The 144179-nt window shown below is 35.8% G+C and overlaps 4 protein-coding genes across 5 annotated transcripts in view; 1 reads left to right on the top strand and 3 right to left on the bottom strand.

Moving 5' to 3' along the window:
- Positions 1-3111, bottom strand: part of mapk6 (mitogen-activated protein kinase 6) — a 25687-nt gene extending 22576 nt beyond the window's left edge. Inside the window, exon 1 of the mRNA XM_073850271.1 lies at positions 2957-3111. The gene's annotated coding sequence lies outside the window, so the exon portion shown is untranslated. The remainder of the gene's footprint in view (positions 1-2956) is intronic.
- A 28821-nt stretch (positions 3112-31932) lies between these two features.
- Positions 31933-35276, bottom strand: LOC141346195 (uncharacterized). The gene is made up of 2 exons (XM_073851103.1): positions 35221-35276; positions 31933-34906 (listed from the first exon to the last, which is right to left on the bottom strand). The coding sequence occupies exons 1-2, from the start codon at positions 35274-35276 to the stop codon at positions 31933-31935; spliced, it is 3030 nt and encodes a 1009-aa protein (XP_073707204.1).
- A 24897-nt stretch (positions 35277-60173) lies between these two features.
- On the bottom strand, positions 60174-79174 carry leo1 (LEO1 homolog, Paf1/RNA polymerase II complex component). Its single transcript, XM_073850553.1, has 11 exons — positions 79107-79174; positions 76234-76890; positions 73999-74097; positions 73828-73922; positions 72155-72303; positions 71895-72074; positions 71640-71774; positions 68605-68740; positions 65315-65504; positions 61808-61905; positions 60174-60503 (listed from the first exon to the last, which is right to left on the bottom strand). The coding sequence occupies exons 1-11, from the start codon at positions 79162-79164 to the stop codon at positions 60336-60338; spliced, it is 1965 nt and encodes a 654-aa protein (XP_073706654.1). The 5' UTR covers positions 79165-79174; the 3' UTR covers positions 60174-60335.
- Positions 79175-81877: 2703 nt separating this feature from the next.
- Positions 81878-119726, top strand: tmod2 (tropomodulin 2). Of its 2 annotated transcripts, none has more exons than XM_073850811.1 (10): positions 81878-81978; positions 92886-93060; positions 95291-95447; positions 108290-108412; positions 108904-108975; positions 109136-109266; positions 110511-110618; positions 110834-110977; positions 113774-113918; positions 119603-119726. In XM_073850811.1, the coding sequence occupies exons 2-10, from the start codon at positions 92935-92937 to the stop codon at positions 119632-119634; spliced, it is 1038 nt and encodes a 345-aa protein (XP_073706912.1). In that variant the 5' UTR covers positions 81878-81978; positions 92886-92934; the 3' UTR covers positions 119635-119726. The 2 variants fall into 2 exon arrangements, with proteins under 2 accessions (XP_073706912.1, XP_073706911.1); XM_073850810.1 differs by lacking the exon at positions 119603-119726 and adding an exon at positions 117085-117278.
- The last annotated feature ends 24453 nt before the right edge of the window (positions 119727-144179 follow it).

Here is a 144179-nt window from a genome sequence, read left to right as displayed (position 1 = left end):
TGAGGATAGCAAAATAAAGTAAGTTGTGACATATTATACCCAAAAGTTCTTCATAGAGTGGACTACCAGTAAAACTGATAAAAAAAATTTGGGACCAAGCACACTTTGACTTGCACTGTAAAAACAGAAAATGCATATTTTCCGGTTTACTAAAAATTTTGAGTCTTAAATACTAAAAAAAATGCTATTTTCTTGAAATGGCATAAAAACCCTTGTTTTACCCCAAATGTTGTCCCAACTAGTCAAACACAGTTGTCTGAACAAAGAATTTCATATTGTTGAAATGTTAAGTCTTTGTGTGTTTCCAGCATGCATGAATAACTACACTCTTAAAAATAAAGGTGCTTCACGATGCCATAGAAGAACCTTTTTTGTCTAAATGGTTCCATAAAGAACCTTTAACATCTGAAGAGCCTTTCTGTTTCACAAAAAGTTCTTTGTGGCAAAAGAAGGTTCTTCAGATTATAAAAAGGTAAGAAAGAGATGGTTCCTTAAAAAAAACTTTGACTGAATGGTTCTTTGTGGAATCAAAAATGGTTCTTCTATGGCATCGCTGTGAAAAACCTATAAAGCACCTTTATTTTTAAGTGTAAGCAATTACTGTTAAAGGAATATTGTTTTGCAGTTTGCTGACTTATTGTAAACTTTTAGTTGTTGTTTTGTCATTAATGTTAGTTATTTGTTACACTGTGATGTAAAGAGCTCATCTTTCTAACATTTGTTGATTGCAACCGTTCTTGAGGTTTGTGTGTGTAGTTTTGAGGCCTAAATATGTTCAACCACTTATATCTGTTTGCTGGATATCTTAGTCTTGTAATATGTTTTACAAACAAATGCAAATGTCGTCTACATATTAGACTAAGTTATCCATTAAGGTTTCTCTAACAATTCACAGTTTTGTAATTTGCAAATAAACAAAAAATTGACACATAAAAAATTAATTACTTTAGCGACAGTAATTGTTGTTTCAACTTTTTCTATTAGCATTGCATAAACAAACAAATTTATGTTGGCTAAGCAAAGTATCTTTACTGAGAAAAACTAAAAAACTCTTGTTGAGAGAACTCAAAAGTCTGCATCAAGTTCTCAACTATTTATTTTTTTACAGCGTAACCATGTTTTGCTTAAGTGCAATGCATAATTTTTCACAAAATTAAGCATTACTTGGATAATCGGTCAACAAAGCATTGATAGTTGTGTAAATATGCTCATACTAACAGTTCTCTGCATTTTGGTTGATTGTAATCCAATATATCTTTCTATCAAAGTCATCTGACATTATCACTGCAAAAAATGCATTTCTTACTTAGATTTTTTGTCTTGTTTCCAGCCTATATATACATTTTTTTTTAAATCAAGAAGGATTTTCTAGACTAGTAAAAATTATTTTCTTGTTTTCAAGTCAATCAAGTCAAAATTAAGTGAGCTTTTGCTTAGATCAAGCAAAATATTCTAAAAAAAAAAAAAAAAAAAAAAATCTTATTTCAAACAGAAAACAAGCTTATTTTTCTTACCCCATGAAAACAAGACAATATTTTTTTTCTTCTTGATTTAAGAATTTTTTTATATATTTTGGCTGGAAACAAGACAAACAATCTAAGTAAGAAAAGCATTTTTTTGCAGTGATCACAATGAATTTGTTCTGACACAGTTTTATGTTATAAACTATAGCGAATAAACTGTAATAATGTGAGAAATATTGAAGGTGTCTGAATAAATTTGGCTTGACTGTATATGGCTTTAACATGACTGCATCATATGTACAGGTTTTTTAACTAACTTCATATATAGAGCTGTGTGACAGTACACTCTTCAAAATAAAGGTGCTTCACGATGCCATAGAAGAACTTTTTTTGTCTAAATAGTTCCATAAAGAACCTTTAACATCTTCTTCTCTTTGTGGCGAAAGAAGGTTCTTCAGATTATAAAAAGTTCAAAAGGAGATGGTTCTTTAAAAAACCTTTGACTGAATAGTTCTTCTATGGCATCGCTGTGAAGAACCTTTTAAAGCACCTTTATTTTTAAAAGCCAAGATCTGAACACAACACATAAATAAATGTGTAATGTTTTAAACATTTACACACCATTTAACCAGCTATTTTATGCAAAACACCTTCCAGTACAAGAGTTCCCTGGGGGGAAATCAGGGGTTGCTGATCAAGGGCACAATGGCCAGTCACCATTAGTTCTGGGTCACGGCTGGTTGGCGTCAACCATTGTGCAAGCAGTCCCATCATTAACCAGTAGGCCACCACTACAACCTTAATTACATAACTCCTGGATGATTGACACCTCCATCCTGCAGCACGGTGAGCAATTGATATCAATTGTTGCAGACGTCACTGAGAAAATACTGATCGAAACAGTAAAGCTGTGGAGGAATGTTCTATGATCTATAGTTTACATAATCCAGTGAGCCAGTTATTACGGTCCACTGAGCCTCCTACACCCTCTCACGACTCTCCTTGCTGAACGCCTGTGTACCACACTCTGTTGACTGTTTGTGAGAACATGCTGTCTAGAGTTTTATTGGGGAATCGAATCAGGGTTCTTCATACCAAGTAGTTGATGTTTGCACCCTATGTTCTCAGGGCCACAACTTTTGACTTCATGATATTTAGATGAAGCCATGTTAGGGGTCCCTGATGCACGTCTGCTTATGAGAGTTTTGAAGCTTTGCTATGCATGAGTGAGCAATGCCAGGACCTTCCTGTCACTCCTGAATCCTGAAGTTGTCCGTGTGCACCGTTTCTGGACCCTTCCCAACCTGTCACTATAAATCGCCCGAAACATTCAGTGTCTGCATTACATGTCCTCAAAGAGAGAAGGACACCAGAAGCAAAGGTCTCTTAAACTTAAACTGAATCAGTGGCTATATATGAGTCACCTTATTAGTCCGTGTTACATATAGAACAGCAAAGCTCAAGTGAGGTCAGGTAAGAAACAGGTAACTTACCATGGCTGAATTCATCCAACAACAGCTGGGAATGCATTTTCAAGTCAGTAATCCATGCAACAGTGTTAGAAAAAGTATCCGAAAGACAGTATCCAGGTTAAAATGAGAGACAGAGACGTCCAGAGGGTGTCCAGAGCGGTAGCGGTGTCTAAGAACACTCATCTGTTTCTGGACTCGGGCTCCATAATGAGCTGTTATAGGCTGAGAGAGAAGGGGCGGAGTTTCTTCTCGGTATGGTTCTGTTAGTCAGCGCCAGCTCTAGTCCTATTACAGGTCACCCTCGTTCTCTTTCTCATGCTCAACTCAATCTCTCCTGCTCCTTATTTCTCTCTTTCTTTCTTTCTGTCTGTCAAACTACTTTGGTATTATGTGCTCATAAGCAAACTGCACTCTTAAAAATGAAGGTGCTTTAAAAGGTTGTTCACAGCGATGCCAGAAGAACCATTCAGTTAAAGGTTCTTTAAAGAACCATCTCTTTCTTACCTTTTTATAATCTGAAGAACCTTCTTTCACCACAAAGAAGCTTTGGTGAAAAAGAAAGGTTCTACAGATGTTAAAGGTTCTTTAAAACAAAAAGGTTCTTCTATGGCATCGCGAAGCGCCTTTATTTGTAAAAGTGTAAGATGATTGCAATTTCCTTTTTTATAGACAGCAGCAGGCTGACTGCTGTTTGAGTTAGTGGAAAATCAAATAAAATGGAAAATTACATATCTTCTGTACTACAACATGACCGACATTATTAAGTAACACTTTAGAATATTGTTCCGTCATTAATGAATAACTACACAGGAACAAATGACTAATGCACTATTAACATTATACTAACAAGGAAATCTGATTAACCAGTCAGTAAGTAATAGCACTCAGTTGAACGTGGTAGTTCACTATTAGCTAATCAGTAACTACTATTTTTTTCATATCTTCTGGAGAACTACTAAGAACTACTATATGCATATTCATAACTAATGTGAATAATGCAAAATGTATAATTAGTCCTAAAGTGAAGATCATGGTAACCCACTAGTAATGATTCAGGCATTACCAAATCCGTCTGAAGAAATTACTAATTATTTGGATCCATATTCTAAAGTGAAGATCATGATAGCTCCCTAGTAATGACTAAAGTCATTCAAAACCATTTTAATGAGTTTTTGTAAGGTTCTGGTTAGTCATACGTCCGATGGCTTTAGTAACACTTAAATCGTTATGATCTTCACTTTAGAATATGGATCCAAATAATTAGCAATCCCTTCTGAAATATTTGGTCATTCTTGAGTCATTACACGGTGTAAACTTAAAGTAATTTGTTACCCTGCTGCCTTAAATTTTAAAGTTCAGTCAGCTCAAATAAGTTTGGTCAACTTGAAATGTTAAGTTGTACTAAGAGACAACTTAAATATTTGAGTTGAAATAAAAAATGGTTTGTTAAACTTAAAAGCTGGATAAGTTACCTCGCTGCCTTCAATTTTTAAGTTGAATCAACTCAAATATCTAAGTTTTACAATTTATCATTTTAATTTGACTAAACAATTTTGCATTGACTGAATTTAAAATTATGAGGCAGCCAGGTAACAAATTATTTTAAGTTTACTCAACAAATTGTGTTTTTTTTTTTACTCAGAATATTTAACTGTACTGTTCTGAAGTAAAGTTTCAGACTAACTAGTAATTTAACAGACACAACTTTTATCAGTTTCAATTTGCTTGACATGGCTTATAATCAATTCAATATTCCACTGAGGATTTTGGCTTCAATTACCTTTTGTTCAAAATGTTGTTTACTTATTTATTAATTAAACTTACCAACATTCAAGTGTTTATAAAACAGAATGCATGAAGCTAGAATAAAATGTTTTTTGTTTGCAAGCAGATACTCTGTTCTTTCTTTTGGAGTTTTGTATGTTCAGATATTCATATAACAAAATATATACAAATTAATACCTAAATAAGGACATAGTAGTTTACTTAAAGTATGATGTAAAGTTCACTTAAAGAAAACTTATGAGTATACTTGCAGAATAAAACTACTAAACTAGTAGTTTACTGAGACTATACTTCAAAGTGTACTAAGAATGCATAAAAAAGTAGCCTATTTAATTAGTAAACTATCAGTATACCTATAAGTTCACTTTTAGTATACTTGCAGTACAAACTGAAAACAGATGTAAACTAGTTGTGTACTCAAGTTTACTACTGCTAAAGTATACTTTTACATACTAGAAAGTGGGCCAATTTATTCCCAATAAAGGATTGAAGTAGTACACTTAAAAGTATACTACTAGTACACTGATATTTGTATACTTACTACATAAAGTATACTTAAAATATACTAGAACTTTACTTAAGCATACTTAATAAAATAAATTTGAAGTATACTTCTTTTTGGTAAGGGCAAATCTAGCAACAGACTGGTAGTCTACGGAATTGGTAGTAATTCTTTGCAGTAGCATATACAAAGGGATATAATTATTCACTATTGCATAAACATCTACATACAATGGTCCCACTACAGTATGTTTTTGTGAGGTTTCAGCGCTGGTGCTGTTATTTTGTTGAGCACAGAGGGGACTCTGAACGTCTGCCACTCTGTGGATGTTTACAGGAGAGAAATACTTGTGTGTGATAAAGTTACCGGTTATATGTGGGAGGTTGAGTGTCATTGTGTGTCATGTTGCAGAAATCCATCTCTTTTCCTCTCTCGACCCCTCGCTAATCATCTGTCTATTTTTCTCTCAATTCCTGTCGTGCCGTCAGCTCTGCATGTGTGTGTTTTGTGTGTCCATGAGGTCAACATTTCCACCAACAGATGCTTGGATCAAGGGTGTGATGTTATCAAAATAAAGGCTCTAAATAACTGGCTGTGAGCCTGTGACATGTGTGTCTATTAGTCTTATTACCATCTGGATTTCTGGATTCTGTTACTAGGGGCACTGAAGGTCCAAGCACTGTCAACCTGTTTACGTGCACAGATGACAAATAAAAACAAGCTCATAAGGTTATTGGGACCAAATTTAAAGCAGTGTGATTAAACTAAACTAAACTGCTCCTTTGAAGTATGTAGAAAGCTATGCTACAAGCTATAATAATAAGTAGCAGTGCTGAAGTTATAGTGATATATAAAAACAAAATCATTCCATTTGCGATTTCATTTTGCTAATGCAAGGTGTTTAGAAATGAACACAATGTTAACAGAATGTATTGAACCTTACGAATATTTACCACAGAAACAATCACATCTGTCAAACGTTTTCACCAGTTTTACCTTAAAAACTTTAGTTTAGCAGCTGCCTTAAAATTTTAAGTTAAATCAACTTAAGTCATTTCAACTCAGAAGTTAAATCAACTCATTTTATTTTATTTGAGCTAAAATGACTTGTAGTTTTAAGCTGATTTAACTTAAAATTTAAGGTTGAATCTGGTGAAAACTTTTTACAGTGACAGGTTCTATGCACAACACTGTGGTGACTCATTATTAAAATGCAGGTATTAGTAGTTACTGTCAACAAAAATGGAAATGAATCAATGAATCTGTGTCTGCATGAAGATCTCATATTAATTTCATAAAACTATACATTTTTAAAGGGGCAGGGCCTGTCACCTCTTACCAAAAAGAAGTATACTTTTAAGTATATTTTAAGTATAAGTTTATTTTATTAAGTATACTTAAGTAAAGGTCAAGTATATGTTTAAGTATACTTTATGTAGTAAGTATACAAATATCAGTGTAGTATACTATTAAGTTTACTACTTCAATACTGCTTGGGACTAAATTGGCCCATTTTCTAGTATATACTTTGAATGAACAACTAGTTTACATCTATGTTTTCAGTTTGTACTGCAAGTATACTAAACGTGAACTTATATAGTATACTGATAGTTTACTAATTAAATACTTTTTAATGTATTTTTAGTACACTTTGAAGTATAGTCTCAGTAAACTAGTTTAGTAGTTTTAAACTGCAAGTATACTTGTAAGTTTTCTTTAAGTGAACTTTACATCATACTTTAAGTATACTACTATGTCCCTATTTAGGTATTAATTTGTATATATTTTGTTATATGAATATCTGAAAAACTTCAAAAGAAAGAACAGAGTATCTGCTTTTAAACAAAACATTTTATTTTAGCTTCATGCATTCTGTTTTATAAACACTTGAATGTGGTTAAGTTTCATGAATTATAAATAAAAAAGAATGTAAATAACATATTGAAAAAGCTAAAAAAAAAGACTATTGATGATAATCCAAACGTAGATGGAGTTGATCAACAGCCCAAAGCTTGACAGTCATTATTTCCTCTTCATGGGTGGACATTTTATTCCATAACGTTACACAGTTTTCCATATCTATGGTTTTGATGCTGTTTTATGTCTGATGATTGTGTTAGATTACATGTGGAAGCATCTGTTGTTTCGGTTTCTTCTTCACTTGTGTTTTGGAAATTCTGTTCAGAAGATGTGCAATAGCGCCCCTAGAGTATAACAATGAAAACACAGATTCTCAGAGCACAAGTAGAGCTCAAGTATACTTAGACTTTTATAAGTCAAGTACACTTAAATGTCATTTTAAGTATATTTCTAAGAAGTAAATAAAAAGTAAACTGAAAGTATCCTTCCCTATTTTTTAGTTTAAAAGAAGAATGCTAATAGCACACATGAATAAACTTCTTTTTGGTAAGGGATGGCCCAGTTCTTCAACATTATCCTCTGTTTGGAACGACATGAGAGTGAGTAAGCACTTTGTGTGATTGTGTTATGACATCAGAAATAGGTTGCCCTTTCAGGACCCTGATGGTGACATCAGTGAATCATTCATTCGCAGAGACTGCTTCAGTTTGGTCTGGACCGGCCTGCACCAGCCCCTCGTTACAATTCACACCGCTGTCAGTGATTCAAAACCTTGTTTAAGATCACTAGGGATCAGAGAACACAAAGATTAAATTTCAAGGAGTAAATGAATCTTTAACTGTAAAGACGTGGAATAAGTGCACGTTCCTCTCCTTCTCAGAAAAAAAGGTCATCATAACATCCCATGCTCCAATATGCTGATAGCCTCAAGGTCATAGGGATTAGACTCAATGCTTTAGTCTCTTTAGTAAAGTGTTGGTGTCTATCTTTAAAGCATGCCGCTGCTGATAACAAATGACACATCACAGGTTTAGACGAACACAGACTTTGACTGATTGATAGGTCCCCAAGAAATAGAGAGAACTTCTTCGAATGTAAGTGTTTCGGCATACTTTGAAAGAAGGTCCAAGGATGAGTGAAGGATTACCAGGTCCAATGTTTTTCTTCCCATCAACTAGAACAAAGGTCACACACAGAGTTCACTTCGTTTAGATTTGCATGATGTATGTAGCAGCAGACTGGCAGAAGAATTTGTTCTTTAGTGACAAAAAAAGACTAATACACTCTTTAAAATAAAGGTGCTTCACAATGCTATAGAAAAACCTTTTTGTCTAAATGGTTCCATAAAGAACCTTTAACATCTGAAGATCCTTTCTGTTTCACAAATGGTTCTTTGTGGAGAAAGAAGGTTCTTCAGTTTATTAAAAGGTAAGAAAAGAGATGTTTTTAAAGAACCTTTAACTGAATGGTTCTTTGTGGAACCAAAAATAGTTCTTCCATGGCATTGCTTAAAGAACCTTTTGAAGCACCTTTATTTTTCAGTGTCAGATAACATTTGGGTCACATGTCTCTGGACAGATGACTTGGGACTTCTCTTTGGTGAAAGCAGAACACTTTCTAATCAATCCTAAAATGTGACCATGGACCACAAAACCATTCATAAGAGTCAATTTTGTGAAATTGAGATTTATAAATCATCTGAAAGCTAAATGAATAAGCTTTCCATTAATGTATTTGTTTGGATAGGACATGATTTAGATACAACTATTTAAAAATCTGGAATCTAAGGCCGCAAAAAAAAAAAAAAAATAATAATAATAATAATATATATATATATATAATATATATATATATATATATATATATTTATATATTAAGAAATTCGCCTTTGAAGTTTATTCCAAATTAAGTTCTTAGCATTGCACATTACTAATCAAAAAATAAGTTTTGATATTAGGTAGGAAACTTACCAAATATGAAACATGATATTTATGTATTATGATTTTTGGCATGACAGAAAAAAATTGACCTATAAATACAACGTATTTTTGGCTATTGCTACAAATATACCCAATAAGACTGCACTGCAAAAAAAAATGTTTTTCTTACTTAGATTTTTTGTCTTGTTTCCAGCCAAAATATCAAAAAATTCTTCAATCAAGAAGGATTTTCTAAATGAGTAAAAATAATAGTCTTGTTTTCAGGAAAAATAAGTCAAAATTCTGCCAAAAAAAAATCTTATTTCAAACTGAAAATTCATTATTTTTCTTACCCCATTGGCAGATGGTTTCAAACAAAAATGCACTTAATTTTGACTGAAGAATATCCTTCTTGATTTAAGAATTTTTAGATAATTTTGCTAGAAACAAGACAAAAAAATCTAAGAAAGAAAAGATTTTTTTTTTTTTTTTTTTTTTTGCAGTGTGGTTTTGTCCTCCAGGGTCACAAATTAAACAATGAAGCAACATCCAAATGATCCTGGAATAAATTTTTTTTTTTTTTTTAAACTCCAATGTTGGTCTCCAACCCAGTAATTTTAAAGTCATGATGAAACAGAAGTAGTGACAGATCTTTTGTTCTGTATTGTATCTTTGGTTCTCTGCAGTGGATTTGGAAGTGTAGATGTTGGCCCTTTCAAGGACTGTCTGTTCACTCTCCCGCCACATTTGCAAACGCAGCTGCAATAACACAAGGACTACCAATTTTCAGAGTTTGGTTTGAGGAACTCAGTAACAAAGATGCCATTTAGCAAGCAGTATATTTAGGGCCCGAGCACCTACAAAAATATCTCTTGGAGCAAAATCCGAAACCCAACAGGAAGTGAGTTATTTTTAATTTTCTCAGCAAATTTAATGGCATTTTTGCTATTTTCAGGTGTCGTACTTGAACGAACTCCTCCTAGAGATTTTTTCCGATCGACACCAAATTTGGTGAGTCCAATCTAAAGGCCCATGTGACGTTAAATTACAAAGATCTAGAGTTTTCGTCGGAGGGCGTGTCCGTGGCGGCCTGAAAAATTTCGATGTTTCATCATTAAACAGGAAGTTGCTATAACTCAGACATACAATGTCCGATATGTCTCAAACTTCACATGTGTAATAACACTCCTGACCTGAAGACATCTACATGCCCATATTCAGTTATAGTCATAGCGCCACCTGCTGGCAACAGGAAGTGACATGCTTTACGCTGCAACAAACTACTCCTAGAGATTTATACTGATAAATACTAAAATTTTTCAGTCTAATCTAAAAGCCTTAGTGATGTTAAATTGTGAAGATCTTGAGTTTTCGGTAAAGGGCGTGTCTGTGGCGGCCTGAAAAAGTTTGATGTTACACCATGGAAATAGAAGTTGTTGTAACTTAAAAAGCCATAAAATGTCCAATCTGCCTCAAACTTCACACGTTTAATGAGTCCTCGCCCAAACACATTTAAAGGCTAATATTCTGGCAACTTGTTTTACACTAACTTGGATGCAACATGCAGTGTCTAATCTACAACACATTTCACAGGTTTGGTAAGAGTCCTGGCCTGAAGACACCTAAAGGCCAATATTCAGATATTATCATAGCGCCACCTGTTGGCAGCAGGATATATCATGTCTTACACTCAAGCATAACAAGTTAAATCTGCACCAAACTTCATATGTTTGATAAAAGTGCTGGCCTGAACACATCTACAAGCCAATAATCAGTTATAGGCATAGCGCCACCAGCTGGCAGCAGGAAGTTTGCCACATATAAAACTGACTTTGACATATTCCTCTTATATTTACTGTATTAAAAGCATACTGCCCACCGTTCGTTGTTTTCCTAACAAAGTGAGCCCGGGTGCGAGGGCCTTTTAATCTCTGCTTGCAGCTTTAATTCACTTTGTTCCCAGAGTTATGTCTTATTTGTCTTTTCATTTCTAAGTGGATGGTTCTTCACCATAATCTGCAAAGTGGACCAGATTCTTATGCTGACATTCTAAAGTCTGTCTTAGCCAGAATGGAGGATGATTGTGTAAGGGCAGGTTTGGGTCAGGGATTAGCTGTCTGAGCCTATAATATTGATGGTGACACTCTAGTAAGGACAGGTCTGAGGTCAGCGGTAGATGCAGGCTCTTTCAGTTCAGATATAGGAACTGGGGCCAGTGAATTGTGTGAAATAGTTGGCTGCATACTGGGTTATGTGATGTAACTCCGTTCTACTGTTTTTCTTGCCCGGGGACAGACATCACTGTCACAACATGTCCTTGTGTTGCAGTTTGGAATACAACAGAATCTGGGTTTTCTGTGATGTAACCGGCTTTGCACTCGCTAACCATGCAATTTATAAACAAGAATTAACAACAGAGGTAGCCAGTCTGGCTCCTTTAGCCTTTGGACAATCGCCTTTCAGAGAGAGAACGCTTGCCAGTCATGCCCAGAGAGGCTTTATCTTCTTCTGTTCCCTTTGGACGCCTGATTTGGTTGTTTGTTGTGAGTGTTCTCCCTTGCAGACTGCAATCATTTTAATTTGAACCTCAGTATGTTTGTTTTCAATGTGACAGATGAGGAAATCTAATAAAAAACATGCTTTTTCATGAATTTCAAAAATATTTTAGTTTTAGTTTTAAGCTATGTTCAAGATTCAACCAACTTTTAAAACAAAAATCGTTGGTAACAACACAGTCAAGACTTTCCTTATGATTGGTTACTGCTTCTGTGTTCTCTGTTTAGGGACAGATAATGTGTTTTTGATATGTTTTGTTTTGTGTTTTAATAATTTGTTTTGGTCTAGCTGCTTTTTGACCAATTAAGTGTGTTGAATCGGCATCATCATAATAACTGCATGCTATGAACCATTAGTTAAGCATTAGTAAACAGTCAATACATCATTTATAAAGCATTATCCCAACATTAATTGACAGTAAGCAGCTTATAAATGCAGCTATAAATGCTTAGTTCTTGATTTATGAGCATATCACTTATGTCTTTAATATCTGTATTTTTATTATTAACTAATGATCAACAAAGCAGTTCTTTAGGCATTGTCGGTGGTTCATAAGAGCATTTAGAAAGTGCATTCATACATATTATTTGGACATGAAGTAATAGTGTGTTAATAAATGTTTTTCCTACTTTAAATCATTAATTCAGGTAGTTATACAACATTTAATAGTTGTAAAAGTAGACTTAAAGGCTCAGTTATTCTCTAAACAGAAAAAGGTAACAAACACAACAGAGTAATACAGCATATATTATATAGAGATGCAAAAATATACACTTCATTTGTACACTAGATATAAAATAATAATCAATATCAATCAATAAAAAAGAAACTAAAACAACAAGAAAAAGCAAGAAAGTAAATAAATATAAGCAACAAAATAAGCTACAAGATAAATATATGTTAACAAAATAAGCAACGGAACGAACCAAAACCAACAAAATGAAGAAAATAGAAGATAACTGATCCTTTAAATCTTCTTTGTAAAAGCTTTCAGGTATATAAAAGTGTTCCTCACTTTAGATGAGCTCACAAAAATAGTTAACTGAAAACTACAAAATGTTTTAGAACTACCTGAATTAATAATGAATTACAGTAAGAATATGTGTTAATAAAGTAATAATAATAATAATAATAAAGTAAAATAATACATTTAAATAGTTTATTAATCATTTACTTACTTTTTCTAAATGATCTTATATCCCTATATAATCCCTATATTATATGATGTAGGGATAATGCTTTATAAATGAAGAATTGACTATTTACTAATGCTTAACTAATGGTTCATAGCGAAGAAAAAAACGAAAGTGATGAAAAAAGCCACAAACAGATGGCTTTTCTATTTTTACATGAGAATTCCAAAATGCAAATATTTTCATAATGACATGGCCATGTGGAATGAACAAAGGGAGCATGAGTCAACATGGTTCAAAATAGCAAGCGCTGCTTTGTTTATGGTTTGAATATCTGCAGTTCTAGTTTCCGTTTCCCTTTTTAGATGACAAATGTAGACTACTGCCACCAGTTAGTATAGACTCTCAGAATGTATGCGCTAGTTGATCAGTTGGCCAATGATTGTAGTGTTTGTGGTGTGTTCAGGTACAGCATTTAGGCAACATAAAGCCAAGAACAAAGTTATGATGTTGGTTTTGGTTACTTAATTCCTGCTGGCTGAAGAGGCTTCTCTCTCTGATTTTTGTAGTGAACTAGCTTTGAGTGGGTTCCACAGACATTTTTTCTAATTTTAAGTTGGCGCTGTGTCTTTTTCAGAATATGATTGTTTTACTCTTTTCAATGTTAACTGTCAGAGGGTGTGCAGGAAGTCTAGATGCTGCTGTAAATCTTCTGTTGTGGATGACAGCAGCACCAGATCATCTGTAAACAGGAGACATTTGACTTCAGTGTCTAGAAGGGTAAGATCGGCTGCTGCAGACTGTTCCGAAGCCCTCATTAATTCTTTGATGTGTATTGAATAGCGTGGGACTCGAGCCATAGCCCTGTCTCACTCCACAACTCTGAGGGAGGAAACATGTCTGTCTGTGACCAATTTAACTGCAAATTTGTTGTTTGTGAACATTGATTTGTCCATGTCATATGGTTTCCCTCAAATGCCACAGTCAACAAAGCATGGTGAGTTTCTGCTTGTTTTGGTTTATTTACTTGTCAATTAGGGTATGTATAGAGTATATAAAATCTGATGTAAAATTTTTGCATTTACTCAGCACATTTTTTTGAATGAGAAAGTCGAGGAGTCTGCCATTTATGTGACACAAAAACAAAAAGCCATGTAATAACTTTAGTTTGTCAAAATATATACAAAATATATAATATATTTTTTTCTGCTTACTAAGTCCTTCTCTATATGATTTAGCAGCTGTATTAAAAGCTCACTGTATTATGTAGTGTATTATGAGAGAGAGATGTAGTGAGCGAGTGTGATTACCTGCATCTGATAGAGCATTCATTCTTCAGCTCAATCTCATATTCACAATAAAACATTAGTTTGAATGTCCGCTGAGGAAAGCGATATCTTTGTTGCACTATTCTTTCACCTGTAAAGGGTGATTTCTGATCACAGTGCTGCTCAGTGCATTTGTAGGCTGCATTTTACAAGCTGTTGTTAAAAGTAAAAATAACTTCCTTGTTTACAACCCTGTTTCAGTCTTTTTCAATATAAAAATTTACTGCTGACTCGCTCATAAAAACAGTTGTCGCCATATAATATTACCGTTACAATTCAATCTCAATTCCAAATACAATTTAATACTACTATTATATAAATAAAATATTATTTATTGAACAACAACAGCCATAATAAAAGTGGCTAAACAATTCAGTCAAAAGTACAAAGGCAGCGCTCTGATTTACAACATTAAATTTACATAAAATAACGTGATGAGATTTTGCCCTCAGCCAAAACTATTTGCTCTGCAACAAATAATAGATTAGTGAGAGAAGAATCCAAAAGATCTGGCCAAGGCGAGGCGTCTCTCAGCAGGTTCATGAGCGCTGAGCACCTGCTGACGTTCTGGAGCTTACATCTACGAAAACACTGAACCAAATTTACCTTTATTAACAAACTGCATATTTAAAGTCTAAACAAGTGCATTCTTGCCTATTAAACTCCCAAGACACAAAAACAGTATTATTTATAAAAGTACAGTGGATTTGGGCATTCTCTATGAGAAAAACTGCAAGCTGAGTGATACAAACAGTGAAACAGTTCCTGTGGTGCTATTGGGTGAACATCTTATGGGTGGAAAGATCTCTCAGCCAATCAGATTTTAGGACCAAAAATGGTTCATTATCAAGCAAGGAAAGAATTTTGACTTGTGGAATTGAGGACGTTTTTGTATTTGCAGGATTTTCAGATTTTTTAAATCTAAAACAAAAAAAGAGGAATTGTGAAAGCGTTTTAAGTTACATTTGTTTTTTGGTCAGAGTGGTATGACAGACACTTCCTCAGAGGATGAGGACTGATCAAACTTCATCGTGCATAGATAAAGGATGCTCTGAGAAAAGAGGAAGACCTCTGAACATGGACCTCTTTTGCCTTCTGTCAGCATACACTTCTAGATAATCATTACCTCCTCATAAAATGACTTTACCTGACGGCAAAGTGCTAGAAATCAGCCAATGTAGTTTATGGTCATGATTCATTTTGTAAATGTATTTCATCTTAAAGTTTGTAAAAGATATAAAAAGGGAAGTTTTGTGTGTTGCTTTTCTACAGAAGCAGTGTTTGAGCTTCAAGAGCAGCCTCTCTATTTGAGCTCGAAACATCTATGTAAGTGTGTGTCTATATGTAAATGTGGTTGATGCTTGCGGCATTGCTGTGGTAACCGCACCAAAGTGCCTGTTACATAATTCTCTCTCTTTATCACTGGCAGGACAGCACTGCTCTTTTACCCAGTGTCCAAGTTCTGTCCTTCATCTTTTAGAACCATTTTACTGCCAATACAATCACACTGCAGGGAAACAAACTCCAGTAATACTGATTATCGAGAGTGGTTTCCTGGATGAGGACTATGGATGGAATATGGCTCATCTGTTTTCCGGAACCAAGGTTTCTGTGTTTGTGTGCCATAAAAAAATATTTAGTCTTACTTCAAACATCAAACATATCTTAAATCTCACGTGCTACGAGAAAGAACAGCTTATGAATAGTAAAAATGTCCTCTGGGAAGTCTCAATTGGTAATGTTATTTTAGTTTAACCTAGTCTATTCTTAACATGTGCATTAGTTATTCACAAACAAAATGTTTCATTTAGCTAATGCATAACATTGCCTTAGGTGCTGTTGGAACAATGCAGACTGGAATGAACCCAGTGGGCTGTGCAGTAAACACTGCCATCACGTCTGTCTGCCATCCATTAAAGGAATGTTTTACTGCCCTGAACAATATGTGACTGGGTCATAGCCTGTTATTTAGAGCCATCTATGGAGTGCCTGGTGTGTATCAATGCGTTGTATGGATTTGGATTCTTTACGCCACATTGCCCAGGACAGATGGGAACAAGCAAAGTAGTAATAGATTAAACCAATAAGCGACGTGTGGAAATGGGCCTAGAACAGTGTGTTCGCTCTTTTGTAATGGTCTTTTGTGCTTTAATTTGAAACAAAGCTAATAGACCAAAATGTAAATGCATGCATGTGTTCAGAGTCAACGTTGTTGAATTTAGTAAATCTGGAAGCTATGTAATAGGCTTATGGAAAATTTTTAAACATATAGGTTAGAGTTATTTTAGTTTCATGTAGTCTGTGTGTAAGATTACATTTTGAACACTGAAGCCTGTTCTAAATTCAGCACTAGACTGAAACTCATCTGTTTCCATGCTCTCTACTCCAAAAGGCTCCGATCTAAATGTATTTTGAGATTTTTTGTTCCTTCTATCACTTAACTACTACTGATTATGATGAGTGCAACCAGTGAGATTGCTTGCTCAAATTTCAATAGTCTCAAATGTTCATTATAGGTTGGTCCTGCAGTGTGCTATCAGAACGTGAAACCCTCCACCTCCCCCAGCTCCACATGTCTAGATCTGCTCCAGGATTTATGCATGCCTATTTATGCAGCAGCATATCTTACATGCTCATAGCAATGTGTATGTGTTTCTATTTGCAGTACAAAGTCCATACTTGCTCTGCAGCAGCAGCAATAGCAGATAAATATGTGCATATCCCTTTCAGATAAAGGTATTCTCCTTTATGAACCACAGTAAACCAAGTGCCATCATGCTCCACAGTATTAAGAAGGCCTGTCCTCACCCACTCTACTCAGTTGCATGGTGAGATTCTGCTTGTTTTGGTTTATTTACTTGTCAATTAGGGTATGTACAGAGTATATAAAATCTGATATAAAATTTTATCATATTTTACTCAGCACATTTTTGTGAGTGGGAAAGTGGAGGAGTCTGCTGTTTACAAGACACAAAAACAGAAAAAGCCCTGTATTAACTTTAGTTTGTGCATATACTCTTTCCTGCTTACTAAGTATTTCTCTATACAATTTAGCAGCTGTATTAAAAGCTCACTGTATTATGTAGTGTATTATAATAGAGGGAGATGGAGTGAGCGAGTGTGATTACTTGCATCTGATACAGCATTCATTCTTCAGCTCAATCTCATATTCACAATAAAACATTAGTTTGAATGTCCGCTGAGGAAAGCGATATCTTTGTCGCACTATCCTTTCATCTGTTAAGGGTGATTTCAGTACAAAGTCCATACTTGCTCTGCAGCAGCAATTGCAGATGAATTCATATATGCATATCCCTTTCAGATAAAGGTATACTCCTTTATGAACCACAGCAAACCAAGTGCCATCATGCTCCACAGTATAAAGAAGGCATATCCTCACCCATTCGACTCAGTTTGTCATCTTGGCTTGCCAAATTGGCAGAATTCATTCTTTAGCTCAATCTCATATTCACAATAAAACATTAGTTTTAATGTTCGCTGAGGTAAGCGATATCTTTGTCGCACTATCCTTTCATCTGTTAAGGGTGATTTCAGTACAAAGTCTATACTTAGCAGATGAATTAATGTATGCATATCCCGTTTCAGATAAGGGTATACTCCGTTATGAACCATAGTAAACCAAGTGTCATCATGCTCCACAATATAAAGAAGGCATGTCCTCAACAACTCCACTCAGTTTCTCATCTTGGCTTGTTTCACTGCTGTCCTCTTAATAATCTACATCTGTCATGTTACCTTAAGTGCATCCCAGATGCTGTAGTTAAATTTGTATTTAGCCAGTAGAAGTTCTCTGAGGTCATGCATCTACTTCAGACATTCCAAGTATCTCTTAGAATAAAACTGTCCGAATAGCGGACCCACGAGTCAGATATGGCTTTTCATTAGGATTTGCAACATACGTACCTCTGGGTACTTTTTAGCTGCATCGTTTTTTATGTACCTTACTGCATGTTTTGCGGCAGTTTAAAAAAGAAATGTCCACTGAGAGTTCAATACGTAAACCTGAGTTTTAATTACGTTGCTTCAGGTACGTATTGTGGCATTTCAGAGTTCAAATATCTGGGGGCTTTTGCTAAAAGTTAATGCTTTATGGTGTTTGAAATATGCCCTACACCAAACCCGGAGATCTTCAACTCTCGAATACATCTGTGTACTGTGTGAGCTACTGAACAAACCTACCGTCTATGAAAACCCATAGATATAAAGCTGGATATGTCATGCTAACATTCAAAAGCCTCAGTTTTCAAATCTCCCAGCTTATTAAAATTGCTTTAGGTCATAATATAATATTCTTCAAGTACTTCTGCGAAAATTATTATGCTTTACGCTTTTAATTATGTTTTATCAAACTCTGTAAATCATACTTTTTCTGAAAAGGAATAAACGGTGTTGGTGTTTTACTGCCTCTAGTGTTCATTTATTTTGGAAACTGCAGTGATATGTACTTATTGGTACGTAATTCGTGTTTCACAAAAAAAAGTGCCTCCAGGTATGTTTTTGTCATGAGACCAGGGAGCGGATTTGCCTAATTCATTGTCTTGACTAGATTACACTACATGACTTGTAGTTGGGTTGAGCCATATGCCACAAGTCAAAATCATTCATCTCAACTCCAGGTCTCCTCTATAGAGTCCACTCACGCTGACTCACACAGGACCGTATCCAAATGCACTCGTTTTAGCTTGCTTTTTTTTTTCATGACTCACAACATAAAGTCACTGCAACAGCTAGTACCATTGCAACTCGTTCACATAACACAATTTTATATAAAAACAAGCCAAAATTGTGACCCTGGACCACAAAACCTGTCTTAAGTCGCTGGGGTATATTTGTAGCAATAGCCAAAAATACATTGTATGGGTCAAAATTATTGATTTTTCTTTTATGTCAAAAATCATTAGGAAATTAAGTAAAGATCATGTTACATTAAGATTTTTTGTAAAATTCCTACTGTAGACCTATCAAAATGTAATTTTTGATTAGTAATATGCATTGTTAAGAACTTAATTTGGACAACTTTAAAGGTGATTTTCTCAGTATTTAGATTTTTTTGCACCCTCAGATTCCAGATTTTCAAATAGATGTATCTCGGCCAAATATTGTCCTATCCTAACAAACCATACATCAATAGAAAGCTTATTTATTGAGCTTTCATATGATCTATATATCTCAGTTTTGTAAAATTTAACCTTATGACTGGTTTTGTGGTCCAGGGTCACAATTGCTGTATAAATGTAAAATATGCACAAAAACGCTCTAGCATGCATGTGTATATCAGGTGTAAATGGCCATCTGTCTCGACGGACCACTCGTAATGATTATGCAAAAGGCCTTGTTTATTCAGTGGCTTGATGTAGCGCTTCAGCAGTGTTTTAGTTCAGCATGTGTTGTGTAATCTCAGCTACCTGCTGAGAGTACCTTCCCCGGTAATTGCCATTCACGTCATGTGTGCAATAAATAGTAAAAACACACTTAAGACAGCGTAAAAGAAAGAAAGCTCGATACACTGGTGCGACTGAACTTTGACCATGCAGCTTTGGAAATGCAGGCTCTCCTGGAGTGGGCTGAGAATTCACAGCATGTGTCTGAATATTTAGTCACATGTGCCTGCTGTGCTTGGCTGTTTTCTCAGTTTCAGCCTTTTGGGGTACAGAAACCTCAAATAATACATTTCTCTCTCTTGCTTTTTCATTTTTCCTTTATTTCTTATTTCTTTGTGACTTTATGACAGTGCTATGTTCTCCTGAAGGTTGTGCTGGATGTTCTCTTACGCATAACACAGGTTCAGTAGGACATTTGCTTTGTTTTTGTTTTCTGCTGTTTTCATTTGACTTCATATGGTGATCTGAGTTTTTGATCTTTGGCTGTAGTGATAAAAACGTACTAGAGTTGCAGTGACATTTAAGAGCCTGTTAAAAGGTTTTCCTAGAAGCATCGGCATGTCTAGGCCAAATGGTATACTACTGATTGACATGTTGACACAATGATGTCACTCACACTCACAATCTGTAATCTTATAGTCTACCTCGAGGAAAATTTTGCTGTACCATAAAGATATCTCTCTGGTAACCGGTAACATTTTAACCTTAATTCTCGTGAGTAGTCTGTCAAACTTTTCATGAGACTGGGTTGGAATTCTATAAAACCTTGAGGGAAAAACAGCTTAGACCAGCAGTTTCCTTGGTGGGCCAGGTTTGTTTGGTGCTAAGTTAACTAGTGAACCAGCTAAGCTGTTTGTATAGCAACATGTATTTGGTGAAGGCAGGCAAGCAATAAAGTCTCGCTGCTTTAGCCAGACCAGAAGCCTGCTGGAATGTGTTAGGCCCTTATCAAAAAGAAGTATACATCAAGTTTATTTTATATTTAAGTAAAGTATATTTTACTTTATGCAGTAAGTATACAAATATCAGTGTACTAGTAGTATACTTTTAAGTGTACTACTTCAATACTCCTTGGGAATAAATTGGCCCACTTTCTAGAATATAAAAGTACACTTTTAAGTATAACAGTAGTAAACTTTAAGTACACAACTAGTTTACATCTATGTTTTCAGTTTGTACTGCAAGTATACTAAAAGTGAACTTATAGATATACTGATAGTTTACTAATTAAATACTTTTTATGCATTTTTAGTACACTTTGAAGTATAGTCTCAGTAAACTACTAGTTTAGTAGTTTTATTCTGCAAGTATACTCATAGGTTTTCTTTAACTGAATGTTACATCATACCTAAGTATACAACTATGTCCCTATTTAGGTATTAATTTGTATATATTTTGTTATTTCAATATCTGAACAAAAAATTAAAAGAAAGAACACAACTTGTAAACAAAACATTTTATTCTAGCATCACACATTCCTTTTTATAAACACTTGAATGTGGTTAAGTTTCATGAATTATAAATAAATAAGAATGTAAATAACATACTGAAAAAGCTAAAAAAGGCTATTGATGATAGTCCAAATGTAGATGGAGTTGATCAACAGCCCAAAGCTTGACAGTCATTATTTCCTCTTCATGGGTGGACATTTTATTCCATAACGTTACACAGTTTTCCATATCTATGGTTTTGATGCTGTTTTATGTCTGATGATTGTGTTAGATTACATGTGGAAGCATCTGTTGTTTCGGTTTCTTCTTCACTTGTGTTTGGAAATTCTGTTCAGAAGATGTACAGCTCAAATATATTTAGACTTATTCTAAGTATAGGTCAAGTATACTTAAATGTCATTTTAAGTATATTTCTGAGAAGTACATAAAGTAGACAAAGTATTTTTCATTTAAAAGAAGTATACTAATTGCACACTTGAATAAACTTCTTTTTCGTAAGGGGGTATAGGAAAATGTGAATGCCATTCTCTTTCCTTCTCCATGTTGATTAATGAAATAGGCATTTGTGAAGCACAAAGTTATTTTTTACTGTGCTAGATTACACAACATCCACTCCTGACATGAACTGCATCTCTCTTGTTCTCGGCTATGAGCATGTGCCATTACTGTCATAAAAGAACTGATCAATAACGGGTAAACAGGACATGGAACGTAATCTTTTTTTAGCCGCTCATGAAATAGACTTGATCCTGATCGTGTCATGTCCATCAGCTGAGCTACAGAAACCTAAACCCATCTAAATAGTGGGTCGAAATTAATCTTACAGGCCAAGAAGCTGTATTTTGCACAATTTCATAACCGTTTTTATGCTCTTATGTTCACCAAGCCTGTGTTTATTTGGTCAAAAACACAGCAAAACAGTTCTATTGTGAAATATTGTTATACTGTTTATTATGAGAATGTGTGTTCATTTGTAATGGATTTTCAGCATCATACTCAAGTCTTCAATGTCACATGATCCTTCAGAAATCATTCTAATATGCCGATTTGCTGCTAATATTTGAGTAATTTGATGTGTCTAAATAAAATAAAAGTATTATTTACTTAAACGTTTGTATGACATAAATTCATTAATAACTGTCTATTTTCCCTTATATTTCCCTTTTTTGCTGAAAAGTTGTCATCATGCATTGCTCACTGTGTAAGGGTTCATTATTGATTTTTACAGTGTTCTCAAAAAGTTAACAGCCTGTTTTTTCCTTGCATTGCTTGCTGAATAGTATTTTTTAACTCATGCATGTAATGCACAAATGCAACAAAAGTCAAATGCAATTGTTTTCTTAAGTGTTGAACATGAAACTGCAGGTATAATCCGCTGTTTCAGATGATCTGAGGCTGATTGTTTGATATGTGATGTAACAAGTGTATACAGATGCTGTTATGGCTCTTATATGAGACTGTTTATGTAATAACATAGAATCAAATTTCCCCTGATTCACACAGATTGTAATCATACAAAGAAATGACCAGGACACTGCCATTAGGTGACCTCTGTCAGAAGTTGTTTTCACCAACAACACTCAATGCATAAAAAATTGCATAACTCATCACTAATCTTTAATAGACTTCTAGGTGTGATGGCGTCATCTGAAGCACCTTTCTAGGAAACTTTGAGTTAAAAGGTAGTTGCACCATTGTTTGATCTGACTAATGGCTTTATATTGTTGTACAGCATGACGTCCAAAATGGTATTATGGCTATAATAACCTGTCCTCTTTTCAAATCTCCTGTAGATTTTGGATGTATGACAGCAGAGGAAAAGAAAGGCAGAGAATCAAAGGATATCACTTGGTGATTGTTTTTTCTCAAGATGACAAACAAGAAACATTGGAAGAGTGTTGTAGGCTATGAGGTCTCAAAAAGATCACAAGCCAGTTTCATGTTTTATTTGGTACTCTCACGCTGATCATTAAAATAGCCAAGTAAAATGAGAATGGATGCAGGAACGCAATATGTTTGGCTTCTGTGAAGAAGCTTGGAAGAGTAGACGGCTAAGTAGGCTGTAGATAGATCCAGTCTAATGGGGTTAGTGATAGTCGCAATGTGAAATACAAACAATTGCAAATAGAGACATGCAGAATTTCCTTCAATATTGCCTTAACAGTCGCTGAAGTTAGTTCTTCATTGTTATGATTTCAGCTAAATTGAGGACATGGGCAGACAACATTTTGGCATCGGCTGAAACAAACGCATGATACAAATTTGACAAGTGTAACACATTCATAGCCTTACCACAGCCTAAAAATGCATTTAAGATCATGTCTCAGATGGTACTTGTGTTTATACATGTTTAACTTTGTGGACATGCATAAAAAAACTCCAAAATGTTCTGAAAAATAGGATAATGTCTGGTGGAACTCAAAAATATTCTCTTTGGGCTCCAAATTTACAGATAACTTACTCACCCCCTTTTCATCAAAGATGTTCATGTCTTTCTTTCTTCAGTTGTAAAGAAATTATGTTTTTTGAGGAAAACATTTCAGGATTTCTCTCCATATAGTGGACTTCTATGGTGCCCAAGAGTTTGAACTTCCAAAATGAAGCTTAAAAGCAACTTCAGATTATCCCAAATGTAGCTGTAATTGATGAGAAAGAAGCGAAACAATGTTATTTATTTTTACATACAGTTTATATAATTTTTAACCTCAAATGCTCGTTTTGTCTCTCTTTGCGAAGAGCATGCATAGTCTGTGCATCTCTGGTTTAAGACAGTTAGAGCATGTTGAAAAACTTCTAATTTTCTCCCTCAACTTCAAAAATCATTTCAATATCATTCTACATCGCTGCAGAAGTGTTTGCAAAGTCAACAGATAAGACTCTTCTTCCTCGGCTGGGATCATTTAGAGCCTTTTGAAGCTGCATCTAAACTGCATTTTGGAAGTTCAAACTTGGGGTCACCATAGAAGTACACAAATCCTCAAATGTTCACCTTAAAAAAACATAATTTCTTAGTCACTGAAGAAAGAAAGAAATGAACATTTTGGATGACAGGGAGGGTGAGTACATTATCTGTCATATTTGTTCTGGAAGTGAACTTCTCCTTTAAAACCACTGTATTAATCAGAACCTTTGTTTTTGATAGTGTTCTTTGTTAAGCAGCTTCCGGTTGACCCTATAAGCCTAAAATGTATCATACTTGACACACAAGTTTCTAAATTGCCTCTAAATTGTCAACATGATTGAGAAAAAAACAACAACTGTTGTATGATTAATAGTTTTGACTTTTAGGCAAGCAAACGAACAATTCTAAAAATGCTAATTCTAAAAGTCATGGTACAGGTTTTTTGCTGTGAAACCTACTGATTTTCACAAAGTAAATACAGAAATGTAATATTGCATATTACATTGTTGTTAATATTTCAAGATTAACACTTACTAAAGCTATTCAGATCATTTGTATTAAAATCATGTTAAAATGTAGGCATGAACCTCCATATTCTCCAGTATCATATATTATGAGCCATACTATGATCATGATACTCAACCAAAACAGATTCTTCAGTCTATGACATATGAAGAAAATAGCTTTAAAAACAGGATGAACAAAAGAGAAATAAAGATTGGAAGTGAGTTTTGATTCCTGCACTCTTAAAAAATAAAGGTGCTTAGTAGGTTTTTCATAGAGGAACCATTTTTGGTTCCACAAAGAACTATTCAGTCAAAGGTTCTTTAAGGAACCATCTCTTTACCTTTTTATAATCTGAAGAACCTTCTTTCACCACAAAGAACTTTTTGAGAAACAGAAAGGTTCTTCAGATGTTAAAGGTTCTTTATGGAACCATTTAGACAAAAAAGGCTCTTCTATGGCATCTTGAAGCACCTTTATTTTGAAGAGTGAAGGCACGCAAAAAGAGTTCATTAAAGGAAATCACTCTGAACAGTCATGAGCACAAGTGTTGTGTAAGTCAGTGACTTCAGCCATAGGAAAGTGTCTCAAGACACCAGCAAAATGATACATATCTTTTATTGCTAAAGAGGATTTAGATTTACTGCCTTTAAAGATAATAAAGATTATTGTGCACGAAAACTATAATAATTGACTTGTTTATGATAATTCCTTCCTCTCTCTGAGCGTTACAATTTAACTGAGCCTATAAAACTACATAAACATGGTCACATGTGCGATGAGTAACAGTGCTTTGCTGCTTCGGTCTGTGAGCTGTGGTTTTGCTGTTGTGTCAAACGTAGTCTTTAAGTTTTCCATCCTTGTCTTTCCAGGCTCTTGTCATGAGACAGACTTATAAACAATCCTTCAGCCTTTTGTTTCCAACATTGGGATCCTCCTTTTTCTTGTGTGGTTATCAAAAAGTGTTTATGTGACTGAAGTTTGCTGAGGGTGTAGTGACTTTAAGACTTAGTAATAATAGAAATCACAAGCTGAGAGTTTGAGTTGGTTTGAGGTTTTTGGGGTGAAACAAAGAAGTAAAGCATTATTTGGAAGTCTGGTTTTGTAAAACGTAAATAAATGTATTAAAATATCTAACAAGGAACTTCGTGTGGAACATTTGGATGGGATTTCATGTTTAGTATGTTTCTGGCATGATTAGCTAGTTGTTAGCATGTTTCTAACATGTTTCCCGTTTGTTTCTAGTCTTTCAAACAGACAAAACAAGATTATTTTGCCTGTTTTAAGCAAAAATGCACTTAATTTTGACTTTTTTTTTTCTGAATACAAAACAATAATTTTTACTCATCTAGAAAATCCTTCTTGATTTAAGAATTTTTAGATATTTTGGCTGGAAACAAGACACAAAACCTAAGCTAGAAAAGCATTTTTTGCAGTGAAGATCAGTAGGTTGGCTTTCTCAGGCCAACCTAATTATTCTGTAATGTTTCATGAGGTAATTTATAGGGTTAAAGTATTCAGTGTCATGTTTTCATCCAGTTTAACTAATGCAAAATTAGAATATGACATCAAATATTTGTAAATAAAGCGCTTTTAAGAGTTTCTTGTGCACATTTTTTACAATTTGTGGACATCTTGGCGTATCCATCCAGTGTTTTACATGTGATTTCCCAACATTCACATAAAAATAGATGTGAGACTGTTTTTCTAGTAAGTATTTTTTATTTTATTTTTTGTCATTTATTGAATCCAGAATGAATTAGGAAATTTCAGATTACACAACTGTTATCCGTATAGTGCTTTAGAGTAGGTTTCACAAACACAGAATGTAAGATTAAGCAATGCTGTGTGAGTGAACACAGATGGGTTGGAATCAGATGGGATTAAAATAACACAAATGTATCTGCCCTTCTCAGGTAAAATGAGTCCCATCTGAATAAGGCTTAACAACCATCTCCTGCTAATACAGAAGAACAAACAAACAGATCTTACTTTTTCTTCTGCTTTTCTCTGGAGCTCAGCTGAATTGGTCTTTTGGGTTTGAGTGTGTTCTGTCCCGTGTGTGTTTATACGCATGTTCTGCGTCAGGCCTGTTGGAATAATAAGTGCATGTTTAAAGGAACACTCCACTTTTTTTTGGAAATAGGGTCTTTCTCCAACTCCCCCTGAGTTAATAAGTTGAGTTTTACCGTTTTGAAATCCATTCAGCCGTTCTTCTGTTCTGGTGATATCACTTTTAGCGTAGCTTAGCAAAGATCATTGAATCCTATTAGACCAATAGCATCGCGTTCAAAAATGACCAACCCTATTTCCAAAAGAGGGGAGTGTTCCTTTAAGTGTTCTGTGTGGAGTCTGCTGGGATGAAGAGTGTTGTGATCAGGTGTTCTGTACCCTGAGACATTCTTCCCACACTCTGTGTTTATCTGTCTGCCTCTGTCTTTCTGTTTCTCTTTCTGTCTCAGATTCATCTGTGGGCAGCGAGGCAAGATTTTTCTCACCCACTTGAAAAACATACCAATCTTTTACATAACAAATGAAACCCATGCACACTTCAGTTGCATGCAGGATGCTGTTGATGTTTGGAGAAGTCAACATGAAATAACATGCACAAACCATTTTACTTAAAAAATTAGGGATGCACCGAAAGTTCAGCAAATAAAATCATTTGGCCGAAAAAGTGAAAAGGCAGAATAAATGAATTTTAATAGATCAAATAGAGGCGTGCACTAATGATCAAACATGTGGTCAGTGTGGATGCATTTAAAACTGTCAGAGAAAGACTCAAAAATCATTCCAAGCAGCGACAGCGAGAGACTGTTTAGAAGCGCATCGCATGTCTTCATGAGAAGAGAAAGGTTACTGTATGATGACTGAAATCATCCATTAGTCAATCAACTCCAGAACGTTCTGTTGTCTAATACACCAGACACCAATTGTGTTTATTTTGACAGCAGCTCCTTAGCCAGGGTTCAAAGACCAAAGATGACAATCATTCACAAATCTGCTGCTGCCAGCAAACACTAGGACTGAGCTCTTCTTGCGCTTTGTTGGTAAGCTATAATGTCTACTAGAATGTTACAAATGTTCAGTGTTAAGTAAATACTTTTAAATTGTTGTTTTGTAATCGATTTTTTTCTTTGAAAAACAAGACAAAACTGCAAAAAGCAAATATTGGCTATTTATGCATTGGTGAAAAAAATTGGCATTGGGGGGATAACCCAAAAAAATATGCTCAGTAATCAGCCTTCAGCCCGATTATTTAGTTCCTTTTTTATCTTTATATGATATTGCAGAGGTTTATTGTTAATTTTATTGTTAATATCCATTTTTTGCATCTCCAAATATCTGTTGTGTTTGCTTTCTTTTTCTGTTTAGAAGATAGTTGAGCCTTTAAATCAGTTTTTTTTTTAAAACGTTACAAAGCTTTGAGACTTAAGTAGTCCTTACTTTAGATGAGCTCATAAAAATAGTTAACTGCTAAATGTTTTATAACTACCTGAATTTATCATTAATTACTGTAGGAAAATGTTAATAAAGCATTTAAAACACTATTACTGTCACGTATTGGTCGTCTTGTCATCATGAACTCTTGCACACACATTCTGGACTGCAATCCCCATAAGCCACTGCACCAATCACTGCACACAGCTGCTCCTCGTTTCCCACTGCACTGATTGCTGCACACACCTGTTTCACATTTACCCACATGCATTTAAGCTTCTCACACACACAGCAACTCTGCAAAGTCTTATTGTTCCGTATGGTCTGTATTTCCGAGCGTTTCTTCCCGAGTTTGTTCTCCCGTGTGTTTGATTCCTGGACTCCCTCACGTGTTTGATTCTTGCTGCCAGTCCCGACCTTTCTGCCTGTTTTTTGACGACGATTTCTGCATGCCCCTTTGTGTTTGTTTTGTGTTACCTAATAAATGCTGCAAATGGATCCGCACGTCTCTGACCCTCCTCGTGACAATTACTTCATGTCTAAATTGTATATGTATAAATTTATTTTTAAATATTTTATTAATCATTTACTTACACTTTCTAAATGATCTTATGAATCTCTGACACCTAAATGTAATAATTTAGAAATGATGAATGAATTATGAAAATACAAATATTAAATACATAATCAATATACTCAAATCAAGAGTAAAGCATTTATTGTTGTATTTATCAGTGATTACTAATCTATTAATGCAGGCACAATGCTTTATAAATGATGAATTGACTATTTACTAATGTTTCCCTAATGGTTCATAGTGTGTCTGATTGGCCAATGCATGCAATGTTATTTTGTTTATGTATTTACACACTCGTGCCGTCGAACTGTTGTATAAATGCAATATCACACGAGTAGACTTGAGATATGGCTATATATATATTGGCACTCTGTGATTACGTACGGCGAATGAATCACAACCGTGCCGATATACAGCCATATCTCAAGTCTACTCGTGTGATATTGCGTTTATACAACAGTTCGACGGCACAAGTGTGTAAATACATAAACAAAATAACAACGGAGTGTCTTTAAAAAACCTCTTTTGTGCGGACTATTCCTTCCGCCACGAATTCAAATCAAAGTTTGACGGTTGATCAGCTGAGCATAAACTTCTCGTGACTAATTCCAAAAGGTCACTTTAGAACTAGTAACGAAGGAATGTTGAGTTGCTTCATTGAAAGCCTATTGTATTACTGTATTAACAGAAAGAAGTGAGGGAGCTAATCAAGAAGACCCAGGTAAACAATGCATAAATCTTTTGTTTCTAATAGCTTATAGTTTTGTCTTGTTTGTAGTGTGATCAACGTTATATAAACGTGTATGAGCATTACATGTGTTATGGAAGTAAAAGGTAGCTTTTTAATTATATTTTGGTAAAATGAACGAAATGAACGAAATGACTCGAAAAAAGATTCGTTCATTTTGCTGAACGAGACTCAAAGATCCGAGTCGGTAAAATGATCCGAACTTCCCAGCACTACAGTTTAAAAGTCCCAAAGTCACTATTAACTGCTCACTCATAAAACGGTCTCTTGTCGCCATCTAAAGGCGGAACAATGTAACGTTAACTAAATTCACCATCACGAATATACGCACGTTACTCAAAACTAAGTACTATTATTAAATACATTAGTTAAAATACAGTATAGTTTATATATTTTTTTATTTATTGAGTAATAATATTTAATAAACAACAACAAAAACAGGCATCAAAAAGTTGCTAGGCAATTCAGTCAAGAGTAAAGGCAGCATTCAGCATTGAATTTACATAAACATGCTACATGAACTATCTTTTTCTCTGGAACAAATAATAAATTAATGAGATCAAAGACTGCCCGTTAGATTACCACAATGAATTGCATGTCATGTGTAACCACTACAGAGACATCAGAGCCAGCGGTAAATTCCTGAAGATCTGGCTGTGGTGAGAGCGCTCTTGAGCAGATTGATGAGTGCAGAACTTAACAAACTGCATATTTGAACTATAAATAAGTACATTCTCACCTGAAAACCTCTTAAAACTACATTCCATGGCACACAAAGAGTATTACTTATAAAATGATACGGGATTTGGACATCCGCCATGACACTCGGAAAAAAAACGTTCCCGGCTAGAACATGCAGAGTGATATAAAATTGTGAAAGGGCGTTCCTTTAGCGATACCAGTAGAATATCTCACGGTTCCCAACCAATCAGATTTGAGAACCAGAACGAACTGTTGTGTATGTATATATATATATATATATATATATATATATATATATATACAGTACTGTTTTGTTTGGGTGACTAAAGCAAATGTTCTCAGTATATATCACAATGATCTTGTGTTCTGAAACAATGACTAAGTGGAATGAAAATATGTGCAAATACAATGACATCATGACATCAGATTTGAAAGAACGACTAGTGGTTTTACAAATGTGATTAGTTTAAAGTTTTGTACTAAGACATTTGAAAATGCACACTTTACTTATGAAAATAGTACCAAACCAATTAAAAAAAAAACTGTAAATCATGCTGACTTCACCCTGAACCTAAACACTGTGACATGAGCCAATCAGGTAACACAGAATATACTTAGAAGCGATAGCTTTATCACGGTATTATGTTAAAATCAATCAATCAATCAGTCAATTAATCAATCCATAGCACTTTTAGTTAACATAAAGGTTGAACAACAAATAGGTTTCCCTTCTCACACAGTGAATTCTCAATTGTTAGGGCTTACTCTTGTTGGGAAAGTGAAGAAACAAAAATAAACAATTGCAAAACTCAGACAGAATCGAACTCACACACTCACACATGTATTGCACATGCACCATCCACCAACGTTGCATCTCCCTGCTTCATTTATTTGCTGACATTTCTCTGTCTTTATCTCTGTTGGCAGGTCTCTCTGTACTGCCTTGCACAGCTGTGTGTCTTTCAAATGGAGTGTAACTAATCTGACACTAACTCCAATGAGACGGCGCTCTGGGTATATGCCTGTATGCCAACATGAGGACAGCGTTTATATGCATTGTATACAGCGCATGCTTACAGGACAGACTGGCCTGCAAGATAGCTAGCGATTTGTATGTGTACATAGTGTGCTGTTAGTCAGTGTGGGCTGTAATGGGCCTGAGCTGCAGTTTAGTCACAGTTCATTGCTGACCAGTTACATAAAACATGGAATTGATATTTAAAGGAGTTTGATAGCAACATAAAAAATAACACCAGTAACACAAGCACACACACACACACACACACACACACGCTTGGACATACAGTCACGCAACACACCCACTGAGACCTATAAAATTACACACTATTGGTGTTGAAATATCTACTCAATCCAAGTAGTTGTTATGTATGTTCAGAATGGAACATGTTTATGTTTATTCGTGTTTATTTTTATTTGTTTTTAAAGGGGTCATCAGATGCCCATTTTCCACAAGTTCTTGATTCTTTAGGGTCTTAATGAAAAGTCTCTAATATACTTTGGTTAAAAATTCTTAATAGTAGTGTAATAAAACACCCTTTTACATTGTCAAAACTAGCTCTGCAAAAGATCAACTCATTTTATTGCATGGGCCCTTTAAATGCAAATGAGCTCTGCTCGCCCCGCCCCTCTCTGCTTTGGGATTATGAGCTGTAATGTTTACTTTAGCTGCATTTAGCCACATTTATGCAACATTTAGCCATGTTTAGCGGCGAAACTAGCCAGCAAGCACATTAAGTAATGCCGTTTGCAAAGATGCATAAAAACATTAGGTTACTTGCGTAACCCCGGTTCTCTGAGAACAGAGCGAGGTATCTCACTATGGGAAACGCCCCCAGGCGTGATAGACTATGGAAGCACCAATTACACCACGTCTGTCCGGAGGATAGACCAATCACAGCTCATACAAGGAGCCCACCCCTCTCCCTATATATACAGCTGTGATCCCCAAAAACGGCATTCTAAGCACGCTCTTCCCCCGTGTTATGCGAGAAGGGAAGCCTGGTGAGATACCTCGCTCTGTTCTCAGAGAACCGGGGTTACGCAAGTAACCTAATGTTCTCTTTCAAACAATCGCTCGGTATCTCACTATGGGATTGATATAGCCAACTCCCGTAACGCATGCTTTCCGAAGCCGCCTGAACAGACTCGAAAAGGGAAGACAAGACTTTAGTCCTCCAAAGAGCCAACTCTAAGAACTGCATGAGCCAATGAAGGCGCAGTGACATCAAGACGGTAAAATCTGATAAATGTATGGGGTGAAGACCAACTAGCCGCTGCACAAATATCTCCCACCGAAATCCCCTTGAACAGGGCCCATGAGGTAGAAATACCTCGCGTGGAATGTGCATGAAGGCCCTCTGGGGCCTGAAGACCCATAGATGTATAGGCTAGTTCGATCGCCTCGACCATCCAATGGGAGAGGCGCTGCGAGGAGATCGGCTTACCCTTACAATGAGTGGCCCATGAAACCAATAATTGATCGTTTTTCCTGAACGACTGTGTCCTGTTTACATAAAAGCGTAACGCTCGTACAGGACACAAAGTGTGTAATTTCCTCTCCTCCTCTGAAGAAAAAGGAGGAGGGTGGAAAGCACGTAACTCCAAAGCAGAGCAGTTATAAGCTGAATCACTGACTTTGGGAACAAAAGCTGGGTTTGGCAGCAGTGTAACTTTGCTGTCATCCGGACTAAATTTTAGACATGCTTGATGAACCGATAAGGCATGTAACTCCCCCACTCGCTTAGCTGAGGCTAAAGCAAGTAGTAAGACCGTTTTCAATGATAGGAACTTAATATGAACACTCTCCAGAGGCTCAAACGGGGTCTGAGTCAAAGCATTCAAGACCATAGACAAATCCCATGATGGGACCAGTCGCTTCGACACTGGTCTCAAACGCCTCACCCCCTTCATAAAACGGCCTATAAGAGGGTGCCGGCCCACTGAAACTCCTTCGAAGCCCACATGACAGGCTGAAATTGCAGCCAGGTAAACCTTAATGGTAGAGAACGCTCTCCCATTGTTCAGTAAGCTTTGCAAGAAACAGAGAACCTCACTCACCGCACACTGAAAAGGAATAACTCCTTTACGAGTGCACCAGTCATCAAAGACCCGCCATTTCAAATCATACAGCGAGCGCGTTGATGGAGCTCTAGCACTCTGTATAGTATTTATGACCTCCTGGGGAAGTCCGAGTGCGTTTAGATTCAACCCTTCACGGGCCAGACCCAAAGATTCATTCGTTCCGGATGGGGGTGAAAAATTTGCCCCTCCGCTTGGGACAGCAGGTCCCGACGCAACGGGAGTTGCCAGGGCTCTCCCCAAAGGAGTTGGACAATCTCTGCCAGCCACAGCCTCCCTGGCCAATGAGGGGCTATCAGAAGGAGAGATAATCCGTTTTCTCTTATTCTGTCTAGGGTGGGAGAAATTAGACTCAGTGGTGGGAACGCGTATAGCAACACGTTCGGCCACGGGTGTGCCAGTGCATCCACACCCAAGGGTGCATTTTCGTCTCTGAGAGAGAAATACAGCGGACATTTTGCGTTTGCTCGCGAGGCGAATAGATCTACGGCAGCCCTGCCGTAAATTTCCCAGATCTGATTCACCACCTGCGAGTGGAGTACCCATTCTCCATATAACAGGTTGCCCCTCGACAGGAGGTCCGCTCCCACATTCAGGACTCCCGGTACGTGCGTTGCGCGCAGCGAACTGAAATGCGCTGCGCTCCAGACAATCAGCTTGCGCGCTAGATTGTGCAGTTGCAACGAACGCGTTCCCCCTTGGCGATTGATATATGCCACCACCGTTGTGTTGTCTGTCCTGACTAGAACATGAAAACCCTCCAAGAATGGGCGAAAATGTTTCAGCGCTAGAAAGACTGCCATTAACTCCAGCATGTTTATGTGAAGTCTGCGAAATTGCGGCGTCCAACGACCGTTTACCGATCTGCCCTGAAAAACAGCTCCCCATCCCATTAGGGATGCGTCCGTAGTCACTACTTTTCTCAGAGACACGTTCCCCATCAAGATTCCTGTCCGGAATACACAGGGGTTTCTCCACTGATGAAGCGCCATCACGCACTCCGTGGTAATTTTCACTCTGCGTGCGAGGTGCCGGCGTGGGCACAGACGCTTCGCTGCAACCCAATGCTGGAAGCTCCTCATTTTCAGCAAGCCCAGCGGGACCACAGACAGAGACGAAGCCATCATGCCCATAAGGCGGAGACAGGTCCTGTACGAGACCAGGTTTCCCACGCGAAACTGGGCTAGGCACTGATAAAACGCCATTATCCTCCTTTTCGAGAGCATAGCGCGATATTCCACCGAGTCTATTCGCAAGCCTAGATACTCTATCTCCTGGGACGGGATCAGCTGGCTTTTGGCAAAGTTGATCCTGAACCCCAGATTCGTGAGATGAGACGTGAGCATCTCTATGTCTCGCTCCGCGCGCTCCCGCGAATGAGCGCAGATCAGATAATCGTCCAAATAAGCAGATATTCTCAGACCCCTGTGTCTCAGAGGAGATAATGCTGCTTCTATGCATCTGCTGAACACCCGTGGAGCGAGGCTGAGCCCGAACGGGAGAGTAACAAATTCGTACACTTCGTTCTGAAAGGAAAACCTGAGATATTTCCTGTGCGCCGGATAGATGCTTATATGAAAGTACGCATCCTTGAGATCGACCGTGGCAAACCAATCTCCCCGGCGGATTGAACGAGTGAGAGCCATGACTGTGAGCATCCTGAATTTGTACTCCCTTAAGTGCTTGTTTAGAGCACGTAGATCCAGTATCGGGCGCAGACCCCCGTCTTTCTTTGGAATTAGAAAATAACGGGAGTAATAACCCCTCTGAGTTTCCCCCACTGGAACTCGTCTTATAGCTCTTTTCTCGAGAAGGGAGGATATTTCCGCTTCTAACACCCGAGCTGAATCCCCGTTTGCTGCAGACGCTATAACCCCGTTGAAAGGAGGGGGTTTTACAGCGAACTGAAGCCTGTAACCCCTGGTTACAGTCGTAAGGACCCACGGGTGCGGAGAACACTCTCTCCATGCCTCCTGATGAAGAGCCAGAGGGTTCAGATGAACCGATTCCATAGATGGAGCGCTGGCGCCCTCTAGTGGACAGAGAGAAAAACGGCCAGGACCTGTGTGGCCCAGAGACCGAATTAATATTTGTTGGTTCATTGATATTATGTTTTTGTTTTCCCGCGCCCTTGGCATGGAGCCTGGATGCGACAGGGAATTTTTTATTAGTTGTGAACCCAGGGGCTGAAGTGATTTGTGACAATTCACTCGAGAACTTGTGCTTGAACTCATCTGACCACATAACTTCGGTGGCCGCGTTCTCGGCACTTGAACTTGCGGGATTTCTGTTAAAAATCCACGAAACCTTGTGTGTTTCGGGGAAACTGAACCGGCCCGAACACAACTTAGAGACGTTTCTCCGCTCAAACTCCACCTCCTCCGCTTCTTTGCGGGTGGGGGAACCGACATGGTGGACTCGGGAGAGGACATCGCAGGAAACCCTAGGTGCTGCCCGTCCCTCCTCTGCGGAGATTGCGTCCTAGGTATCCCTCCTCTTTTTACTAGAAGGGTTAGCGGACTTGGACTTTGCAGCCGCTGCCGCGAATGACTGCTTTCCCCATGGCTTGACGTTTGAAGCAGCGGGGGGGCGGGCCGACTGCTCTGTGCTCGGGGTTTTCGCAGTTCTGGACGCGTTCACAAACCTCCTGTTCTGCGTCGGAGGAACCGGCCGAGGGGGAACAGGAGGGCGGGAAGCTCTTTTGCGTGGCAGACAGATGTCAAATGCTTCCCCTTCCTTCTTCTGGAGATCGCACCTCTGTCTCATCGCCGCGACAGCCGGGCCAAACAGCCCACTCGAGTCCACAGGAGCGTCAAGAAAATCTAATTTCTCTCTGTCCCCGATACTCGATAGATTTAACCATAGCGATCTCTCGCCTGCGACGGAAAGAGCCATGGTACGGCCGCAGCTTTGCACCGCGCCCCGTGAGGTGCGCAGGTTGAGATCTGTTATGTTACAGATCTCCTCCCAAACCGTCGGGTTTGGGTTACCGGCATCGAGCTGTGTGCCCAGCTCCTCCAGTAACTCCGCTTGATAAGCCGTCAACAATGAAGTGACGTTAAGCGCTCTCACCGCTAGCGCCGAAGATTTATACATCTTTTGATACATGGAAGCGGTGAAGCGTTCCATTTTCCCAGGGAGTGAGGGGCTGGCCGATGAGAGAGTAGTCCGCCTGTTCGGATGCAGGTGGTGGGCCACTGACTGCTCGACCGTGGGCGGGTTAGATAGCCCGAGCCCCTCCATCTCATTCACATCAAGAGATGAGTAGCCCTTGACGGGCACACGATGGGAAAAAGGTTTATCCCATGAGCGCTTCATCTCTGCTATGCACGCCGGCAAAGCAGGGAGCAGTTGTTTCGCCGGGGGAAGGCGGGAAGGGAGCCTCTTACCGTCATAGATATCACGCTTAACTCCCGGATCCCCGGGAGTTACAGGCCACGGGATGTCAAGCTTAGCTGCTGCACGCTTGCAAACCTCAACTAAGTCGCAATCTCCCACTGCCGACGCCATATCACCACTTAGCGCGCTCACTGGCCTGGATGCTTGGGCTGCAGACAGGATAGCATCATCCTCCTCATCATCCGGCTCTTCTCGCAGAAGGCGAGCTAACATCTCCTCGTCTTCTTCTTCATCCCCTTCGATCTCGTCGCCCTCCGCCAGCAGCTGCTGGTCGAAAAGCGGCGTAAACTCAGGGGATTCTGAATCCATAATATCCCCCCAGGAAGGAGTATCCTGTAGGGGAGAGGGTTGAGCCCCTTTCGCTGAAGAAGGAACGGCGGAGAGAACCGGATCCTCTTTGGAAGATGCAGCCACCCGAAGCCGCCGCTCTAGAACCCTGGCCGGCATTACGCGACAGTGCGAACAGCTGTCTGTATCTGCCAACGCAGCTTGGGCATGCTTGACACCCATGCATGCGATACACATCGGGTGCGAATCCCGGCCCGAGATCATGAACCCACACGCTGCCGGGCATGAGCGTGACGGGGCCTCCTTCCCTTTCTCCGCCGCAATCTTGGACACGGACATGGTAAGAAGGAAAATTCAGTATTTGGCTATTAGCAAAGGAGCTCTGTAACGAGCAAATAACCCACAACAGGTTTTCTCTTTGCAGATGCGCTCAGTGACGAGCAGAGAATCCGCAACAGATTCTTCCCGTTGGACTGCACTGCGTTTGGCAACGTCAACCTTGACGGTACGTTTGTAAACTGAAGCAGCGCAGCCTAGGTGCTAAAGGAAAGTCTTCACGGGGAAGAGAACAAGAATGCCGTTTTTGGGGATCACAGCTGTATATATAGGGAGAGGGGTGGGCTCCTTGTATGAGCTGTGATTGGTCTATCCTCCGGACAGACGTGGTGTAATTGGTGCTTCCATAGTCTATCACGCCTGGGGGCGTTTCCCATAGTGAGATACCGAGCGATTGTTTGAAAGAGAACCCTTCTACTCACTGCTGCTGTGAGTGAAGCTGCATCAGGAATGATTCACATGAACATAGACGCATATGTAGATCAGGATTGGCGCTTTCCTTTTAAAAACGAAAGTAATGTTAATACTCTGCGTCTTCAGCGGCTCAGATGTCGGGAGTAAATGATGACTGCTATGTTCATTATTACATCCAACAACAGAACACCTCAATCGCTCTATTAGAGTCTTCCTCTGCACCTGAGTCACACAATGGAGATCGGAGTCGGACTGTTTCAGCTCGGTGAGGGCGTGGCTAAGGTAAGATGCTCATGTCAATCAACTATCGTGGGAGGGGCCTCTGTCTGTGTGTCGTTACGCCCTCAAGCTGAGAATGACCTGATTTTAAAAAGGGGATATTACTTTTAAAAATGAGTGGATTTTTCTCATTGTAGGGTGGTTGTGTACACAAACTGGCAACACACATTAATGTTCAAACAACATGTAAAAGTGAGTTTTGCATCTGATGACCCCTTTAATAAAAATTTGGTTTAAATCTCAAATGCCAAAATAATTTACAAAATGTTCTGGAAGAGGCTAAATGCATTCTCAATCTTAAAACACATACATATATATTTAGGAGATTGGCCATCTGAGTGTTCATTCCATGCATACAGAAAATGTAAGTACAGTGCATACATGCTGTACGTATGAACATAGACAGAAAGACTGTTCGGAAAAATAATCATATAGTTAATCACAGTTTTTATTTAAAATATTCTAATAGTGGCTGTGATATGCCTCACTCTGAAATGGACACAGATGTCAGTGCATAGTTATCAGATCTACAAACTAGGAGCAGTGTGATCCAGTTGGGGTGGAAAACTCAATAGAGGCGGATAGAGGAGAGCTATTTATTCCACCTGCTATCTATGTAGCAACATCAAAGAGAGAGAAAGGAAAGCAGAGAGACATAGAGAGAAAATGCGGCCTTTAAAAGCCTGCTTCTATTTATAGCAGCTCTGGTGTTTGCTTTGGAAGGGTGCTCCATGAGGACAGACAGAGAGAGAGACAGATAATGAGGGGGCGGCTAAATGGCAGATGGTGTGAAACTGAAATGGCAAGAGTGAAAGAGCATCGAGGATAAAGGGTTAAACTGGGTAACAGCATTTGGTGCGTTAGCAGATCCAAACCTTTCAGATGAAACCTATAGCTAAATTCCTAATATTTTCAATAAACACAGTTAAACTTGTACCTGATAGCCAAATGTTTTGCCTGTTGTAGAGAGGGAACTGCACTGAACTGTAAACCTAGCTGACTTTTAAAACACAGCAGGCTAATAAATGGTTCAGTCACAGTTAGAGTCTACCGTGGTATGAAAGAGCTCTACCCAAGAGTGTTAAATTTAGGAGACCAGACCTTTTGGAAAACATGAGTTAGTGTCTATCCACTTTTATTGTCCTCAGCACTAAACAGTGAAGTAGTAGCCCTGGAAACCACCATGTTATCATTGAGGTAGTATCTTTGGCTTTCCATTGTGGGAGCACATGGTCTCTCACCAGCATGAAACTGTAACCCAGCCGGTACTCCTGTGGACCGATACCTACTTTCTCCCCCACAGCAGCTACATGACACTCTGCCACAGTTTATACTTTTGCCTGAAGACTACTAATAATGTCTCTTTCCTTGAAGGTCTCTGGAGTGTTGGTCTGCAGATCTTTGGTGCCTGAAGAACCACTTTTAAAGTTTATGTACCTTTTAAGGTATTTAATTATTTTTCGAAAAACGAGTGTACATCCGATGTACACTCAACAGCCAGGGAATAACCATAACTCACTTTGAGAATCATAAACTGAATGAATTCCCGCGTCTCGCCAGAAGATGGCACCCGCAGCTAAACCTTTCAAAAAATTCATTATAAATTAATTAAATTGTTTACCTAGGGTTTATACATAATTTCCATGACAGAGTTCAAGATAATTCCAACCCAGTCTCATAAAAATATGTACCTCTGGGTACTTTTTAGCAGCACCGCTTTAACGTACCTTACTGCACATTTTGCAGCAGTTTCAAAAAGAAATGTCCACTAAGTGGCGCTAAAACACAGGTTCAATATGTGAAACCTGACATGTTTTTATTATGTTGATATAGGTACGTATTGCTGTGTTTTTATTACGTTGCTTCAGGTACGTATTGCGGCGGTTCAGAGTTCAAATATCCAGGGATTGTTGCTAAAAGTTAATGCTCTATCGTGTTGGAAATATGCCCTAAACCAAACCCAACCCTAAACCTAACCGATAGTGTTAACAAATGCAAAACCGATATAAAAACACATTTGTTGATGCCATTTGAATCTTCCTTGTGTGTAGATTTGAACCGTTTTGTCAAATCGTAGTTATACGGGATTCAAACCAGAGCTCTTCACCTCTCAAGTACATCTCTGTACTGTGTGAGCTACTGAACAAACCTACCATCTATGAAACCTATATATATGAAGCTGGATATGTCATGCTAACATTGAAAAGCATCAGTTTACAAATATCCAGCATATTAAAATTGTTTTTAAGTAAGTAAGTTTTTAACTCTGTAAAACATACTTTGTATGAAAATGAATAAAAGGTGTCTGAGTTTTACTGCCTCTAGTGATTCCTTTAATCTTACTACTGGAGCTGCCAGTTTGCCTGTTTCAAATGATTATTAAACAGAAAAAAAAAAATAACGAGAAGAAAGAAGAAGAAGAAAATCTCTAGCTATAATTCTGATAATGGCTTGTTTTGAAAAATGAAGACACTTTGATGTTCGTCGCCGGAGATGTCACACTGCAGGACTGTGCGGCAAATCTTCTGACAGTGCCAGAATTTCATCTGAGGTAAAATTAATGGAATCTTTTAGGGTTTTCAAAATTTGTCTTGGACGGCTAAATCGTGGCCAAAATCGCACAGTGTGCGCTCGGCTTTAGTCTGATACCGCTTTTCCACTGGGACTGGTGCCTGAGCTGGAGCCAGTGCTTGACCAAGGATGACACTCATTTAGAACCGGTTCGTGTTTCCACTTTCAAGGAGCAGAAACCAACATGTGACAGGCTTTTAAAAATGCCAAGGGAACAAATTCCCTTGTTTGAGACCAGCAAGGTTTTGGGGCAAGGATCTGGGCATTGGCCAAGGAATTTTTTTTTTTTGTTTTTTTTTTTTGAGTGAAAGAACATAGCAATTTCGCAATTAAGTTCCAGCAACAGCCCCAGTGGAAAAGTGGTATAAGAGAGCCTTTCCAAGTCCAAAACATTACAACAAAGGTGCAATCAAAGTCTTTTAAGATCTTTTAAGTGCCAAGGAGCTAGACCATAGAGCTTTATTAATAGGTGACAGAAATGAACACTGATGTGGACTTGGTATGGCTTATAACTGATATGGATATGGACTAGGTAGGGTCACAGGGATACTGAAGCCTATCCCAGGATCTTGAGCCAAAAGCAAGTAAACACCATGGGGTGTGTTTCCTAAAAGCGTCATTAGCCAACTATGGTTCCATTGAACTCTGTTGGTAATGATGGAACTTGCGACCAAAGGTGCTTTTAGAAACCCACCCCTGAACAGATGGCTAATCCATCATAGGGATGACACACACTTCATGTGCATACCTATGAGCAAATAAGGGTCTTCAGTTCAACTGTATGTGTTTGGATTGGGGGAGGAGGAAACCTTCTCTCTGTAAAGAAATAGTGCTACCCACTGAGCCACCTCTGGTTAGGGAGTTTTACACCTGTTATTAGATACCCTTTTGCTTCTTTCGATGCAACATGCAACTACTCTCATGGAGGTAACAAGTGGATTCAATGACTGCAGTATGGTCAGCCTTGAATATTGTAATGCACTGAGCTGAGCAGAAAGCTGTCTGTTCTATCTTCTCTGGATGTTCTATAAAGTGTAAAAGAGGAAAAGATCTCTTCTATTTTCATAACTTATACATTTCCATAAGCATATACTGCAACTTCTAACTTCTATGTCACTGTTTAGATTTGTAAATATTTACATTTTGTGAAACTATGTGAAGGTTACCCTTATGAAAAAGAAGTTTATTCAAGTGTGCTAGCAGTATACTTCTTTTAAACTAAAAAATAGGAAAGTATCTATAAGGGTTCTATAAGGATTCCCTTTTTATGTAGCCTACCTCTCAGAAATATGACATTTAAGTAGACCTATATTTAGAAAAAGTCTAAGTATTGGCTCTGAGAATCTGTGTTTTCATTGTTATACTCTAGGGGCGCTATTGCACATCTTCTGAACAGAATTTCCAAAACACAAGTGAAGAAGAAACCGAAACAACAGATGCTTCCACATGTAATCTAACACAATCATCAGACATAAAACAGCATCAAAACCATAGATATGGAAAACTGTGTAACGTTATGGAATAAAATGTCCACCCATGAAGAGGAAATAATGACTGTCAAGCTTTGGGCTGTTGATCAACTACATTTTGATTATCATCAATAGTCTTTTTGTTCAAAATGTTTATTTTTTATTTTTATTCATAAAACTTATCCAAATTTAAGTGTTTATAAAAAAGAATGCATGAAGCTAGAACTTTTAGATACCATTTTTCTTTCGATGTTTTGTATGTTCAGATGTTCATATAACAAAATATATACAAATCAATACCTAAATATGGACATAGTAGTGTACTTAAAATATGATGTAAAGTTCACTTAAAGAAAACTTACGAGTATACTTGCAGTATAAAACTACTGAACTAGTAGTTTACTGAGACTATACTTCAGTGTACTAAACATGCATAAAAAGTATTTAATTAGTAAACTATCAGTATACCTTTAAGTTCACTTTTAGTATACTTGCTGAAAACATAGATGTAAACTAGTTGTGTACTCAAAGTTTACTACTGTTATACTTAAAGTATACTTTTATTTACTAGAAATTGGGCCAATTTAGTCCCAATGAGTATTTAAATAGTACATTTAAAAGTATACTACTAGTACACTGATATTATTATACTTACTACATAAAGTATACTTAAAAATATACTTGAACTTTACTCTAGTATACTTAATAAAATAAACGTGAAGTATACTTCTTTTTGGTAAGGGTATGCATAGATCTGATGATTTTAAAACAAGTCAAATTACAAAGATGCAGGAAAGTTTCCTTTAAGTGTTAAAACTACTAAAGCAGGCCTAAAATGCCTAAGGTGCAGATTCGTGTTGACTTTGAGATTACTGTCGAGCAGGTCACCTGCGTGTTATGAAAGAGATCTGAATCCAGGTTCAGAGCTACAATAGCAGGCTCTGTTCAGCCAAACCAGCCCGTCATCAGCTCTTATTCTGTAAGGGCCAGTGTGCTGGAAATGAGTTATATTAGTGTTTGAAGTTGGTTCTGATTAGAGATGCCCCTGGCGGCAGAAAATGACTCCATTAAATGCCTTTTAGTAAAACACACACAAGCAACTGAAATGGCATTGACCGACTTTTTATGTTGTGTGTGTTTTACTGTGAAACCCGAATGCACAAGTGTGATTTGGATAAAGCTTTCTCTTCCTGATTAACCCAATGGCAGTTGCCATGGCATGTGACCTGACCTTCCATCTTTGCTCAAAGGCAAGTCATCATAAACACAGCTACTTATTAATGGCTGTCAATGGAGAAAAGATGGTCCATTGGTTTTTTGTCTAATTTAAGACAGTATCCTGTATATAATATAAGTGGTCCAGAAGATTTTCTCACCAGAGGGCTATAACCTCCACAGGTATTGAGGGGGGATTTTTAATATTCATTTTTGAATTGCATAGAGTTCAGAAGAAATTTTGTTTTTCCAGTCCGTTAAATGAACTTAAACTTGATGAACACTGTAAAAAAAAGCTGTAAAATTTACGGGAAAACCCTGGCAGCTGTGGTTACCAGAGTTTTACTGTAAAAAATACGGTAGCAATGTTTTACATTTTACAGTTTTCACTTAAATATCCAGGTAAATACCGTAATTTCTGATTTTTTTAAAATTGATATAATGGTGATGTACCAACCTTTTGAAGTACTGAAATCTGTTTTGTACCTTTGCAATACACTGATAACCACCAAAGGCAGGTGGTGATGACAACATCACATGATCAACCAAAGCCCATTACAAGGAGATTGTAAAGACTAGAATATATAGAAGGTGCACACTAAACACTAAACACCATCATGGTAACACACATAAAACTGATTTAATGCAAAAACATTAATTTAACAGCATTATATGTAACATATAACCCTAATGTACAAAACTGCTAAGAAAAATCTAAAAAGAAAAAGTTATTTCCACAAAAAACATCGAATAAAAAAAAAACATCGAATTCTGGGAATGTCAGTTTACGGTTATTCACTGTAAATTTTACCTTCTTTTTCTCTTCAAAAAACGGTATACTGCTGTAAAATTACATGCAATGTCCAACACAGTTTTTCACCGTATATAGAAGGGGAACTTACCGTTAACCATATCACAGGTTTTTACCGTAGCATTTTTAGTTTTTTACCGTTAAATTCACGGTAATTTTTTACAGTTTACAATGTCAAAAAAATCAGCCAGACCAGATTTATGCCAGATTAACTGATTCCCTGAAAGGATTTGACTAAAAAGGGTGACTTCTCAACCATCAACAATGTCTCTAACTGTGCCCAGATTTACCATTCTTCCAAGCTACCTTTACCAAAAGGAAGTATACTTTAAGTTAATTTTATTAAGTATACTTAAGTAAAGTTCAAGTTTATTTTTAAGTATACTTTATGTAGTAAGTATAAAAATATCAGTGTACTAGTAGTATACTTTTAAGTGTACTATTTCAATACTCTTAGGGACTAAATTGGCCTACTTTCTAGTATATAAAAGCGTATTTTTAAGTATACTTTAAGTATAACAGTAGTAAACTTTGAGTACACAACTAGTTTACATCTATGTTTTCAGTTTGCACTGCAAGTATACTAAAAGTGAACTTATAGGTATACTGATAGTTTACTAATTAAATACTTTTTATGCATTTTTAGTACACTTTGAAGTATAGTCTCAGTAAACTACTAGTTTAGTAGTTTTATTCTGCAAGTATACTCATAGGTTTTTTAAAATGAACTTTACATCATACTTTAAGTATACTACTATGTCTGTATTTAGGTATTAATTTGTATATATTTTGTTATGTGCATGAATATCTGAACAAAACATCAAAAGAAAGGGATTAAAAGGAACAGGGTATCTGCTTGTAAACAAAAACATTTTATTCTAGCTTAATGCATTCTTTTTTTATAAACGCTTAAATGTGGGTAGGTTTCATAAATAAAAAAACAAAAAGGCTATTGATGATAGTCCAAATGTAGATGGAGTTGATCAACAGCCCAAAGCTTGACAGTCATTATTTCCTCTTCATGGGTGGACATTTTATTCCATAACGTTACACAGTTTTCCATATCTATGGTTTTGATGCTGTTTTATGTCTGATGATTGTGTTAGATCACATGTGGAAGCATCTGTTGTTTCAGTTTCTTCGTCACTTGTGTTTGGGAAATTCTGTTCAGAAGATGTGCAATAGCACCCCTAGAGTATAACAATGAAAACAGATTCTCAGAGACTTTTTCTAAGTATAAGTCAAGTATACTTAAATGTCATTTTAAGTATATTTCTGAGAAGTATATAAAAAGTCGACTGAAAGTATACTTTCCTATTTTAAGTTTAAAAGAAGTATACTAATAGCACACTTGAATAAACTTCTTTTTCATAAGGGTATGCTATCTCAAGGAAGTAGGTTTGAATGCTGGTTGGGACATATTTTCCCAGGAAGCAGAAGAATTTAACACAAATTAACACCATGAGTCACAGGAAATAGAACAGAAAAGCAACTAAAATGATGAAAACATTAAATAAAATGCTAAAGCTAGAGCTTTGTGTGCCAGTCAGCTACTATTGTCAACTTCTCAAGTCCTTGGTTGCCAGAAGCAGAGGTACAGCTGACTCGTGCTCTCTATACAAAAGAGAGCCGCTACCACATCCGAGAAAACCAGGAACCGCAGCTGCTACAAGGACGCACACAGCTATTAAATGCGTCATAAATGACCCTGTTTCATTTGAAGTATCATGCACAATTATGATGCAGATTGACACACATTATGAAGGCTCATCACAAATAGCTGTACCATGGTTCTGCTCTTATTTGGACATGATTCGGTCGTCGACTGATCGGATAAATGTTGTGCTGATCTCACTGCTGCATGGGAAAATATCACATCTCTCATTTTTCTCCTCTGAACACAAACAGAGACGCTTCACAACCTAATTCTTGTGTTCACTCTCTGTTTCTCCTGTTACTTAATCTCCCAGTCGGACATGAGCTGGAGAGAGAGTTGTAAAGAGCACTGATATGTGTCTCTTGCTGTTTGACTCCAATGAATGGTTCTGTCAGTGTGCTGATCACAGCTAGGTCCCAGATTCCACAGATCCTATATGTGACCCTGGACCACAAAACCAGTCTTAAGTCGCTGGGGTATATTTGTAGCAATAGCCAAAAATAGTATTTGTATGGGTCAAAATTATTGATTTTTCTTTTATGTCAAAAATCATTAGGAAATTAAGTAAAGATCATGTTCCATGAAGATTTTTTGTAAAATTCCTACTGTAAACTGATCCAAATGTAATTTTTGATTAGTAATATGCATTGTTGAGAACTTAATTTGGACAACTTTAAAGGTGATTTTCTCAGTATTTTGATTTTTTGCACCCTTAGATTTCAGATTTTCAAATAGATGTATCTCGGCCAAATATTGCCCTATCCTAACAAACCATACATCAATAGAAAGCTTATTTATTGAGCTTTCATACGATGTATATATCTCAGTTTTGTAAAATTTAACCTTATGACTGGTTTTGTGGTCCAGGGTCACATATAAGGTTATGAAATACTCTGCCAATGTTTGTCAGCATATTCTGAAGTAGCATAAGAAATAATAAGCTTTCTTTTCAGATTTTAGAGAAATCAATTTCAGTCAATAATTGATCTGAGAAAATTTAAAAACGATATTAAAGGGTTAGTTCATCCGAAAATGAAAATATTGTTTACTCATCCTCCATAGTGTATATGACCTTCTTTCAGACGAATCCAATTGGAGTTATATAAAAAATTATCCTGGCACTTCTAAGCTCTGTCATGGCAATGTGCAGATGTTTCTTTTTATCAGTTCAAAACAAGTCCAATAAAGTGCATCCATCCATAATAAAGAGTGTCTCATGGCTCTGGGGGTTGAATAAAGGCCTCCTGTAGCGAATCAATGCGTTTTTGTAAGAATAATGTCCATAACTAAAACGTAATAATCATTTTAATCTAGTTTGCGCTAACAGTACGAAATTTTCATGTTGAAAAATAAATGTTGTGTCAATCACGTTCAGTGTTGGGGAAAGTTACTTTTAAAAGTAATGCATTACAATATTGAGTTACTCCCTAAAAAAGTAACTAATTACATTACTTAGTTTTGCTTTTTATGAAAAGTAATCCGTTACGTTACTTTTGCGTTACTTTTTAAATCTGGGCAGGGCTTGCTTGTTTGTTTTTAATATAAAAAGTTCTATTTTTGTCAAATGTAAAAGCCTTTAACACCAAAAGGCTCAGGCTTAGAGAAAAGTAAATTGACGTCTGTACAGTAGACCGCAGAAGAAAAATTTCAACTCTTCAGCAATAAAAAAAGAAACAAATGTTAGATTATCTGGAGTAATTTTTGCTTATTAGTATGGATGAATTGGATCATCAAAGGTTAATAAAACGGGATTAAATACATAAAGAATATTTGTATTATTTAACATATTTAATTATTGCAGGTTTCATTGAATTTCAGTGTTATTATTCATTTTGAAGAACACTGTATCTGTTTTTTAGTGAGTGAGATGAATTAATGCATGTTCACATTTATTCTAGAACTAAAGTAACATCTTACTCACAATTTCTCTCAACATGGGGACAGGAGAGCTTTTAATCAATAAATGGGGGGAAAAAAGTAACCGGCGTTACTTATTTGGAAAAGTAACTGCATTACTTTACTAGTTACTTGGAAAAAGTCATATTATTACATAACTTGCGTTACTTGTAATGCGTTTCCCCCAACACTGATCACGTTTACACACTGCCTCTGAAACTTTCATTCGTCATAAAAAAACTTTGAATCAGGTTGGATTTTCTGCGTTTTCACATCTGTAGCAAGCATTTTAATAGGAAAGGATGACGAATACGCAAAAATGAAAAAACGCATATGAAGATTTCGGACTCAGTGTGCAATGACCTTAACACATACTCGCCGCGGAGAGAGGTAAACAAGGCACTGGTCATGAATTAAAAGTTCAAAATGAGGATTTGTAAAGAAAAAATTTGAATTTTAATATAAACCAAGAGGAGACTGGTTTTCCTTTTCTGAAGTACGGAAACTTTGCTCCGTTTGCTTCAGTAAACAAACATTGATTTTCACGAGACTCAACAGCGCACCGCAATGCAACGTCTAATGTCATCCGACCTGAGCTGCTCCTCTGTATGACTGTAAATGCAAGCTAAAGTGATTATTACGCTTTAGATATGGATATTTTTCGTACAAAATTGCATCGATTCGAGACAGGAGCACTTTTTATTATGAATGGATGGATGGATGTTATTGGACTTGTTTTGGCCTGATGAAGAGAAAAAAAAACACCTATTTTCATGACAGAGCTTGAAAGTGCCAGGATAATTTTTAATATAACTCTGATTAAATTAATCTGAAAGTAGGAGTTTGTTGTTGCCGTAAAGCAATCTGCAGTTTTCACAGAATTTCATAGTGGGACAGAAAAAAAAGCCAAAAATCTCAAATTTGACCAGTGCATAAAAAAAAAAAATGTTTTTGTCTGTAGTGTCTTGCCTTACTAATAAGTCCTATAAATAAATGATAAACCTACTCCTACACACCAAGCTTTTATAAGCTGTTAATATTTGTAATAGACTATGTCTCTGTGCTCTGGAGATTGATATTATGTTTTTTATGTTACCATTTAGATGATGCAACAGGTTTATAAACAGGTTCTGTGCATGCACAGTTGCTTTAGTGCCGCCGCTTTGCATAGTCCTCGTGCCACCCCCTTGCCACCCCATAAATAATTTTCAAGAGCCCTCTGCTTCTCAGATGTTCCTCCTGGGTAAAACAACAGTCATTTCATTTAGAGAGTCTCAAACTGTCCTCCAATTTAATGTCAAGACTGCAGTCTGCAATCAAAGTCATTGATTCCAAACCCAAACCCTTCCAAAAGCGAATTCTCCTGAGCTATGAAAGAGCAAATTGTCCGTTGGGAAAGCAAAGCAATTCAGAATCTTTAAAGAAACACTTCATCAGAAATGGATATTCTGTCATCATTTAGGCCTATTCACCCCTATGTTGTTCCAAAACTGTGTGACAGACTTTCTTTTGTGGAACATGAGATATTTTGAGAGATGTATCAGTTTTTTTGGCCACACAATGGAAATTTGGTTTCTTTTTTTTTTTAAATATTTCACACATGAAAGAAAGTCATACAGGTTTGTAACAACATGACAGAATGTTCATTTTTGGTTAAACAAGGCAGGGTTAAAAAACAAAAAAGGCTTTAAAAATGTCAAACAGATCAATAAAAGATGACTTAAAATTCATCTGATCTAACTGGACTATTAATAGACTAACTGAGTTCTGTAGAAATCCACAAATCCTGTCTGGATTCATTTAAAGCATGCATAGGTCATATCTGTTGTGATTACGCCCAATCCTCTGAAAACATTAACCAAGTGTGACCCAACAGCTAAAGCTATCTGATAAGTCAATCTTATGAATTGTTTGCAGGCTCTGACGCACATTAGATGCTGTCCTTGGATAGCAACCCTCTGATCTCTGCCAAACTACCTTGCTTTCAATCAGTGTCTTTACGGGCAGCAAGCTTGAGCCAGTTGATGTGTTACCATATGATTGAAATTTGATAAGATAATGGGTGTATTAATAAGATAAGAGGTTGCAATCAAACTGAAGCATTGCAGTCTCTCATCTTGTACCAGTCTGGACACTTATCAGCAGTAATTAAAGGTGGCGTAAGATTTAAGACAAGATTAAGACAATAAAACCATAAAAGAATAAGTCTTAATATATTGTGCCTGGGATTTGGTCTCCACAAGATTATTACCTTTCAACCGTCAAAATGTGTTCATGTTTAAAGTACAGTTAAAATCCACATCAACAGCCAATCGTTTCCTATGTACAGTGAGGAAAAAATAACTTTTGATACTAGGCTTATGAGATAGCCGATAAAACATCATTAAATATTTTTATATTTCCCTGCTCTTTTTTCCTCAGAGCTTGGGTTCCGGATTTTCCACCCTGTTAGTTTTACATTCCACCCAAAATTTAGCCATAGCTCTTAAAGTGATCCACATTTAGCTTTCTAATCTTCTACAGATAAACAGAACTTTTATAACTATGTCAGATATGTTTTTAAAAAAAACTGACAGGGCAAACATTCTCCATAACATGGCATAACAGGGTGGAACTTTAAGAGTGTGACAAACAAGATAACATTTAAACAATAAAAAAAGGTAGAAGTGAGAGTTGACGCTTACCTCAGTTTGTACAGTTGAATTTAAGTGGGAAAATAAACAATATCACTTTCTGAAAATGGTCTCAATGGAATTAAAGTCTATTTTGGAAGGCGAGAAAGTACATACTAACAGGGTGGAATGTGATAAACAGAACTTTTATAACTATGTCAGATATGTTTTTAAATTTTTTGACAGGAAAATTTTTCCATAATATAGCCTAACAGGGTGGAACTTTAAGAGTGTGGCAAGATAACATTTAAATAATAAAAAAAGTAGAAGTGAGAATTGACACTTACCTCAGTTTGTACAGTTGAATTTAAGTGGGAAAATAAACAATATCACTTCCTGAGAATGGTCTCAATGGAACTGAAGTCTATTTTGGAAGGCGAGAAAGGACATAAAACAAAAATAAAAATAAAAATTTTACCCTCCGTACAAAAAATACTCACACTCAGGACCTTAAGGACAAAAATGTCCACATTGAAAACCCATTAAAACTGCATTTTTTAACCCAAGCCATTCATTCTATTGGCAAGGCTTCAAATTTTAACATTTTACCATTTTTTACTAGATTGTGCCATTTTTTCAAATTTGGCATATACATTTTTTTTTTTAAATCTAACACTACATAACAAATATAAATGCCTCAAAATTCAGAAAAACTTAAAAACAGACAGAAAACAACATATTTTTTTACCATTTTGGGGAAAATCAAATGTTGTATAAAATGAATCAAATTCTATCTGAACAAATCCCTCTGTAAAAACCTTTAGGATATAGACAGGAATAAAATTTTAAAGTGTGGTGTGTGTAAGTGCTGCTGAAGTGGAGATTTATGGCTCAGTGTAGGAGAAAAAACTCTTGGCCTTTAAAAATATGTATTGTAATTGAAATATATTGATACAAATAGATAAAGTGCTATAAAAGAACCACTTAACAGTGTCTTTTAGATGTTTTCTTTCCACTAGTCTGAGAAAACACTTTTGGAAACACCAAAAAGCTCAATTTCAAACTTGATAGGTGCATGAAAAACTGTTTTTGCCTGCAGTGTACTTTTTAAACTGAAGGTCTACTTTCTTTACACTTGCATGGAATTTTATTTATTATTTATTATAGTTACTATTTGCAAGTAAAATACATAAAATCTCAAATACACAATGCACATTCAATACAATTAAGCACACTTCTTTTTCACAAGGGCAGATTTTGCAGATAATAAACATGGCAGCATTCAGGTAACTAATAAAATACACCATTATAAAACTTGTTCAGCAGCGACAAGTGTGTAAAACATGCTACAATCTCAATAATAATCTCTATTGATAGCTGTGTGTCTAAAGAACTTTATCCTCCACAGATTGATTTCTACAAAGCCAACAGGAAAATTGCAGTTTTTCATCCAGCTGACACATAATGGAACGGCTTTATGCTCGGAAGTTGATATGAAGTAGGAATATAGCATATCCATCTCTGAATGGAAAGCAAACCTATGACAGTGAAATATTTCCAGCATTAATGGCTGATTATGTCGGTTTCTGCATGATTATAATCTCTACAGGAGGTTGAGGGTGAATACAGGGAAAAGAAGACAGATGAGCAACACTTGTGAGTCTAAACAGAGCTCATATGACTTTCCAAGAAATCCTGGCAGAACAGAACTACTGCGAACTACTGTGATGAGAAGCTCTAACAGCCACAATCCTACAAGAGACCAGGTCCAGTTACTTTTAACTAAAAGAAAACAAACACATAAAAACTGTACACTCTTAAAAATAAAGGTGCTTCAAGCGATGCCATAGAAGAACCATTTTTGGTTCCACAAAGAACCATTCAGTCAAAGGTTCATTAAAGAACCATCTCTTTCTTACCTTTTTATGATCTGAAGAACCTTCTTTCACCACAAAGAATCTTTTGTGAAACAGATGTTAAAGGGTCTTTATTGAACCATTTAGACATTCTATGGCATGGTAAAGCACCTTTATTTTTAAGAGTGTTTTCTTTTCCTTTTTCAAAATGAGTTTAGACGCTGAAATCAAAAGACGCCAAGTTTTGTGGCTTAGAGGAACTTCCGAATCAATATACAGCTCAGTTTGAGTTCATTAAGTTGAAGAACTAATTAGTCTGTGGGCCAAATTATAGGCCTGAGAATACACTCAGGGCTGAATTCATTACACAGTTGAGACACTTCAGTCTGCATTTTAGCCAAAACCTCCATCTAATTCACAAACCACCCACAGTCGAACTTACCAATTTGTAGTGCTTTTAGTGCTAGGCATATTTTCATATTAAGTCATGCTATTCAGGACACCCCACTGCAAATTAGACTTAATATAGATTGTACGTTATTCACGAAAGTCTGCCACAAATAGCTTTTATTGCCACCCACAGAAAGCAGACAGTAAATATAAATGCAATTAAGTGATGTTTGTGTACATTTACTGGTGATTGTGTCAGCTCATAATCAAGACATATAATCAGGCATGTATCTAGAAACACTGTAATAGCAAGCACACTTTAAGTATTTTAAAAAGTTTGATTCTATTCAGTTAAAGTAAACATTTCTAATGACACAGGTGCACTGTAACACATTTCAAGTTTGTTCAACTTAAGAATGTGAGTTATCTCAACTTACTCTTTGTTTCAACTAGCTTTTACAATTTATTAATGCTTTTTTGATGTTTAAATATGATGCTTTAAGAAATTGTACAAATAATTAGAAAAGGTATGTTTGCACAATAATGAGTTTCTTTGCTTCTGACCTTTAATGATCCAATTCATCCACACTAATAAACAAAAATTACTCAAAATAGAACATTTGTTTTTCTTTTTTTATTGCTGAAGAGTGTTGAACCATCTTCTTCTGCGGTCTACTGTACAGACCTGAATTTATTTTTCTCTAAGCCTGAGGCTTTTGGTGTAAAAAGGCTTTTACATTTGACAAAAATAGAACTTTTTATATTAAAAACAAACAAGCAAGCCCTGCCCAAAATTTTAAAATACGTAAAAGTAATGTAACGCATTACTTTCCATAAAAAGTAACTAATGTAGTTACTTTTTTAGGGAGTAACTCAATATTGTAATGCATTACTTTTAAAAGTAACTTTCCCCAACACTGATAATAATATATTTAATAATAATGTAATACAATTTATAATAATTTTATAAAGTTTGTTTTAATTTTTATTTTTTAAGTTTTAGGGCTTTTTGTTGTACATTCTTGTTGTTTATTTGTAATATGTCTATATTTTTAATAAGTTTTAGTTATTATAGAAATTTAACCTGAACTAAATAAGAAATGCTGCTTTGGCAACTAGCTGAAATAAAATAAGATTAAAGGTCTGTTTGCACAATAATGAGTTTCTTTCCTTCTGACCTTTAATCATCCAATTCATCCATACTAATAAACAAAAATTACTAAAAATAAAACATTAGTTTTTCTTTTTTTTATTGCTGAAGAGTGTTGAACCTTCTTCTTCTGCGGTCTACTGTACAGACCAGAATTTATTTTTCTCTAAGCCTGAGGCTTTTGGTGTAAAAAGGCTTTTACATTTGACAAAAATAGAACTTTTTATTTTAAAAAGAAACAAGCAAGCCCTGCCCAGATTTAAAAAGTAACACAAAAGTAACGTAACGCATTACTTTCCATCAAAAGTAACCAAGTAACATAATTACTTACTTTTTTAGGAAGTAACTCAATATTGAAATGCATCACTTTTAAAAGTAACTTTCCCCAACACTGATAATAATTTAATATATTTTTTTTTTTTTCAGATTTTATTTTAATATTACATTTTAAGGAATTTTAAATATTTAAAAAAAAAAATCAGTTTTCATTTTATTTTTAAGTTTTAGGAGTTTTTGTTGTACGTTCTTGTCATTTTTATTTATTTGTAATATGTCTATATAGTTTTTAGTAAGTTTTAATTTATTATAGAACTTTAAACTAAATGAGAAATGCTGCTTTGGCAACTAGCTGAAATAAAATAAGATTAAAGGTATGCTTACACTACAATGAATGACGTTTTTAGTTTTTTTTTTAATAAAAAAAAAAAAAAGGAAAAATTCAGCAAATGATCTCCAATTCACAGATCTGCTTTATTATTTATTCCATGCCAACAGGCGGCGTTACCACTTTGTAAAGAAGCACTACGGATCTGTGCACATGCCTATAAGACTAAATGTGCATGACATCTGTTTTCACAAATTTGTAGGCAATAATGGTATAATTTTCAAAAGTGTGAACTCAAGAAACCCATTTTCAAAAGTTTGCGGGCCCCAAAACTCCATTATCGTGCAAATGAACAGCTGAGGTATTTAATTTAGTAATGAAAATACTTCATGGTTTTAGTTAACAATAATAGTAATCTTGTTAATCTTTGAAAAATTCACAGTGTATTGTGATCACACACGTATCGTGTGTCAGCCCTGAGTCAAATTTAGCAGATGAGTGATCTTGGGCTCTCCCAGTCTTCCTCGTCCGACTCATTCGCTGAATTCAGAAGAGAGTTCCCGCTTACTGCTCTAGTATGTCATCTTTATATGGCAGTAATGGCAATTATATTTATATATTATAATAATTTATAAATTATATTTTCTCGTCAGACGTTTATATAAATAAGAATGCTTATTTTTAACTCTCTCCAAGTTTTATAGAGCTCTTTGTGTTTAAACATACTTTTCTAGGCTGACCATCTGTCCTTGTTCTTCTGGGCCAGTCCCGGCTGGACCTGTCCTCGGAAATGTCCCATTTTATATTTTTTTTATGGTGCATTCAATGCATATCCTGCAAAGTAAAATAAAGAGAAAGCAGCGACAGCGAGAGACTGTTTAGAAGCGCATCGCATGTCTTCATGAGGAGAGAAAGGTTACTGTATGATGACTGAAATCATCCATTAGTCAATCAACTCCAGAACGTTCTGTTGTCTAATACACCAGACACCAATTGTGTTTATTCTGACAGCAGCTCCTTAGCCAGGGTTCAAAGACCAAAGATGACCATCATTCACAAATCTGCTGCTGCCAGCAAAAACTAGGACTGAGCTCTTCTTGCGGGTTTACCACTAAATAAAAGTCAACATTCAGAAATGTTAGTATTGGCATTTTACTGTTGTTCTGGAAAATAAAATACAGCTCTATTAATACATTTATTCCAACATTCTCCTTTGCTCAGCAAGGCTGCATTTATTTGTAGATTATAAACACATGCCTGATTCAAGAAGGGGCTCTTAAAAATGGCCAAAGAATATTATTTTACTAACTTATTATTTTTAAGTTAAATTGTGGTTTGTTGGTAGGCTATAATGTCTACTAGAATGTTAAAAATGTTCAGTGTTAAGTAAATATTTTTAAATTGTTGTTTTGTAATAGATTTTTTTTTTTTTTTTTTTGAAAAGCAAGACAAAATTGTAAAAAACACATTTTGGCTGTTTAATTTATGCAATGGTAAAAATATTGGCAAAATACAATTCGGGGAAAAAATAAATATATAGTGTTCTGTATTTGGCCCACTGTATAATTTAGTTTGGCTTCAGCCAAGCATTTTCATTTCGGTGCATCCCTAATACACTAGATATTGCTTATCAAACATGCTGTTCCAAACATAGTAAATATGTTTGTTTTAATATGTTAGTTTGAAGCATAAGCATGTAGTTAAAGCATGATGTTATACAAAATATAAATATACAGAAAATATGGTTTAGGGGTAGGGTTATAGAATATACAGGTATGTATATTGTTGTTTTTACGATTATGTTTACATTTGCTTAAATATATCTGATTAAAAAAAAGGAAATACATAAATCTGAATTTAAAAAAAAATTGTTGCAAAACAGTATTTTTCTGATTGTTTACATTTGCAATAAATGGTTAGCCAGCTTTAAAGCATTAAGAAAGGTGTCTTCTGAGCTAATTATGGAAAATATAAAGTACTTATGGCTATTGTCAATTCATGATATTTTAAAGGGGTCATCAGATGCCCATTTTCCACAAGTTCATATGATTCTTTAAGGTCTTAATGAAAAGTCTCTAATATACTTTGGTTAAAAATTCTCAATAGTAGTGTAAAAAAAACACCATTTTACCTTGTCAAAATCTGCTCTGCAAAATATCAGCTCATTTTAAGACATGGCCCCTTTAAATGCCACCGAGCTCTGCTCGCCCCGCCCCTCTCTGGGATTATGTTTACTTTAGACGCATCTATGGAAACTTGCCAATAAGCACTTTATTAAGAAAGGCCTTTTGCAAAGATGCATAAAAACCCCTTATACTCACTTCTGCTGTGAGTGAAGCTGCATCATGAACGATTCACATGAACATAGATGCATACAATGCCTTGCAGAAGTATTCATACCCCTTCATTTTTTTCACTTTTTTTTTTTGTTAAACTGCTTTAAATTACTTTTTTCCATCAATCTACATCTCATACACCATAATGACAAAGCACAAAACAGGTTTGTAACAAATTTGCAAATTTATTAGAAATAAAAAACAGAAAATATCCCGTTGCATAAGTATTCATACCCTTTTCTGGGACACTGGAAATGTATCTCAGGAGCATTCATATTGCTTCTAGATGTTCCTACACTTGGAGTGGAGTTAAACTGTGGCAAATTCATTTGAATGAGTCTGATTTAGAAAGACACACACCTCTCAGAAAAGGTCTAACAGCTGAAAATGCATATCAGAGCAAAAACCAAGATAACTGCCTGTAGAGCTCAGAGACAGACTTGCGTTAAGGCGATGATCTAGAGAAGAGTTCAGAAACAAATCTGCTGCATTGAAGGTTGACAGAAGCATTCTCCATAATGGAAGATGACTGGAACAACTAGGACTCTAGAAAATGTCCAAGCTGACAGAGATGGAGAGGTGAAAAGGTGAGGCAAAGAATGGCAGATAATTGCCAAATGCAGATGTGCAAAGATGCTCACATCAGACCCAAAAAGAAAGGTGCTTCAACTATGGACTGAGTTAAGGGTATGATTACTTATTTTTATTTTTAATGAATCTGTAAAATTAGCAAATCTGGTCATTATTATGGTGTATACTATGGAGTGTAAACTGATGTGGGGGAAAAACTAATTTAAAGCAATTTAACATAATGCTGCAACAAAACGTGAAAAATGAAGGGGTATGAATACTTTTGCAAGGCACTGTATGTTAGGCAATGCAGAGTATATACTACACTGTATGCCATTAACTATTCAGTCTGAACACAGCCAACAACTGCAGCACCAGTGGGCCAAGAGATGGAGGGAGAAAGACAGAGAGGAAATGCTGCAGAGGTCTGAACCCCGTCTGTGTCCACAACCTACCAGCACTGCCACACCATTACATAACATTACCGCAGAGAGAGAGAGAGAGAGAGAGAGACTCCTATACTGTCAGCCAGAGAGGTAATAAATCACACACAGACACACTGCAGGATTCTCCACACCTTCAGGAGCAAAACAATTCTGTACCTACAGCCACTGTAGTAGATACTGTTACTGTATGTTCAGTTCAGCATTCTTAAAATAACTGTGTGAGACTATACAGAAATGAGACACACCTGTACGACACAAAACATCTGTGAGGAACGTGTGTGTGTTTGTGTGTTTAGGGATGGAGGAGGACACGAGTGGAGTGTGTGTGACAGCCGCAGTGTGTGATTACGTGTTTATCTGATTTCATAACTAGAGTCAGTACAGCCCTGAGGCGAAGCCAAGATGAAAAGGGGATTCCTCTGTGTGCTGACGAATGAGGAGATTGTTGTGGAATGAAGATCAAATCATTTATGCAACCTTCTGCTGGAACATGAGAGAAAAACAAAAACAATTGGAATGTTAAATATGTGAAATTCATCACCATGATGCAAGGATTCATGTGGGTGGTTTTTGGTGCATTTATGTGAGGCTGCTAAAGTACTTCATGTTTAGGTTGTGTTTGATTACAAAAAAAAAATAAAAAATGTAATGAAAATAAAGTTTATTTTAAAGAACTTTTTAATTACAGTTAACCCTATAAGGCTTTTTTTTTTTATATGTAGCAGTTTTTGTAACCTGCAGATGTGTTTTTTTGTCTTATATCTAACAATCCCTGAGATATATGGTATTTTTGAGCACTTCCTATGTTGATCTGCCTCCTTAGGATGAATCACTTGTTGTATTCCCAATTGTAAGTCGCTTTGGATAAAAGCGTCTGGTAAATGAATAAATGTAAAATGTAAATGTATATGACATTTGTTTGAGAAATATTATTTTTGATATTCTAGGAAATTATGTGACCCTGGAGCACAAAACCTCTTATAGTCTTAGAAGATTAGTTTATAATTAGTTTTATAATTTACTTACCTCTTGTCATCCAAGATGTTTGTCTTTCTTTCTTCAGTCGACACGAAATCATGTTTTTTGAGCAAAACATTTCAGGAATTATCTCCATAATAGTGGTTTTCAATGGTGCCTTCAAGTTTGAACTGCCAAAATGCAGTTTAAACGCAGCTTCAAATCGCTCTAAACGATCCCAGCTGAGGAAGAAGGGTCTTATCTAGCGAAACAATCGGTTATTTTCTAAACAAATGAACGATTTTTATATACTTTTTAACCTTAAACGCCCGTCTTGTCTCTGTGAAGAGCGTAGTGTGGTCTGGGTCAATACAGTTAGGGTATGTCGAAAAACTCCCATCTCAGTTTCGTCTTCAGCTTCAAAATCGGTTTACATCGCTGTTTTACCTTTTTTTATTTGCAAAGGGCATTTGATCTTCTTTACATGTTCACTTTGTAAACACTGGGTCGGTACTTTTGCAGCGATGGAGTGATTTTGAAGTTGGGGAAGAAAACGAGATGGGAGTTTTATGACATACCCTAACTGTCTTGAACCAGAATGTCACGCAGACTTAGACAAGACAAGCTTTTGAGGTTAAAAAGTATATAAATTGTGAATTTGTTTAGAAAATAATTGATCGTTTTGCTAGATAAGACTCTTCTTCCTCAGCTGGGATCATTTAGAGTCCTTTGAAGCTGCATTTAAACTGCATTTTGGAAGTTCAAACTTTAGGGCACCACTGAAGTCCATTATATGGAGAGAAATCCTCAAATGTTTTCCTTAAGAAACATAATTTCGTATTAACTGAAGAAAGAAAGACAAACATCTTGGATGACAAGGGGGTGAGTAAATTATTTTTATATTGTTCTTCTGGAAGTTAACGAACCATAGCACAGGTATATTTGTAGAAATATCCAAAAATACATCGTATGGGTCAAAACTATCAATGTTTCTTTTATGCCAAAAATCATTAGGATATTAAGCAAAGATCGTGTTCCATTAAGATATTTGGTTAATTACCTACCATAAATATATCAAACTTAAATTTTTGATCAGTAATATGCATTGCAAAGAACTTCCCAATATTTTGACTTTTTAAATAGTTGTATCTCAGGCAAATATCATCCTGACAAACCATACATCAGTGGAAAGCTTATATATTCAGCTTTCAGATGTGTAAATCTCAATTTTAAAAAATAGACCCTTAATGACTGGTTTTGTGGTTCAGGGTCACATACTGTACGCCCTGAGCATATCCTTGACAGATTTTGCCTTCTGTAAGCACATGGCTTGAGTGTTTGTGTCTGAATTTTAATACCTTGAGTTCTGTAATGCTACATTTGAGAAATAATAATACTGATACTTATGTCAGCAAACAGAGGTAAAAAAAAAAAAAAAACAGCAAAACACAGCTCTGCAGCTGTAGAGGTGACCAGACAGATCAGAAGCGCTACAGAAATAAAAGAGAACAAACACAGAGTAAGGCCTGTACTCCCTTTCAGAAAGTACAAGTGAGTATGTGTGCGTCATTCAGGGCCAAGGGGCGAGATCCGTACATAAACCTCCTTTCAAATCTCTCTCAGCGGAAGATACAGCAGGCGCAGCAAATAAAATTCACACCGACACACACAGACGCTCTCCATGTCAATAAAACTGCACCTGTGATGGATGTTCTCTGACCCAGCAGCCTTCATAAATTACAGGTTATTATTAGACCTTTTTACCAGGACACAAATAAAAAAAGTACTGCACAAAAGCAAAATGAGCGTGTTTGCAAATGCATTGCAAAATATTTATATAAATCTACTTTCTGGGATAAAATCCATTTTACTATTGGCTATTAATTTCCTTGCGTCTCGAAATATGCTTTTTTATGCATATTTGAAATTGGGTGTCACATTTATATAGAAGACATAACATAACCTCAACATTATTTCTGTTTCAGGGCTTTGACAGTTTTGGCAGTTCAGAAGTCAAAGAGTAAGTGGTACAATTTTTCAGCTACACATTTAATAAACCACAAGCGGACCACATCAAGGTTATTGCTCTTTATTGATGAGTTGTGATGATGAGCATCTAGAGTCCTTATAAAATATACAAACAAATAACTGCACATTTGTTTTTCTGGATTAACCACCTAGTTTACTCTGATTAACCAATCACAAAATGATAAAAAATACAAAAACGAACAAAAATCACTCGTCTTCCTCCTCTTCCTCATGATCATGATCCTGATCCTGATCCTGATCCTGCTCCTGCTCCTGCTCCTCCTCCTCTTCATCACTGATGACGTATTTTTTGTGTTTCTTGGAAGCAGATTCGTCATCTTCCTCTGCCTTCCGCTTTCCGGAGTTCTCTCCCTCCTGAAAGAAAGCACAACAATTAATTTCCAGATTAAAATGTAATTTATGTTGTAAAGGTGTCTTATACCAAAATCATTCATACAGACTAGACTGTATATTTAAGACTTCTAAATGTAAATGACCTCTGTGGTCTATTAACCTTTGAAAAGCACAACTCAAAAAGGTCAATCAATCTTCAGAACACAAAGATATTTTAACTTTCTTAAGCTTTAAGGCAAGACACTGCAGGTGAATGGGGTAAACAATTAAATAATGGTTACAACCTTCCTTACTCAGTTGATTAATTACATTGATAATTGCAAACATTTTTTGTATTACAAGATTTATAAAATCTTAGGTTTAAATATGCAAATGAGCCATTATTTAATGAAATATGCGCTAATTTGCATACATTTCTAGTACAAAAATCTAAAACCTGGATGAAGTCAGTCAGAAAATTGTTTCATTTTTTTTTTTGACATATAAGAGTCAAATGTTTTTACAGATTTTGGGTCTCATGTCACTCCATAATTCAGAAAAAACTTAGAATAGGCAGAAATTTTTTACAATTTGGGGGGGGGGGGATAAAATGTTGTATAAAAACAAGCAAATTATATATGAACAAATCCCTCTGTAAAAACCTTCAGGATATAGACAGGAATACAAATGTAAAGGTGTGTGTAAGTGTTACTGAAGTGGAGATTTATGGCTCAGTGTAGGAGAAAAAACTCATTTTGAGAAAATAGCCTTTAAAAATATGTATTGTAATTAATCTATTGACACAAATAGATAAAGTGCCATAAAAGAAACACTTAACAGTGTATTTTGGATGTTTTTTTCCCACTAGTCTGAAAAAACACTTTATGAAACACCAAAAAGGCCAAAATCTCAAACTGGACATGTGCATGAAAAAAACAAAAGTGCTTTTGCCTCCAGTGTCTCCCATTAAAATTCATAAAGACTTGTTAAAAGGTCATTTAAAAGGGACATGATAACTTTTAGTTTAGGCTTCTATTGACATATGAATATTAATCAAACAGAAACAATGCCAAAACCAAAGAGGTTCATTCTTGTGCATCAAACAAGCATGCTTTGAAAATTCTGTGGCAAAATTGATGTGTTTTGTAGATGAACAGATGTCTCATGGGTTTTAAATAACATGAGTGAGTCAGTGACATAATTTAAAGCCATGTAGTTTAATTCAAGGCTTAGATCTGTTTACTGAAGATATATAACATCTATAACCAAAGCTGCTAAAAACTCCTCCTTATGGTTGTGATGTTATAACCGCTCCATTTCTGATCTATTTGGACTGAAAGATTCACCTCATCGCTGTCCAGTCTCTTGGCCTTCATCAGCCGCTGGGCCTTGTCTTCATCAGAACCTTCGTCGCTGTCTGAAGAATAGATCCTGGCTCGCTCCTCTGTGACCCACAAACAAACAAAAACAATTAGGCACGGCTCAGAATTCAATACTGATTTCCAAGCATTCCAGAGAGATGTTCTTTCCGTAAATACCTCTTATTGGCACAAACAAATCAACCCGAACAAACTAATCTAAATCTCAGTCGGACTCCGGCATAACGCAGCATTAAGGAGCCGGCAGGTAATCGGCTAACGGCTGTAACGGTTACTGTCAGCGAGAAAGCGTGAGCGTGAGACGTGCTGTTTTGGGAACACAAGCTGTTGTTGTGGTGCACAATGTTCTAGCTGATCGCAGCAGGTCTCAAACTCACTCAAAGAATCTGTTGTGCAGAAACTCTGACCCACGAGGAACAAGGGAATACAATACAGAAGACAGACACAGCACCCCACCGCAGTTCAGAGGCCATTTCAACTGACCTACTTCCTGTAGAGACGTCGTTTTCACAACACAGCTATTGGTGCTATAGAGTTTAATGTTCAGTTTGTGTAAAAGGTGTACTTCATGTTGTGTTTCTGCATGGATACGAGCATATGCGAATAATTTTAATTTATTTTCGGTAGAGCCCTGCACAGACCTAAAATCTCATCAGAATTCTTGGCCCTTTTCCCAAAACAGCTTATACCACCGTTTCAGCTACTAAAATACACTATATTGCCAAAAGTATTGGGACACCCCCTTCAAATGAACAGGTTTGGCTACTTTAGTAACTTCCATGAGTACAAATCTTAATGTTTAAGCATATAATGATATTCTAAGGAATTGTGTGCTTTTAATTTTATAGCAACAGTTTGGACAGGACCCTTTTCTATTCTAACATGACAATGCATCTGTGTAAAAGGCAAGTTCATAGAGAAATAATGGATTCAGTCAGTGTGGAAAAGTCTCAATCCCAGCTTTAAATGCAGACCTTGAGCCAAAAACTCATCACCAAACACCAATGACTTGTGCATACACTATATTGAGGAAAGTATTGGGACACCCCCTTCTTTAGAACAGAAAAAGCCACTTCTAAAACTGTGGAAATAAAGATGGAAGCATAATTTGTGTATTTATAAATTGTATTTCCATCTCTGTTGCAACCATTTTGGAAGTGTCTAAAATGACTGCATCCAAATGTACAAGTCATTGGTGTTTGGTGATGAGTTTTTGGCTCAAGGTCTGCATTTAAAGTCACTCCAGAGGTGTTCAGCTGAGATTAGGACTTTGTCAAGTTCTTCCACACTGACTGAATCAATCATTTCTTTTTGAACCTTGCCTTATACACAGAGGCATTGTCATGTTAGAATAGAAAAGGGTTCTGTCCAAACTGTTGCTATAAAATTAGAAGAACACAATCCCCTAGAATATCATTATATGCGTAAACATTAAGATTTGCACTTATGAAAATCACTAAAGTAATCAAACCTGTTCATTAGAAGGGGGTGTTCCAATACTTTTGGCAATATAGCAGTTTAGTTTTGTATAAAATGGCAAAGTGATTCTATTTCGTTTCGTTATTTTATCAAGTTAATTCAGAAAACCATGTAGAGAATTTTTTATTTGTTAAATTTAAGTTTTGGATTTTGTAAAGTAACGACCAAGCGGCCAGCAGCAGACAGTGTTGATCATTAGCCTCCTCAAATCATCACGACTTGCCTAAAATTAAATACATAGCAATGAAACAAGGTCAAGCATATCACAATGTTAGATTAAATGCTTAACCTATATAAATGTGCGCTGTTAGACGTATATTGACTCATTTGTGTGGAGAGTGAAAGCTGAAGCGTGCTTTACAGGACATGAAGACAACAGCAATCACATGCACTGGAAACCATTCAAAATATGGCATCATATTTGCTCATAAAAGTAAGAGTAACACATTGTTTGGAATTGTAAAGGGTCTCCTTTTATTTGTGTGCACTCACAGTATCATAAAAACGTTGTGCTTTTATAAAATAAAGAAAAAACAGGAGCAGTTCTGATAAATCGAAACTCAGCAAATACCAGCCCCACTGACTTGATAAAAATATATAAATAAAGCTTGGAATGACTACTTTAAAAAGTATAATTAAAATCGAAAACAAAATTTATTAAACAATTCCCTAAAGATGCATGTCTCTCTAAAGCCGCATCCAATGAGGAAATGGTGAGTGGCAAATCATCTCTGCAATACTAACTCAGAAAACACTAGTTTATTAATAAATAATTCAAATATCGAATATATCTATAATTCAAATTCATGGTAATTACTTTTGCCGGTGCTTTACGTCAAGCTTTAAAGGAGAGGCTCTCTTTCAGAACAAAATTTACAGATAATTAACTCACCCCCTTGTCATTCAAGTCTTTCAGTCGTAAAGAAATTATGTGTTTTGAGGAAAACATTTGAGGATTTCTCTCCATATAGTGGACTTCTATGGTGCCCGTGAGTTTGAACTTCCAAAATGCAGCTTCAAAGGACTCTAAACGATCCCAGCCGAGGAAGAAGGGTCTTATCTAGCGAAACGATTGGTTATTTTCGAAACAAACTGACCTTTTATTTACTTTTTAACCTCAAATGCTTCTCTTGTCTAGCTCTGCGTCAACTGTGTGTATTCTGATTCATAACAGTTAGGATAGGTCGAAAAAAACTCCCATCTCATTTTCTTCTCCAACTTCCAAATAGTCCTACATCACAGTTTTGCCTTTTTTTGTAAAGGCCGTTTGATCTTCTTTGAATGTTCACTTTGTAAACACTGGGTCAGTACTTCTGCAGCGATGGAGGATGATTTTGAAGTTAGCATTTTAGATTAAAAAGTATATAAACTGTCAATTTTTTTTAGAAAAAAACCAATTGTATCGCTAGACAAGACCCATCTTCCTCAGCTGGGATCCTTTAGAGCTGCATTTAAACTGCATTTTGGAATTTTTTCACCACTATATGGAGAGTATAGTCCTCCAGAACTATTTCTTTACGACTGAAGAAAGAAAGACATGAACATATTGGATGTCAAAGGGGGTGAGTACATTATCTGTAGATATTTGTTCTGGAAGTGAACTTCCTTTAACCTTGCATGCACTTGAACGCGGAACTGCGCTGAAAGGTCTCTAAACAACGTCTGATAACCTCGTGTTGTTTCCACCAGCATGGCAATTTTTTTTTTCCATCAACATAATTAATGCATGTCTAAAATATAAAAATAAGTCAGGCCTGGGCTGAAATGGAAGGCTCTAAATTTTCAAATGAAATTCATTCAAATAAATTCTTAGGTTTTGGATGGACAAAAAAAAAAAAAAATCTCAGATGGCATGCCTACGTACATATTTCAGAAAGCAGATGGAGTAGGCATTACTGCATGTATAAATGGAATTTATAAAGTCTTTGCATGGATCTACTATACAATCTGAAAACAACCGGACACATTTATATCTGTGTTTATCACGTCACCTACCCCTCAAACCTCCACCCTTATATTTGCTCTTGATGGCCGCCAGGCTGATGGATTCTTCACCCTCCTCGTCCTCATCATAGCGGTCTGGCTCCAGGTATCCGGCGTTCAGACCTCGCTGATGCTGTTTCTCTCTCATGCGCCTCTGCTGGGATTCACGACGGATAGACGCACGTAACCTCTCCTCTTCTTTCTGCACACAGAGACACAGAGAGGAAAAACTCACAGGGTTACACTGAATGAACACATCCACATCCTAGTTTATCAGTCATCGTGGAGATAAATATAGATGCATTTTATCTGAGTAATGGAAAAGGACCTTAGTGGATTTAAAGAATAATTTTGTATATTACATTTTAATCCAGGGTTCCCACACTTTTCTCCAGTGCTTTACCATGACCTCTCCATCATGATAATGAGGAAAGGATTTTTTTTGTGTGTATGTATTGCAAGCATTTAACAGAGATAGCTAGAGTCTGTCAAATGCTTAACTTTACAATTCACCTCTACAATCAGACATAAATAGGACTGAATTTGCAGATATATAACAAATTGTTAAACTCAAAAGTTGCAACTGTGTTATTTAATGAATTAAGAGTTGTTGTTTTTTTAACACAGATTAATAACTTCTGTAGCAAATATAGTTATTGCTGATTGTGAGTATTAATGCATTAACTAAGAGATCTTACTGTAATGTGATACCTATTGGTCTTTATCATTTTTTTGCACTTTAATCTGTGCATTTTTTAACTTTATAAATTATGTATTGCTTTATTGCATTTAAAGGTTTGAAATTAGTTATTAAACCTGTTATACTGTATTATGACACCACCCTTTTGCAAATAAATTTCAATATCATGATAATACCGTGTACCGTGATAAAAGCATTATCAACGAATAGCAACATGAAAATTTCACCAGCATATCCCTGTGCATATTGTACATAATTACTTTTTATTTAACCCTTGTGTGACCTCATGGACATTTTGGCCATTTCAGTTTTGTTTTGTGTTATAAGTGTGCATGTGTTAATGCCAACTGCATCATTTTTGGCTCAGGTGTTTATTTTTATTGACATTTTAATATTTCACCCTCATTTCCTTCAAAAAAAAAAAAAAAAAATTTTACCCTCTGTACAAAAAATACTCACACTCAGGACCTTAAAGACAAAAATGTTCACATTGAAACCCATTAAAACTGCAATTTTTTAACCCAGGGCCATTTCAAATTTGACATTTTTACCATTTTTTACTTGATTGTGCCATTTTTTTGATAAATAATATAAAATTATATATTATTAGAAAAAATATAAATGCCTCAAAATGAATGTTGTTGTTCTACACTGACACACGCAAGATTCTAATAAGCAAAGAAAAAAAATATGCAAACTATTTTTCATCTTTTCATAAAAAAAAACACCTGTGGCATTATGTAAATAAACCTGCATCAGTGAAAGTGGGAAAAAATATTAATAAATCACTATATGATAGTTTTTTTTTGAACGCACAAGGGTTAAAGAAACCAATGTATCGTTGACATTTATGGCAACAAGAAAAGCTAAAAAAGTATTTCAGGAGTGTGTTCAGCTTGTTTTTTTATTTTTATATAACATTATGGCATGCGATTGCTTCAAACAACTGTATAATTGTATATTTAAAACATCAATCAATGTAAATTGTGATAATCGTAATTAATAAGAATCGCAATTACAATTATAAGGTAATAATCAAGTATTTTTATAAAGCAATTTTTGTCATAATAATGCAGCCCTATGTGATTATGCATTTAATTTTTCAGGAATCTTTGACAAATGTTTGACCCTTGTGTGACCTTTAGGATATTTTGTCCATTTCAGTTTTGTTTTGTGTTAATGCCAACTGCATACATTTCGGCTCAGGTGTTTATTTTTATTGAAACTTTAATATTTCACTCTCATTTCCTTCAAAAAAATACATTTTAACCTCTGTACAAAAAAAATACTCACACTCAGGACCTTAAGGACAAAAATGTCCACATTGAAAACTGCAATTTTTTAACCCAGGGCCATTTGACTATAAAATGATGCAATATTTGCTAATAGGCATTCATTCTATCGACAAGGCTTCACATTTTACCATTATTTACTAGATTGTGCCATTTTTTAAAATTTGGCATATACATTTTTAAAAAATCTAACACTACATAACAAATATAAATGCCTCAAAATTAATGTTGTTGTTCTTCACTGACACTCCCAAGAATCTAATAAGCAAAGAAAAAAATTCTGCTTAGCATTTAGTATATGGAAATTAACTACTATTTTTCTTTTTTTTTTCATAAAAAAACACCTGTGGCATTCTGCAAACAAACCAGCATTTAAAGGGTTACAATTATGAAAATGAATGAATGTTTGGTATCTATGGATAGAACAGATGCTGGTTAAAAAAAATCGACATCAGTGGAAAGTGGAAAAAAAAAATATTAAAAAAATCAAATTTTATGACAGTTTTTGGACATTTTTGTGTAACTTTTTTTTAATGCACAAGGGTTAATAAATGCAATTTTACTGAATAAATTAATTATGTTTCTGACTCCTGAGTAAATTAAATTTAAATTAAAATAAATAATACTGAGTAAATTCAGGCCCAGTCGGATCATAAAAAGGTCCAGATGGCATAAACACTATTTACATTTGATTATTATCTGTGAAAACCACTTTCAATAAAATGAAATAATTTTATAGCTCTTCGTTTACAACAGGACTATAACTCCATCAAGGCTCTCTAATGCCGTCTAGGTCTTTTGTCCATCTGATATGAAATCGGTCTCTTTGGACATTAGACTTTTAGTTAGAGGGAGATAAATAGATAAAAACATTTAAAGTACTTCAGTTGTCAGACAATCTGTTTAGATAACACAGCTCAAATCATACGTGCATAACCCGCTGCTGCTAAGATCTGCTGTGTTTGTGTGTGTAAGGAAACGTGCTGTGAGCCGATGGTCTGTTAAATCTGTTGTGTGTCCGGTGTCTTATGCAATAGCTTATCAGATTTTGATGATAAGGTATTTGTGAAAATAAATGAGAAATGCTGAGTGGCTAGGTGTAATGTTGTTCTTTAAGTTTCAAAAACCATTGGTTGTGACCTCTTTTAACTCCAGGTTTTTATGAAAAGGAGCTTTCATTAAGGAGGATTTCAGTTATGACATAACCTCCCTCTCTGCACTTTTGCATCGATATGAATCCGGCTGAACTTCCATCCGTCTCAGGCTCAACTCAAATCTCTTTGCTGAGTGAAATAGTGCTTGTGTTTTACCTTTATCATCTCATTTCTCTGGGATTCCGGGTCTCTGCCGGCCATGGGCAGAATACGGATCTTCTGTGTCTTTGAGCAGCGGTCAGCGAGAGAGAGGGTCATCTTCCTGTGTGTGGCGCTGTCTGTGGAGTGAGGCCTGCAAACACACGCATATACGTATATAAAACCACTATTTAGAATTATTACTAATGCATACTGAGAAGCTGCATTGAACAGATGTACTTGTGAAAATCCGTCATATTGCAAAAAAGCTTACAAATATTGCAAATACTTGAAATATGCACTTTCCCTTTAAATATTTAAGGTGAGACACTGCAGGTGAATAGGGTAAAAAAAAAAAAACAATAGTTATCGCCTTACCCAGTTGATTGATTATTGCAAAAAAATTTTGTATTACAAGTTTTCTCAAATTCTAGGTTTAAATATGCAAATGAGCCATTATATAATAATATGTGCTAATTTGCATACATTTCTAGTACACAAATCTAAACACTGGATGAAGTCAGTTTCATAATTATTGTGTAATTTGTTTTGACATATTACAGTCATGTTTTTACAGAGGGGTATCTCATTTTGTCACTCCAATTCAGATAAAAAAACAATTTTGTTTAACAATTTTGGGGGGAATAAATTGTGTAAAATCAAGCAAATTATATATGAACAAATCCCTTTGTAAAGGATATAGACAGGAATACAAATGTAATGTTTGTTGTGTGTAAGTGCTGCTGAAGTGGAGATCTATGGCTCAGTCTAGGAGAAAAAACTCATGGCCTTTAAAAATCTATATTGTAATTGAAATCTATTGACACAAATAGATAAAGTGCTATAAAAGAAACTCTTAACAGTGTCTTTTGGATGTTTTCTTTCTAATAGTCTGAAAAACGCTTTATGAAAAACCAAAAAGCCCCAAATCTCACATTTGACATGAAAGGTGCATGTTTTTGCCTGCAGTGTCTACCCTTAAAAAAAACTGTTATGTCAGAGCATTCATGTCCATGTTATTTGACAAACCTAAGAGACCCCTGCTGGTGCATTAGTGGCTGTTCAATTTCTGATTAGCAAATAATCCATTGCTAAAGCAAAAGGTTAGTTGAGGTTCTGGATGCTGATTGTCCAATCATGACAAAATCTCAAACACCTGCCACTAACTACTGCGTAACACTAGATCAGAGATCATCTATTAAATCATTTTAATAAACATTTTAAAGACACTTTGTATCATTAATATTTTCATTAAGTGGGTCAAAGATGAAAAAGGGTTTAGGCATTAGAACAAAACGTTTACTACTGCTGTAAAGTGTTGTTTTTTTCCAAAGAAATATGAAAAAGTTTTCTGTTTCATTTATGGCATAATAAAAAACTAATTACTTTCACCCAAAATACTAATTAGGTGTAATTCTAGATTTTTTTAATTTGCCACTATCCTAGGTTTTGCTCATTTGTCAGTAAGGTTTTTTACACATTTAAAACACAATGAAATTGAATATGCGCCCTTATTCTTTTATACATTTTAATAAGTCAAGTCAGAATAAGCATGTTGTTAGAATTTGTACATAAATATTGTGTCACACTGAATGACAATCTAACATTATTTCAGCCAAATTGGGACATTTTATTCTCCAAAAACGTATTGAAAACTCAAAAGTAGACACTTTACTAACATTTAATGTGCTTTCTACGGACATAAAATCACTTTTGTAAATTTCTTTTGACGTGGACGTCTTAATGTCTTTGACCCATGCGAAAAGTTGTAACCAATTTAAATTGAATCATGATTAACTCCAATAAAAAGCCAATTTCTTTACACCACATGGAGGTATTATAAATCTCTTCTAATGAAGAGTGACTACTCTGACAATGCACTGCATGTATCCTTTATTTCTGTTTGTATGTACACTAATCATTTCATATTACATTTCAGTTTAATTTCAACTGTTAACTAAAAACAGAGTTTAGAAAATACCTTTCATTATTGTGCAAACTGCTTAGCAAAATTGGCCTACAGCGCTGCCTAGTGTCTAACCAATGCTATACCACTATTATCAATGCTATAACCACTGTTTATTACGAGTAACACGAGTTATGTTAACTTTTTCAAGTACTGTTACTTTTTCATTTACAAGAAAATATCGGTTACTTTGTTTCCTTCATGCATTCAATCCCATTTTATTAACCGATGTCTTTGCTGCTGACCTTTGTTGATCCAATTCATCCATACTAATGAGCAAAACTTATTTTAGATTAACTAACATTTGTGCTTCATTTTTCTCACTGCTGAAGAGTGTTGAACTTCCTGCTCCTACAGTTCGACTGTATAGATGTGAATTTACTTTTCCTTCAGTCATAGGCTTATTTACTTCACTTTTTGGTGTGAAAGGGCTTTTACATTTGCTAAAAATCTAACTTTCCATATTAAAAACAAACAAGCCCTGCCCAGATTTAAAAAGTAACACAGAAGTAATGTAACGCATTACTTTCCATAAAAAGTAACTAAGTGCCGTAATTAGTTACTTTTTTAGGGAGTAACTCAATATTGTAACGCATTACTCTGTAACAGTTTACACTATCAATGTTACAGCTGCAATTTAGTTTGGAAACAAATATGTAGCCAGAAGTGAGCCAAATGTGACAAAAATATCCTAAAACCTCCTTTTGGGTTTTTTTTTTAATTGTAAAAATGGTGTGAAAAAAGTTATTTTACTTTAAAAAAATTTGTACTTGTAAAAATGCAGATAGTGTTCGGGTGTGATAAATGTAACAATAAAATGTACTTTTTTTTTTTTTTTACATTTAAGGTAGGTTTTTGCTCATAAGTGAAAGCTGTAGAAGCCAGAGGTGTGTTTTCTAAAACCATCATTAGTCATACTTTCACTGAACTCTATTGGTAACATATTATGACCATAGCTGCTTTTGGGAAATGCACCCCAGAATGTTAATTGTGGAAAATTATGACCAAAATCATTCGTCAATGACAGGTTTTCCCAGATCGCATCACACTTGTAACGTGTTTGTATATGTGTGTGAAAGAGGCGCACCTGAAGGTGAGTTTGGTCTTGAACACAGCCTGACCCTGCAGTCCTGTGCCCTGACGGATGAACAGATGGTTGTGGTCTCCCTGCAGTGGAGCTTTATACACGTCAAACACCTCATTCCCCAGATGCAGAGACATGCTGCAGAACAAGAACAATGCTGATTTTCGTATCTGTGCTTCATTTGACCCTTGAAACATTCATCAGCACCTACTCAATATAGTCAAAGTGATTATTCCACACTAAAATCTGCTGTCTCACCTGCCGTCGGACCATTTCACAATTCTGGCGTTGCTGTCCTTGACTTCATTGCCCTCCTCGTCGCGTCTAGAGCGCCACCTGATGGTGTTCTCCACCTTCAGCTTCAGACGGGTTCGTCCTTCCTCGTCTAACATCTCCTCATCCTCAAACTCATCCTCGTAGTACTGAGGGTCAAAGGGCCTGTGGAGAGACAGACGGTTTGGATGGAGAACTTCGGCTCAGAAGCACTCAGTTCAGTTTTCCAGGAGACATTCACACACCTGGGCTCCACACTGAGAAAGTTGGGCAATTTGACGAAGTAGAGCTCACTGCCCAGATCTGTGCTGACTTTAGGAATCTCCACTTCGATCCTCGTCTCCGGAACCGGCTCTTCTTCGGGCTGATCTCCCTCCAGACCGTCCTCAGCATCCTGTTCATTCAGTTTAGATCAGTCAGGTATTACAGATAATGAAAGTGAATTCTAATACATTTAAATTTGGACTATTTAGGGAGACAGAATCAGGGATGCAACCTCATCAGGGGTGAAAAAGATGATACAATTAATTTTAAAAATTATTTTATAAATTTTAATTTCAATTTCATATAAAAAAAAACACTAAGAAACATATTACTGTAGTTATAATGCTATTATTATTATATGCTGTCATCATTTCTTTGCTTTCAAACATTATCATAGAGCTATTTGCATTTTCAATAGCAAATTTTAAGTGATCCAGACTAATGAAGAGATTTTGCGGAGCAGCATTCACTGTAAATCAATCTGGTCCAAACATCCAAAACACAGAATGATGAAGACTTGTAATGTTTTTCAAAAGATGTTTCTTATGCTCATCAAGTCTGCATTTATTTGATCAAAAATACTGAAAAAATAACAGTAATATTGCAAAATGTTATTACAAAATAAAATAATTGTTTTTATTTTATTATACTTTAAAATACAATTTATTCCTGTGATGCAAAGCTGAATTTTTTATCAGCTGTTACTCCAGTCTTCAGTGTCACATGATCCTTCAGAAATCATTCTGATATGCTGATTTATTATTAGAACTATTGATGTTGCTGACAAATATTTGTTTGTAACCTGCGATACTTTTATTCAGTATTCTTTAATGAACAAAAAGTTAAAAAGAACAGCATTTATTTATTAATTAATGTAATTTTTTTGCTTTGTGATCACTTTCTATCAATTTAACACATCCTTGCTGAATAAAAGTATTAATTTTTATTTTAAAAAAAAGAATGAATAAAAATTTCCTGACCCCAAATTTTTGAACAGTAGTGAATATATATATGGAAAATATTTCTATTTTAATATAAATGCTGTTCTTTTTAACTTTTTATTCATTAAAGGAAACCTGAAAAGTGAAGTTTCAAACAAATATTAAGCAGCACAACTGTTTTAAACACTGATAATAAATCAGCATATCAGAATGATTTCTAAAGGATCATGCAACACTGAAGACTGGAGTAATGATGCTGAGAATTCAACTTTGATCACAGAAATAAATTAGATTTTTAAATGTGTATTAAAATAAAAGAAATACATATTTAAAATACACGAAAAATCTTACTGCTCCCAAAATGGACTGGCAGTGTATATATGCTTAATTGTAAATACATTCTTACAAAACAAAAGATTATTCCAAACAATTGTTACAAGTTAACATTAAGCACAAAAGACTAAAACTAGTATTTAAAGATATATATTAAGAGTGTTCAATTAATCACATTTCATTTTCAGTTCTGATTTTGGGCTTTTAACGCTTACGAAAACAAGAAAATCAAGATAATGTGTTAAAATAAAGTCTTAAAGTTACAACACAAGTCACAAAAATCTAAGTTTAAACATATTTCAAAACCATTTTAAAAAGCTGGCTTGGCTCAGGCTGGAGAAAACATGAAAATTCTGAGGTTGTGTGTGCAAATGTCTGACCATTGGTTGTCCAGGTGTGGGAGGTTTCTCTGCATCGCTGTCAGATGAAATATCATCTGCTTCCCCAAACAGATCATTTGCAGCGGGCTTCTTGCCTGAACACAAACAGAGTTTAACAGAGCTGCTGTGTGTGTGACGTGTGTTTCATCAAAGCAAGAGTCTGTCACTTACCTTGTCCTTCAGGGTCTGAATCGGAGTCGGAGTCGGAAGCTATTTTTTTCTTTTTCCTGCGAGTGAATTCCTCCTCGCTGTCACTGCCCTTCAATGACTCTGAAATGAATGACCACAAACACAGACTTGTTAGGATAAAGAGGTTTTAGATTTGTTTTTATATTATAGTAACATTAAGGTTTTTAAATTTTTTTGCCACACAAAGGGTCTCATTTACCAATAACTGTGGAGATTATGCAGATCAAGAGAACTTGGTGAAAAATGTCACAACATTTGCATACACAAATTTCAAAGAATAAAATTTAATCTCCACACATTTATTAGGTCACCCAAAGTATGTCATTTTTCATCATTTCAGAACAAATTTGAGAATGAAAGTTATTGATTAAGTGACAAATTTGTGTGTATGTGCAGTTACTGAATGAGACCTAATGTCATGTGATTGAAAAAGACACACTGAACCCCTTTAAAGGAGAAGTTCACTTCCAGAACTACATCTTACACATGTACTCACCCCCTTGTCATCCAAGATGTTGTTGTCGTAATGAAGTCATAATGAAAATATATTTTTTGAGGAAAAAACTTGAGGAGTTCTCTCCCTATAGTGGAGTTTAAATGCAGCTTCAAACGACTCCAGCCGAGGAAGAAGGGTCTTATCTTGTACGGATGCACCGAAAGTTTGGCAACTAAAATTATTTCAATAAGTGAAAAGGCCAAATAAATGATAGCGAACAATGACGTGATGTAATCAAATAGAGGTGTGCACTAATAATCAAACGTGGTCAGTGTGGATGCATTTAAAACTGTTAGAAAAAGACACAAAAATCATTCCAAGCACTGACAGCGAGAGACTGTTTAGAAGCGCATCGCATGTCTTCATGAGGAGAGAAAGGTTACTGTATGATGACTGAAATCATCCATTAGTCAATCAACTCCAGAACGTTCTGTTGTCTAATACACCAGACACCAATTGTGTTTATTCTGACAGCAGCTCCTTAGCCAGGGTTCAAAGACCAAAGATGACAATCATTCACAAATCTGCTGCTGCCAGCAAAAACTAGGACTGAGCTCTTCTTGAGGGTTTACCACTAAATAAAAGCCAACATTCAGAAATGTTAGTATTGTAATTTTACTGTTGTTCTGGAAAATAAAATAACAAGACATAAATAATGTTAACAATCATTCCAACAGCTCTATTCATACATTTATTCTAACATTCTCCTTTGCTCAGCAAGGCTGCATTTATTTGTGCATTAAAAACACATTCCTGATTCAAGAAGGGGCTCTTAAAAATGGACAAAGAATATTATTTTACTAACTTAATTTTAAGTTAAATTGTGTTTTTTTTGGTAGGCTATAATGTATATTAGAATGTAAAAAATGTTCAGTGTTATGTAAATATTTTTAAATTGTTGTTTTGTAATAGATTTTTTTCTTTGAAAAGCTAGACAAAACTGTAAAATGCAAGAAAAACAAGAAAAACCGTGTTCGGCCCAGTGTGTAATTTAGTTTGGCTTTGGCCAAGAATTTTAATTTCGGTGGAAAACAACATTTATTTATTTTTTTACAATTCCTAAATAACTTATTATTAGTCTTGTCTTGCTCTTCCTGAACACTGTTTCTCCGGTTCAATACAGTTAGGGTATGTCAAAAAACTCCCGTCTCATTTTCTCCCTGAACTTTAAAATCACCCTCCATCGCTGTTTGACCTTTTTCGTTAAGGGTGTCTGATCTTCTGTACATGTTCAGGTTGTGAACATTGGGTCGCTACTTCTGCAGCGATGGAGGATGATTTTGAAATGATTTTTGAAGTTGAGGGAGAAAACTAGATGTGAGATTTTGACATACCCTAACTGTCTCGAACAGGAAAAAACAGTTCAGGCAGAGCAAGACAAGTGTTTCAGGGTTAAAAAGTATATATATATAAAATAAATAAATAAATAACTGATTGTTTCGCTAGATAAGACTCTTCTTCCTCGGCTGGGATCGTTTAGAGTCCTTTGAAGCTGCATTTAAACTGCATTTTGGAAGTTCAAAATGAGCACCACTGAGGTCCACTATATGGAGAGAAATCCTGAAATGTTTTCCTCAAAAAAACTATTTCTTTAGGACTGAAGAAGAAAGACATGAACATCTTGGATGACAAGAGGGTGAGTACATTACCTGTACATTTTTGTTCTGGAAGTGAACTAATCCTTCAATACCCGCAGATTAGAGCATCCCAATACACCTCACCTGATTTTTGTCTCTCGCCTTCATCATCAGAATGGTCTCTCTCTTCATCGGAGTTCTGCCGTTTGTCCTCATCCTCTGACTGGTCACTCTTTCCACCCCACTTCTCGTCTCCAGAATGGACCTCTTTCCCTGACCCCTCTCCGTCCGAATGAGGCGTGCCGGGATCCGAATGACCACTTCCTGCTTCTGAACGTGGGGTGCCCGCCTCGGACCCTGGACTTCCACTTCCTCTATCAGACCTGTGACTTCCTCTATCAGACCTGTGACTTCCTCTATCAGACCTGTGACTTCCTCTATCAGACCTATGACTTCCTCTATCAGACCTGTGGCTTCCTGAGGCTGGACTCCCCACATCTGATCTGTGACCCCTCTCATCTTCATCCTCGTCCTCCTCGTGATGGCCTTCTGACCCGCTGTGTTCGTTGTCCGAGTGCATGGTCACGTCTGATTGGTTGCCGGATCGCTCTGATTGGCTGCCGCTGCGCTGGCTTCCAGGCTCATCCTCGCTGTCATCTCCAAACAGCTCTTTGTTGCTCGGCTTTCCCCCGTCTTCATCCTCATCTTCATCATGATCTCTATCGCTCTCGCTGCCAGAAGCATTGCTGACAGATCTTGGTCTTTCATGCTCAGAATCAGAGCCGGAACCAGAGCCAGAATCTGGATGGAGCACATCAACACATTCGTTAATTTAAACTTATTTAGCATAAGCTTTTATAAAAAAAAAAAACTTACTTGAGTTAGTTATTATAGAAACCATACCATATGCCTACTTTAAGATTCTTAAAGGAACACTCCACTTTTTTTGGAAATAGGCTCATTCTCCAACTCCCCCAGAGTTAATAAGTTGAGTTTTACCGTTTTGAAATCCATTCAGCCGTTTTTCTGTTCTGCCGTTTTTTCTGTTGTGCTGCGTGATATTACTGCGCCTGCTGCGTCCATATTACGGCAGCAAACTTCCTTGACTATTACACCAGGAGTGTAGTTCCTAATCTTATCGGCCTAGAAAATCACAGCTTTACATTTCCGCCGGTCTTAGTACACGATATAACTACAGAAGAGTCAAGTTTTAAATAGGACAAATATGGAAACTCGTTGGTCATTTTTGAACGTGATGCTATTGGTCTAATAGGATTCAATGATCTATGCTAAGCTATGCTAAAAGTGATATCGCCAGAACAGGAGAACGGCTGAATGGATTTCAAAACGGTAAAACTCAACTTATTAACTCGGGGGGAGTTGGAGAATGAGCCTATTTCCAAAATAAAGTGGAGTGTTCCTTTAAAGGAGAAGTCAACTTCCAGAACAAAAATGTACAGATAATGTACTCACCCTCTTGTCATCCAAGATGAATGTCTTTCTTTCTTCAGTCGATAAGCAATTATGTTTCTTGAGGAAAACATTTGAGGATTTCTCTCCATATAGTGGACTTCTATGGTGCCCTGAGTTTGAACTTCCAAAATGCAGTTTAAAAGAAGCTTCAAAGGACTCTAAACAATCCCAGCTGAGGAAGAAGGGTCTTAATCTAGCGAAACCATGTCATTTTTAAAACAAATTGACAAATTTATATACTTTTTAACCTCAAACGCTCATCTAAGTCTAAGTCTGTGTGTTTTTTCCAGTTCAATACGGTCGATACAGTTAGGGTATGTCGAAAAACTCCTGTCTCATTTTCTTCTTCAACTTCAAAATCGTCCTACATCGCTCTTTTCCCCTTTTTTTTCTTTTTGTAAAGGGCATTTGATCTACTTTGCATGCTCACTTTATAAACTCTGGGTTGGTACTTTTGCAGTGATTTAGAACGATTTTAAAGTCGGAAGAGAAAATGAGATGGGAGTTTTTCGACATACCCTAACTGTAATGACCAAAAATAAAAAAAACTCACAGTTAGACAAGATGAGTGTTTGAGGTTAAAAAGTATATAAATTCATTTTAATAGATAAGACCCTTCTTCCTCGGCTGGGATTGTTTAGAGTCCTTTGAAGCTGCATTTAATCTGCATTTTGGAAGTTCAAACTCAGGGCACCATTGACATCCATTGTTTAGAGATAATTCCTGCAATGTTTTCCTCAAGAAACAAAATTTCTTATCGACTGAAGAAAGATAACCACAAACATCTTGGATGACAAGGGGGTGAGTAAATTATCTGTACATTTTGGTTCTTCTCCTTTAAGAATATTTTGTATAAAGGTTCAATAAACCTTTTTCACGGCTACTCATTTTTTCTTACAAACATCAAATCATATCACTTCTTTTTTTCTGCATTTGATTGGACAATATGACTAATTTGGATATGTTTTTAAAATAACAATTACAAGCAGTGAAGCAGATTTGTTAAAATATCAGCTCAGTTCAATTCAAATTTCTGGAAATAAATAATATGTCTGTTCACCCTTATAGAATTTGCATCTAAAAAGTATTATAATTATTATGAATGGAAGTATATAGAAACACTACTATATAAATATTTGAATACAAAAACACAATAAAATTGTCAAGTAATAGTAATTGTGATTGCGATTAAGATATATATATATATATATATATATATATATTAAAATACATGTACTTTATTTTCCGCAAAAGCAAAATAGCATAATTACAACATGTAACGTGACTGTTACTGCAGAATAATAACAATAGCAGTAATAATAATGTTTTGTGGTCGATAACTAACTACCATGTTTATTTTGCGGTGATATAACAAGTCTAATTTGATCATATTGATAAAATGTGATGAAAAATGTAACGTAAGACCGATCGTCTTACAGCGTCACATATCGCTAAATGAGAGTCATCTGATAGAAACATAGATTCTGAACAAATTAATAAAACACATTTTCATTTATTAATGCAAGAAGGCAAATCTAAAGTACCTCGTTGCTCATTATCGCTATCGCCATCACTACCGAACAGCTCGTCCATGTCCGCCATTCTCACCGGCTGTAAATAATGATCAACATCCGGGTGAAAGTTTATAAACTTAAAGCGGCAGAAACACTTTATAAAATAAAAGCCCTGTTTTTTATATAAAATAAAATAAAAGCTGGAGCTATTTTATACAGACAAAAGCTCTTCCAGTGAATCGAAAGCAAAATAAGTGACGTGGTTTAATATGAAAATAAATATAAATTCCCTCCAAAGACATGTTTTCCATGAATTTTAATTTGTATTTTGTTCCCTTTGATTTTAACAAAATTATAAAATGGCTCAAAAATTAAAAAAAATAACAACGTTCAAATAAATAATAAACATAGTACATGGCACATAGTACATCTCATATCTAGATTTTCATGACTCATTTATTTATTTATTTTTTAATTTTATTGCAAAACTTGTAAAAAACATACAAGAACAGGGAAATTAGACAGAAAAACAATATTCTGGATTCGCATACATCAAATTATGGTGTTATCCATACAGAAAAGAAAAGTATAACTTCCTTTTAGAAAAGTTGTCATAATGCAACAAAAGTTTGGGACTCTTTTGTTATTTGTAAATCTAAGAGATGAAACAAAAGAATCAAGTTCAGCAAGAAAAAGGGAAAAAGCAATGAGATGTAAGCTATTTTTGCTTTTGAATGAAAAATGTTGTATTTATTTATTAATTTTATTGCAAAACTTGTAAAAAAGAAACATACAAGAACAGGGAAATTAGACAGAAAAATAATATTCTGGATTTGCGTACATCAAATTATGGTGTTATCCATACAGAAAACAAAAGTATAAAATAAACTAAATCCTTTTAGAAAAGTTGTTGTAATGAAAAAAAAAATGCATTCAATATAAGAAAATTACCAAAATATTCAACAAAAAATATTTTGGGATTTTCATAATGAAAAATAGCAGCTTTTAGGTCAAAGACATGGGTCACATTTGTAAGGCTAGAAACATAGGAGCATAAGTCAACCCATAATTTGTTGGTTACACCACAATCAATAAAAAAACAAATGGGCAGCTGTTTCCTCAACAAAACCACAAAGCGAGCAAGACTCATTAAGATCGGAATATTTAGAAATAGACAAATTAACAGGATGGATTTTTATGAAAAATTGTATTGCTTGTGTTCATTGTGATTATTATTTAGCTTTTTGTGACAAAAATAGGTATTTCTCTAATCATCTGACATTCTAAATGATGTAATACCTTGAGTCTATTATATTGTGAAGCACAATTTCTCCTTAAAAATGCTTTGAAATATCATCCGTCCCTCCGGGTGTTTTATTTGAGCTGGATGAGATGTGGGCGACACGTCATTCAGCAATCTGTGCACTGATCTGACCAGTTTACCTACAGGTCTCCACAAGTAGCCTATCTTATTATTATCGCTTGCTGATCTTAAGGAAAGAAAGGATTTGGAATGATTTGAGCATGACAGCACCTGAGAAATTCTCATTTAAAAACAATACTCTTATACCAAAAAGAAGTATACTTCAAGTATATTTTTTAAGTATACTTTGTGTAGTAAGTATACAAATATCAGTGTGCTATTTCAATACTCATTGGGACTAAATTGGCCCACTTTCTAGTATATAAAGGTATACTTTAAGTATAACAATAGTAAACGTTGAGTACACAACTAGTTTACATCTATGTTTTCAGTTTGTACTGCAAGTATACTAAAAGTGAACTTAGAGGTATACTGATAGTTATACTTTTTTTGCATTTTTAGTACACTTTGAAGTATAGTCTCAGTAAACTACTAGTTTAGTAGTTTTATACTGCAAGTATACTCATAAGTTTTCTTTAAGTGAACTTTACATCATACTTTAAGTGTACTACTATGTCCCTATTTAGATATTAATTCGTATATATTTTGATATATTGAATATCTGAACAAAACATCAAAAGAAAGAACAGAATATCTGCTTGTAATCAAAAACATGTTATTCTAGCTTTATGCATTCTTTTTTTATAAACACTTGAATGTGGGTAAGTTTCATAAAAGTAAATAAACAAAATTTAGAACAAAAAGCTAAAAAAAGACATTTTATTCCATGACGTTACACAGTTTTCCATATCTATGGTTTTGATGCTGTTTTATGTCTGATGTTTGTGTTAGATTACATGTGGAAGCATCTGTTGTTTCGGTTTCTTCTTCACTTGTGTTTTGGAAATTCTGTTTAGAAGATGTACATCCTAAATATTTAGACTTTTTCTAAGTATAAGTCAAGTAATGTCATTTAAGTATATTTCTGAGAAGTGTATAAAGCACATTTCTGAGAAGTACATAAAAAGTAGACTATTTTTAGTTTAAAAGAAGTATACTAATAGGCAATAGCACACTTGAATAAACTTATTTTTCCTAAGGGTAGGCTATACTTTGTAATTGGAACGATTGTAAAAACGCAATAATTTAAATATAAACCAATAAATATAAAACATTCAAATACGCAGTAAACAATAATGAAATTAAATGTACACTTAAATAAATTAAAATTGACGCAATCACGCAACAAAAAAAAAAAGGCGCCACATGTGGACTACATATCCCATGCTCCTTTGTACTCCTAAAGCGTCACACTGACCTGATTGGTTGTGTGCTTCCAATAGGCGGGAACCTTAGTTTATGGGCGTGCGCTTATATTTGATTGGCTGTTATAGATGTCAATCATCCGGAAATTTCTAGTGTCTGGTTTCCTGTGTTACCGCCCTTGGGCTGAGACTGAAGACGGTTGCGGGAATTCTTTTGCTTTGCGATCAGGAATAGGTCAATAAGGGGAAAATCGCTTGCAGGAATTTCACTAAGGTAAGAAATCTGTTTGGTCTTCTCTCAGTGTGAGGGTAATTTTTGAGGTAGAGGTCATAAACGGACAGGTTTGTGTAGTTTGGGGGTTAGCTGGCTAAGCGCTCGAGCGCTGATATCCGTATGAGAGAGCAGATGGGCCAACACTTTACGATATTACACTTATCGAAAAAAATATCAAATTACCGTATAACCATAGCACACCGAACCCATTATGTATGCTCATTTATAGACTAAACCAGATACGTGATTAAAAGTTATCAACACCTGCTACACTGGTTTCTATTGAGGTAACAGTTAACGTTAACACTTGAGTCTATATTTAACCTTAATATGGACATCTATCGCATTAAATCTAGAAATTATTACTTCATAGCTGAATTACAATATAGTTAGACCAGATCTCACAGTGTATTTTAATTGTGAATGCTACTATCTTAACGTTACGTACATTATTTATGACTTACTAATGCGATGCGTTATTGAAAAAATCGCTGTGTAAATGAAGTTTTTTACATTTTCTAATTATTTCAGTGTAACAGTGTAATTTCTGCATTGATATCAGGTCAGAAGCACTACATTTTATTAGAACATGCACGCGCTTATGCAAATACAAACCTCGCGCGCGTCAACCGTATGTTTAGGTTAGTTTACTATAGTGACTTATTATTATTATTATTATTATTATTATTATAATTATTGTTGTTGTTATTATTATTATTATGTAGAAATGGCACAACTGTGAGTGTGAGTGTGAGTTCTGGTTATAACGGGTGTGGTCTCCTCCCTGGGCGTGACTCTGCATGGCTTTATATAACTGACTCATGGCATTTAATGCATGATATAGCATAATAACATAATATAGAAAATTGTTCGTGAAGACATTGTATGTGACGTAGTGTTTTTGTCAGCCTGTTTTAATTTTAGTTTTAGTCTAGTCTTCGTGTGAAGCTGTCATTTTAGTTTGTACTAGTTTTAGTCATGTTCATACTCTTTAGTATCTTAGTCTTATCTTAGTCAGAATTATCCATGACTATTTTCGACGAAAGCGGATGACATTAAGTCTAAATGGTATTTTAGTGTCTTTTTAGTAGTACAATTCTATTGAATCTTTAAAGACCTAGAACATTTCATTTTTTCAGACCTATTCTAGCAGACAGCATCAATTGTCATATATCATTATAAACATAAGAACTTTATGTCTAGCTTTTAAAATGACAATTTTCATTTTGTTTTCTCTAAAAATGAGTGAATTTCCAGAATTTTAGGAAAAACGCTAGCAACAATTTAGTGTTTTTTACTGTGTACTCAAAACAAAATTTTTTGTTCTTTAGAAATTTGTATTTAAGTGTTTTACACTTGCAAATACAATTTTGCTTCTATATAACATTCCCCAAGCAAGTTAAAGCCAATATTATTATATAGATGCTTTTAAATAAAATGAATAAAAACAATAAATCAAATAATAATACATCTTAATATGAATAAATATGTAGCTTTGTGCATGCACTAATTAATAATAATATTAGTCAATTTATCAATATTCTTAATTTGCTTTGATCATCTATGCCTACACGAACCATGCTTACACTTTTATAAGTTTATTTACAGATTAATTAATTTATACCTTGTGAAAGTAAAATGTACTTTTTATTTATTTATTTTTTTTCTTATGGTTTCCGTCGCACAATTTATTTTATGAAACCAAAAAATCGCTTGGACGTCTGGGATGCAAAAGCAACTTTTTCCACCTTTGACCACAAGATATCATTAGTGTACAACGTGTTAAAAACATTTTTTGATACAGTTGAGAGGAAAGCCTCTGTGCTTCGGAAACAGAAATACTGCAAAAGAATAATAATAATAACGCGACTAAACAAAACGAAATAACGTTTAAATTTGTTTCGTCTCGTTTTGGTCAACGAAAATGGAGAGACATGTTAGCATAGTTTTTATTTTGTAAACCACATTTAGTCTCATTTTTATTCATCAACAATATTGCATTATACGTTTAATTATAGTCATGGTCACATTACTTTGCATCTCATGATAAAGGTTCGTTGATGACTATATTTAGTCATAATTTAGTTGACGAAAGCAACACTATTTGTGAGACAATAAAAATGGATGATGGATGTTTTTAGGATCTCTATCTAGTACGGACTGGTACCGATATCCATTTCAGTTCAGATTAATTTCTGTAGCTCTTTTCACATGCACAACTGAGGTGAAATCAAGTAGATGAGAGCTGACATGAGATGTAGCACTGCATCAAGGATCTGTGTTCTCCCTAGTTAGTGTAAGAACACTCCCTGAAGGCTGGACATTTGTTTGCAATGAAATTTTCCCCTTTCTGAAATGGCATTTTAAAGAGCATGTGTCTAAAGTAATGCTTGCTAGATGTACCTCTTACACAATAAACATTTCAAAACCCACCCTCCATCTGGCTCCCATAAACCTCGGTCTCTGTCTCTCAGAGGAAGTGATGAATGAGAAGAAACGAAGAAAAGATTCTCAATGTTGTCACTCCCAGGAGTCCAGCTAATTTGAGCTTTTTTCCCTTTCTAGAGTTATGAAGCAGATCTCCACATTTCCTCTTTTAGGTTTAATTTGACTTTTAATGAGTTCACGTTGAACCAATACTGATAACAGAAGTCCGTTATAATCACTAGTGTTGGGGAAAGTTACTTTTAAATATCAATGCATTACAATATTGTGTTACTCACCCAAAAAGTAACTAATTTAGTTATTTGGTTACATTTTATGGATTACATTTACATTTAAATCTGGGCAGGGCTTGTTTGTTTTTAATATGAAACGTTTGATTTTTAGCAAATGTAAAAGCCCTTTCACACCAAAAATTTAATTGAGTAAGCCTAAGACTGAAGGAAAAGTAAATTCACATCTGTGCAGGAGAACTGTAGGAGCAGGAAGTTCAACACTCTTCAGCAATGAGAAAAATGAAGCACAAATGTTAATCTAAAGTAAATTTTGCTCATTAGTATGGTTGAACTGGATTAACAAAGATCAGCAGCGAAGACATTGGTTAATAAAATGAGATTAAATACATAAAGGAAGCAAAAAGTAACTGGCGTTACATTTTTGAAAATGTAACTCAGATATTTGTTTGTAAATGAAAAAGTCATGCTTTACTAGTTACTTGGAAAAAAGTGAAAAAAAATCTATGAATGAAGACAAAGTAACTTTGAAAGTACAGTGGTGGCCAAGATTAGAAGACGTGTATTTTCACCAGCTAAAAATGGTTTTAAACCAGTTATTTCTGTCTTTTGCTGCGGTGTGTCAACAGTACAAACTGAGACAGACTAAATCCAGAAGAACTTGGCAAGATGCTTCAAGAGACCTATCTGCAAGGCTACCTGAAAAACTATGCACAAGTGCACTCAGGGCAAAACCTGCTTTAAATGCAAAGGATGGTCACGCCAAATGTTGATTTAATTGATGAAGAAACTCTATTTATAACATTACTTTTGACAGCATCCTCATTTTAAGTGCCTAAAACTTTTAACAGTACTATAGCTTTGCAGGTCGGAAGCATCTTGGAGACGTTGCTACCGTTCTTCTAGATTTAGTCTGTCCCAGTTTGTTCTGTTTCTTCATGTCATTCCAGTCAGACTGGATGAAGAAGATGATCAGATGATCACTGGCTGTTGTCAGACTCAGACACTGGATTATTAGAATTAATGGCAAAATGAATGTTTGGAAATGGAAACTGATATTTCCTACTGACACACTACACTCTTAAAAATAAAGGTGCTTCACGATGCCATAAAAGAATCTTTTTTGTCTAAATGGTTCCATAAAGAACCTTTAACATCTGTTTCACCAAAGGTTCTTTGTGGCGACGGAAGGTTCTTCAGATTATAAAAACGTAAGAAAGAGATGGTCCTTTTAAAGAACCTTTGACTGAATAGTTCTTTGTGGAACCAAAAGTGGTTCTTCTATGGCATCACTGTGAAGAACCTTTTAAAGCACCTTTATTTTTAAGAGTGTACTGCAAAAGATAGAAAAAACTCACTTAAAACCATTTTAGCTAGGGAATATACTAACAATTTTGGCCATGACTGTAATATTTGTAAAGGTTGCTTTAAAAAAAAAAACTTTAAAAAATGTTTAATAATTTAAAAAACAAACACACACAACACAGCACAACTTTGTCATTTAGAGCTCCAGAGCATTCACTGTATTGTTGTTTTGTGGTTGTGTGAACTTTTGCCCTGTGTCTTTTCAGCCTTATTATGGATTTGTCCTGTAATGTACTTACAGCTGACAGCAGAGGAAGAAGCAGTACTGGCTTCCTCTTTGTCCGTCTGTCGGATTACGAGGTGTTCAGAAGGTTTGTCTGACGGAGCCACAGAGAATAATTAACATCACTAGATTTGACATTTTCCAAAAACAATGAATGGCTCAAAAGCCTCAGCTTTGATGCTACCTTCTGGTCAACCCCTGCACATCTAGTTAAGATAATCTAGATATATCATAGTCCACAAGAGGGAAAAATGCAAGTCAGGTTGCTCAGAAAAGTAATGAGAAACCTCTCCTCCACAAGCCATAAGATTACAGGTATTGATTTCTGCAAGTTAAGTTAAGTATCTAGGTTTAGGGATTTGTTCAAATCCCCAGCACCACTAAATATTGGGATATTATCAGTGTTTACTTAGTTTTTTATGGCTTTCCTGTGTAGAACAACACATTCTATCCATTCAAAGCGGGGGATCTCTTTAAAGGTCATTTTTACGATCCTCTGAAACTTTAAAACTCCTAAGTTTGAGTCATTTTGTTTTGGGACGTGTTCAGGAAAAGGAAAGAGGCTTGTGGCTAAGGATCTTGGCTGTTTGCAGGTTTGATCTGAGGGGCGGCCCAAGATCCGAAGAGCTACTGAATTTGTTCCAGTTTTAGAACCGTTTAACCCTTAGCCACTTTAAGCCCTGTTTTCTCCTGGTTCAACTGTCTTCTACAGTGACAACAAACGTTGTGAGTAGGGATGCACCGATAGGATATTTTTTGGACTACAGTAGTCAACATTTGACGTGGATCAAAAAAAGTTAATCAAAGTTGTCCTAAGACAAGAATGGGTATTGTTTCGGTTTTAGCACAACTTTTAATGAAAGGATTTGATCCACTTCAAATGTTGACTACTATATACCGATTTTAACATACCATTATTGGCAGATTCCGATACTGATAAAGGTCAACTGCATAAAGCAGCGCTTAAAAACGGAAAAAAAAAAAATTGGTGTTTAAAAGTTTCCGTTTCTGCATTACGGTGTGTTCACACTTATTTACTGTAAGCGTCAACGCTTAACGGAAGGCGTGGCTGACGTTTATGGTCATAGCAGCGTCAGCCAATGAAATGCTGCTCTTGAACAGGATGAACGTGATTGGCTGCCGCCTGGCCACTGTATTTGCATAGAGCGATCTGATTGGCTGACGCGGCGCTTCACTGGCGTTGCTCGCGGCAGAAGTTGAAAATTTCTCAACTTCTGCCGCGAGCAACGCGAGTGAAGCGCCGCCAACGGATCCACAATTCCTTTCGGCAAAGCTTGACGTCATCCATTCAAAGTCAATGGGAAGCGTTGACGCTTGCGCCCCGTGTGAACACACCGTTACTCTGTACAGTTCAGAAACTAGTTTGAGCAGAAAAAATGCCAGTTATAACGTTATTTTTAAAACCTTTTTCTTTGCTAATAATAATAATAATAAAGTACAGGGTTTTCTTTACTCAAAAACTTCTGGTAGATCTGATCACTTAGTCATAGCCAAAACATCATTGTTTTTCTAGATTTTGACAAAGTATTCAACGAAAGAAAAAAACTGTCAATGTTTTAAAGACATCAAAGTATTTTTTTTTTTCAAGTTATTTAAAAATGTTTGCAGCATGGTTTAAATAAAGCTACTCCAATAGAGAGGAAAAAAACAGCATAAATGAGTAGGCTGAACTTCACATTTTATTATTACATTGTTTCTTAATGTAGGCTGAAATACCAGTACATTAGGGCTGCACAATAATGACAAAAATCATAATTGTCGATTATTTCCTTTGAATTGTAATTGCGATTATTAATTACGATTATCACAATTTACATTGATCAATGTTTTAAATAGCTTTAGACCATTGTTTGAAGCAACTGCATGCCACAATTTTATATAAAAATAAAAAAACAAGCTTAAAACACTCTTGCTGAAAAACTTTTGTTGTCTTTCTCGTTGCCACAAATGTCAACGATACAGTTTGGATTCTTCAAATAAAAAGTAAAAATATGCAGTATGCATAGAGATATGCCGGTATCAATTTTCATGTTGCCATTAATTGATAATGCTTTTATCAAGGTATATTAAACTACGATATTATCACAATATTGAAATTTATTTGCAAAAAAGTGGTAATACAGTATAACAGGTTTAAGAACTATTTTCTTATAACAAAAATAACTGAACATTTAAAAAACAAAAAAGCAATACACAAAAAAATTATAGTTAAAGTTGTAAAGTGTCAACTGTTTTTCCATAATTCATGGTCATCCTTTCCGTGAACTTCAGAGCGCGTTACAATGATCCAAAACTCAGCACAAATTATTATTTTTATTTTATTAATACATTTCATCTATAGGCCTATTCCATTTTATGGAGCCTTGTTTTGCCAAGTATTTAATTATTTTGCCCAGAGAAAAAGCTGGATTATGCAACAGACATGCAGCTCATTGTCTCCATGCAGTTAATAAACCATTTGAAATGACCTTTTCTTGCTATTTCCCATATGCTGATGATTTTAAAATAATAAAAAAAACGGCCGATACATCAGTGCATCCCTATTTGTGAGTAGGGACATCTTTCAAATCTGCTGTTAGTACGTAACTTCCTTATGGCAGCTTTGGCTTGTTAAATTTGAAGTTAATGGGAACATAATGGATCTTGAACCCATGAGGGTCTTACACTCTTCACCATAAGACTGAGAGTTAAGCTGACACCAATCCTGCTGAGAAGTCCAATGGGGTTTTACTGGATTTGCCATGGATTTTTCTTAGTCTTAGCGAAAGTCTAATTAAGTACTCGTAAGTTAGACTGAGTTGAACATAAAGTCTGCACACTGCATTTAAAACTTGGAACGGTGCACAGCTTGAACTCCCCCCAACAGTAAAACAGTATGTTATTCTCATGCAGCAGTTAGTGTTTGTCTTCACTTTAACATTTACTGTACACTTATATCTGTGTTTACTGTAAGTGGCCAGTCAGAATAGCTAGAGTTAAATGAGCTGGAATCAAAACAATGAAATGCTTTAATTGCAGCTGCTGTGAATAAACTATAATCTTTCACTGTGGTGTTTCCCAGAGAATGTTACTACATACTTTGCCAGCATCTAATTAGTCTTTAGCATGCACTATTTTAAGTTGCCTACTTGTGGTCCAAAAATGACCATTTGTTCTTGAATTTGCAAATAAATGACATCAGCTTTTCCTGGAGTATTTTTGGCTGCTGGAATTTCCTCGTGATTTATAGGTCTGATGACTGACTTCAGCTGGCAGTGCTTGATTTTAGGTTTCCCTGTATAAAATGACGTGCTAGTCAACTAGTTCTTCAGACCAAGGTTATTAGTTTTGCTTTTTTAAATTCGTTTTATTTAGATATAGTTTTCAAATTTGCAATAAAATGTAAGTTTTTAATAGTTTCATTAACAATTTTGTTTGTTTTAGTTTCGTTTTTGTGAACACATTTCTATTTAGTTTATATATAGTTTAGTTTTAGTTTTTTAGAGATCAAATAGAGATCACGATTTCCTCGCAATTCTAAACTAAGTAAAATAATGTGAGACAAAATATGAATTGCTGCAGTCTATTTTAAAGTGTTTAATTCATTTGAATAGCATTTAATACATAATATATGTATTTATCATGTAATATATTTAATACACCAATTTTTAATATTAAATTTATGAAAAAGTGGTTTGAATTAATAAATGATGAATGGATGAATCAGCGTTTTTGAATCAATCTCTATTCAATGACAAAAACGTTTTTTAACAATTACTTGTTTCCATCTAGTGGCGAAATAATGTCGACACAAACGTTATTTGAAGCGCCAATTACTTTCAAAAGATGACGTGCTCTGTTTTGATCTCAACCATAGACATCAATGTTCATATCCAAACTATGACCTTTAATCCAGTATTGCTGTGTTATGAATGACTATTAATGAGTATTTGAAAAGCTGTTTCTTACCTAAACATGGTGACTGCTCTCTCTGTGTCAGCGGTAGTGCAAATACACATTTTAATGTTCTGTAAGACCTTTTTCAAAGGTTTAATAGACATGATATCATTGTCAATTAGAAATGAGATTGCGTGGGTGTTTGAATCTTGATCTTTTAATGAATTATCAGCTCTAGTATATTGGTTCGATTTCTTGTGTTACAGTAAAAAATAAATAATTTTGGTTTATAATGATGCAGTAGCCTATAGATTTAATGCGGGTGCGGTTCAGGACGCAGTCTTTATTATTTTTCCGCCATGGGGTGAGAATGTAATGATTACGAAAACCATTATTTATTTTTGATAATTATTTTATTTCAGTTAGTTTTTCTATAAAAGTTGTTAGTTTCGTTTCATTTATTTTCAAGTTTTATTTAATTCAGATCGTTTTTGTCTTAGTTTTCGTTTACAAAAACAACCTTGCTTCAGACAACACACCAACTAGTGGGTTTTGAAAATGTGTAGTTTTGCTCATCCCAAGAAATATACATGACGATGCTGGAGAGAGAGTGTGAAGAGTACAAAAGCTATGGTTATGATTCATATCTTTTTCCTGAAACACTGCAGCTTGAAGGAGCTGAGGAATGTGGGGATGGTGCGGTTCTCCAGGGAGTGAAGTTCAAAGGTCAGGGTGTTTCCAGATGGGAATGAGATGTTGCAATTAAGTTCCAGTCTGAGGTTGAAGATCATGAGGGGAGGCATCTGTCAGATATCAAACAGAGAACATAGGGTCAGTTCAGTAATCTCTCTCTTACTCATTGATTAGTGGAAAAACCAGCTTGTGTTGTTGAAGTTAGTTATGTCATTTTAGTCTCTGCTTGTGTTTGTAATTGCTATTACAAGATGCACAGTGAAATTTTCATTTAGCCTTTTGTTTCCAGCATGTCACACTAGACTTTGAGCACGCTAAATTTTTACAAACGCTGTCATAGTATTATGTCAAAGTCTCAAAAAACATAATACAACAAATAATAATAAATTTTTTAATGATTCCTAGTTTTGATTCCATTAACAAAGTCAATAAAAAATGAATTTATTCTGTATTTTTACAAAGCTTTCTGTTGCAGCTGGATAACATGAGCAACAAATCTGCAGCCTACAGAACACTGTCTTTTTTGTGTCTATGGTTTTAACAAAAAAATACCACAGCGAAAACTAGACTAATATAAATTTCGAACATTAAATTGTTAAATACAAGTAAACAGTCAGTAATAAGTACAAGGGAACAAGCAAATAAATGAGCAATAGCATAAATAAATACAACTGAACGAATTTAACGTGCAGAAATTTAAGTCAAAAGTTTAAAAACACTGCATAGTTTTATTTCATATATAATCGATTAATCCTAATTAAAGTTACGAAAGATATTCAGTCAAGATCAGTGAATGCTTTTTTTGTTCTTGTTTTGACATTAATGACAGGCAGAACATTTATTAGGCTGCTGTCTCTTTAACACCGAACGCGCACAGATCTAAAAATCTATTTACTTTCACTTTATTTTTCGACAAAAAATGGCTGTTTATGATGATATTCTAATGTATTTCTGTGCATATTTGGCGGTCCAGTGGAAGAGCACGAAACAGTTTGAGAACAGTTCAATGCCGTTCTGTCCTTTCCTGCACTTAAATAATGTGATTTTAAACTTTAAAAAGACATTAAATGCGAACGCAGAAGTCGTTAAGCGGAACCGAAATGCATGTGTCTTATCGAAAACCCGGTTCTTATAAATTTGGATTCTAAAATAGAACTGGTTCTCGAAACCCAACCCTACATATAATGCATTCAAAACTTAAAAATATTCAGTATCCTCTATTTGACTGCATTCCTGCAAATTTAAAGTATTGTTTCTTGTCTTTCGCCTTAGCATGCATATGAGTTGGAAGTCAGTGGAATAAAAAGTTCAGTGTGATTTCCGTGGTTAACATCCATTGCAGTGTAGTCTATGGACATTATGAGAAAATTAAGCAAATTGAAGAAGTATAAGAGGAGAGACAATCCACCTTCAAAGCTATTTAAAGCTTCTGGAACTCTAGTTTTCTCAAATCAACCCTTAACCTTTTGTGCTGAACCGCTGTGTTGGTGTGAACAGGCTCTTATTCTAATAGAAGGACAAGCTTCCATTTTTATTAAATTATTGTAATGTAATGTAATAGGTTTTGCATTGTTGTGTTCTGAAATCTGTCAAAGCATATACATGACCCTGGAGCACAAAACCAGTCTCGAGTCGCACAGGTATATTTGTAGAAATAGCCAAAAATACATTGTATGTGTCAAAATTATTGTTTTTTGTTTTTCTTTTATGACAAAAATCATTAGGTTATTAATTAAAGATCATGTTCCATGAATATATTTTGTAAATTTCCTACTGTAAATCTATCAAAATGTAATTTTTAATTAGTAATATGCATTGCTAAGAACTTTATTTAGACAACTTTAAAGGCGATTTTCTCAATATTTAGATTTTTTTTTTTTCCCACCCTCAGATTTTAGATTTTCAAATGGCTGTATCTCGGCCAAATATTGTCCTATCCTAACAAGATGGTGTATAAATCTCAGTTTCAAAAATGTGACCCTAATGACTGATTTTGTGGACATTTCGTATCGTAAAGTTTAGCTCAGACATTAAATGAATTTTTCTGTGTCCAGGCACATAATCAAACTGGACTGCGGTTTCTCTCTGACGGACGTGTGAATCATGGCTCTTCCATTTAAGAAAGATCTGGAGAAGTATAAGGAGATCGATGAGGATGAGATTCTGAACAAGCTGTCAGAGGAGGAGCTCAAGCAACTGGAGAGTGCTCTAGAGGAGATCGACCCCGAGGTGAGACACACAGACCGCTTTCCTCACACTTCCAGAGGAGCAAAGGCAAACTGTGAACTCAGTTGTTGTGGAAGAACGTCTCCTTGCTTTTTGTTGACGTGTGTTTCATTATAGCAGATGTTGATCACAATAACAATCAGATATTAAAGGATTTGTTCGCTCCAAAATGAAAATTCTTGTTTGTTTCTGTTTGGACAGGCTAAGCATGTTCATTTTTGAGTCAGCTATCCCTTTCAGCGCATGCAAGATTAAAGTGTGGAAAATCAAGATGGAAAATAAATAATTTGTAATTAACAACTAGATAAAGTTTGTCAAGACAAACTTTAAGTTGGTTTGAAAAAGTCTGATCAGAAAGTGTGAAAACGTTTTAAAAAGTTTTATAAGTTGTAGAAATGTTATGGTTTTCAGTCCAAAAAAGATTGAAGTTTAAATAGTTTTAAAGCTTAAAGTTTGAATGTTTTGAAGGCAGTACAGTCTGTCAGATGGGTAGATGGATGGATAAATGGATAGTACGTTACTAGCATGTTTCAAAATTATTTACCTTTTTACTAGCATGAAACCAACATGATTAGCAAGTTCTAGCATGATTAACATGTCGTTAGCCTGTTTCTGGCATGATTCACATTTTAACATGTTTCTAACCTAATTAACATGTTGTTAGAATGTTTCTAGCATTATTAGCAAGTTAGCATGTTACTAGCTTGATTAGGATTTTGTTAGCTTATTTTGGCTTGTTTCTAACATGATTAGTCTGTTACTAGCCTGTTGTTTGTATTGTATTATAAATATAGTACACAGAAGGTAAGTTTGATTGAGTCTGAAGGGATTGTGGGAGTTTGAATGGTGTTGGCCCATTTTAACATTCCGTCAATGTAAGTCTATGGGATTTTTACCAGTTTTAATCGTCATTTTTAGGAAAAGCGTAAGTCGGATCAGTTAGAAAAGATCCATCAACTGGAGTCAGATCAGTCTGAAGATCTGGCCTGAGTTTGGAGTTTGTAGAGTTTAAACTCTAGGAGGAGCAGCAGTCAGAAAATTTAGTCTCAGAAGAATAATAATTGTAAGTTCTCAAGCCAACATAATGACTTGTATGTAGAACAAAAAGTATCATAAAAAGCAGACATGACCAATCACCCTGTCATAATCCACTGATAACAAAGTGATGATGTAATTGACAGTAATGTTATTGTGATGATGGTGTAATTCTGAGCTTCAGTGATAAAGTGCTTTAAGTAGTTTAGTTTAAGTAAAATCACTTGTTTATCAAACTGCTGAAAATGGACATCAGCCAGTCTGTAAATCTGACTTGAGGAGTTTCTGTTGAGACCTCTCATAAACAACTCTGGTCTGTTTGTTTATGAGTAAACCGAGCTCAAGATTACTCCCAAACACAAGAGCTCCTCTCTCTCTGCAGTTTCTCCTATTAAGACAACACTATTTTGACAATCTGTCCTCAGATCTGATCGCCATTACCAAGCAAATGCAGACTGAGTTTTTTGGTGTTTCATAGTGTTCTTTCAGACTATTGGAAAGAAAACATCCAAAAAACACTGTTAAGTGTTTCTTTTATGGCACTTTATCTATTTGTGTCAATAGATTTCAATTACAATACAGATTTTTAAAGGCTGTTTTCTCAAAATGAGTTTTTTCTCCTACACTGAGCCATAAATCTCCACTTCAGCAGCACTTACACACACCAAACTTTACATTTGTATCCCTGTCTATATACTGAAGGTTTTTACAGAGGGATTTGTTCAGATATCATTTGCTTGATTATATACAACATTTTATTCCTCCCAAAATGGTAAAAAAAAATGCATTTTCTGTCTGTTCTAAGTTTTATCTGAATTATGGAGTGACAATATGAGACCCAAAATCTCCTCTGTAAAAACATTTGACCCTAATATGTCAAAAAATTAAACAAGAATTTTAAACTGACTTCATCCAGTGTTTAGATTTTTGTTCTAGAAATGTATGCAAACTAGCGCATATTTCATTAAATAATGGCTCATTTGCATATTCAAACCTAACATTTTAGAAAACATGTAATATAAAAAAATTATCAATCAATCAACTGAGTAAGTAAGGTGATAACTATTAGTTTTTTTTTTTTTTACCCTATTCCCCTGCAGTGTCTCACCTTACTGGATGTAATTTGGCATGAGATTTGAGAGATATAAATGTTTCAGAGTGTAACTGGTAACACATCTGTTTTAAATCCATTATCCAGAATGCTTTGCTGCCAGCCGGACTCAGGCAGAAGGACCAGACGGCAAAAGCGGCCACCGGTCCTTTTAACCGCGATAAACTGCTGCAGTATCTGGAGAAGGAGGCTATGGACTATAAAGACAGAGATGATGTCGTCCCCTTCACTGGAGAGAGGAAAGGTATGAGAATGAGATGTTTGATGTCCGTCTGATATTAGACACAGCAGAAACACATTCTGATGGGATTGAATGGGAAGAAACGTAACGGTATCAAAGATAAGCTGCATTTTAAGTAGAAGTTCTTAGAATAAATCAATAGGAATTTTAATAGTACAGCACAATTTAGAAGAATCGATTTGATCGAAGATCTAAATTTTAAAACAACACTGTGTAAGTACAGTAAATACAATACTGTAGTTTACACAAATATTAAAAAAACTTCACTTACTCATCCCCATGATATTTCAGACCCTTATGACTGTATTAGAGTAGTTCATCGTTTTTACAAATAACGCGAGTTACGTAATCAGATTATGTTTTTCACACGAAGAATGCCTTTCTTACTTTAGGTTTTTTTTTTTCAGCCAAAATATCTCAAAATTCTTGAATCAAGAAGGATTGTATTTAATCTCATTTTATTAACCAATGTCTTCGCTGCCGACCTTTGTTGATCCAATTCAGCCATACTAATAAGCAAAACTGACTTTAGATCTCATTGCTGTAGAGTGTTGAACTTCATTTTCTTATGGTTTACTGTACAGACGTGAATTTACATTTTCTTTATCCTTAGGCTTATTACTTTAACTTTTTGGTGTGAAAGGGCTTTTACACTTTTATTAAAAACAAACAAGCAAGCCCTGCCCAGATTTAAAATGTAACTTTCCATAAAAAGTAACTAAGTAACGTAGTTAGTTACTTTTTTAGGGAGTAACGCAATATTGCAATGCATTACTTTTAAAAGTAACTTTCCCCAACACTGGTAAAGAAACAACAGGCCAAGGGACTGCCTTAAAATCAAGCAGACTTAATTTTAAAAATGCCATGATGTTCTTATTTTGGGAAAAATGCCAACATTGGTTATCAAGGCTTGTGTGATCCTAGTTGACCATTGCGCTTTCTCCAGTCTTGACGTTATTGCATTGCTATCAGAGTTGTACAGCAGTCGATCACTGTATGTGGATACCATAGAAATGAACGAGACCGGGTGTACGCTGAATCCTACCTGCGGCAAAATTGTCGGTGATTTCTCTTCTTTTCTTTACTGGAAACATGTTGAAGTTTAGCCAACGTTTTGTCAATTCAATTAAGTGATATGTTGTCTCCTTACAAAAGAGGTTTATATAGCGTGAAGCCTCGCCTCTTGTGACATCCATTAAGGAAACGGCCTGATGCTTGTTTTGTTAACACTTCTTGGCCGCTCCTAAGACATGCTCATAGTGCTTTACCATCCTTTTGGAGCTTAAACGTTTATATGTCACTTTTTTTTTTTTTTTTTTTTTTTTTTTTTAATGGAAAAAAACAAGTCATACTGGTCTGACTTTTCATTTTTTGGGTCAACTGTTCCTGGTATGCTGGTTGGACACATTGCAGATTGCTTGTTTTGAATAAGTATCTACTTTGCAACCATAAATTAAATGTCGTAGTATAAATTTCATAACAGTTGCATTGCTTCTCTGCCACTTACAACTCTTCTCTCGGCCTTGTGGGATAGTAAAGTGTTTACTGGATGCACACTTCTCACTAGAAGTAGTAGGTCATCTGAGTGCTTTTAGACATACTACTCATTTCAAGTACTGTTTTTCACCTACTATATAGTTGGGAAGTAGACAAGGGGAGTGGGCGTGGTCATTTTGTGTCTCTAATGATGTTGGCTTTTTTTTCAGAGCTTTTGTCATAATTTTCACTAGGGTTGCAATGTGACGATTCGAGTTGGTTGAGATGTTAAACGAATTGTGATATAATTGTAAGTGGGGGGTTCTCTTCTCTTTCAGCCTATTTACTTTTATGTAGTTTAAAGGAGTAGTTCACTTCTGGAACAAAAATGTACAGATAATGTACTCACCCCCTTGTCATCCAAGATGATCATGTTTTTCTTTCTTCAGGTGATAAGAAATTATGTTTTTTGAGGAAAACATTTGAGGATTTCTCTCCATATAGTGGACTTCAATGTTGCCCCCAAGTTTGAACTTCCAAAATGCAGTTTAAATGCAGCTTCAAAGCAAAACGATTGGTTATTTTTGAAACAAATTGACAATTTATATACTTTTTAACCTCAAACGCTCGTCTTGTCTATGTCTGTGTGAACTGTTTTGTTTTTTTCCAGTTCAAGACAGTTAGGGTATGTTGGAAAACTCATGCTAAAAAGATTAAATGCCCTTTCCAAAAAAAGGTAAAACAGTGATGTAGAACAATATTGAAGTAGAGGAAGAAAACTTTTTCGACTTTTCTGTATTGACCCGGTTCACACAGACTGCGCATTGCAGAGATGAGACAAGATGAGCATTTGAAGTTAAAAAGTATATAAATTGTCAATTTCAACTGGGATCGTTTAGAGCCCATTGAAGTGGCATTTTGGAAGTTTAAACTCGCGGGACCATAGAAGTCCACTATATGGAGAGAAATCCTGAAATGTATAATTTCTTTACCACTAAAGTAAGAAAGACATGAACATCTTGTATGACGAAGGGGTGAATAAATTATCTTTTTTTGTTCTGGAAGTGAATTAATTCTTTAATTGTGTAGTTTAAGTTTATTTGAAATCCAAAACTGCCCATGCTGCATGTGTGTTGCATCTTTGTTCGGGTTAGGATTAAAATGCATTTGTTACAGTGGTTTTTGTTCATAAATTGTGAGAAAATCATATTGTGAAATCAGTATTGTAAATCTTATCGCACAGTGAGTTTAGTGAATCTTTACATCCTGACTGTGTGTGAGTCTCTCATGTCCTGCTGCTGTGTGTGTGAGTGCTGTATCAGCTCCTGTAGTGATTTAGACTCTGCTGTCTCTGCAGGTATGATTAATTAATACCATCTGTTCTTACATAAGCATACACACTGTGGATGTGTGTGTGTGTGTTGGCTCGACATGTCAATGCCCCACCCTGTATGTGTTGTACACAATGATTGTTGTCTACCCGTCTGCAGTTTTTATCATTTTGGTCTGATCAAATAAGCTGCATGCAAACAGGTCCTTATTTCACATAAATTTTAACGACGCAATTTTACAAGATGTAATAAGTTTCAGGTGTCCCCAGAGTGTGAAGTTTCAGCTCAAAATACCCCACAGATTGTTTATTATATAAATTTAAAAATGTGTATTTTGAGTGAAAGCAGAAACACGCTGTTTAAATGCAAATGAGTTGCTGCTGCCCACCCCTTTTTCCAGAACAGGACTATGCCTCTACGCTGCTTCCTCAGATACTCCACCAAAAAACATCAGTTTGGTTTTAATTATCATGTCTATTGCACTGAAATCATGTCTTTTAAACCATATCAGATTAAACTTCTGATATACAAAAGCATGCACACAGTAAGTGTCTGTCACGCTGCATGTGATCTTGATGTGTCTTTATAGGGTTGTTGTGTACATACACTGCCAACACACATTTATATTCAAACCACATGTAAAAGTGAATTTTGCATAATAGGTGCCCTTTAGGAGTTCAGTATCACTTTAGTCTCAGAAGTGTCAAAATAATGAAATGTGTGTCTTAACTATGTATGCTATTGGGAAATAACAGCCAAAGTTTGTAAGACAACAAATCCGATTCAGTAATTACAAATTACTATCAGACTTATTTAAATAAAGTAGATCACTTCCTGTATAAACAACTTTTGAACGATGTTGAAATCAGTATTCCAGCAGAAAAACTTGGTAAACAGGTAAATCTTACTAGTCTGATCAGTAGTAACCTATGATATACATGAGGAATGATTTTTTCCTGATTAATGGAACTGAACATTTTAGAGCCATTTCCAAATACAAGAGTCCATATAGATGTTGTTCTCAGTAATTGATTTAAGTATAGCTGAGTGCTGGGACTGTTTCCAGGCATTTTCTGGACCGTCAGCAAAATGAAACTTGACTTGAAAAGGAAGAGCTCTAATGATCTTTAGAGTATGTCTAAGGTTTCTCTCCTGACCATGAGCTTCTCGTCTGTTAAATCCATCATCTCAGATGGGTTTAGGATTTCTCACACTCAGCATACATTACTCTGTAATGGATTTATACTCTCAGTTCTGGCTTTAGTGTGAACAGTAGTATGTGCATGAGTGAGTCTTTTCCAGTGCTGGAAAGAGTAAGGGTTAGTTATATTATAAAGGTAATTTTCAGCACTGCTGGAGAACAGTTTGGCCTGACGGTAGAAAGTGGCTAATGAGTAATAAAACCGATTTATATTTAATCATTTAGAGCTCAGACTTTCTCAGTTATCTTTCTCACACACCCTTGTGCTATTAGTTGCGCTTCATTTGCATTGAGTAATGTTTTCAGGTCACTAAATGGCACTTAAAAAGCTCTGTGTACAGTAGAGACACAACCGTAGTTTAGGAGTTGCTTTAGCGTACATCTAAGTTGCTTTTATCTAGAAAGGATGCATTAAATTGATCAAAAGTGACTAAGGAATTTTCACACCCGTTTTAAACATTGATAATAAGCTGAAATATTTGTTGAGCAGTAGATCAGCATATTAGAATGATTTCTGAAGGATCATGTGACACTGAAGACTGCAGTAATCTAGCAAATTCAGCCTTGCGTAACAGGAATATATTAGATTTTAAACTGTATTACCAATTGAGAAAGGCAACTCCCATCCAAACTTGAATCTTGTAAGCGACATGCTAATCAGGTTAGAAACGTGTTAGCGACATGCTAGCAACAGGCTACACGTGTTAGCGACATGCTAGCAACAGGCTACACGTGTTAGCGACATGCTAGCAAAACGGGCTACACGTGCTAGCGACATGCTAGCAACAGGCTACACAGGTTAGCAACAGGCTATACATGTTAACGACATGCTAGCAACAGGCTACACATGCTAACGACAGGCTAACAACATGTTAATCATGGTAACAACATGTTAACCAGGCTAGAAACATGCTAGTAAATTGTTAGTCATGTTAACAAGCTACTAATGCTAGCAAAATGTTAGTAACAGGTTAATGACATGCTAATTTGCTAGTAACATGCTAACAACTTGCTAATCATACTAGAAACATGTTAACAACATGTTAATCATGTTAGAAACATGCTAATAACTTGTTAGTCATGGTAACAACAGGCTACTAATGCTAGCAACATGCTAGAAACAGGTTAATCATGTTAAAAACATGTTAGTAACATGTTAACAACTTGCTAGTCATCTTAGAAACATGCTAACAACATGCTAATTAGGTTAGAAACATGTTAACAACATGTGAGTAACTTATTTAGCATGTTACTAGCATGTGGCTAGCACGATTAGCAGGTTAGAAACGTGTTGGCAACATGTGAGTAACTTATTTAGCATGTTTCTAACTTGCTAATCGTGCTAGCCACATGCTAGTAACATGTTAAATAAGTTAGAAACATGCTAGCAACATGTTGAAACATCTATCCATCTGATTTTATTGCCTTCAAAACATTCAAGGTTTACACTTTAAAACTACTTTAAACTTCAGTCTTTCTTGGACTGAAAACCATAACATTTCTGCAATTTCTAAACCTTTAAAAAAACTTTTTACGTTTTTTAACTTTTAAACGTTTTTTCACACTTTCTGATCTGGCTTTTTCAAGCCAACTTAAAGTTTGTCTTGAACTTTATCTATTTTTTCTTGTTCTACAACCTTTACATCTCACTAATTAAATAGTTTCAGATTGTGTCTTTTTAGAGGGTCTTTTAAACCTTGTAATGTGCTAAGTGTTTTCACAACTACTAGTTTGATTTGTAAGACTGTACTTGAAGAACATTTGTTCAATCTCAATGTCTGAGAACAAATGAGGAAACAGGAAGTGCTGGAATTCCTCTGGGATGAAGTCTAAATGGCCCTTAGCATAGACAGAGAGAGAATTTGAGAGAGATGCATCTCTGCCAAGTGTTCTTTCTTCACACTGTAAGTTTCTATAGTAATACAGTCAGGGTGGATACACACCACACAAAAGTGTTTGTTGCTGAGGCATCACTGGATACACCTCAGTGGCCAGATCTGTTATAGTGAGCGAGTACAATGGAAAACCTGACTCCATGGATTTGTTGATGCCCATGTGTCTTCTCTCTGATTTCCTCTATTTGCTCTGCCGTCCTGCTGAGAGCCTTTAGAGTGCGTCTGACTGTGACGGCCCGAGCAGAAACACTCTCTGTACTGGTCCGCAGGGGAGGACTCTGCAAACGGGTCGGGAATGGACAGGAAGTAGTTAGGGAGGCAGAGGTCAGCCAAGATCAGCTCAGCGGCTCAGCTGAGCCCAAGAGACACACTGTGATGGGCCGAGCTCCTCTATTCTGGTTCTGACTGGTTTTGTGCCGCAGGCTTTTCTCTGTACCGCAGCGGTTTACATGAACAGAACAAAAAATAACCACTAAATAAAGGGCTTAAATAAAACGTTCCCTCTTTTCTCTGTGTGAGGTCTGCTTAACAAAGATGCCCCTTCAGGTCCAGTACAGAACTGCTCTGTTCATATCTGCCCTTCACAATCAGATTTCTGTTCAGTTTCAGTCAGTGCTATTAGAGGAAACCCCAACTTTTAAGTTTTGAACTTTGTGGTGTGGATTTAAAGTGGTTTTTAATGTGATTGCTCTCTAATGCTTTCACTTTGGCACTTGCGTTGCATTTGCATTGCATTTGATGACTGTCATCGTCCTATACTCTTCTGTTCAGAACCTTAGGGTAGATTAGAAAATTATATACAGTATTTTATTTATTTTATTTTAATTCATTATTTGAACAGGGACAATAGACAGTCAGAAAATGGCCCAGAATTAGCTGAAGAGCTAAATTTCATCTGCTGTCCCTGGGCAGGAGAGTACAAAAACAACAAAACAAAAAAACATCAAAATAATTCCATGTACAATTAAATCATCCCCCCCAAAAAATAAAGAGTGTAATCCCTCACATACAAACTTTGATTCAATTTGTAGTTTGATCACATTTTCAATTGCAACTTAAACTGTGCTAAATTGGAACACTGCCTAACAGAGATGTTCACAAGTCTTTAACTTGGAGTCTGAGTCAGGTCTGAAGTCTTTAACTTGGAGTCTGAGTCAAGTCTGAAGTCTTTAATTTGGAGTCTGAGTCAAGTCTGAAGTCTTTAACTCGGAGTCTTTGGCAAGTCTGAAGTCTTTAACTTGGAGTCTGAGTCAGGTCTGAAGTCTTTAACTTGGAGTCTGAGTAAAGTCTGAAGTCTTTAACTTGGAGTCTGAGTAAAGTCTGGAGTCTTTAACTTGGAGTCTGAGTCAGGTCTGAAGTCTTTAACTTGGAGTCTGAGTAAAGTCTGGAGTCTTTAACTTGGAGTCTTTGGCAAGTCTGGAGTCTTTAACTTGGAGTCTGAGTCAAGTCTGGAGTCTTTAACTTGGAGTCTGAGTCAGGTCTGAAGTCTTTAACTCGGAGTCTTTGGCAAGTCTGGAGTCTTTAACTTGGAGTCTGAGTCAAGTCTGAAGTCTTTAATTTGGAGTCTGAGTCAAGTCTGAAGTCTTTAACTCGGAGTCTTTGGCAAGTCTGAAGTCTTTAACTTGGAGTCTGAGTCAGGTCTGAAGTCTTTAACTTGGAGTCTGAGTAAAGTCTGGAGTCTTTAACTTGGAGTCTGAGTCAGGTCTGAAGTCTTTAACTTGGAGTCTGAGTAAAGTCTGGAGTCTTTAACTTGGAGTCTGAGTCAGGTCTGAAGTCTTTAACTCGGAGTCTTTGGAAAATCTGGAGTCTTTAACTTGGAGTCTTTGGCAAGTCTGGAGTCTTTAACTTGGAGTCTGAGTCAAGTCTGGAGTCTTTAACTTGGAGTCTTTGGCAAGTCTGGAGTCTTTAACTCGGAGTCTTTGGCAAGTCTGAAGTCTTTAACTTGGAGTCTGAGTCAAGTCTGAAGTCTTTAACTCGGAGTCTTTGGCAAGTCTGAAGTCTTTAACTTGGAGTCTGAGTCAGGTCTGAAGTCTTTAACTTGGAGTCTGAGTAAAGTCTGGAGTCTTTAACTTGGAGTCTGAGTCAGGTCTGAAGTCTTTAACTTGGAGTCTGAGTAAAGTCTGGAGTCTTTAACTCGGAGTCTTTGGCAAGTCTGAAGTCTTTAACTTGGAGTCTGAGTCAGGTCTGAAGTCTTTAACTTGGAGTCTGAGTAAAGTCTGGAGTCTTTAACTTGGAGTCTGAGTCAGGTCTGAAGTCTTTAACTTGGAGTCTGAGTAAAGTCTGGAGTCTTTAACTTGGAGTCTGAGTCAGGTCTGAAGTCTTTAACTCGGAGTCTTTGGAAAATCTGGAGTCTTTAACTTGGAGTCTTTGGCAAGTCTGGAGTCTTTAACTTGGAGTCTGAGTCAAGTCTGGAGTCTTTAACTTGGAGTCTTTGGCAAGTCTGGAGTCTTTAACTCGGAGTCTTTGGCAAGTCTGAAGTCTTTAACTTGGAGTCTGAGTCAGGTCTGAAGTCTTTAACTCGGAGTCTGAGTCAAGTCTAAAGTCTTTAACTCTGAGTCTTTGGCAATGCTGGAGTCTTTAACTTGGAGTCTGAAGTCTTTAATTTGGAGTCTTTGGCGAGTCTTTGGCAAGTCTGGAGTCTTTGGCAGAAAAAGCTGAACGACCAAAATCAGTAACTCTAAAATTTGCTGCACAATCTCCTTGTTTATCTGATATTTTCAGTACAAGATAAAACAAATTCTTTCAAGGGTGAATGTGCAAAATTGTTCAAATGTATGTTAAAATGTAATTTATTTCTGTGATCTAAGTTTAATTTTCAGCATCATTACCCCAGTCTTCAGTGTCACATGATCCTTCAGAAATCATTCCAATGTGCCGATATGCTGCTCAAGTACATTTGATTATTAGCAATGTTGAAAACCGTTGTGCTACACAATATTATTGAGGAAACTGATGCATTTTAGTTTTTCAGAATATTTTTAATAAAAAAAAAACACCATTTATGTGATACAGAACTCTTTTGTTACTTTCTAAAATTTAAATTCATAGTTTAATGCACTCTTGCTCAAAAATAGTACTAGGTTAATACAAAGCCTTTTGGTTTATGATCTGGGTTTGATCCCAAATTGTAGCTATGAGCAATTGACCTCCAGTTACCACAGAGAAGCTGTACTGCAAATGTTACGCGGCATGTCACATTAAATAATAGCATCTGTGTAATAACCAAACCCTGTTATAAACTATGTTGACATGAAGTGAACATAACAGTACAGGAATACAGAGTCTGCATTACTACAGCAGGAGAGAATTCACTCATTTCCAGCATGAAGCTTGTTTTAATTTGCTCTTGTTAAAATATTTCAGGGGTGATCTAATCAGCATCATTCGTCCTGCTGTTTTCACTTTAGAGTTGTTTTTTTTAGAGTTTTGTTGCATAAGATTTGTAACGTTTGTACCGTTTTAATGTACTCTGTCTATTTTAATCGCAATTGTGTGTGTGGGACGTATAAAACTTTAAAAATATTTCCTAATCCGTCAATGGAAATTAATGTAAGTCTTAGTTGAGGGACTATGTGTGTATGGCAGATATCCTCTAAACACACAGGAATTTACATGTGTTTATGGCAAATGTAATTTCTTTAAAACGCAGCAGTCTTTGCTTTCCACATCAGTGGCTCTGAAAACTTTTTTTTTTTTTTTCTTGGTTCACATTCATTTTTTGCACTGATAACATGTGTTTGGAATTCGGCCACACCTCAAACACAAAGCCTGTTCTTGCGTCTCAGAAGCCCAGCCTGTTCCTGTTGGGAACTCTAGAGTCTCTCTAAATTGTGTGGTGTGTGTTTCCAAACTTGAAAGTCCTGAGTGATTGCCATGCAGCCTGGAAAAGAAGAAAACTGAGTAGAGGACAGAGTAGATAGTTCTGTAGGCTCAAGCCAGAGCTGTGGTTTAATCACGTCTGTGTGTAATGAGTAGTTTCTGAGTTTGCCGGCTGGAAACATTACATCATGCATAAAAGTCTGTAATCATCATAAAACGTCACTGACACGTAAGGGAGCACTTCACCCATAAATGAAATGTGCCAAGCCCTGTATTATTTTAGAGTTAAACAATGCCTGTTTACTCTTTCGGCAGCCTTGGTTCCAGGATTTTTGCTGTTTGTTTTCTCTTTGTTTCTTTAAGAATTATAACACATTTAACAAACCAAACACCTACAAGGTGAACCACAGCATCACAAACTTTGACTTGAAGCAAAGAAGTATTGGAAAATCAGACAAAAAGATGCAAGATTGTGTACTTAATGGTCATTTTCTTGCAGAAATGCAAATTATGCGTACAAATATTTACATGTTTTGAGAGTGAAGAAACACTGTCTCCATATCATACTTACCCTGACCGTTGCAAATCTTCTCCTTTTGTTTTCCATGGAAGAAAGCAATTGTGCTGGTTTGGAACAACATGAGGCTGAATGCTGACAATTATAATGTCTCTTAGAATCCAGTAGTGGTTGGAATACTCCATATTTGCTTTTTAAAGGATTAGTTTACTTCCAGAACAAAAATGTACGGATAATGTATCCCCTTGTCAGCCAAGATGTTAGTCTTTCTTTTTTTTTTCAGTCGTAAAGTAATTGTTTTTTGAGGAAAACACTTCAGGATTTCTCTCCATGTAGTGGACTTCTATGGTGCCCCGAGTTTGAACTTCCAAAATGCAGTTTAAACGCAGTTTGAAAGGACTCTAAATGATCCCAGCCGAGGAAGAAGGGTCTTATCTAGTGAAACGATTGGTCATTTTCTAAAAAAAAAAAAAAAAAACGATTTATATTCTCTTCAACCTCAAATCCTCATCTTGTCTAGCTCTGCGTAAACTGTGCATCTTTGGTTCAATATAGTTACGGTATGTTGTAAAAACTCCCATCTCATTTTCTCCCTCAACTTCAAAATCGTCCTACATCACTGTTTTACCATTTTTTTTTTAAGAGTGTTTGATCTCTTTCGCATGTTCACTTTGCAAACAATGGGTCAGTACTTCTGCAGCGATGTAGGGCGATTTTGAAATGATTTTTGAAGTTGAGGGAGAAAATGAGATGGGAGTTTTTTTAACCAGAGATGCACAGACTATGCATGCACATCGCAAAGAAAGACAAGACGAGCATTAGAGGTTAAAAAGTATATAAATTGTACATTGTTTTTAGAAAATGACAGATGGTTTCACTAGATTAGACTCTCCTTTAGAAGTTGCAAAAGAACATGCAAAAGAGAACATGCAAAAGACATTGAAGCTGCATTTTGGAAGTTCAAACTTAGGGGCACCATTGAAGTCCACTATATGGAGAGAAATCCTGAAATGTTTTCCTCAAGAAACCTGTTATTAACTGAAGAAAGAAAGACATGAACAAGGGGGTGAATACATTATCTGTAAATTTTTGTTCTGGAAGTGAACCGCTCCTTTAATGGTAAGAAGCATCACAAATCTAGATGGACATTAAAGAATGACTTTCTTCAAGTCTATAATTTTTGTGAAATATTAAATTTGTGTTGACGCATTATGGGGTTTTTACTGAAACAGGAAAAAAAGAAAGAAACTGAATGCTTTCAGGCAGAACATGCACACTCACTCAGTATGAGAGAGATCAGCAATCACATGTCCTGAATAAAGCTGTAGACTGTGTTCTTCATCGTCACAAGACCAGATCATATTACCAATCTCATTATCAGCGTCACAGAGTCCGGTAGCGTTAGAGTCTAGATGAGGTCAAGCGGTGGGCTGTTATCATGATGGGCCTGCTGTGCTCCGTCATTATCTGTGTGTCGAGTTCATAAACGCCACTGATTCATACAGCTGGACATCACGTCTGACCACTAACCCTCTCTCTCTGCTGAGGTCTTTAGTGGGGATCTGGTCTTTGGGCAGTTTTCAGTGTAGTAATGGGCAGTTAATCAAAATTTGGTTTCGATTTCTAATTCTGCTTCAAACGATCAAGAAAAGGCAGTATTGGAGATGAAACAATTATTGCTCCCCATTCCACCCCCTTACCAATGGTGGGCTTTCACTCCTCCATAAAAGCCTAATTTCACATGCAAATCAGCAAAATCATGTAACGTGACTTTCATAAAATGGGACGTGCTTGATTTATTAATGTTTATTTGATGTGTTTTTAAAAGCACAGATAATTTGCACTGTTCTGTATATCTTTTAGCTCAATGTGCGTCTAAATGCTCAAATACACACAAAAATATTTCAAAATGAGGTGATTATTCATGTAAACCCTTGTCAGTTCTGTCTTAAATGATCAGAAACAGTTAAGAATGAAACAGTAACAGTATATTGGATCTGTGTGGCTCTTAAAGCGGCAACAAATTCCTTCTGCCGTCTCTGTGCTTAATATTAATAAAATGTAAAAATATAAAAGAAAAATCACTCGCTGCTCTTGAATGAAGGACTTTTGTAGTTTTAATAAGAAACAAAGCATGTTTAACTATTACAGAGACGATGCCATTTTATTTTACGTTCAAATAATTGCATTTAATTTCTGTAGCATTGTTAGACTACTTTAGACTTGCAAGTATTCAGTATTTTTTCAGGGGGAAGTGTCATAATCAACCTGAATTTACCCTACCCTACTCGCATTACGAAATGTTGTTTTAAACCCCAAATATCTTATAACTTCATTAGATTTTACTTATAACTTCAGGAGAGTTCATTAACGATTATTTAGTTATTTGTTAAATGCAAAAATTTTTTTTACATTTAAGTAGTTTCAATGAAGCTACTTTTTTCAGAAGGGAAGCTTGAACTACCCTTTTATGCAGTCAATGAGGGGGATTTCATTTCTATAAAATGATGTTTATTTTAAATAATCTTAATCAGATGATCCATTTCAGCAAAAAGCTGTCATTTGTCACTGATTTTTGTCTTTCCATCTATCTTTTTGTTCTACAGGAAAGGTATTTATTCCCAAAAAGAAACCAATCGAGATCCATCAGGAGGAAGCCACGACCCTTGACCCCGAGTTGGAAGAGGCACTTTCTAGCGCTACTGACATGGAATTGCATGACCTGGCAGGTAAAAACAGAAACTCACCAACAGAGCAATATTAGGAGATCAACAAGAGACAGAGAAAACGCTATTGTCACCAGGGTTAGTTTTATTGCTCTAAGCCTGAATGAACTGCTCTGCTATCTGTTGTTCTAGTGTTTTCTATTACTTTCTCGGCAATAACTTTCCCTCCTTGACTCTGGGGGTCTGAACGCCCACACTGCATCCATCACAGCTCCAGAATAAAACGGCAAACACATCTACTCTATCAGCATGCTGATGGCTGGTTTCCCTCACTGCATGCTTCATTATAAACCTAGTGTCTTTGTGTATTTGCTCAGCTGTGCCAAAAAACTGCAATGTGAAAGTGGCTTCATGCAGTAACATCTATGTGAAGTGCTGCACATAAGCTTTTAACAGCTTCTAAAATGCATTGTGAATTACTACAGTTACATCATGATGTTTTCACCCTAATGGTGGGTGGTTTGAAGTACTATATATTCTGTGTTGTCGTCTAGCTATTCTTGGAGTGAACACACTGGTGACGAGCACGCAGACCTATGACGGCACCTGTAAAGACGGTTATAACAGTGAGTTTATTATTCAGTTGATTTAATCTCTCAGCAGATGTCATGTTTTCAGTTCCCTATTTCTTTCAGAATATTTATTTACACTTCAAATGAGTTTACATCAAACCAGTCCGTCCGTAACACAGTGAAAGCTCATTTATGAATGCTGTGTTTGTTGTAGATGTTATTAAAGGAGAAAAGGTAAAGCCAGTTTTCGACGAGCCACCAAACCCTACAAACGTGGAGGAAACTCTGCAGCGGATAAAGTCCAATGATTCCTCACTGATTGAAGTCAATCTCAACAACATAAAGGTAATGAGATCGAGGTTATAGCAGTCAAACGCTTTTGCATTAGTCATTTTGATATTTATGATGAGTATTAATTTTATATTGCCAACAAAATGGTACCAAATACAGTTTAGTCCAAACATTTGATATTGCCTGATATTTGACAAACTGGGATTTAAAAACACATTTAAGACTGAAAATACACATTTATTGATTGATTGATTGAAACATTATGAACAAAAGTTACATTTAGAAATATTGTGAAAATTTGTGAAATATAAAATCTACTTGATACTTTCTCATTTAACACAAAAATAGCTTTAAATAATTGTGGGTGTTTTCACAGTCAGATTAGATTAAATAATCACAACATCATGTTGCAAGACAGCCCTAATTATTAGTAATACTTTTATTTAGCTAGGATGCTTTAAATTTATAAAGTGACAATAAGACATTTACATTTTTACCATCTGTTTTAGTTTTCAATAAATACAACAATGCAATTAACAGTTATTTTCCATTTTTGTAATATTTCATAATATTACTGTTTTCGCTGTGTTTTTGATCAAATAAATGCAGCCTTGTGAGCATACGAAACTTATTTTAAAAACTTCTTTTGGACACTTCTGTTGCTTGATTGAATATTACAGTAAATACTAATATATTAGGATTTTACATTGAGATGAAATACATTTTTTACATTTACAAAGTATTAAATCTCACATATTTGTGTAAATGCAACTAGGAATAATAAAAAAAAAAATGCTATTCTATAAACAGACAGACAAACCAGAACTACTTTTTTTTTATTATTATTATTGAAAGCTCTCTAATCACTTTTTTACTTGTTAATGTTTAATTAATGGCTAATTATGTTGGATATCTCTTTGTGGCTATCACTGGAAGCTTTATTTGATTTTATACATTTATAAGAATTAAAATGTAGGCTGTTGAGGCCTAAATGATTGTGTAATACGTTTTATTTTAAATCAAATCAAATATTTATTTTTAAAGCTACAATTTGCAATGTCTACTTGATACTTTAGCACAAAAATAGCTTTAAATAATCTTTTGTGGGTATTTCACAGTCAAATTTATTTTGCGATTAATTAAATGAATCATCAGTAATATCTCTTTTTGGCTCTCACTGGGAACTTTATTTTATTAGATAAATGTATAAGACTTAAAATGTCACTCTGACGTACAGGAGCTGTTTAATTGTCCAAAAACAAATCTGTTTTTAATGTTTCCCTTCTCTTTTTTTCTAGAACATTCCAATCCCGACTCTAAAGGACTTTGCCAAAGCCATGGAGAGGAACACTCATGTGAAGAAGTTCAGCCTGGCTGCCACCAGGAGCAATGACCCTGTTGCTGTGGTAAGAGACACGGTTCACTTCAGATCGGACAAAAGCTGCCTTTAGGGGATGTGCCTACAGATTTGAGCTTTTTTGTGTCATAAAAAGAAATTAATTTCTCGAACTCTAGAATTATTGCTTGCTGTTGATTGCATGCTGTTTAAGTGTTTTCCAAACTGAATCTTTGCAGCTCTCGGCATGTTAAAGCTACGTGTGTTTGTCTGTGTTCACTGCAGGCCTTCTCAGACATGCTGCGAGAAAACAAGACACTAAAAAGTTTGAATCTGGAGTCTAATTTCATCACTGGCGCAGGAGTTCAGGCTCTAGTAGAAGCTCTGCGGGACAATGATGCGCTTATAGAGATCAAGATTGACAACCAGGTACTGCACACAAATTCATCCACATGCACTGCAAAAAATGCTTGTCTTACTTACATTTTTTGTCTTGTTTCCAGCCAAAATATCTAAAAATTCTTAAATGAAAAAGTATTTTCTAGACCAGTAAAAATTATTTTCTTGTCATCAGAAAAACAAGTCAAAATTTAGTGCGTTTTTGCTTAGAACAAGCAAAATAATCTGAAAATGGGGTTTCAAACTGAAAACAAGATTATTTTTCTTACCCCATTGGTGGATTATTATAATGCACTTAAGTTTGACTTATAAGGCAATAATTTTTACTCATCTAGAAAATCCTTCTTGATTTAAGAATTTTTAGATATTTTGGCTGGAAACAAGCCAAAAAAATCTAAATAAGAAGAGTTTTTTTTTTTTTTTTGCAGTGTGCTGTTCTGAAACCAGCATATTTAAGATATTTACGTTGTTACGAACTATTTACATTTTCAATAAATTAACTAATGAACAATAAAATGAACCATTATTTAAATTTTTTTGTAATATTTCACAATACTGTTTTTGCTGTGTTTTTGATCAAATAAATGCAGCCTTAGTGAGCATATGAAAAAAAAAAACATTTAATAAAATCATACCACTCTAAATATTTGATTAGTAGTGTATAATTGTAGGTTGTTTGCACATGACGTCATTGCTGTGCAGCTGGAATTTTTCTCCATAGGAATCACTAGCAGAAACTCAAAATGCCTATGTTTTGTGTTGTTTATGGACGCTTAAATCAGTCAAACTGAGAAACCACAAGGAGCTTTTATAATGTATGAAAATGTGCTGTTCATAAGGGGGGAAATGCGCAGGAAAAAGTGGCTTGTAAACCTGCATCTGTATTGAGGAGGAGAGTCAGATAATGCTTGTTTGTCAAATGATTAAGAAAAGATATAATAATCTGTTAAGATATTAATAAAGAAATATATAAACAGATACAGGGTGAGATGCTAAATGCCACATGTAGACACAATGTAAGATATTATATTTGTAGTTTCGAGAGCTTCATTGATTATAACGGAACATTGCAATAAATTAAAGTAAGTCAGCTTTTTAGTGACTATATGGAAGTGCTATTTGCACGCTTTCTAGGCTATAATCAGGGTGTAATTTGATTAAAAGTTTGTTTTATGTGCTGCTAACAAGACCAACAGACAAAAACCCTGCACATGCAGCAAAGTTTCAAGAGTGACTGAAAAAGCAGAACGAATGAGATACTGTACTGGTTTAGACACTATTACAAGAGAAAGGTATAAACAGAAAATCACAACATATGTTGGATGTGATCCTTATGTTATGAAGAGTAGTGATTATTCAACTAAATAGAAATAGTTGCCTGCTGTTGAGGCTGTGGATATGAGACGAAGCAATAAGTCTGATTGCAAACAAACTTTGGAAAGTGATTCCCACATTTATATGAAGGATGCAGGATATATATCACTCCTGAAACTACTGCTGTACAGGGGTTTTGGCTGTTGGTCCTGTTAGCAGCACGTAAAGCACAACTTTTTTCAAATTCCAAAATGATTATAGCCTAGAAAGCGAGCAAACAGAGTTTCCATATAGTCACCTGAAAAGCTGTCACTCACTTCAATGTATCGCAATCTCACACGGTTCCCTTGTAATCAACTGCAAATATAATCTTATTTACATCATGTCTATGTGTGGCATTTAGCATTGAGTGAATTCTCACTGTCTCACCCTGTATCTATTTATATATTTCTTTATATCTTAATAGTATTATATCTTTTATTAACCATTTGCACACACAAGCATTATCTGACTCTCCTCCTGATCGCAGACGCAGGTTTACAAGCCACTTTTCCCTGCCTTTTTCCAGTCAATTTCTTGCCTTTTCCTCCTTATGAATAGCACATTTTCATACACGATACAAAATGCAACATCTCGGTTTGACCAATTCCTATAAACAACTCAAAACATAGGCATTTTAGGTTTCTGCTAGTGATTCCTAGAGAAAAATCACTTCCTGCCCTCCAGCTGCATTTCTTGCATCATCAGAATCACATGGTTGCAAACAACCTATTACAAAACTGCAAAAACTTGAAAACTGTTTTCGTACTGATGCCTTATTTTTCATTTGTCATGAATATTATCTTGTTTGCATTAAAAAAAAAAAAGACAAATTACATTAGATAACTTTCATTCCCAAGTAGGGCTATATAATACATTATTGATGAACTCAATTTACTACATTGTTTAGGTGATGTTGGGATTGTATAGATTTACCATAATATGTAATTACTAGCGCTTTCGAGAAATTAAACTCTTTAATATAATTATTACACAATGTACTGATTAAATTAATCGCAAATTAAATGCACATCAATTTAGGCCAATACAGAAATATTTTGATTCAACATATAAACTTTTAGGCTACGATGTGGTAATAACATTGTTTTCAGAAGCTGCATCTGAAGTGGCATTTAGGTATATTTACACGGACCATTCAGAGGTAGCAGGAATGCATTTACACTGCAAATAGAATAAATTATGCAAATAGATGAATGGGTTTCAAAGGCTTGTGTTAGTAGGTCACTGCATATGAGTCTTCATTCAGTTATTCGCTTAATAATAATGAATTATGTTGCATCTGTACATATAACTCATCACAGGTCTGAATGCAAAGCTTGTTAAAATGTGTTGAAACCCTGCTATTTTCTGGCACTGTGCCAATAGAATTCAAATGTGAAGTCATAGTGAAAAGTGTGGCTTATGTAAGCATGTGTAATAGAGATGTTTCCGATGTGTGTTCTCTGCTCTCAGCGGCAGCAGCTCGGTACGTCGACAGAGATGGAGATCGCTAAGATGCTGGAGCAGAATACCAGCATTGTGAAGTTTGGCTACCAGTTCACCCAGCAGGGTCCCAGATCCCGCGCAGCTGCCGCTATCACAAAAAACAACGACCTGGGTGAGGACACCACCAAATGCACACACACTCTGATCGACAGAAACAGGCAAATTTATCATTGCTCATTTGCTGATTTATAGCAATCCTTAGAACTATACCCACAGAATCTGCTTTTACCACAGTAAAGCAATGGTAAAGTGGCCCTGGGATGGAAAACAGTGGCCATGTACACACTGTAAAGTTTCAGGAGTGACAATCGCATTTAAATACAGCAGCAAATCCCCTTAAATGATCTTTTTTTTGGGTGTACGGGACAGAAACTGACATCAGATGATTGACACTGAGGTAACCATAGCATTGTTTTGCATTTTCCACTGTTTTTGACAAATAATATTACAGCGACCAAAAACTTATGTTGGGCTTTTTAACTATAAACCACTGTTGACAGAGGAGTTGTGTTTTGTTTATGTTTGGAAGGCTGCTTTATAGAGCGGAACTCAGGAAGGGTTGCCATGTCTAACCATTATTTGCATCTTTAGGCTTGTGGGTTAGACTTGCCTCAAAGAAATCTAGTTTAGAGAGTTAAAGTAGGCAGGTGCAGGCTATTTACATTATCAAGCATTTGGATTTAAGTTTATTATGGGCTTGTTTGTTTGTTTGTTTGTTTTTGCAAGATCTGGCAACACTAATGAGTCAAGACATACCCTGGGATTTTCTTTTCTAATTTTCTATGATTTTCTTGTACCACATATACAAAAGAAAGGAGTAGTTCACTTCCAAAACAAAAATGTACAGATAATTTACTCTCCCCCTTGTCATCCAAGATGTTCATGTCTTTCTTTCTTCAGTTGATAAGAAATTGTGTTTTGAGGAAAACATTTTAGGAATTATCTCTATATAATGGACTTCTATGGGGACCTGAGTTTGAACTTCCAAAATGCAGTTTAAATGCAGCTTCAAACGACTCTAAAAAGATCCCAGCCGAGGAAGAAGTGTCTTATCTGGTGAAACAATCTGTCATTTTCCAAACAATCTAACAATATATATACTTATTAACCTTTTTTGTCTCGTCTATGTCTGCGTAAACTGCTTTTTTCCAGTTCAAGACAGTTAGGGTATGTCAAAAAACTCCCATCTTGTTTTCTTCCCCAACTTCAAAATTGTCCTAGATCGCTGCAGAAGTAAGAAAATGTTTACAAAGTGAACATGCAAAGATGATCAAATGCCCTTTTACAAAAAAAAGGTAAAACTGCGAAGTAGGACGATTTTGAAGTGAAAGACGAAAACGAGATGGGAGTTTTACGTTATACCCTAACTGTACATTGCAAAAATTCTTTTCTAGCTTAGATTTGTTGTCTTGTTTCCAGCCAAAATATCTAAAAATTCTTAAATCAAGAAGGATTTTCTAGACTAGTAAAAATTATTTTCTTGTTTTCAGAAAAAATAGTCAAAATGAAGTGAGTTCTTGCTTAGAACAAGCAAAATGATCTGCCAATGGGGTGAGCAAAAAAATCTTATTTCAAACAGACAAAACAAGATTATTTTTCTTCCCCCATTGGCAGACTATTTAGCTGGTTTCAAGCAAAAATGCACTTAATTTTGACTTGTTTTTCTGAAAACAAGACAATTTTTACTCGTCTAGAAAATCCTTCTTGATTTAAGGATTTTTAGATATTTTGGCTGGAAACAAGACAACAAATCTAGAAAAAAAAACAACGCTAGAAAAGCATTTTTGGCAGTGATTTGACCCGGATTACACAAACTATGCATGCGCTTTGCAGAGATGAGAAAATATGAGCATTTGACGTTAAAAAGTATATAAATTTTCAGGTCGTTTAGAAAATGACACATTGTTTCGCTAGATATGACCCTTCTTCCTCGGCTGGGATCGTTTAGAGCAGGGGTCAGGAACCTTTTTTTTTTTTTTTTTTTTTTTTTTTCAAAAGAGCCATTGAGAAAAAAACCTATATATTACTTCAATAAAAAAATAAAGGTTTCAATAATAAAACTTAATTTGTCCATGTACAACTCAAAAATAAACAAATATGGAGCATCACATCCTGGGTGCATGAATGAAAAACAGGCACATTTTTAAATTATGGTTCATAAAAAAAAAATTCACAAATACAATTTAAAAGAAAGTAATATTTTACTATAAAAATACTATTAACTTATTTCAGCTTTTGCTCACAGGTTAATTTGTTTACACCCGGCCACTTCATGCATTTTCTTCGATCGAATATCTATCCGATGGTGAAAAGACAGGTGTAAATGATCTCTGAACCGCTTTCAAGACGGATTTAAATCCGATCGCTCAAACCACTTCAGGAGGTCGTCTGGGCCGCATTCCAGATGAAACTGCATCTGGTTGTTGAAACCACGTGCAAATTGTACTCCTCCAAAAATGTTGAAATAACAAATGTGTGAGAGTGTTTTATAGGCTATATGGCAGGTTATAGTCAGATTTCTAGTGACGGTTATATTTTTACTGTAATATGTTAGTGAAGGGAGCCACAGGTACTTAACCACAGGTTTAGAGTCCTTTTGAAGCTGCTTTTAATCTGCATTTTGGAAGTTCAAACTTCGGGGCACCATTGAAGTCCACTATATGGAGAGAAATCCTGAAACGTTTTCATCAAGAAACATAATTTCTCACTGACTGAAGAAAGAAAGACATGAACATCTTGGACGACAAAGGGGTGAGTACATTTTGTTCTGAAAGTGAATCCTTTAAACACGTCATTAACAATTAGTGGTTCAGTTTAGTTCTGTACACACTGCATATCATTTATTCTGTGGTTGTCACTCTTGTAAATTGCTGAACTGTGTGTACAGAACATGATTAAGCACTAAAAGGTAAACTGATAACTATAATTATCTGCGGTGTGTATGCAGCCAGCGAGACTTGGTTAAGAACAAGTCTAGCTAATTACTAATGCACATCTGTAATTTACATAAGTCCTGTTAAGTACACTACTTAGTGCATAATTTCGTGGGCAATGCAGTGTTGTTAGTCATTCATAACAGAGCTTATTTACATAAAGGCACAGTAGCACTAATGGTATTCAGTTCAGATGGAAATGAAAAATTAAACCTTGGTGCAAGAAAACTTGATTTAAATAATAAGTGGACTTCAGAAGTCCTTCGAAAATTTGAAAAGGTCTTTTAAAATGTCTTTTATTTTATTCATGGATTTTCTTTTCCTTTCTGTGTTCCTTCAATGAAGTCTGGATCTGTCTGCTGTTTGCCAGTCTTATGTTTCCACACACACGCAGGTTGCTTTACACGCGTGTGAGATGATGTCACGCGTCAATCTCTATTCCGCTGTCTTTAGGTATTATGTGTGAGAGCATGGGTTTGACATTTAACCTTTGGCATGAATGCTAACAGCACATATCGACAGGTTATGCATGAGTTTTGTTTGTTTGACTCACCTAGTTAAACAGGGAGTGATAAGTTATCAGATCCTCACTGTTGTCAATTCAGGCCTTATATAGAAGTGATCTAGTCAACACTGATTAACACTTCTGGAAATGCACACACAAACACAAAAACACTAACTTTTGTAAGCAGTCATTTGACTTTCTGCATAAAGTTCAGGTCCATTTTGCTGCTTATTTCCTCCACTAAAAGAGAACCCTGTGGAATTTAGTATAAAATATGTCGAATTTCGGTCTAAAAGTAAATGACGTACTAATAGGGATTGGAAATCACAAAACACTTAATGCCGTAATGAGCTGGAAGCTGTACGTTTGATTTACTATAATCCTACTCATTATCATTATTTATGTTTGTGATTCACTAAAAAGAATAAACTTTTAAAAATATTTAACTAGGGTTGGGTACCTTTCACATTTTAACCGGTATGGTACCTGAAATTCTGTACTTTACTCTCTATGTAATAAAAACATTTGTTTAATTAAAAAAAAAAGCCCAAAACAGGTTCGTCCATTTTCCTTTTTCTTTTAAATAGCTTAAAGCGCCTTGCGAATTTTACTTTCACTTTCAAATTATTGGCAATTCGCTTAAATTCGAGCAACAACAAAATACAAGTCAAACTTATAGAAGTTTTATTAATTATTATCATATCATAATGCTTGACTGACTCATGCTAAGTGTACTTTCAGATATTTAAAAAAGTGTGCGATTAAGCTATATATATATATATATCAATATCAAATATATCATATCAAATATTTAATATTAGTCTGGTGAGTAAACTTAAACATTTACTAGCCAATGGCCATTCTGTAGAGGGTTGATAATATTTACAATAATTTATTACATTTGATAGGTGTCTCTCACATTGTCCCACAGCAACATTAAAATAGTCCAGATTAGTGTACAATGTTTTATAATAATAATTTATTCCATTTAGAGTCTATTTCATTCATTTAACATATTAATATTAGAGACATCCAAGTTATTTGAACATTTTTTTAAAAAGTAACACAACAGTTACTTTCCCTGATAATTAGTTACTTTTATAATGATGTTACTATTGGTGAAAAGTAACTGGTAACTATAACTACTTACTTTTTTTAAAGTAACATGCCCAACACTGCCTTTGATCATCAAGAACATGCAAATAATAAAATATGACATAATAAACTTTTAATATTAGCTCTTGTATAATACACAAGGCTAAAGTACAGTGCCTTTTTATAAAAGTATTCATACCCCTTCATTTTTTCACGTTTTGTTGCAGCATTATGTTAAACTACTTTAAATTACTTTTTTTCCCACATCAATCTACACTCCCTACTCCATAATGGCAAAGCAAAAAATAGGTTTTTAACATATGTGCAAATTTACTAAAAATAAAAAACTGAAAAGATCCCGTTGCATAAGTATTCATACCCTTTTCTGGGACACTCGAAATTCAGCTCAGGAGCATCATATTGCTTCTAGATGTTCCTACACTTGGAGTGGAGTTAAACTGTGGCAAATTAATTTGAATGAGTCTGATTTAGAAAGACACACACCTCTCAGAAAAGGTCTAACAGCTGAAAATGCAGATCAGAACAAAAACCAAGATAACTGCCTGTAGAGCTCAGTGACAGACTTGCGTTAAGGCGATGATCTAGAGAAGAGTTCAGAAACAAATCTGCTGCATTGAAGGTTGACAGAAGCATTCTCCATAATGGAAGATGACTGGAACAACTAGGACTCTAGAAAATGTCCAAGCTGACAGAGATGGAGAGGAGAAAAGGTGAGGCAAAGAATGGCAGATAATTGCCAAATGCAGATGTGCAAAGATGCTCACATCAGACCCAAAAACACTTGAGGCTGTAAAGGTGCTTCAACTATGGACTGAGTTAAGGGTATGAATCAGTCTTTTATTTTTAATACATTTGTCAAATGTGCAAATCTGGTTTGTGCTTTGTCATTATAATGGTGTATGGAGTGTAAATTGATGTGGGGAAAAACTCATTTAAAGCAGTTTAACATAATGCTGCAACAAAACTAAATGTGACAAAAAAAAGTGAAGAGGTATGAATACTTTTGCAAAACACTGTACATGAAAACCGATACTCAGTAGTTCAGGGGGGAAGTGATTGTTCATTAGTTTTTGGCTGAATTTAGTAATAGTGTGTAGTTTTGTAACAGGATGAAGGATTGACTAACACACTTGATTTATTAAGCGTCTTAAATGAGCAGATCTCATTAAAGGTTCTCGTAGCTCACAGCGTGAATGCTGCAAATGTATCCGGTTACTAACACGTCTCTGTTTTCTCTTTCAGTGCGGCAGAGGCGAGTAGAGAGGGATGCATAGAGCGTATTCTCCTCTCTCTCTCTCTCTCTCTCTCTCTCTCTCTCTCTCTCTCTCTCTCTCTCTCTCTCTCTCTCTCTCTCTCTCTCTCTCTCTCTCTCTCTCTCTCTCTCTCTCTCTCTCTCTCTCTCTCTCTCTCTCTCTCTCTCTCTCTCTCTCTCTCTCTCTCTCTCTCTCTCTCTCTCTCTCTCTCTCTCTCTCTCTCTCTCACACACACACAAGCTCATCAGACTCTTGTGCCAAACCCTCTGAGGGAGCCGCTTCACCTGAAGAAGGGACACAACTGGATACTTTGCCTCCCCAATGTTAATACTCGATGACCTTTTTGTTATGTATTATTATTATTATTATTATTGTTGTTAATTGTTGTTTGTTTTTATAGCTGCAACTCCTTTGCAGCCTTTTTTTGCTTGTATCTGCTCTTTTTCTTTATAAAAGTTCTTTGAAATGAAACTAAACAGGTTGCAAGGGTTACACACATGCACTCGAGCGCTATATTGATCTCCGGATCAGAACCTGTCGCCCACATTCACTCTGAACAAATCTAGACTCAACTAGACTGGATCTGCTGTGTTCCCCACTTAATGTGAGCTATTCTAGATTTGTCGAGTCTGGCTTTGGAGCACAGGTTTAATCGGAACAGACACTCCTTAAGAGGAGACGCTGCGGGCAAAAACACTGTTTTATCATGCACCTGGCAAGTTTGAGATTTTGGGCTTTTGAAAAGTGTTTTTTCAGACTAGTGGAAAGAAAACACCAAAAGACACTTAAGTGTTTCTTTTATAGCACTTTATCTATTTGTGTCAATGGATTTCAATTACAATACAGATTTTGAGAAAATGGCCTTTAAAAACGAGTTTTTTCTCCTACACTGAGCCATAAATCTCCACTTCAGCAGCACTTACACACACCACACTTTACATTTTTATTCCTGTCTATATCCTGAAGGATTTTACAGAGGGATTTGTTCAGATATAATTCGTTTGATTTTATAAAACATTTCATTCCCCCCAAAAATGGTAAAAATAAAAAAAACATTGTTTTCAGTCTGTTCTAATTTTTTCTGAAATATGGAGTGATAAAATGATCCCTTCTGTAAAACATTTGACTCTAATATGTCAAAAAAAATTAAAAAAAAGGGACTTCATCCAGTTTTTAGATTGTTGTACTAGAAATGTATGCAAATTAGCACATATTTCATTAAATAATGCCTCATTTGCATATTTAAACAATTTTAGAAAACTTGTAATACAAAAAAATGTTTGCAATTATCACCTCACTCACCCAGTTATTTGATTATTTTGAATAATTGCATGCATTTTTTGTTTTTTTGTAAAATGGTTTCTAAAGTTTTCTAAAATGGTTTAAATATGCAAATGAGCTGTTATTTAATGAAATATGCATTCATTTACATATATTTTTGATATGAAGTCAGTTTCAAAACTCTCGTTAATTTTTGGGTATTTCATTTTGTCACGCCATAATTCAGAAAAACCTAGAAATTAGATTAAAAAAAAAACAATGTATTTTTTTACAGTTTGGGGAGGTAATGTTGTATAAAATCAAGCAAATGATATTTGAACAAATCCCTCTGTAAAAACCTTCAGGCTATAGTCAGGAATACAAATGTAAAGTGTGTTGTGTGTAAGTGCTGCTGAAGTGGAGATTTATGGCTCAGTGTAGGAGAAAAAACTCATTGCGTTTAAAAATCTGTATTGTAATTGAAATCTATTGACACAAGTAGATAAAGTGCTATAAAAGAAACACTTAGTGTATTTTGGGTGTTTTCCTTCCATCACTTTATGAAACACCAAAAAGCCCAAAATCTCAACAGGTCAGAGTGTTTTTGCCTGCAGTGTCTCCTCTTAATAAAAGTCCTCTATATCTCCTCTATACTCTGGTTGGGTGTGGATGTCTTTGGGCAGCTGGATTGTCTCTAAAACACATTCTCTCATCAGTTTTGTAACCGACTGAAACAATTCATATTGTAGAAATCACTTCTGTTCCCGAAACACACCAGCTGATACAGTGTCTACGGAATTAGAATGCTATTTTAAGATCAGTGCCCTATTTTCATCAAATGTCATTAGAAATGGAAAAGTTGTACTAGATCGGGACTAATGACAACTTTGGGTGTTTAAATGAAGGTCAAGGTTTGATCGTTTTTCACTTGAAACTAGGTTTATTTCCAACAAACAATGCACTAAAGGGATATTTTCGTCTTTTTTAACACAGGAAGTGAGCATTTATGTAATATAGATGTTAATTATAGAATTAGATGAAAATTATAAATCTGAAATGGCTTTTCTAAACCCATGCCAAAGACTAACACCTAAATACTCTCATTTTCAGGACTCTAGCTGAGGTTAGACAGAAAATTAAAATTTTTGAGTTTATTAATTATTATTAATTTTTTAAGGTGTAATTCACTCTAGAAGAAACTGTGGAATTTATTGCCCTGAATTGTTCCAAACCTGTTTGCCGGTTTTTTTTTTTTTTTTTTTTTTTTTTTTTATTGAACACAAAAGGCGAATTTCTGAAGCGTTTTCACACAGTTTATGATAAACACTTTGTGAGAACAATTTAAGTCTGCTGTCAAAAAAAAACAAAAAAACTAGTGGTTCACCATCAAAAAATTGCCAAATGGCTTGGAGTGTAACGCAAAAGAAAAATTCTCCCCATTCAAAAAAATAAGCAGATATGGGTTTGGAGCAACATGAGGGTGAGTAAATAGCAACCTTTAGTTTAAGTATCTCTGCATCTACAAGAATATTTTTGAAGCACGTCTTCAAAGGTCTGCTAGAAATGAGGGAACTAGTTGAATGAGAGCGAGAGGATGAGAAAAGATTTGTCTTAAATAGCAACCAATTCTGGGAGCATCCAGAGCCCAGAACACACATGAACGCTTGTGATCGCATGCATGTCTGCAATGTACACTGCACTAACATGCTTTCATAACACCAGTGTAAAATACTCAACCTTTGTAACGCTTGTGCATCCTACGAGGTTCATTGATTGTGGTTTATAATGTAGAGCACAGATGCCTTGGCACGGTTGGATACGTTCGTATGGATTCTAGAGCTGGATTGCACAGGGGAACATGTACACCTGCTTTAAAAGCAAAAGCTAGGACCAAGTTTGAAGTTTTCCTTTTTTTCTCACCTTGATGTTGCGTTTGGTTGTTTTGTACTGTTCTGTTTTGTAAGAGCCTTGTGTATCAATTCAGTCTGTCATTTTACTTTGTGAACAAATGCTGAATTGCCTATGAAATCATGTTTTTTTGCTTACAGTTTATGTTTCATTCCATCTTTGTTTGATTATGGGTTATAGGTTCTTGCTTTGCTGAAAGCCTTGTGAGAAAGAGCTCTGCAGTTCATTTGAAATCTCCATCTCAGATCCTCTTCAGAAGATTCCGTACATATATAGATATACATATAAATATCGTGTATCGTGAATGCCTCTTATATTGACGCAATTTTATATGTTGATAATACATGTCTGGATTCCAGAAGAGGAAATCTTGTTATGTACTGTTAATAACACGCAACTCTGTAAAGTATCAGACGTCCTCAATAAAAATGTATGTTTTTACAGATTGGCCTGTTTCATTTCTTTCTCTAACCCTGCTGTGAGATCCAGAGTTGACAACTGAACATAAAACACAAGTTATACATCTCACCAGATTAGAATGACAAGTTATTTATTTGCAACTATTTTGCAACTTCTCGTATTCTACGGCTTTGTCCCTTCTGCTTTGCTGCGAAGAAGTAATAGTTTCTCACTGATACGAGAAACTATGATGGAAGTCAGACATTATTATGAGCTGTTAAGTCATTAATATGAGAGTGTTTCTCATTATTTTGACTTAACGAATCATATTTTTTACTTAAGCCACGCCCCTTATTAACATATAATTTGCATATTAAGTTGACTTTGAAAATGAAAACTGAAATTAAAAATATTAAAAAAACGAAAGATAATCGACATTTGGATTTGAATTGTGTCACTATTATTGCATCAGCATTAATAAAAACCTTTGTAAAAACTGAATTTTTCATGTTTACCATTTAAATCTAAGATTGGCAGCTTTGACTCGAGATTGCAGTGAAAATTTTTCAGTTTTCCAAAGTTTTCAATTATGGCACATATTTTGTGTGTAGCTTTTTATAATGAAATTGTTAGTCTGGTTTTCATTTTTTGAATTAAATTGATTTATTTAAAATTGGCAGAAAATGCCTTCCATAATTCGTAACTAGACCAATAGTACATTTTTGAATACATTTACACATAATAACTATAGTTATAGTCAAAATGTCTGTTCAATAAGGACTTAGCTAGCATTTATTATAGGATACTCTTTAATATTGCAATGTTAGCCACTGATATATATTATAGTACTAAAGTAATTTTATTAGTTCTTATTCAGTATTTGCAATAACAAAATGGCTAAAAGAAAACATGGATTTACACTGTAAAAATAGATTTTTATTAAAAGTTAAAATAATTTGTTACCTAGCTGCCTTAAATTTTTAGGTTGAATCAACTCAAATATCTAAGTTGTCACTTAGTACAACTTAACATTTCAAGATGACTGAACTTAAAATTTTAAGGCAGCCGGGTAACGAATTATTTTAACTTGACTCAACAAATAGTTTTTTACATTGTAGATCATAGTACTAGTGAAATGGAAATAGTGCATTTATTCACCATTTCAGGGTTTCCCAAACCGGTTGATGAAAATCGAATAATTATAAACAGTTAAAATAAAATGAATCATTTTAAAACAACAATCAAAAATGCTTTTCTTAGATTTCTTGTCTTGTTTCCAGTCAAAATATCTCAAAAATTCTTAAATCAAAAAGGATTTTCTAGACGAGTAACAATTGTTGTCTTATTAAGTCAAAATTAAGTGTGTTTTTGCTTGAAACAAGCAAAATAATCTTGTTTTCTGTTTGAAATAAGAATATTTTTCCTATCCCATTGGCAAGATTTTCTGAAAACAAGACAATAATTTTTACTCGTCTAGAAAATACTTCTTGATTTAAGGATTTCTAGATATTTTGCCTGGAAACAAGACAAGAAATCTAAGAAAAGCATTTTTTGCAGTGGGATTCTAGTCAGCACTGGAATATTTACTATCTTGGTGCACTGCAAAAAAAATGCTTTTCTAGCTTAGAGTTTTAGTCTTGTTTCCAGACAAATTATCAAAAAATTCTCAAATCAAGAAGAATTTTCTAGACGAGTAAAAATTATTGTCTTGTTTTCAGAAAAAAGTCAAAATTAAGTGTGTCTTTGCTTAGAACAAGCAAAATAATCTGCCAATGGAGTAAGAAAAATAATCTAGTTGTCTGCTTGAAATAAGATATTTTTGCTTAGCCCATTAGCAGATTATTTTGCTTGTTCTAAGCAAAGACACACTTAATTTTGACTTTTTTCTGAAAACAAGACAATAATTTTTACTCTTCTAGAAAATCCCTCTTGATTTAAGAATTTTTAGATATTTTGGCTGGAAACAAGACAAAAAAAATCTAAGCTAGAAAAGCATTTTTTTTGCAGTGTACAGTCTAAATACATAAATATAAATTCTTAAATGTTGTCAAATAAAGGCTAGCTTCTCTTCGTCAGTTCCATCAGTTATTTACATGCATTCAGGCAGAAACAGACCCTTTTTCAAACACAAAGGCAGACTGGAGTGTGTGCTGAGGTGCAGTGAAATCTGCAGGTGAGGTTTTATTTTAATCAGATCCAGTTTGTGGGATTATTTTGGAGATGCCAGGCGCATGATGTCATTGAGACTACATCATTACTGCTGTGTCTTAACCTCCAGCAGCACTTATCTCATCCTTAACCAACACCAGCCCAACAGACCTCACTGCTGCTGAAGGGGAAATGAGTCATGAGGTTCTCTCTCTCTGTGTGTGTGTGTGTGTGTGTGTGTGTGCGTGCGTGTGTGTGTGTGTGTGCGTGCGTGCGTGCGTGCGTGCGTGCGTGCGTGCGTGCGTGCGTGTGCGTGCGCGTGCGTGCGTGCGTGCGTGCGTGCGTGCGTGCGTGCGTGTGTGTGTGTGTGTGTGTGTGTGTGTGTGTGTGTGTGTGTGTGTGTGTGTGTGTGTGTGTGTGTGTGTGTGTGTGTGTGTGTGTGTGTGTCAGAAGGGGATGGAAAATGTTTCACACTGAGGCTGACGTCACTGAATTTATATATTTTCACCAGATGTATTCATCATGTTCTGTGATTAGACTTGTCCCAAATGACCTGCAGGGCTTCCTGTGATCTCATTTTAACTCTGTGTGTTTGGAATCGAGTAGAAACCACAGTCTCCAGTGAACAGCACCAATGAGTGATCTATCAGCTGGGTTTGGAATCCAACTTCAGATCCTCTAGTTCAATGGTTCCCAACTACAATCCTGGAGGCCCCCGAACACTGCATATTACAGTGCCTTGCAAAAGTATTCATACCCCTTCATTTTTTTCACATTTAGTTTTGTTGCAGCATTATGTTAAACTGCTTTAAATTAGTTTTTCCCCACATCAATTTACACTCCATACACCATAATAATGACAAAGCAAAAACCAGATTTGCAAATTTTACAAATGTATTAAAAATAAAACACTGGTTCATACCCTTAACTCAGTCCATAGTTGAAGCAGCTTTACAGCCTCAAGTCTTTTTGGGTCTGATGTGAGCATCTTTGCACATCTGCATTTGGCAATTATCTGCCATTCTTTGCCTCACCTGTTCACCTCTCCATCTCTGTCAGCTTGGACATTTTCTAGAGTCCTAGTTGTTCCAATCGTCTTCCATTATGGAGAATGCTTCTGTCAACCTTCAATGCAGCAGATTTGTTTCTGAACTCTTCTCTAGATCATCGCCTTAACGCAAGTCTGTCACTGAGCTCTACAGGCAGTTATCTTGGTTTTTGCTCTGATCTGCATTTTCAGCTGTTAGACCTTTTCTGAGAGGTGTGTGTCTTTCTAAACCAGACTCATTCAAATGAATTTGCCACAGTTTAACTCCACTCCAAGTGTAGGAACATCTAGAAGCAATATGAATGCTCCTCAGATACATTTCCAGTGTCCCAGAAAAGGGTATGAATACTTATGCAACGGGATATTTTCAGTCATTTCTAATGAATTTGCACCAATGTTAAAAACCTTTGTCATTATGGAGTAGGGAGTGTAGATTGATGTGGGAAAAAAGTAATTTAAAGCAGTTTAACATAATGCAGCAACATAACAAAATTTGAAAAAAAAATGAAGGGGTATGAATAATTTCGCAAGGCACTGTATAACATGCCAGAAACATGTTAATAACTATCTTTTTTTGCATTTTCAAAACTCTTCATTCAGTTTTGCTCAGGGGGAAGAAAAACAAATGTCCACACAAGGCCAATAATGGCATACAGTATGCAATGGTATACAAAAATTACCATTATTAGACCTTTTCTAATATATATATATATATATATATATTTATGTATGTATGTATGTGTGTGTGTGTGTGTGTCCACAATGTAGGAATACTAAGAACACACACTTACATTCACAAACAGCAAACATGCGTTGGAACTGGTGAACAATTAGGAAACATAAATACAATAAAAATAAATAAGTTGAAACAACACTAACACATGCACACATGAATCTGTGTGTGTGACGTCATATCTGTAGAATGTGAGCAGACACTGAGTCCTTTGTATTAAATGTCCTTGTAAGGCTGAGGACAAACAGTAGGTGTGACAGAAGTTAAACATTGATATGATATAAATGCGTTTGTGGTTAGAAGCAGCTGAAGAGACAGGAAGGCTAGTTTCCAGACAGACAGATAGACAGATAGACAGAATGATAGACAGACACATCGATAGATAGATTTATATATACTTGCAGTGTGCTTTTAACTAACAGTTTTTGTTTTTGTAGCTGACACTGTTGCAGTTGGGCCATTCCTGTTATACAGTGACTGTTCTGTCTCTATGATTTACTGACTCATATTGTCTCTAAAATGACTCACATATTTGTAAGAAATTGCATTGAGGTCATATTTAACACTTAAACAGAGATAATAGACATTAAAAATACTATTTTGTCATTTACACACCTTTTCATTAATACAGACATTCACTTTGATCACGTCCTCAGCGCAAAGAAATCAACTTCCACAAGAAATACAAACCATGAAATGATAAAAACTCAAAATATTTTAAATAATGTTATAGACTAGGCTAAACTGCATCTTATCATACATATAAATCATGAGAAACTATATATATATATTTTTTTTTGTTTTTTTACAATTTTAATCATTTACCGTGTCCCTAAAGTCACCTTCCACCCTGTTAGTATGTACTTTCTCGCCTTCCAAAATAGACTGTAATTCCATTGAGACCATTTTCAGGAAGTGATATTGTTTATTTTCCCACTTAAATTCAACTGTACAAACTAAGGTAAGCATCAACTCTCACTCCTTTTTTTTAAAAAAAGTTTTTTTAAATGTTATTCTGCTTGTCTTAAAGTTCCACCCTGTTATGCTATGTTACGGAGAATAATAGCAGACAAAAATGTAAAAAACACATCTAACATAGTTATAAAAAAGTTCTGTTTATTTGTAGAAGATTAGAAATGTTGATCAGTCAAATTGTCCACCCTGTTATGTTGGGTCTAGAAACCTAACAGGGTGGAAAATCCAGAACCCAAGCTTGGAGGGAAAAGACAGGGTAAAATATTTAATGCTTTTTTGTCTTAAATGAGTTAAATAACGTCTTGAACTTAAAGAGTTGTGAGAAAATGAGATGCGCATCACAGCAGCAAAAAAAAAAAAAAAAAAAAAAAGGTATCAAATCAACAAAAAAAGGTAACAGACATAATTGTAGCTATAATACGAATTAGTCTATATTTCATTTATAATGAATGCAGTTAAGACTGTAAAGTGTTTGAAAAAAATAAATAAGATCAGAAATGTGTAAATATTAAGTTTTTGTGCATATGAAGCGTCATTTGTTTTTGTCTGGTATAATAAAGGTAATCCAAATTAATTACAGCATCTTTATTTTCATCAATTATAAATACAAAATAATTTCTTATGTCTGTCCTCTCTAAACTGTACATATTTCTCTAGCCACCTCAACAGAGAATTGTTTTGCCACTAGTCATCATGATTGAATGTGACAAGAAATCAATCATGATGTGTCACTCCCCCAAAGAAAATCTGGATTTTTTTATTTTGTATCGTTTTGAATCAATATTATATAGGTGCAGTTCCACACATTACAGATGGCACACCATGCAGGACAGTGATGGAGAACTGGTGTTCCACCCTGTTATGATCCATTCCAGTCAGTTTAAATAATAATTTGACAGCAAATTATTTGGCATATTTTGTCTTATCTTATGAGGAGCATCAACAGCATACAGTAAATATGTTTTTGAGCAAAACATTTGCATTATTTACCATCCTGTTGGCAAAAATTGGCACAAAAAAAGTACCTGTTCTTAATACTCAAGACATATTCTATTCATAAATAATTGTTTTGTCATAATTTTTAAGAATAATAAAAAAAAACTATCATGACATAAGGGTCATATAACATCCATAAAGCATTTACATTAATAACATTTTGTGATAACTGTGTATATGTCCCTATAACAGGGTGGAGTATTTTCACAGCCAGTGTCTGAACAATCTACCCATATTTATTATTTTTGAGTCCCTGAGCTTGGCCAATATCTATTCCTATTAGTCACTTTTTGGGTAGAATGCTAAAAGCCTAAAAAACATGTAACTTGTTTTCCAAGAATTATAGAGCCAAAATGTTAGTGGATACCAGGAATGACCCAGTTGTTAAATCCCACAAGAGTGACAAAAGGTCATTATCTGTTCATGAGCGCCACCTACACACAGAAAGACGAACTGCATGTTCATAACGAAAGCGACCAGCAGAGGTCAGTGTGAACCTGATAGTATTATGGAGTTTGTTTTTAAATGACAAAAACGTACTAGTACAAGAGTATAATATGAAACACAACTGAGACATGAAGCTAACCAAACCAGCTCCAAAATAAATGATAATAATAAACATTAGCTCATACTTCAGATGCACAAAATACAAGAGCAAACCAGTGAATAGCAGGAGAAAAATAGATAAACACAATAAACGAATAACCACATAAATAAATAAAACAGAGAAACAACTAAACAATTCGTTCAAATGTTCTTCCCTTTTTCTCTTAAGACATAATCAAATGTTGCAGCGGGGGAACATTACCAGGAAAAAAAAATCCTCCATGAAATGTAACAATTTATTTATTTATTTGTTATTAATTAATACTGGTGTTTTATGACTGAAACTTTGTACACTGCAAAAAAAAAAAAAAAATGCTTTTCTTACTTAGATTTGTTGTACTTGTTTTCAGCCAAAATATAAAAAAAAAATCTAAAGATTTTCTAGACAATTAAAAATTATTTTCTTATTTTCAATAAAAACAAGTCAAAATTAAGTGATTTTTACTTAGAACAAGCTAAATAATCTGCCAATGGGGTAAGAAAAATAATCACATTTCAAACAGAAAACAAGATTATTTAGCTTGTTTCAATCAAAACAAAAACACTTAATTTTGACTTGTTTTTACTGGAAACAAGAAAATATTTTTTACTCGTCTGGAAAATCTTCTTGATTTAAGAATTTTTAGATATTTTGGCTGGAAACAAGACAGAAAAATCTAAGTAAGAAAAACATTTTTTGCAGGGTCTCTTGATGGATTTGAACAAAGAAATGAAATTTTAAAGAGATCTATTCCATCTGAGGCATGTTCCCATGTTTGATCAGGAGCTTTGATGTTTGAAGTGGAAGATGATTGAATACAAATTGATGTGAGGGACAAGAAAAAGAGGAGAGATGATCAATGGAATAGAGGAGAGGAGGATGAAAGTAGACAAAACTGACATGACTCATCCCTAACTTCAGCATTTCCATTAAAACCATCTTCCATCCAGTAATAAAAGGCCAAGGGCTACATCTGTCTGTTTTGAGACGACCTGTGCATGGATCTCTGCCCACACAGCACACTCCTTTTCCTCTGTTTAATAGCATACAGATGAGGTTTCATCTGCGTGAGCTTTAACACATGAGAACGGACAGATGCCGTGAGCTCCTTCTCATCAATAATCCTTCAAGGCCCTCGAACACCTGTCGGAAGAACATCCAGAACCCAAAACAGACCACTGTGACCCTTGCTTATGTTCACTGCAAAACATGCTTTTCTTACTTAGATTTTTAGTCTTGTTTCCAGCCAAAATATCTAAAAATTCTTAAATCAAGAAGATTTGCTGGACAACTAAAAATTATTGTCTTGTTTTCAGAAAAAAAAAAAACAAGTAAAAAATAAGTGAGTTTTTGCTTGAAACAAGAAAAATAATCTACCAATGGGGTAAGAAAAAAAATCTTATTTTAAACAGAAAACAATATAAATTTTCTTACCCCATTGGCAGATTATTTTGCTTGTTCTAAGCTTTGCTGTGACTTGTTCTTTCTGAAAACAAGATACGTTTTACTTGTCTGGAAAAACCTTCTTGATTTAAGAATTTGTCTTTTTGGCTGGAAACAAGACTAAAAATCTAAGTAAGAAAAGCATTTTTTGACGTGCATTCATCACACTACGAAAAAAACCAATGCTTTTCTTAGTTTGTTTTGTCTTGTTTCCAGCCAAAATATCTAAAAATTCTTAAATCAAAAAGATTTTCTAGACTAATAAAAAAAGTCCAAATTAAGTGCATTTTTGCTTGAAACAAAGAAAATAATGTTTTCTGTTTGAAATAAGATTTTTTCTTACCCCATTGGCAGATTATTTTGCTTGTTTCAAGCAAAAATGCACTTAATTTTGACTTGTTTTTTCTGAAAACAAGACAATAATTTTTTTTTGTCCAGAAAATCTTCTTGATTTAAGAATTTTGAGATATTTTGTCTGGAAACAAGATGATTTTTTTTTGCAGTGTAATGAATACACAAAATGCTTTTCTTACTTAGAATTTTTGACTTGTTTCCAGGCAAAATATCTAAAAATTCTTAAATCAAGAAGATTTTCTGGATTAATAAAAATTATCTTGTTTACAGAAAAAAATATTCAAAATAAAGTGCGTTTTTGCTTGAAACAAGAAAAATAATCTGCCAGTGGGGTAAGAAAAATAATCTTGTGTTCTGGTTGAAATAAGAATATTTTTCTTCCCCCACTGGCAGATTATTTAGCTTGTTTTAAGCAAAAACTCACTTTTATTTTGACTTGTTACTTCTGAAAACAAGACAATAATTTTTACTTGTCTTGAAAATCCTACTTGATTTAATATTTTTTAGATATTTTGCCTGGAAACAAGATAAAAAATCTAAGTAAGAAAAGCATTTTTTACAGTGTTTATACTCACACCTTGATGTGTATTCATCACACTGCAAAAAAAATGCTTTTCTTACTTTGATTTTTTATCTTGCTTCCAGGCAAAATATTGTAAAATTCTTAAAGAAGATAAAGACTAATAAAATTATTCTCAAAATTAAGTGTATTTTTTCCTCGAAAATAATCTGCCAATGAGGTAAGAAAAATAATCTTGTTTTCTGTTTGAAATAAGATTTATTTTAGTTTTTTTGTACTCGTCTAGAAAATCCTTTTTGATTTAAGAATTTTTCGATATTTTGGCTGGAAACAAGCCAAAAATCGAAGTAAGAAAAGCATTTTTTGCAGTGCATGCTAAACCAATCTAGATGATTAATAATATCTGCAAGATCAAATACTTAAGTAGGTTACCTTAAATGAAAAACTATGCTATATATTCTTGCATCTTTAAAGCTTAACCCTTGTGCAACCTTATGGACATTTTTATCCATTTTAGATCATTTTGTCTGTGTTAACGCTAACTGCATCAATTTTGGCTCAGGTGTGTATTTTTATTGGAATTTTAATATTTCTCCCTCATTTCCTTTAATAAATCTATTTTACACTAGATACAAAAAAAAAAAAAAAAAAATAGCTCCTTTCAGACAAAAAATGTCCTCATTGAAACCCATAAAAATGCAATTTTTAATCCCAGGGCCATTTAACTTTAAAATGATGCAGTATTTGTTAATAAGCTTTCACTCTGTTGGCAAGGCTTAATTTTTTACTAGATGGTGCCATTTTTTTCAAGTTTGGCATATATAGCAAATATTGCTTTATTCCTGCTTTCTGCTTATGCATATTATAGTCTATTATAGAGTCAGTTGGATGAATTATGCAGCTGTAATTGTATGGGTATGTTGATATGGATGTCAGAGTCCGGTTTGTGTGTGTGTCCTAAATAAAAAGTAAATTATACTGTATTGCCAATCCCAAATCCCAGCGCTGTGTTTGCCAGCGGAGCCTTGCTGCACCCAAACAAAATCTTACTAAAAGCTAATTTTTTGAGATATCAACCTCAAATTTGGAACACAACTTGTTTAGATGTACGGCTTTGATCTTCTATCAATTTTTGAGTTCAAAATGCTTTATAAAATATATATTTTATGTAGAAAAATGTGCATAAATCATTTTCATAAACTTAAACCAAACTTTTTTAACTTAAAACTTTTTTAAAATGAGACCAAACTTAAGTCTGTACTCCCGACCAATGCAATGAACTCTTTATGTCTGTAAGAAGCCATCCACCATGATTGAAGACATGCACCAGTAGAACATCTGTCCATTTATTCCCACCTGCAAGCGTGTGCAATGAATATCATGATGCCCTCAGTTTTTCTGTTAAAATATGCACGACTGTGACCCTTCAGCTCTATTCTATTAGGACATAAGTGCAGGAATGAAGTGGTATAGGCTACACTAATTACATTTTGGAAACATTATTCAAGAGGCTCTAAATAAACAAAACGCAGATTAATTTAGTCATCCGGTAAGACAGAGCGGTAGTGCTGTTGTCTTCTGAGGGTGTTGGGTAACATACAGCACCTGCTGCTTTCAGTAAGGACTGCAACCTCGATTGGCCTTAACGTCATATAGCGAATAAGTCATTCATTTAGTCAGGTCAAATTACTAGATACAAAGGTGACAGGGAAAAAAATGCTGATTTGTATTTAGATCAATGAATGCATCTGAATACATGTCCATCTGTACTTGTGTGTAGTATCTGTGGTTTCCTGTAGAGGGCAGAGCAGTTCTTCAGACTCAGGGTCTCCAGTCCTGCTCCTGGAGAGCTACTGTCCAATCAAACACACCTGCAGCAGCTAATCAAGGTGTTCAGGGTTACTTGATCAGTGTCTTGGAGCAGACCTGGAATGGAAGTCTGCACTAGTTTACTCTCAGATGTAGGCTATAGTACAATATACGCATAAGCAGGAAACAGGTTTCCTTTACCTAAAAGAAGTATACTTCAAATTTATTTTATTAAGTATACTTAAGTAAAGTTCAAGTATATTTTAAGTATACTTTATATAGCAAGTATACAAATATCAGTGTACTAGTAGTATACTTGTAAGTGTACTATTTCAATACTCATTGGGGCTAAATTGGCCCACTTTCTAGTATATAAAAGTATACTTATAAGTATAACAGTAGTAAACTTTGAGTACACAACTAGTTTACATCTATGTTTTCAGTGTGTACTGCAAGTATACTAAAAGTGAACTTATAGGTATACTGACAGTTTACTGATTAAATACTTTTTATGCATTTTTAGTACACTTTGAAGTATAGTCTCAGTAAACTACTAGTTTAGTAGTTTTATACTGCAAGTATACACTTAGGTTTTTCTTTAAGTAAATTTACATCATACTTTAAGTGTACTACTATGTCCCTATTTAGGCAGGCCTATTTGTCTTTATATATTTTGTTATATGACTATCTGAACTAAACATCAAAAGAAAGAACAGGGTATCTGCTTGTAAAAAAAAAATATTCTAGCTTCATGCATTATTTTTTATAAACACTTGAATGTGGGTAAGTTTCATAAAAAAGTAAATAAACAACATTTTGAACAAAAAGGCTATTGATGATAATCAAAACATAGATGGAGTTGATCAACAGCCCAAAGCTTGACAGTCATTATTTCCTCTTCATGGGTGGACATTTTATTCCATAACGTTACACAGTTTTCCATATCTATGGTTTTGATGCTGTTTTATGTCTGATGATTGTGTTAGATTACATGTGGAAGCATCTGTTGTTTCGGTTTCTTCTTCACTTGTGTTTTGGAAATTCTGTTCAGAAGATGTTTATAGCATCCCTAGAGTATAACAATGAAAACACAGATTCTCAGAGCACAAGTACAGCTCAAATATACTTGTAATGTAATTTGAAGTATACTGCTGAAGTATATTGCTATTTTTAAAGAAAGTATACAAATTCATTTATTCCTGTGATGGCAAAGATTTTTCATTGTTACATGATCCTTCAGAAATCATAATAGCTCTTAGTCAGGTGAGATGCCATATTGAATTTTATGTACATTAACAATGAGGCTGTAAAGGGTAGACTTACAGTTTTTACAATGGCATGCATTGTGTATAGCCCTGGATCATATTCATGTGGAGTCTTTTGGAAACATGTTTTACCAGCTGAACCATCAATACGTTGTTTTTTATCCATCACAGCCTCGTCTTCGTTCCTAATCAAATTAATAATAAGCATGTGACAGCATTTATTTGATGCTGAAATCATATGTAACAAAAGTCACTTTTGATCAATTCACTTGTTTGTTCATTTCGAGCCATCAGAATCAGTCTTTATTGTTGCTTTTATCATGCTCTGACAGTTCGGCTAGGAGCTGTTTTGTATAATGTATTCCAATCTACAACAATATTTTAATGCATATAACATTCATGTAAAAGTCTATGTCTTTAAATGTTAAAGTAGATAACTTTCAAAGGCTTTCAGCCTGTAGTGTCCTTGTATGTGAAGAATGTACAACATCTTCAGTTTAACATCATAAGTTATGAACTAAATGAGTGAAATTAAAAGCTAAACTGGAAGGTGGTAACACTTTCAAATGCACTTGTTCTGGAATCACAAAGATTGCACAAAACAGGACAGTGAATTATAGGCCTATTGCCACAATTGTGAGAAATGACTAATGCACACAAACACAAACTAAGTTACAACAGTCCAGAGTTTCAATTGGCAGGAATAATAGAGAACTGACTGAACTTGGAAAAGAAATAAGAGAACACTGTCAAAAGTGAAATAATGCAGTGGTCTGTCTTTGTCGGTTAAATCTGTTTCCCTTCTTTGTCTGCTTGCAACTGAACCTGTGCAACCACAGTCCAGCAACTTGTAGACACCTGCTTCCTCTTTCTCTCAAAACCAGGTCATGTGGTTTAGAAAAAAATCAAAAACATCTCAGAGGTGAAAAGTTATCGCCCACGCTCCCTTTTCTCCAACATCGCCAACCTGATCAATCACTGCGTTTGGTAGAAATTATATTTCTACATGGCAAAAACTTTACTACACTGTAAAAAAGACAAACAAACATAAAATTTACTGTAAAAAACTGGCACAGTGCCTTGCAAAAGTATTCACACCCCTTGTGTTTCACATTTTGTTATATTGCATCCTTATGTTAAACTGCTTTAAATAACTTTTTTCCCACATCAATCTACATCTCATACACCATAATGACAAAGCACAAAACAGGTTTGTAACAACTTTGCAAATTTATTAGAAATAAAAAACTGAAAACATCCCGTTGCATAAGTATTCATACCCTTTTCTGGGACACTGGAAATGTATCTCAGGAGCATTCATATTGCTTCTAGATGTTCCTACACTTGGAGTGGAGTTAAACTGTGGCAAATTCATGTGAATGAGTCTGATTTAGAAAGACACACACCTCTCAGAAAAGGTCTAACAGCTGAAAATGCAGATCAGAGCAAAAACCAAGATAACTGCCTGTAGAGCTCAGTGACAGACTTGCGTTAAGGCGATGATCTAGAGAAGAGTTCAGAAACAAATCTGCTGCATTGAAGGTTGACAGAAGCATTCTCCATAATGGAAGATGACTGGAACAACTAGGACTCTAGAAAATGTCTGACAGAGATGGAGAGGAGAAAAGGTGAGGCAAAGAATGGCAGATAATTGCCAAATGCAGATGTGCAAAGATGCTCACATCAGACCCAAAAAGACTTGAGGCTATAAAGCTGCTTCAACTATGTACTGAGTTAAGGGTATGAATACTTATGCAATCTACTTATTTCAGTGTTTTATTTTTAATACATTTGTAAAATGTGCAAATCTGTTTTTTGCTTTGTCATTATTATGGTGTATGGAGTGTAAGTTGATGTGGAGGAAAACTAATTTAAAGCAGTTTAACATAATGCTGCAACAAAACAAAATGTGAAAAAATGAAGGGGTATGAATACTTTTGCAAGGCACTGAAGCTGTGGTTGCCAGAATTTTACTGTAAAAAATACGGTAGCAATGTTTTACAGTTTTCACTTAAATTTCCAGGTAAATACCGTAATTTCATTAACTGATATAATGGTAATGCACCAACCTTTTGTACTGAAATCTGTTTTGTACATTTGTAATACACTGATAGCCACCAAAGTGGTGATAACAACATCGCATGATCAACCAAAGCCCTTCACAAGGAGGTTTTAAATAAACTAACTAAATGTCACAATGTCACTAAAACTAATAAACATTTTAGTCAAAAGATTCTTGGCCATTATACACTGCTAAAAATGCTCTTACTTAGATTTTTTTGTCATGTTTCCAGCCAAAATATCTAAAAATTCTTAAATCAGGAAGGATTTTCTAGACGAGTAAAAAGTATTGTCTAGTTTTCAGAAAAAACAAGTCAAAATCAAGTGCGTTTTTGCTTGAAACAAGCTAAATAATCTGCCAGTGGGGTAAGCAAAAAAAATCTTATTTCAAATTGAAAACAAGATTATTTTTGGCAGATTATTTTGCTTCTTAAATATATATAAGAAAAATAATGACAACTCATATTTTTGTAATACATATTTTTTTGATGTAATATGTCCACTTAAACTTCGGAAAATTCACCACATTTGCAGCAGAAAGACAGTGTTTGGCTGCAGATATGACCCAGAAATAAAGGGACAATTTGAGAGAGAGACAAAACTAAAAATTAAAAGTGAAGGCAATGTATCCCTTCAAATGTGTTACAGTTTTCAACCCTTTGCTTTGTCACATTCATATTTTTGGAAAAATATAAGGAAGACAATTAAGAATGAAAGCATTACAATCTGACAATTGTGGTTTTAGTTAAACTTTTAAATGAAAGATATTTTGAACGAAAAATAAACAGACTATAGACAAACAATTTGTGTATGTTTAGCTTCAGTCCTGTCAAAATTTGAAAAATATATTACAATTGTCATCATTAAATTGTTATCAGGGACAAGTAGGTATTGATTTATAACAAGCTCTGTGTGAAATCCTTTTTAAACCAATGCCATTTTGTCCTTTACATGGTTAAGAAAAAAAAAGCTGTTTCAATCTGAAAAACATGAAAATAAAATGAAAATAATAAAATGTTGTTAACGCCTGAGGTTTGACATGTGCATAATCATGTGGGGTATTTAGACAATAAATGATATGTAGTTAAAAAAAAGTATATTCCAAGTAGAAATGTTACAGAATCCTAGGAATGGGGTCACATTAGAGTGTTACATTTCTTACATCTGTGTAAATGAACAGCTGTGATTCTAAACAACTTCCTCACAACATTCGAAACAGAACTTTAAAACTCTTGTTTTAAAGACAGACAGGCCTATGTGCTTGTGATTAGGCCTATTACTGTTTAAGTATCCATACAACATATCCTTTTCCTAACAAAAAAAAGAAGAAGTTTATTCAAGTCTGCTATTAGTATACTTCTTTTAAACTGAAAAAACAGTGAAGTATAATTTCGGTCTACTTATATACTTCCCAGAAATATACTTAAAATGACATTTAAGTATAATTGACTCATATTGAGAAAAAGTCTAAGTATATTTGAGCTCTACTTGTGCTCTGGGAATCTGTGTTTTCATTGTTATACTCTAGGGGCGCTATTGTACATCTTCTGAACAGAATTTCCAAAACACAAGTGAAGAAGAAACCGAAACAATCTCAGGTTACTTGACTGTAACCTTGTTCCCTGAGAAAGCGGAACGAGATGCTGCGCTGCTAAGCGCATTGGGAACGTCTTTAGAAGTGACCAGCTGTGAATATTGTATGTAAAACGTCAATAAAATTGACTAAACGGCAGTATAGCCTCGGTTGGTGACGTCACAGGAGCGCACGCGCACGAGGCTATAAATAGATGAGCCACAGGTGCATCGTCAGGATATTTTGTCTGAAGAGCAGTCCTGGGACATCTTCAGCACGGCAAAGTAGCGCAGCATCTCGTTCCGCTTTCTCAGGGAACAAGGTTACAGTCAAGTAACCTGAGATTGTTCCCTTTTGAAAGCTACAGTCGATGCTGCGCTGCTAAGCGCATTGGGAACGAGAATACCCACGCCGCCGTGCTTGAATATGTCTGGACTCCTACGGTTGTGCAGGTGTGTTTCACAAGAACGCAAGAAGGCCTAGACATTAGCTTGTGATGTCGACTCAAGGACATGAGAGCCCGGAGTGGCATGAACATCCAAGCTATAAAATCTTATGAATGTGTGCGGAGAGGACCAGCCTGCCGCATCACAAACTCGTTGTAGGGGAGCACCCCTTGCCAACGCATTGGACGAGGCGACCCCCCTGGTGGAGTGAGCCCTAAGGCCTATAGGCGAAGCTTGACCGCGCGCCTCATAGGCAAGAGCTATAGCATCCCTGACCCAATGAGAGATGGTCTGCTTGGTGGCAGCTGCTCCTCTGTTATGGGGGCCATAACAGACGAAGAGTTGCTCCGACTTACGCCACTGGCTAGTGCGGTGGATGTAAGCCTGAAGAGCACGGACTGGACACAGTCTATGAGAATTCTCCTGCTCCGGCGTTGTGAACGGTGGAGGACAGAAGGCTTCTAAAATGACCGGATGTACAGCCGAGAATGGCACCTTGGGCAGATAATCAGGATGAGGATGCAAAATCACTTTGACCATTCCTGGGGCAAAATCTAAGCAGGATGGCGCGATGGACAGAGCCTGCATGTCCCCAATTCTTTTTAAGGAAGTTATTGCCATTAGAAAAACCATTTTAAAAGTCAGAAGTTTGTCAGACGCTGATTCTAAAGGTTCAAACGGGGTTTCAACCAGACCCTCAAGGACTATTGCTAAGTCCCAAGAAGGGATCTTGGTTTTGACTGGAGGCCTCAGTCTCCTGGCCCCACGAAGGAAGCGGGAGAGCAGAGGGTGCCTCCCAAGCGGTTCCCCATCAATCAGGGTGTGGCAAGCCGAAAGAGCGGCCACATATACCGTAAGAGTAGCGGGGCAAGTGCCTGATGATAATTTCTCTTGCATGAAGTCCAACACTGAAGCAATCTGGCAGTTAACTGGATCTACATTGTGTGCAGCACACCACCTTTCAAAAATACCCCATTTAACGGCATAAATCCTCCTAGTGGAGGGAGCCCTAGCACTTAGGATGGTCTCAATAACGGCAGGTGAAAGCCCCGTGTCCCTCAGTTGGTTCCCCTCAGGGGCCAAACGTGAAGATTCCACAGGTTGGGCCTGGGATGGAATATCGTTCCCCCCGCCTGCGATAGAAGGTCCCTCCTCTCCGGAATCGCCCAAGGCGGGCCGTCGAGGAGAGATATTATCTCCGAGAACCATACTCTGTTCGGCCAACGCGGCGCTATCAATAAGAGGCAAGAACCTTGCTGGCGAACTCTGGCTAGAACCCCCGGGAGCAGAGAGACTGGAGGAAACGCATACAGGCGCATATTGGGCCATGAGTGCGCCATCGCATCCAGACCCAACGGAGCTGGGTGACTCAGAGAGAAGTAAAGGTGACATTGCGCTGTCTGTTCGGAGGCGAAGAGGTCCACTTCCGCTTGATAAATCTGGTCCATATCAGATTCACTACTTCCGGGTGGAGTTTCCACTCGCCCGTCGGTAATGTCTGTGTAAGTGCCCTGGAATGTAAACTGCCTTGAGTGACAGGAACTTTCCTTGGGCCCAGAGAAAAGTCTGTCTCGCTATCCTGTTCAGGTTGCGAGAACATAGACCTCCCTGGTGATTATGTAAGAGACTGTCGCTGTGTTGTCCACCCGTACTAGGACATAACAGCCCCTTAATTGAAGGAGAAAATATTTCAGAGCCAGAAATATAGCCATCAACTCGAGGCAGCTGATGTGCCAAACGAGCTGACGGCCCTCCCATGCCCCTTAAGCTGGACGACCATTTAAGGCCGCTACCCAGCCCATCAGGGAGGCATCCGTCGTTAGCAGTTTGCGACGACATGGAGCCTCTAGAGTGGGACCCAAGGTGAGGAACCGGGGTCTGAACCACGGAGATAGTGTACGAAGCCATTGCGGCGCGCCACTTTTATTTGCCTTAAAGGATTGGCTCTTGGATAAAATCCTCCGGCTTTTAACCACAACTGAAACTGTCTCATGTGCAACAGCCCCAAAGGAATCACCGTGGATGCTGATGCCATGAAACCTAACATTGTTGGCACTGACGATCAGTGCATTCTTGGCCTGGCCTGCCTTTGGTCATGGTCTGCCGAATGGTCTCGATTCGAGCGGGAGACTGCTGTGCCCGCATCGTGATCGAATCCCAAACGATTCCGAAATAAGTCATTCTCAAGGCAGGAGAAAGAACACTTTTCTTGGTGTTGAGTCTCAACCCTAGAGAAACCAGATGAGCTAACACGAGGTCTCGTGATGGATCTCCACCTCTCGCGATTGTGCTCAGAATTGACCAATTGTTTATGTAATCCAAAAAGCGAATGCCCTGGAGTCGTAATGGAGCCCTGTGCTGCATCCATGCATTTTGTGTATGTGCGGGTGACAAGGCTAGGCCGAATGGAAGAACCCGAAATTGGTATGCTTCGCCCCCGAAAGCGAACCTCAGGTATTTCCTTTATTGTGGCAATATTTCTATACGAAAATATGCGTCCTTCAGATCGATCGTGACGAACCGATCGAAGTTGAATCTGCGTCACGACCGTCTTGACAATTTACATCTTGAACTTGAGCGCTTTAACTGAATGGTTTAAGCCTCGAAGATCTAAGATTGGACGCAGCCCCCCATTCTTTTTGGGAACCAGGAAGTATCTGCTTTAATAGCCCTACTCTCTTACTGAAAGAGGAACATGCTCTATGGCCTCTTTGCTCAGAAGATTTGTAGCTGTTGTGACAGTACGTGCATCAGTTCCGGTTTCACGGAAGTGTAAACCACGCCGTTGAAACGCAGAAGATGACTGATAAATTGGATTTTATATCCTATCTGTACTGTGCTTAAACCCCACAAAGAGATGCCTGGCAGAAGCTTTACACGCTGCCAGACTCTGAGAGTGGTATTAATTTAGTTTTAATTTTAATACTTCCCTTTGAGGGCATGTTAGATGTTCAACGTCCAGAATGACAGCTGGAAACGACAGAACATCTAACATTTCGCTGGAAACCGCTGCCCCCCGAGGCACGAGAAGTGGCGGGGATGGAGAGGTTTTATGAGGGTATCGGGAAGTGGCGAAGATGTTGAACACGCCACATCCCGCGGGGAACTACCCTCACCATAGATACGAGACCATCAGGACTTTCTATTTTTGTTAATAATAGTTCTGAGGTCTTGCTTGGGAGGTTGCTGAGCGCAGCGAGCCTGTTCCCAGTCTCTACGAGGGGGAGCACGCTAAGCCACGCTCTGCTTTTTAGCCTCCCTAGATGTTGAAGGACCGGGGCGGGACTGTGTTAGACGGCCCCTCCCCTTGAGTGCGGTGAGGAAGAATTGCACAAATACTTCATCTTGTTTCTTTACCTCCTTATATATGTCAACAATGGTATTAACCAGGTTTTCAAATAAACCGGAGGGAGAAACGGGGGAATCTAACAGGAAAAAACAGTTTCTTTCTTTAATTCCTGTCAGATTCAGCCACAGCAGCCTCTCCGCGCTGATCAAAGCACTCAAAGAACGGCCGCTGGCGCGAGCCGTTTGCTTGGTTGCACGGAGAGACACACTCAAATCCTTCAATAAATCAGCCTGGAACGCCTGTAACACTGCCATAGTGTGCAACGCAGCACCAGCCTGACCTGCAGCTTGATAAACTTTACCCACTAAGCTGATGTTGTGCTACATGGTTTAGTGGGCAGGGTAAGTTTCTTTATAGACGATGTAAATTCGGGCGAGAGATAGCTCGCGAGCGTCCCTTTCACCCGACATCTCCATATAATCCAACAAATTTACTGTATTTGGGGGTCTCTTGTTCATCTGGCCAGTCAAGCTGCAACCTGTCCACAGCGCGAGTGACCACCTCTAGCAATTCCTCAACAGATTTACTTTCGCGAGAAGAACGCTCAGAGGCTGGCGGCTCGCGATCTGATGAACCAAGAGATATGTCATCCCCTCCGTGAACCGAAGAAGCACCGAAGCGCGCTTCGAGATCACGAGAAGGAATGTCAGGATTTGGTGACGCAGCAAGCGAAAGGGACGAACCCGTCTCTTGCTCGTCAAGCAAATCCATGCGAGAGCCCCACGATTGAAATGCAGGTGCGGACTGGAAATAATTAAGACGAGTGCGAAGCATCTTGACAGTAAACAGGTCGCAATGCTCACACCCGCCCTCCTCTATCGCCATGACCGCGTGCTCCCAAACAAACAAAGCAATAATCGTGTGTATCCATCTCGGTCATGGGACGCGAGCATGGAGGAACACAACGCTTACCTGCTTGTTGACTCATGATGCTCTTTTTCTTCTTTTTAAACTCTTAAAATAAGAAGAGAGAAAAGTGAGAAAAAGAGTGAAGTTTCTGCGTTCTGCTTAGTCAAACTAACTCCTAACAAAATCAAGGATGAGTAAGAGAGAGAGTTTTTCGACGCACACAACACACAGAGTGATCTCTGAAGACAAAAGACCTGACGATGCACCTGTGGCTCATCTATTTATAGCCTCGTGCGCGTGCGCTCCTGTGACGTCACCAACCGAGGCTATACTGCCGTTTAGTCAATTTTATTGACGTTTTACATACAATATTCACAGCTGGTCACTTCTAAAGACGTTCCCAATGCGCTTAGCAGCGCAGCATCGACTGTAGCTTTCAAAAGGGAACAACAGATGCTTCCACATGTAATCTAACACAATCATCAGACATAAAACAGCATCAAAACCATAGATATGGAAAACTGTGTAACGTTATGGAATAAAATGTCCACCCATGAAGAGGAAATAATGACTGTCAAGCTTTGGGCTGTTGATCAACTCTATCTATATTTTGTTTATCATCAATAGTCTTTTGGATCAAAATGTTGTTTATTTATTTTTTATTTATGAAACTAACCCACATTCAAGTGTTTATAAAAAAAAGCATGAAGCTAGAATTTTTGTTTACAAGCAGATCCCCTGTTCTTTCTTTTGATGTTTTGTTCAGATATTCATATAACAAAATACATTCAAATAAATACCCAAATAGGGACATAGTAGTATATTTAAAGTATGATGTAAATTC

This window comes from Garra rufa, chromosome 11 (genome assembly GCF_049309525.1).
Source record: "Garra rufa chromosome 11, GarRuf1.0, whole genome shotgun sequence".
NCBI lineage: Eukaryota > Metazoa > Chordata > Actinopteri > Cypriniformes > Cyprinidae > Garra > Garra rufa.
The sequence above is the reverse complement of the archived record's forward strand: the minus strand, read 5'-3'. Positions and strand labels throughout refer to the sequence as shown.

Coding starts and splice junctions, on each gene's coding strand:
- LOC141346195 (XM_073851103.1), bottom strand. CDS start 35,276: ATGTCCTCTCCCGAGTCCACCATGTCGGTTCCCCCACCCGCAAAGAAG. Junction 34,907..35,220: donor CCCGCAAAGAAGCGGAGGAG/GTGGAGTTTGAG, acceptor TGGGCCACACAG/GTCCTGGCCGTTTTTCTCTC.
- leo1 (XM_073850553.1), bottom strand. CDS start 79,164: ATGGCGGACATGGACGAGCTGTTCGGTAGTGATGGCGATAGCGATAAT. Junction 76,891..79,106: donor TAGCGATAATGAGCAACGAG/GTACTTTAGATT, acceptor TGCTCCATCCAG/ATTCTGGCTCTGGTTCCGGC. Junction 60,504..61,807: donor AGAGACTGGACAGCGATGAG/GTGAATCTTTCA, acceptor GCTTTCTTTCAG/GAGGGAGAGAACTCCGGAAA.
- tmod2 (XM_073850810.1), top strand. CDS start 92,935: ATGGCTCTTCCATTTAAGAAAGATCTGGAGAAGTATAAGGAGATCGAT. Junction 95,448..108,289: donor CTTCACTGGAGAGAGGAAAG/GTATGAGAATGA, acceptor TTTGTTCTACAG/GAAAGGTATTTATTCCCAAA. Junction 109,267..110,510: donor TCAATCTCAACAACATAAAG/GTAATGAGATCG, acceptor CTTTTTTTCTAG/AACATTCCAATCCCGACTCT.